The sequence below is a fragment of the Fragaria vesca genome, linkage group LG5 (assembly GCF_000184155.1).
Source record: "Fragaria vesca subsp. vesca linkage group LG5, FraVesHawaii_1.0, whole genome shotgun sequence".
Classification (NCBI taxonomy): Eukaryota; Viridiplantae; Streptophyta; class Magnoliopsida; order Rosales; family Rosaceae; genus Fragaria; species Fragaria vesca.
Genome location: NC_020495.1, coordinates 348,980 through 475,572, shown reverse-complemented (window position 1 = coordinate 475,572; position 126,593 = coordinate 348,980). Strand labels below are relative to the sequence as shown.

Below are 126,593 nucleotides of genomic sequence, written 5' to 3'. Positions count from 1 at the left end.
TTTTGGGTTCCTACCATCATTCTGTGGGTTCAAAATTCTTAGTGCATCATTGAGCTGGGTGGGTTTAGATCAGTAAAGTAAAAATGGTTTTCTGTTAAAAAAACTCAAGCTTTGGGGTTTAAGGTAACTCTATCAATGGAGGGAAGGGAAGCTGTGAATAGTAGTGGGGTTACAGTGGTGGGATCAGATGCTCCATCAGACTACCACGTGGCGCCGAGGCTCGAAAACCCGGCAAATAACGCCGGATCAGCACCTACGCCGCCGGTTGCGCCGCCGCCCACGGCGGCGACCGTGCCGGCGGCGGCCGGGTCGATGCCGGTGAAGAAGAAGAGAGGGAGGCCGAGGAAGTATGGGCCGGATGGGAGTGTTACTATGGCGCTGTCACCGAAGCCGATATCGTCGGCGGCGCCGCCTCCGGTGATTGATTTCTCGGCGGAGAAGCAGCCGCGGGGGAAAGTGAAGCCGGCCAGCTCGGTGAGCAAGACCAAGTATGAGGTGGAGAATTTAGGTAATGAAAGAATGGTTTTTTATTTGTTTGATGCATATACCCTTTTGAGTTTTGAGTCATTTTATAGTTGCTTCTGAGCTCAAGTTGTGATCTTTAGTGTTGTTTCTATGTGGGGATTGGGGGGAAGATCGAGTCTTTCTGTTGGGAGGGATTGAGAATTTAAGAGGGTGTGTTTGATGGAGCTTTGGGGTTTATGGGATTCTTGGTTGGGTAGATGTGGGACCTGTGATTTGATGCTGTTATTGAGAGAGAGAGAGAGAGATCTTGGTGTTTGTGTGGTGGTTCTGAAAAGATGAGTTTTGTGGTTGGTATGGGAATGATGGAATCTTCTTCTTATGGCTGTCCTTTGGCATTTCTCTCACCTTTTTTTAGAGCAAGGAGATTTATGCCAGGTGCCAAGTTGTGTACCTGCTAAAGTCTGCAAGTGATGGTATACAGACTGCTTGGACTTGAAACCTGTCTTAAACTTGCTGACATGAACCTAAAAAAGGATATCCCCCTTCTCCCCACTCTTTGATACAGTTTTGTCCTTCTTGAAGATACCCAGCTCAGCTCTGAGTCTGTGTTGTATTCTTGGTTACTCAGGATGAGACCGCGATGGTCGTTGGCTTTTTGAGTCTTATCGTGTGCTGCTAGTTTTCATTTGCGTCAGCTTGATTTAGTTCTCTGCAAGATGTAGGGTGGAATCTTTAATCTTAGCTATAGATCAGCAGAAATATGCCATGTGGAATTTTGAGTAATTTTTTGGCTGTTAATCATCATTAGTCAAATCAGTTTGTTAAGTTTGTATGCAGTTGCTGGTTTTCTTTTCAGATGGATCATTCATCTTAATGCATCTCTGTACTTTCCATTCACTGGATTTGTTTCACTGACGCATTAAATATAGCTCAGCTTGTTCTCAATTGTCCTTTCTGATAATCCATTAATTGTGTGTTCTTTCATTGTTGCTCGATATCTGCTTATATACAGATACTCGGACTTTCTTTTCTTGTATTATTATTTCTTTGCATGATTAGTTATTCTGAAACAAGATAGATAAGGAATGGTACCAATTTTGATTTTAGCATAAACAATAACTGCCACTTTACTTTTATGAGTGGTTACCTTTGTACTGCATGAATCATTGGGCATATAATCTACTGGGAACAAGGGTTCTGAGTAAACTTTACTATCTCAGACCATATACTGTCCAACAGAAATTATTAGGAATCTTTAAAGACTACCTAATATGTTGATGTATAAGATATATTCGTTAATCTAGTTTCTTGAATTGTCGTAGAGTTACTTCCTAATCTATTGTGTATGGTTGATGCTGAGGGTGTTATTGTTGGTTCTATGGAGTGCGATATGCAATTGGCAGAAGTGTGAGTCAACGGTTGTTTTTGGTAAAACAAAGGATTAAAGCTTTTTTAAGGGAACCTATAAAAGATTGTTAATGATCTTTTGAATTAGTACTCTATCGTCTATATTACTTTTCCTGACTTTGATTTCTGTAACAAACTTGATGAAGTGCAAATCTTACAGAATCTATCGCAAAGTGGAGAGCTCTTTTCCAGGTGTCTCATATTGTGAGAATTTCATTTGTGTAGGTGAATGGGTTGCATGCTCTGTTGGTGCTAATTTTACTCCTCATATCATCAATGTTAATTCTGGCGAGGTAATTAACTTGAAGAATCTAGTTAATGTTGATTGTTGGTCTAAATAAGTACATTACATGGTTTAAATAGCTGGAGACTAGAGTCAGCAGATGTCTTTGATAACTAGTACACGTGTCGGATCTTTAGTAACTTCTTTAGTAGTTTTTTTGTTTCTAACTTCTTGAGTACTTGAAGACCTTAAACTTGACTTTTTCTGTAACAACTCTGGTTGTCTTAGGATGTCATGATGAAGATTATATCATTTTCTCAACAAGGTCCTCGAGCTATTTGTGTGCTCTCCGCAAATGGTGTGATATCAAGTGTTACACTTCGTCAACCTGATTCTTCTGGTGGTACATTGACATATGAGGTGATGCATCTTATCCTTGTTTTGTTGCTAGTTTCCTTCAGTAAGATAGTGGGGTATTTCTACAATGATTTGGGTATATCCCTTCAAAGACATTTAAATATATAGGTGTTTTTCGCCCCTTCAGAATGAGAGCTCTTTTCCCTTAACTCTGTTATTGTTATGATGTCATAATTTGGACTGCGGGGCTTACAGCTAGTGAGTTTGTAGTCAAACCCCCAATCTTTGGCCAGTATTACTATTCTGTTGTTGCGTGTGCATTATAGACTGCTGAATGTCTAGCACTCTTGGTGCTGATACTGCCAATAACTAGGAAAGTTAACAGGTGAGATTAGAATTGTGGTGGACTCTATGGGTAATTGGAATCAATGAAGATGAATAGTTGTTTTAATGCAAACTTCATCGTAGAAAAGCTAAAATTTTGTTTGTCTGCCCAGAATTGACCTTGAAGAGGACAGAAATTGCCCATCATCGGTACATTAACTCTTCCCATTAGGATAACATTGGCCATGCATTGATTATATCTCTTGTCAGCCTGTTGCAATCCCAACCCACAACCTTTTCAACTATCCCCAAATGCAGCTACATATCTTCTTTTTCGGCCACATTATCCACAGATTTAAGGACTTGGTTTTCATCTGATACTTCTAAAAAACTGGACCATATTTCTGTTTTTACAACTTTCAGTTTTTAATATTGGATCTCTTGCAGTTTATTGAACTTTCTCTCTTTGCCTTTTTCTTGCAGGGTCGCTTTGAGATACTGTCTTTATCTGGTTCCTTTATGCCAAATGAAATTGGAGGGACAAGAAGCAGATCAGGTGGGATGAGTGTTTCTTTAGCAAGTCCAGATGGGCGTGTTGTAGGTGGTGGAGTTGCTGGACTATTAGTTGCTGCAAGTCCTGTGCAGGTATGGATCAGTGTCTAGGGTCCAAACTTCATGGACGGAAATAAAAAAGAACAAAAACAGCAGGATGGTTATCAGTTACCTTTTGAAATTTGAAAAACAACATGTACCATGGTTTTAATTTGTCTTTCTTGATTGATATCAGGTTGTAGTTGGCAGTTTTCTGGCGGGAAACCAGCACGAGCAGAAACCCAAGAAACAGAAACATGAATACATTTCTAATGCAACACCAACTATGGCTATTCCTGTTTCAAGTGCTGAGCCAAAACCAAACCTCGCGTCTTCGACTTCCTTCCGAGGTGATAACTGGTCCTCATATCCATCTGATCATAAGAGTAAGACTGACATTAATGTATCAGTGCCTGGAGGTGTAATTTGAAGAGTCCATGCTTATTTGTTGCAACATGAGGTTTCTCACTGACCACAACGGCAATTCATCTCCCAGTCCCCAACTGTTGGATCTCACTCCACCTTGTTTGTTGTCTGTAAACTCGTTGACTACTAGTCGTCTAGCTTCATCAGGGGTTGGTCCCCTTTGATGTATCATTTAATTTAGCCGCTTAGATAGGCTCTTGTTGCACTGCTGCTGTTGTTGTGTCATGTAGAGTAGTGTAATGTAATATTAGCACCCCCACTCGAATCTGACTCTCTTTGGATTGATGCAATGTGATGTAGAAGTTGTTTGTGACAATCTCACTCTTTTGTCTCATTTGTTTGATTCTGTTGCTTCAACTCGAGTGATTCGGATGGCCGAGAACAAAACATTGATTTTGAGGTTTTTGTTTTTAAAAATTTCCCAGTCTCTTTCCAATCCCAGCAAGCATGACAAACCCTAGTCGGCTCTAGTCAGCTACCAATCAACATCATGAGAAGCTACTAATCATCTTGTTAAACAAATCAGAATAGAAGAAACACTCAACGGTCAGCTTTGAGCAATCCCCATTTCTTGGCAACTTAAATCGGGTGCATGAACTTAAACAAAAGAGTTGTGCCACTGGGAATTGCCCACTCAACTGCTCAAGCATATGCGGTTTTGTAACAATGGACATAGCCGCGTCTGAAAATTCTGAGCTAAAGTCCAAGTGAGTTCAACCAAGACCTTTCTTCACATATTTTTATCAGGTTAACCGATGAACTTTTGTTAGCTCAAGTGATCTTATTTCTATTGAAATGTTTTGCTAAAGAGATAAGTCTCATTTTGCCGGGATATGTCGTGAACCTCGGTCTGGATACTAATTGAGTGAGTGTGTTGGTACTCGCTGATGCCGAGGTGGCAAACCACCCACCGATCAAAAAGAATAAAAATTCGTGATCATTTATTTTATTACAGAATTTTGCCGCCCAGATTTCAATATGTCAACTTCAAAACATCCCCAAATCTGCGGCTGTTTTTGTCAACTACCTGAAGTTTCATGGCTCATGCAGAAGTGCAGAACCCAAAAGAAAAAAGCGAAAAACACCTCTCATGTGGAAATTTCACAGAAACTTGTGTTAAACCCAACATCAACATCCCCAAGTCACCCGTCTACTATACGCTGTAAACAAATTGGCTTGTTCAATACCTCACAGGGCTTTAAAAGTTGATTCAGAGATTCACAAATCCTGGCCAATTTCTTGTGAAGATGAACAAAAATCTTTACAATCATTGAGATACTAAATTATATTAAAACTATGATCAGACTGACTTCCCTAATAATCCACATTTCAAGTTTGCATTGGCTATTTGGCTTCATTATTTTTATCTTTGCCCAAATTAACACCCAATTGATACGTGGACTTGCTTGTGTTTTAGACTTTTAGCTCCCTTCTGAGCTTCTAAGCAAGGAACCCATAAACCCAGAAATGTTGTCATATGCTTGGAAGTTTTCTTCACTTTTGACTTGGGTTAACCCCTAAACTAGCTACATTTTAATGTGACATGGAGTATACAAATAATATACTCTTCTCAAACTTTCCCGGAAAATCTCCTCTATCAAATACAATGAAGCAATCAGCTCTATATATTTGTATGTTCGAAGAGGAGACTTCAGAATTAAACAATCAAAACCGCACCTATTCGTTTGTTAACCAGGGCATGAAGCTTGTTTGGGTACCTAGGCCTGTCTTTCTGTTGCTGTTTATAGCTATTGTTCTTGTGCTGAGCTCTTTGTTTCAGTCGATTTCCAACCAAAGAAATCTTAAGTTCTCATCCAATCCTCTGTTTGTGTTCTCGCTCTGTAACATCATAGTCTTAGCTATCATAGTTGGAGATCATAGACCACCTACCGAGGAAGTTGAAAGCATCTTACCATTCCTGTCCAGTTCATCAGAGGATGCAACTGACGATATTGAGGATGATGGTAGCAACAAGCACTGTAATATCGACGATCATGTTAATGGCAATGAGGATGTTGATGATGAAGTTGATGAAAGTGAAGAAGAAGATGCAGATTATGATTCTGACGGTTACAATGAAGATGATGACGACAATGGTAGCAATGATGAAATTGGTTGGGGAGACACGGATGAATCTGATGATAACTTGGAGACAAGAGTAGAAGACTTCATTGGTAGGGTTTACAAGGGATGGCAGGAAGAGAGGTTAAGGGATCTATGCAGTCCCCTGCAGTTTTTTGGTTGCATCAATCCCTTGTAATCTTTACAGTTGTAAATACGTTACCCTCAAATTTTCTCTACAGAGTAGATTAAATATGTAGAGCAGATTAGCTCATACTCTCATAGAAACAAAACCAAACCAAAAAAAAAAAGTTTCCGTCTCTTTTTGTATCCTAAAGTGAAATAGATCATGAACTTTTCTGTATGATGTTGTTGCCTTCTAGATTCTTCCCTTTTTTAGTTGACAACTTTTGTAAAGAAGATTGCTATTGATATTGATATACTGTGATCTTGTTTGCTAATCTCAAATAATATACAGTGACAGGTCCACAGCCCTTCATTAGATAGTCAACTGGAAAAGTAATATGGCACATAACAATAGCCGGAAGCATAACAATAGCCGGAAGACTTAGTTCTGAAAGCTGTGATTAATATCACTATTCAATTTTCTTTCCCTACCACAGAAGATGAAACACTTAGAAAACCACCGGACTGTGTTCCATCACTTCCATGTGGATGAGAATAAAATATCCATTTAGATTATGTTCTCTGGGAGGGTGCATAAATGATACAGCATCTTGTTTTCAGAAAATAGTTCCATCCAAAAGCTTTCTAAAGAGAATGAAAAGTTTCTATGCAGCAATTCTGACTATATAGAAGATACTACAACAGAAAAACGGAACTGCAGAAACATTTTGAATACTATAGCTGCTGTTAGCCAATTCAGCCACTGAGAAGCCAAGATATGTACTAACCAAGACCTGTTCCCGCTTCTCTGCTAGGTGAGTCGGCCTTAATACGAGGCGGCCTTACTACACGATCAATGAGCCCATACTCAAGAGCCTCCTGTGCATTAAACCGCTTCATCCGACTTAGGTCTTTGTTAATCTGCACACACACATTTCAGAATGAGCATTCATCCTATCATGACAAATATTTTAGATAAACAAAATTGCAATCGAGTTATAAAGGACCACAGACATTCAAATAGGCATAAACCATTTTCAACCTAGGAGTCACATAGGCAACTTTGCTTATGTAATGTTTAAAACTTTAAAGTAAGTGAATGATTAATTCCAAAAACAAAAAGTTGGCAACCGAACTCCAAAATAAGAAAATAATATAATGCTTCAATGTTGCAATAGGTGCAGCACTTACTGAAGCAAGCAAGTTACCATGCTTAATGAGGTCATCAAACCACCTAACCAGACGCAATTCTAAGTTTTACTTGTCAAACTAGCTAACCTTTTCAATTGGTTGGCCGGTTTTCTCTGCCAACTCATTAAAAAGGTAGTCTCTGATTCTGAGAAGCTCATTTGCTTCATTGCGTATGTCATCAGCCTGCCACAAATTTTTGAAAAATTTAAGAAAGGACTAAGAATCTGCAAAGAAGAAAGCTAGGAATCACAACTTTCTAAAGTACGAGGTTATACCTGACCACGAGCGGCCCCAGCAGGAGACTGCAGTGCAATTCTTGATAGTGGCATTGCAAATCGATTACCCTAAGCAGAAAATAACAAAAAGGTGGAATTTTAGAGTTCAACCATCTAAGTTCAAAGTAGTGTTTATAATATATTTTTATAAGTTACTGGAAAAATATGATGATATTCCATCAAATCATTAATGCACACAAGGCCATGTGAAGGAAGAGCTCAGATATAATGAAATGGAGTCAATTTCCCATAAAACCTTAATGGTTCAGAATACCATGGTGGATTATCATCACGTTTCCAGCGACTTAGATGGTCAATTTTCATAGAACCCTTAATGGTATTAACTTCCGTACTTCTGAGGCAAAAAAAAAAAAAAAAGAAAAAAGGAAGCAAAGTAGCAAACTAAAAAACTGATATGTCCCACCAGGTTCATGATGCTTTTGTTACCTGGATTTAGAAAGGGAAAGAAACTTACCTTTTCACCAGCTGCAAGAAGAAAGGCTGCCAAATTATAGGCATAGCCCACACAGTGAGTGCCAACAGGACTCTGTATGCTTTGCATAGTATCATAAATAGCCATGCTCGGAGTAAGCTGTAAATGGTGTAGGTTTTAGATATATACCACATGGAACCACAAGATCGAGAAATAAGTAAGGGAAGTTCATCATGAAAAATTGAAAGCTTACATCTCCACCAGGTCCATTGATATACATATACAGCCTTTTGGACGAATCAATAGTGTCGAGGTATAGCATTGTTGCCAGAATTTGATTGCTAAACTCTTCATCTATATTTTGCCCAATGAAGATAACACGTTCCCGGTACTACATTTCCATTACATTAGAGACATCTTAGAGACGCACAATAAAATGAGCTTCCAGTAATAACCGGATAAAGAAGTTGAAATTAACACAGTTGTTGACATAGGACGTCAGTTACTCTCATTGTCATTCCACTACTAAGGGAGCTGAACTATCCCACGGCACTTTATATTTTGTATAGGACGAAATTTAAAAAGAGAAAAAGATTCAACAACGATGCAACACCACTCTTGACATAGGATGTCAGTTAATCTTATTTTACTACCACTAGCAAGACATGTTCAAGGAAAACTCTACCAGACTTTCAAATACTATGGGTTAAGAAAGAGAAAGGATACTACAGCCAGGTTAAAGAACATTTTGGTTCAGGTAAGGTTTAGGGTCAGTTAGCTGCAAGGCCCCGTTTCCCTAGCTCAATAAATGCGTGTTTGTTTGATGTGAAATTTACTGTAATGACTTACCAGAGCATTCCACAGGTCAACCCATTGCCAACCTCCCTCACCAGGAGTTCGATAGGGAACTTTTGGTGTCCCTATTGGCATCATTCGAACTTGTGCACGTGATGATCTGTGGTTTCCTGTCCTGAAAAGTGCATACATGAAAGCTGCATCATCCATGCATTAACAGTCTGATTTAGCAATTCAAACAATGTACAATGCACATATAATTTTCTATATTTTGAGATAACAGAAGCAAATCAAGCAGTTTCACACTCTCAAAATCTGCTAAAAAAAGTGTTAGGGATTTGAATGAATCACTATAAGCTTCTCCATTGACGATGAATCATGAAACTTCTAAAGACATATTTCAACCTAACATATAAAGTGGGCACACTAATCTAGCATTATAAGCATGCTGTGCTCCTAAAAAATGACTTTCAGCTTTATATGAAGTTGTTAAAGAGTAAACAAAAAAGCCCTCAATATGCGTCTACTTATTCAAGAACAGAAACATGCACGAACCTCAGTCAAATAAGTAGTTATCAACGGAAAAAGAAGACAGGTCTTTTTCTTTGACTAAAATGCTGTTAATACAACTCAAGTCTACCTCATGTTAAACACTGGCACAGGATACAAATCTAGTAAAAACCTTCTTGTTTGAGAAGCACGATTCCAATACCTACACTAAAGTACACCATCTAAATCCACCTTAATGCTATTAACAACCAAGTGGAAAGCACCCTAATCTTGTTACTCAACCAAGGATTACACAAATAAATTACACTACCATAAGTCCTTACCTGGGCAGAAGGCTCTTACTAACTTTGCTGTATAACTCAACCGTCAAGTTTGGATTTTTAGCTCCAAAAGTACCTTATCAGATACAAAACAAAATTCAAAAAATCGATTACATCCCACAAAAGAAGGCCAAAATTAGCTAATGGGTTTAACAACAAGGACTCAACATACCTAAAGATTCAGGCTTTAACCCAGAAAAATGCTTTATCGAGCAACTGTGGAACACCAATTACAGATTACAATCAAGAACGTTCTTTTTACTTTTGGATTGAAAAACAGAGGAAACCCAAGTGAGAGAAAGAGAACCTGGGAGAGAGTCTAGCTTGGGGCTGAAGGCTTGGAGTGTACGTCGTCGTGGCAAAAGAGACTGCCATTTTCGCGAGCACAGAGCTGAAGAGAATAAGAGAAACCTTGCAGCTTGTTTTCTGAAACCAATCTAAACTGTTTTAGAAAGAAAAGCCAAGATAGTCGGGTCATGAGTATGCCCGGCCCGACCCGCTAAGGAAGGTCCAAGACTCCAAGTTGGGTCTTTACCGGAGCAAGTTGTTTTCTTGAACACATGGATTACTGTCTTGGATTAATTTAAGGTAAGGCTGTGATTATTTGGATATAAAGAGTACAAAATCAGTTTAATTTTCTTGTAAATCTAGTTGAATATAGGTTTTTATACTCAGTTATGAAGTATGAGCGCAACTTTGATACTTCAGAAGCTGCAAGAAACACCTCCAGCAAAGCACAGGTTGAGGCACTTGCAAATAAGAATGATCAGAAATGTGAACCGAACTATCTTGTACATTGGCATCGATTGCGAGTTATCAAATGTGCTATCTTAAGACCAAAATGAGAGCAATGTTCCCTTCATGAACATTCAATCCAATATAAGTGGATAATGCAAGCAGACCTCACAGTTCTTTAACTTCTTTTGTGTGTTCACACGGAGGTAAATGCTTACTCATGTAGAGCTGAAATTCACTAATTTCAAGATAAAAGGATGATCGAAATCAAGGTACAATGTAAACATCTGGTCCATAGAAGATATTTAAGTAGGCTTCTCGTAAGAATTCTGGTCTCTAAATTCTGAAATGGCACTTTTTATCATCTCAGCTGCATGGGGTTGCACAAAGAGGTGAGTCCCATCCAAGACGTGTATAATGAACTTTTGTGATTGCGGCAGTGAATTGTTGTAGTTGATGATGAACTGTGCCATAGGTATGTCACTGCACAAGAGAAATACAGATGCTTTCAGAGACAGAAAAAAGAGATTGACTAAGCAAACGAGGCAACTCCGAGTCTCAAACTACTCTTTGATGAACTTACAGCTTGATTTGTATGTTAACATAAAAATACGAGGCCAGCTAAAATTCTACTAAATGAACAACCTAATCTCAATTGCTTTTGTAGCATAGAGAGCGATTAAACAGCAACTAAACACTGTCGGAATGTGATTTCCAGAAGTTAAAAACTAAACCATCACTTTCAACTCCTAAACACTAATAGATTAAACGATCAGCCCCAATAGATTTTAGGCAAGAACATCCATACTCTCATTATCACACACATCATATGAAACAGGAGCAACCAGAACCAAGATAAGCCAAATGTTCTCAAAACTTATTTTGGTTCTGTAAACTATTGGGATACAGGTGACACAAAACTGGTACAACTATCTTACCAAGATAAACAGTTTTCTTCTTTGGTGGGCTTATGCACCCGTCTGATGATCTCACCCCAGATAACCAAGAAGGCAAGACTCGAAAGGCTCTTATATAGGCTTCCTGAAACCCTATGTTACATACGGAAAGGTCTCCTAGTCCTAAACATGGATACTTGAAAGATGCCAAATCTGCCTTAGAACCATCATACCGGACAGAAAAGATTCAGCATCCAGACAGTTGCTTGAAGGCCTAATAATAGCTCTATTCTTAATCTTTATCATTTATTTGAGTTCAATCAAACGTTTGGTTGCATTTACCATTATGCATCAAGAGATAAACATCCCAAAATCGGTACAAGCATCTTACCAAGAGATAAACAGTCCTCTAGTGGCATTGACCATTATGGATCAGCAAACCTTAAAAATCTTCAACTGCAAAACAAAAACCAAGGGATGAGGAACAACATACCCTGATTATAATCATCCTAGATCTTGACCATATAAGAAACCACAAGAACAAAGAACTGATCAAAGCAACAAAAAATAGGACCCTAATCTCCGGATACAACAATCATGAGCAATGCACTCACTTCTCCAGACATATTCACATTCGACCAGTGATTGGTATTCATCCTATGAATAACTAAAACCCATCAACAAAACGTTCAACACCACTCTAGAGGACCTGAATTAAACACTAAAGAATCAAACTTTCAAGAGTTCCGAGACAAACTCAATACCAGTCTCTGATCTCTATAGAGCACACGAAACCAATCCCAACCCAGATCAACACATTCATTTGGTACAAGAATCAAAACTTAATTACAAACCCAAACAGCTCTTGAATAAATAGTTACTTAAATTTAAGAAAAAGAGATACGAACAAGATGGGATTTTGAAGATGACCTCTCTCTGATCCGGAGCTTCTAAGAGTTATGAAAGAAAGCTCTTCGGGCATCAACCCATATTTTTATTTTTATTTTATCTTCGAGTAAATTTCAGTTTTTATCTTTAAAAAGAAATTTCACTTTTGTTCATATAGCTTTATTTCATTTTTACTTTGGTCAGAAGTACCACACTATTTTTTGTGGTCATTTAATAGACTCATAGAGGATGAAGCATTGACAACTTGGTCATACTTTTTTTTTTTAACTCGGTCAAGAACTCACAATTTCATAACAATTTATATGTTTAAACTTATAGATCAAAAGAAATCCATCTTTGATTTAAGTCAAATTGTTTTTATGTTCAACTTAAGCGTGTGAAAATGAAAATGCAAGTCTCAACAAATTAAGGCATATCAGCTTCAAATGTGTGATCTCAACAAATTATTATAGAGTTATTCATAACTTCATCAGCCACACATTGAAACTGAACAGAACGATGTCTGAATTAATAGATTTATTCGACTAGTTTAGATTGCTTCAACCTGACAACCTAAGAATACTAAGAATACACGATCATGAGTCCTTACACTACAGCTACGATACAAGGGGTTGAAAAGAATATCGTGGAGCCGTACCAAAGAAAACTGCCATCGAATAATCATACAACATCAATGAAAGTAGCACAAATTACATCAGTCGTGGTGGAGTAAAAGCTGTAAAGAGCAACTTAGGGGCAACGAACTGAAGAGTTCTGCTAAACAGTCAGTTGATGCAGCAATTATCCGTTTTACTCGTGGTCTTCCAATGCAGTTAGAATCATCCTGCAAAGTTGGGCAAAAGAATATGAGTAACCTGTATTTAGCATACCTAAAAAGATTATTTCAAGGAAGATGTGTAACTATATTAGGCACAGTACCAGAATATCGAGAGAAAGAGAAGGAAAACAAGATAGAAGAGTTTGAAGAGCCGTTGCTTCTTCTCTTTGTGAAGCATATTGAATATCTCAGTAACATCTACGAGGTGCCTGTTACTCATATACCTGCTCAGAAAAAGGAGAAAGTTAGCAAGATCATAAACTCAAGATCAAAATCTAAGGTCATGAGACTGAAGGCAGCACCAAGACATGATACACTACTATACCATCATCTAGTCTAAACATCATGGAGATATCAGGTTATCATCCATGCCGATTGGGTTAGATCTTATCAACCAGCTTGCGTGTGACATAAACCATTTTCATTTGCATCAACAAACCAGTGATGGTGTTAGCATACTTGGAGCAGTGTTCTAAACTCAACACATTATTGTACATCATCTGACCTAGGCCCCATCCCCCAGCCCCCAAAAAGAATTCAGATGGTACATGAACTATAAATGTGCAGGTTTAAATTTTGGTCTGTTGTGTGCTAACGGCACCAAAATAAGACAATTCCAACATCAATGTTGTTGCAGCAAGATAAAAATTTAAAGAAATTAAAAAACTTATAGGCCTCTTTATGTGTATCCTGCACTTGCTCCCCACTTCACTGTAGATTCGAAGTATTATTTACTTCTTTTTAACATTTCCTTTCCCGTTTCTACAATTTCAAGTCTACTCTAATTTTTGCATCTTCTTGATGCTGATAAAAAAACTAGCTTGGTTTGGGACTCTTTCTTACTGTATTCCCCATCTTTTCTTCTCTTTTTCTTACAAGTTTACAGTAATGCGAATAGAAAAGCATTAGTTCATGTGTAAGGCAACAGGACTTACAGTGTCACATTATAATAGAGGTAAGGAGCAGTAAAAAGTGCCATGATCCAATGCCCTGTTACAAGATATATGGCTCCTAATACTCCTTCTATGATGTACTCAGGCAAAACCACTCTATTAATCCGTGCTGAAGAGTCATAAGGGTTGATATAATCAAACTCTAGATCTGCTAAGCACATCAGCTGCAACAATTTTAACAGTGGAAGATTCAGTTTTGATAAGGTACTAGACAGATGCTATATAAACAATCAACCATAGCTAGTGCCACTGTCATATATATATGTCCTAACATAATATTCCCAATAGCAATTTCAACATTAAATCAATTTCTCAAGGTATGTCGTCACCAATTAGAATATGAATCATTCCGAACAAGGTCTCATGTTTCACACAAGGATGATATGAAATTAAATAAATTACGTCTTTTTTCTTTTCTTGATGGTTCTTGGTTTCGGCTTCAACCAAATTGTTGTTGGAATACAATCTCAATCTATATTCAAGAATACCAACGCAAAAACACAAACACACATCCAATATACTCAAAACCTAAAGAACAGAATGACATGATTTTGCAGACAAAAGCAAGCTCATTGAGATAAAGCAATAAGCCAATTCTGTAAGAGCTCCAACGAAACCCCAAAAACACAAACTTGAGCACGTACAGAGAACCCTTTAAACTGAAACTAGTTAAAGTGAAGTAATTTAAGGTTTCTGATTTAGTTTCCGGAATAAAACAGAAAACACTGAAATTGACAAAAGGAGCTTATAGGGACAGACCCACCTGGAAGACAACAAGAGCAAGAAGGGTAATAAGGAGGAAGAAGGAGATGAGCCAAACGAAAAGATCCCCCATATATGCTCTTCTGTTTTCTTTAAGCTATCTACTAACTCAATGGCAGCTCCAGCACGGATGTGAGAGGCGCGTGGAGGAAAATTCACGCGCGGCTGCGGAAACAGGAGGAAAAGGATCGGAGAAAAGTGTGTGTTCTTGATTTGGGATGGTCGGAGGAGACTCGAAGACGGCAGAGTCAAGCCCAACGCGGTGCCCCGAGGTTGAGTTTGTTAATTCTCTACCTCCTATTTTTTATTTTCTTTGCTTTTATATTAACAATGACAGAGATCTTTTATCTCTTCCCACTTGTCCCATCAAACTCAAAAGGCCCATCTCAAAGGCATCCAAGCCTTGCCCAATGCTGAAGCAACAACACCCTAATCAAATAGGAAACTTATGTCCCGCAGCACTGTATGCTATGCAACCTGTACGTGTATCCTAATTCCATTGAAGTTCGAACTTGGCAATGTTTCGAATACATGCAAACCAAGCAAGCAAAGCCACTTTCAGATTGTGATCGAGCTTGTTTGAACCTAGTTACCTAGCCGGAGACGTTTGGCTAGTAGTCTAGTACCAAGCAGCATGGTTCGTATAACCTTGTTAGTTCTGTAATAATTAAACTAACTAGGATGGAGTTGAAGAGGCTCCTCAAGCACTCCTTATGATTGAGTTTGTCTTGGGTTAGTCATACTCGATCAGCAATGTTAATTTGCACAAACATATTGATCGACAACATGCATATACATATATATAGAGATCATACAGTTCTTTGTAGAAACAGGCATACTACTCAAGTACTCATGCATGATACATGAAATATATGATCATAACAAAAGAGAAATTACAGCAAGAAATCCATAAATTTTATCAATGGAAATGGGGAATTGATGTCCTTCTCTGCTTCCTTTGAGCAATTGCTGACAGAGCTGGATAAAACGGTAGCTGAATCTGACGACTTTGAGCACAAGAAAAAATTTCTAGATCCCAACTGTATCAACTTCTCATCTGCCTTTATACCTGTATATATAGTAACCCAAATCTTTCATTTAAAATTGTCACTACAAAAGGGCATACATTTAAAGAAAGTTTGAACTGTGAAGCATAATCTTAATTTTTAATGTCATGATCGATTTCTTACTCTCAAGACTGAACTGTGAGTAGTGAAGCTTGAAACGGTGCGGATCAGTCTCCTTCACCAAAGGCCTCCTCTTCTCCTTCACGTAAATATCTACCACGGACTTGATCAAATCACTGACCGTATTCTCCGACGACATCACAACGTGCACAGGCCCGAGGCTTCTCTCTATCGTCACATTCAGAAGCAGCTTCGTCAAACGGTACTGTGAGTTTCCCGGGCGGGTCTCCGGAGCCTTCCATCCCTCAGGGAGGGAGATGAGGCCTCCCGGTCGGCGTACAAGGTTGGTGTGCCTCTCCGGCGGGAAGGTCTGGAGTGTCCTCTCGGGAACGGCCAGAGGACACATGTTTAGCCCGTAAAACTGTGACCGGGGATGGATCATTTAGGTGGCTAGTAAGAATGATGCATGCAATGTATGCCAAGTGGTTGTGGAGATGTTTGTATTAGGTTTGGTACTTTTTTGAGATGAGTTTGTGTGAATCTTCAGGAGTAGTGTGTGGGGGTTTTCAGAGAGTTAGAGACGTTACGTACGTCCAAGGTTCATTTGCGTACTATTGAAGAAGAAGCTTCGTAGAAGCTCAGGGTTGTCTGAAAGCCCCTGAGTCTGAGGATTATTACAGAAGAAAGATACAAGCAAAACAGTCCACCGGTCATTAAAGGAAAGAAGTCCATCAAGGACAACCAAAAGTCCAAAACCCAGCCCAATCAGAAGTACATCCTGGAAGAGTGTGGCCAAAAAATAAATTGTTCAGCAAGAAATTTTATACTCCTTTCCTCTCAGTATTGTTACACTGATCTGATGCTATGAAGCGATCATATCAGATATGAAGGTTGAGCTCTATTCAACATGGCAATTAGCAGGGGATTTGGATAACAGTAGAGCCATATGCTAGGGTAATATTGATGTATAACAGATATAACTCAAAGAGTTTACCACATAAACAAGTTCCCAAACTCCATGACCTTTCTGTATGCCCTTTTATAACGGTTTATAACTGAGCCAGTTCCCTTCTCCTATGTACAGCGATAGCCAAAAAAAGAGTCATCCACAGGTCGGTTACCATACCCTGATCCCCAGCAGCTCTAGTTCCTAGCCTCTGAAGACATAGGATTATTTAGAAGATCACATTATAAGAACCATTCCAATAATAAATATTTGAGTCTTGTAGGCATAATACCCTCTTGGATCAAGCCACACAAATAGCATTTGTTGCTTGTATTTCAGTGGGGAAAAACATGTGAACAATTGTGTTTTTCAGCTATGATATAAATGATCTTCCAATAAGGACATATTTACAGCATTTGCATACAATTCAGAAGGTAGAAGAGAAAGTTGATAATACATGTCACAGACGAGGTCCGACATCCGCATTTAAGAGGCTCATTGAAGAGTAACAGGAATAATATTTTGTGTTACTCTAAAGTCTGTAGCAATGGTCTTTTCTACATAATTTTCCTCATCGCATACAGACTATGACCTTCCAAAGTCTATGAGTTCTTCTAACAAGTTTAGCGAGTTTACGAGCAATAAAATTTGGAAGTAACAATCCTGGACGCGGAGCAGGTGGAGGAGAGTTTGCTCTCACGGGAATGACTTCCAAAGAAGCAGTAGATCCTCCATTCTTGCTGCTGCTCTTTCGAAGATAGAAGCTTCTGCTACCAACATCCCCAATCAAGTCTGATTTATCCAAACCTGTTCAGTAAAAAGAGTTCTCAATAAAGATCTAATCCTAGTTGGAAACCAAGAAAATCAAGTACTGCTCCATGCACGACTTCTAATTCTCCGTCTTTCAGTAGTTACAAAGCTCACAACTTCTTAGAACTGGATAAGCTTGTCAGGACCAACTGGATAAGTTGCCGTTCTTTACAGTAATTCTGATTTGGTTTATCTCATATATCTTGGTGCAACTTAGGAAATATCCCTTCTAACATATCCAATGTTACATTTCCACTTACTTGATCAACAGTGTTTTATCCACACAGTCCCTAATAAATCGTTCACCATTTGAAATTCTCTACAAATGTTATATACTTCTCAAAATATGAAGAGAGCCTACAGTCTACAATCTGGCAGAAGAACTCCTAGAACTGGAAATTAATAGAACTTGAAAAACTATGTAATTTTGACTTACTTTGAAGGCTGAAGTAGGAGTGGTGTAACTCAAAGGACGATGCCTCATCCTTAAGAAGCTTGGGAGTCCTCCCTTCTTTGCTATATTTGTCTACAACAAGCTTGATCGTCTCTTCCACCGTAGATCCCAACTTCACCATGGCCCTCACCGGTCCTGGACTTCCTTCAACGGAAACATTCAATACCACCTTTGCATCTTTCTTGTATGCCTGCATTTCAAACACTTACCAAATTATCTCAGCTCCTTAACCCATATATATCTCTATCAGAATCTAGTCATGCATTGAATAAGCACTGAATTGGTTAAGCATTAATTGAATATCAATCTCACAATACTCCACAGTAAATGAAAATCATCAAAAGAATAAATGCTGCATTGGCTGTGCACTAACTGCAGACAGTGGATTATAAACCTCAAATTCTAAGGATATATTTCTTTGCATTCTTGTCATTGTAAACATTTCACACATTTTGGATAATTCGCTTATCCTAGAACTCAAAACTTTTATTCATAAGTAATCTCTTTGATTCAGAGTTAGATTCTGAATAATACGACTAGAAGAAGCCAAAACAAAAACAGACAAAACAGAATGTTAATAGACAAACACTGCAAATAGATGAAATAAACTACAAAACTAACTTGATCTAAAAAAATACAAAAACACACACTGCAGCTAACTAGTTTGATCCACCAAACAGTCAACCAAAGATCGAAAGATCGAAAATTTACAAACATTGATCGCACCTCATGATTATTGGGAGAGAAAGGTATCATCAACGTCGGAGACGAAGCAAACACGTCAACACAAGTTTGTGGCCGGAAAAGAACTCCATCCGGCTCCGACCTCAACTCCCGGCCAACATGCGGCACCACCTCGTCGCCGAAATCGCTGACGGGACTCCGGAGCAGAGGCTCGGACGAGCATCGCTTAAGAATCTTTACAGGCTTGGAACGTGGCTTGGGCGATCGCTTAGTTTGTGGGGTCTTCCGGTGCGGCGATGGTGAAGGGTTCGAGAGGCGGGTCCTCCGGCTGCCACTACCGCCCGTCGCCTGAGATCGTCGCCGGAGAACCCTCTCTGACATGTAAGGTTACAACTTTTGGAGATGTATATTTGGGTTTTGGAGATTGATTGAGTTTGAGTTATGGGTTATGTGGAAGACAAGGGAAGTTGGGGGAGGTAGTTGGTGTTTGCGTAAGAGGAGAGATATCCGTGCTCCTGTGCAAACAGAAAGAGTCAGTCTTTGCTTTATAACTGCTGCCTTCTTCTCTCTGGTTTGTTTGGTTTTATTTTCTTTCTCTTTGTTTTGGTTTTTCGAAGTTACCGTCACTAATTTATTAGTGGTCGGTTTTGTGATTCGCCGCATGCGGACGGCCGTGTGGGATGTGCCTCTTCTTTTCCTTCTGGTGGTAAGAAAATGAGACTACATCCAAGATTGAAAAACTATGACCAATGGGGGTGATCGTATTTGAAGATCTTCCGAGGATCCAACTTCGTTCCAATACTAAATTCGTATTTGGTGCACGCCGTATATGCTATAATATTATTCATTAAAATTGTAATCGAAATTAACAAAAATCCACCCATTCAGATCAGGAAGAGAAAGTCAATCGTAATTACTAACATGATAAATAACAAGTGACGTAGTAACACAGATACATAATGGCCATAATATATGGATCACTAATTGCCTTGTGTACTTAACACACTCATATAAATACAAGAATTTCTACGTAATAATATTTTGAACTTTATATATTTGAATATACTCAATAAAGGAAGGGTTCTAATGAGGACCATTTGGTTGAGGACTTTCTCATTAATAGTTTATTACACTCACTTTTTAATTATATTTTTTCATCTCAATTGTACAGTTTTTAGGTCTATATAAGAAGATCACTTATACAAATTTTGCAGCCAAATTGGTGATCGTTAATGAATCGAACTAAATCAAATTAATGAATGATCAAAATCTGTCAAACATGAACCGTTCAAATTTATAATCGGTAGATCACATTTATGAATCTTAACGATTTTCAATTTGGATAAAATTTATAGAGACGATCTATTCATATATATCTATAAGTTAAGACGATCGAGATGTGATTACGCGATCGAAAAGAGGGTGAAATGAAAAGATCCTCAACTAATTCTCAACTTAGTGGTACTCATCCGAACGACTCCGTACCCATTAAAGCCAAAGAAGACGTTGACTGCTTCTCTCCAAATATTCAAGGACACGATCCATGTTTACATCTAAACAAAGAAATCCACGCTTTAGAAAACCAAAGCACATTTTCACATTGGGATCAAAGCAGTATAGGGCCTGTAATCGAAAAGACAAAAAAGCACTAAAGGGCTGGACTGAATTTCTAAAGTACGACCTCTGAGTTTGCTAAACCCGGCCCACAATAGGCCCAGCTCACCATTTCATCTGCAACACATCTGGCCGGCAAGCCTTTTTCACCTCTGATAATGCCTGTAGCCATGTAGGCATTCTAATATTAACACTAGCTACCTCTTCTATACTCTGAGACATAATATATGAAAAAGGAACATTATTACATCCCAAATCATTGATGTGTGCCTTTCATTGTCTCTCCGGCCAATTCAGAGCAGCATTCAGTCCGAACTCGACATCGCTGTGCAAGGTGAAGGCAGGAAGCGAAACTCCGTAAACCCCCAACTCGATCGAGCTTGTTCCTCTCCTAATTAGCTCAACTGATATGTCCAACCGTGCCTTCCGGCCTCAAAGCGCAGAGGTTGTGGAATGATCGCGTACTAGTAAATTCAAGAAGCATGCACAAAGGGTTTTCTATATACCTCTTTCAGTTTGGTCAAAAATCATCGCAATGATTCCGGAGTTGATGATGATGATGATGATAACGTACCCTCTGAAGATTAGATGGTTCTATATTTAATTAGTTACTAGATTGTAGACTGATAATGGACTCACTTAATGATCGAGCTAGCTAGCATCTTAGTCTAAAACCCCTCTTGGGAAAAACATGATTCATGAATGGGATCAAGTGTTTGCAAACGCCTCTATTTTCATCTGATGAATATATGCATGCTAGTCAGCTGGACAGAGCATAAGAAAAAGAGGTCGACTTTTGACATCAGAAAAAAGAAAAAGAGGCCGACTGACTACTTTCCTATGCTAAGAGTCCACGCACCGAATCATTTGAACAGATATCACATCTTCATCACCACACCCAAAGGACAGTAGTACTGATCGATATGCCATGCACTGGGGACTGATAATCATCACCAAAATGAGACCCTTTGGCCCAGCAAATGATCATTCAAGTGATACTACTGATCACTTTTTATTCTATCTGTCTTTGGGGATATTTCAAAATTGATTTTACTGGATATGCAGATGGAGACTGCGCGCACTATCGGCTAAGTGACTAGCTATGATCGAGTGTCTATCATATCACCTTATCACCAATATGTACGGGATGCTGCTTGTTGGCAGCAGCTGGCCGGATACTGAAGACCGGAATGAACAAAAGACTAATTGGATGGCATGGGATCCTAAGAAACCATATCTCATATGTAGTTGATTCTTTTTTATCTCAATCACTTTGAGACAGTAACACGAATTAACGAACATATTTACATTTCTTAACTTTTCGCTTCAACACCTTTCATGAATCTTTCCCTCGCTCTGGAAAAAAAATAAAATAAAGAATTTTACGCAAAAACAAACATTGAGGAGGTTGCAACACTGGAATATATGTTCATTTGGCTGTAAACAATTGCTGTGTCGTTCAAAAGTTTTGAGATTGCGCGAGAGTAGTAATTCTTGAATGACAAATTGAATGATGGAAATGTAGTCATGCTCATCAGCTGGCTCATGCTTCATCAATATGAATCACATTTTGTCATTTTCAATTCAGCATCAGGAATTAATGATCGACCCTTTGAACTAAAGAGAATCAAGTTGATGGGTGAAAGTAAGATCACTCATGAATTGATGCTTTTTCATTCAGATTATCATCAGGTTTTCTACCACACTGTTTAACTTTTTCATCATCAGCCGTCTTCCTAATTTTCTTTTCTCTGTTAATCTTTTCTAGTCAAAACAATATCAATAATGATCAGCATTCAGCAAAACTTAAGTTTAGGTTGAATTCAAAACAATCATTCATGAGTAGCTCGAGCGTGGTCAAAATGCCGACGAAAGAAGTTGGATATGGTGTGGAGCTATACCTTTCTTGATCAGCAGAACTCTGTTACCATTACTCTGAGAACAGTAAATTGAAAATAATCTCTACGTAAAGTTGTGTGGTAAAATATATATGACATGCACGCATATATATACTGGCTACTTGTTCCTCTCGGCTATGGAGATATGGGCAGCAGGAAAGAATCATATATATGCAATAATGCACTTTCGACTCTTTCTTGAATCAGATGCACACAGCAGTTGCTACGTACGTACCAATAAAGAAACATGTATATCTATCTGCATTATTGGCTCATATATGGCATGGCAATCTCTCTCGCCCCATTACAATATACAGACTGCAGCAGGGAACGAAGCAACCATGCCTATTACGTTCCAAACTTGATGTCACACGCCAACTCGATCGCTGGCAACGAAGAGCTTACTTGCTTGCTTGGATCCTTTAATAATTTGGTCATCACTGATTCACTGCTACTCCTATAAATATTATCGACCTGAACTCTGAGAAGGTGTTTGAAGTTCAGGCTCGCTCAGTCCTCCTGGTCTACCTTTCCAAAACCATTAATATAATTTTCAGCTACTCTCTGCCTTCTAGTAATGAGAGCCTTTTATGATCATGTCCTGCAGCTCCTGCTACCACTATTTTTTTCTTTTTCTTTGTTGAGGTTTTTCATCTGGCGCCTGACTGCCTAGTTAATTAAGTTGCGTTGGTTAATGATAATATTCACAAACTCAATGATAATCGAATATATATCGTGGAAATATAAGTAACTACGAAGTAAAAAGGCCATTTTCACACTCTCAATTGCTACTTTGCTAGCATAACACTTTTCGTCAAATTTGTGCTTTGTTAATTGGATAAGCATCCCAGCATATAGTTGAGACAGAAATATATGCAAGAACTATAGTGGCGTGGACACATTATTAAGTCATTAACATACCACAATCATTTTTTGTTTTATCAAGATAAGTTCATTCAAACTCGGAATCTAAAGTAATCAGTTTACCTGGATTAGACAATTAGAACAACTCGGTTCATCGCCGTCTCTACACCAAAAACAAAATTGACACGAAAGCAAGTTTATGACTAATTTTCAATATTGGCTACAACATGCATAGGTGGAGCTACAACCAGACTAAAATGTGCCACGACACCCATGGTTTCTTCAATTAGCTTTACCATCTAGTTTATTTATCAACTTTCAATGAAGAAGTTCCATACTGATTCTTTATATGCCCCTCTGAACATACATTCTAACTCCGCCTTTTACGATATGCATACGGACCTGAGTTATGACATGAGTTATGACAGGTCTGGAAAGCCGAACAAGAAATTCTTAGGTAGGATTTTCCTTACCATAAAAGCCTACAATAACGTATCTAATTTGTATTCCTCCTCCACCTGACACGTGTCTTTTTGTATTTTCTCTGACCAAAACCAAATATAAAAGGGGCCGAGACTCTAATATGAAACCAGAGTGAGCCAGAGAGAAGCAGTCGAGGTTAGTTTTTTGGGGAAGTAACAGAGGCAGCTCTGTCTTCATGTGTGCGTGATTCCCCGTCGCAGTTTAAATATTCCCGCATATTTTAACCACCTTAACCCCCCACTAGTCCCCCCCACCCTCCACTCTCTCTCTCTCTCTCTCTCTCCACCGCTCATCAAACATCACTCATCAAATGCTGCCGTACCAGACCATCTCCGAGGCGGCCTCCGCCCTCGGCCGGAACCTCACTTTCGGCGAGACCCTTTGGTTCAACTACTCGGCCTCCAAGTCCGATTACTTCCTCTACTGCCACAACATTCTCTTCCTCTTCCTCATCTTCTCCCTCGTCCCTATCCCCCTCGTCTTCGTCGAGGTCCTCCGATGGGCCGGCTTCGATCGCTACAAGATCCAGCCCAAGGTCCGATTGACCTTCTCCGACATGGTCAAGTGCTACAAGGACGTCATGTGGATGTTCTTCTCCGTCGTCGGCCCCCTCCAGCTCGTCTCCTACCCTTCCATCCAGGTTTGACTAAGATTTAATTGTTGAGTTCTCCTAGTAACATTGCGCCGAAACTTGATAGAGGATTGTTTTACATTGTTTGCTCTGGAGTTTAATTATTTAGTGTAAATTAATTTGATTTCTGGTTGCGAACAGCTTATAGGGATCCGAACAGGATTGCCATTGCCATCAGGGTGGGAGATGGTTTCCCAATTGTTGGTTTACTTCTTGGTGGAGGATTACACCAACTATTGGATCCACAGGTTTCTGCATAACAAATGGGGGTATGACAAGATCCATCGAGTTCATCATGAGTACACTGCTCCCATTGGTTATGCGGCGCCATATGCACACTGGGCGGAGATTTTGATTCTCGGCATCCCATCTTTCCTCGGGCCAGCTATAGCGCCTGGCCACATGATCACATTCTGGTCGTGGATAGCATTGAGGCAGGTTGAGGCCATTGAAACACACAGCGGGTACGCATGCTGCTTTGTGCTTCTTTTTTGTGCTTATGGTGCTTTACTAGTCTAGATTCGACTTAATCATGGCAACTTTGGACGAACTTTGTTCTTTTATCTCTTTTCTAATGAAATTCTAAGCAAGCACTTGAGATTTAAAGGATCTTAAATAGTGCCTTAACTTTTAATGATGGGGCCATGTATCACTACAATGCCTTTCTCTCCTAACTTTACCTCAGGATTTAGTTTCTTAAGTATTACTTTTTTTGTATATGCTGAGAGAAGGCACCTAACTTTCTTCAGAAATGATAATTTTTTATACTTCCCTCTGGATTTTCTGCCAAATATTGGAATCCATAGAGGGAGAGTGGATGAGTTGAACCACATGAACTTCATGATCTTCCAGATCCCATTGTCAATCGTAAATGCTGATCACTGAACTCTTATGAAAGAACATATATTTGGGTTTTGCGTTAGCTGTTTCTGCATTGAGGTTCTTATGATTGATGTGTTTCGAACGTTATTGTCAAATTGTCAACATAAAGATTTAGATATGTAATTAGTCATGCATACCACTGAAGTAGCACTTCAGAGGTGGATCAATACAAACAGAATAAAAAAAAAGGGCCTATATTGAAAAGTGAGCTTATTTGTATCTGATCATCACTGCATGTATTGTTGCCTATAGTGTTTTGTGTAATTTTGGACTGTGGGAGGTCCTTACAGAAGATACAATTTTCTTTGGAAGAAGTAGACGTTTTGGTGAAGGGCCATAAAGTCTACCTGCATACTTCGGTTTTTAGAATAGAAAGCTGCTTGAATGTGCCTTTATATATGGGGTGTTTGTTGACAAACAGTGAGTTTGGTAACATTGAAAAAAGATCAGTTGGCTGCTTGAATGGCATGTCTGTTACACTTGTAGATAAATTTTCCTGCAATGAGTTATTCCATGTCCATTTGTCTGTCTTGCACCAACATAGGAACAATGTGGTTTCTTCTCATTTTCTGCACTGAGGTTTTGACTACTATGTTTCTTGAGTAACAAATTTTCATCTATGTCTAATTGTGCAGGTACGACTTCCCCTGGACTCCCACAAAATATATTCCATTTTATGGTGGTGCTGAGTATCATGATTACCATCACTATGTTGGAGGACTTAGCCAGAGCAATTTTGCTTCAGTTTTTACTTACTGCGATTACATTTATGGGACTGACAAGGTAAAATGCCATCCCTTTGTACCAGTACTCTTATGTAATGATTTCATCTGATGAAATGATTTAGCAAACATGAACTCATTAACTCTTGATCAATTTTGACAGGGATATCGATACCAGAAGAAGATCCTTAAAAAGGTAATGATCCAGTGTCTTTTATTTTTCCCTTGCATTATCAAAAAGTGAAAAAACTATATAATGGCCTCTTAGTTGTTTGACATACCGGGAATCATGTCTCAAAATTGATATAGCTTAACATGTATCTGACCAATTGATCAACTGATTTCTCTTCTGTCTAAATTCTATTAGTGGGTATCTGAGGGGATCTATAGGTAAAATGTTGTAACTGGTTGGTTATAGGATTACTTCTATCTTTCATACTTGCCTTGCTCTTTCTTGGCAACCATGCATGATCTGTCATTTCATATACTCCATTCTCTTTCGTGCATTTTGCATTATATATTCCCTTCATCTAATGATTCTGGGTGATTGTATTTCAGTTGAAAGAGGAGACTAACGGTGTGCAAAATGGAGGGTCGTACAACACCTCAACTGTAGACCTTAAAACTGATTAGCTTTGAGACTGCGTGTAGCTCTGTATTTCAGAAATACCCTCTCAGTATAGCTCTCAGTGGTGACAACTCTCGGAAACCTCTGATTCCAAGTTGAGATCAATGTGCTAGGGTGGTAAATAGAAGCGTTAGTGACTCAGGTGCGGATTAGCTATGGGGTTCTCAGAGTTTGTTTGGATAGCCTGGAGGGGGTTAAGTAAGAAAATCTGTAGATTGTAAGCTTCAGAGTTCCGCTTGTGTTTTTGACGTAATGTTCAAAACTGTAATCGTATGAACTCGTTTGTGGTTTGTGATTTTGGAGTTTAAATGTTAAATGTTGTTTAGCTTGAGTTTGGCATAAAGTTTATGAAATTCTCCACCTGATTGATATAACCTTCTGGATGTAAACTTACATCCAACGAGGATTGTTCCACTTCATTCCTAGTATATGCAGTTGGGACTTGGGCTCAGATGCTTATGTTGAAGACAGTTGAAGGGTGGATCAAATAGTTTATTAAGGTTGGTGAAACATTCTGTAGACAAGTAGATTAGTCATTTGAACTTTGCACGTGATTGGATATGCACTTGATTCTCTAAACTATTCTGGATGAAATCTCAATTCAGATCAGAGGATTCAGAGCCACAGTCAGCCAGATCAAAGTTGGAATCTTAGTTTTATGTATGCTTGGATCCAAACTGGGTTGTATGGTACCATCTGTAATCCAAAACTTCAAATCAGTGGGCATGAAATCATGAACATAACTTCCCAAGTCCAAAATGGAGCTACGAAATTTCTAGAAAGAAGTAATGTTCATGAGAGTCCAAATCACACCGACTCTCATGACTTTTTTCTAGCTTCGAGTTGTTATCTGAAATGATCAATTTAGTCGAAGTTTTCGAAATTTTCAAGTTGAAGAAGACTCTAAAATTGTGTGAACTGCAAGTTCCCAATAGGAAGACATTAATCGATACCAAACTCATGCGAAGAAAATCTCCTTCAATCATGTTTCCTGCACAATTACTAGTTTTGAGAATTATTGTGAACAACAGCCCGTCTAGCTCAGTTGGTAGAGCGCAAGGCTCTTAACCTTGTGGTCGTGGGTTCGAGCCCCACGGTGGGCGATTAATTTTTGTTGTTGTTTTCATTTTGAACATGAAATTGCTTCACGCTAATGAAGTTTTTGTTTGCAGCCCATTGAACATGAAATTTCAACTTTGATAGTAGGCCTTGCCTTGAAGGAATTGAAGTAGGCCTAAGAAGTGAGCCCATTAGTTCTTTGATTCTCTGGTGTTCTCCAAGTGATGATCATCTCAAGGTACTGATGTGCAGCATATTGACTAATTGACAGATCCTTCAACCTCTAGAGATTATTACAACACTATATGGAATGGGTAGGAGGTCCTTTAGCAATGATGTGCTTGACCCAGACAGCTGTGCTCTATTTGCTATGACAAGTTTCAGCTTTCAATGTTCATATATAGACATAGACAGGCCTCCCTTGCTGCAATTGCTTGCTTTTCCCCACCTTTTCTTTCATAAAGGAATGAGGGGAGGTTGCAGATGAGCTTTCTCATCATTTCCTACCCTTTTTATGGTTTTCTTTCATGCAGAATCATTAGGGGGGTGGAATGTCAGCTTCTTCATCCTTGCCATACACATGGCTCTGGATCCCTCAGCCAATCATATGGAATCCCAAGTACATAACATACCCCATTTGAAAACCAATTTAGTACCTTTGCCCTCAGCTCAAAACCCATTTGAAAATTTTATTTCAAACTAGCTCCCAGGTGGTTAATAGCAGTAACTCATGGATCTGGGAAATGTCCAATGACTTCCACCAAAGATATTAAATCCAAATTGAAAAGAGATTATTTACATTTATAGACTTATAGTCTAATAATATAATGATGAAGTAAAACAATATCAAAGTTCTACACAGAACCACAAGTCCAAAAGTTAGGTCAATAGTACATGCCAGTTGGTAGAAACTATGTCTAGAGCTTACCAAAGAAAAATGGAAAAAAGGAAACTATATTTAGAGACAAGCTTCTTGGAGTTGGGAGAGAAGAGGCAAAAGATGTTTATTGAGGAAAACTCTGAATTTGTTATTTGACTTGGTTACATGTGAGATAAGAATGAAAATGGAAAAGAGAAAGAAGGCAAGGAAAAGTGCCAGTCATGAGTAATGAAGCTTTGAAAATGACTAGCTCATGAGTGATTTTGCTAACTTCTATTGCTTAATTAGTATCGTTTGCGATTATGTTATGTGGGAACAAGAAGATAGAGCCAACTAATACTTCCTCGAGTCCAAAATGGGAGGCACTAGATTACTCCAAAATCCAAAACCAAACCCTTCCATTGGGATTGAATCAATGCCTCCCTTGTTAAGCTATTCTTGGAAATTTGACTGTGAACAAAGACGACTACTAATTTGGAGAGGGGCAAATGCATCACACCCTTTTTGTGGGTTCAGTCATTGTGTACATCAGAATGTGGATGACAGATGGTTATGTGGTTATTTGACTCTTTGGAAATGACTCCCAGGTCAATTTTTGTGACAACTTCACTTCTTGATTATTACTTAATCAGCTAACTATACCTACTTTAGTTGCTATGGAATCTCTAAGGACAATGCCTAAAGAGAATTCAAAAACCAGATCATAATGCTGCCCTTACCAAATATCGTAAGGAGTGAAGACACTACTGTTATGAAATCTTACGACTATGGAAGATTTATGATTTAATAATCCTATGTTAAGAGCATCTCCAACAGCTTTCCCATTTTCTTGAACTTCTCAATTTTGAGGAATATATAGCTCTTTTTAGGTCCAACAGCTTCCCCATCCCATTCTCCAAAATGGGGATGAAGAAAAAAAGAAGCCTTCATTCCCCAAATTTGCAGCAAAGCATTTATTCCCTAAAATTAAATTTTTCACGTACTCCAACGAATTTAAAACAACGATAAAATATTTGATTGGGTAGTTTATTGTTACAATGAAATATATAATGTTTTTTTGTTATAATTCATGATGATATATTATATTTTATTGATGTATTAAATGTCAAAATCTCCAAAATGGAGAAGCTGCTGGATTTTGATCATAATTTTTTTGGAGAATTTAGCTTTTGCTTCCCCATTTTAGAGAAATTTTAGGGAAGCTGTTGGAGAAGAGATATTAAGTGTTTCAATTTTAGATAATTCTCGAGTTCATCTCTACGACAAATTTTATAATTCACCACGATAAAATTTTGGTTCCGTCCCTATATATTATCGGGATGCACAATTTGTTTATTTAAGCGACGTGACCGCACAAGACGTACAAACACGTTTTACGGGTGGTACCGCTTATATGAGTAATCTCTAGAGGAGCTAGTTAATCTAAAATTACCTTCATCCCATAACAAATGAGGTGACAAATGGGTAGGAATTGTGTCAAGATGAAGAGTCTCATACCTGGGTCATGAATGACACAGCACCTGCTCAACAAATTAAAACCAGTTCTAAATTTTTCTAGAGAGAAATCTAAAACATTTCTTTTCAATGGAACACAAAATAGAAGTATGACTATATTGCCTATCATCCTATAAAATACAAGCAAATAGAAAAACTCGTTGGATTCATAATTCAGGGTTGGATTGCAGAGAAGAGCAGAGGTGCATTTGGTGGCCAATTCTCCTTCCTTGTCTTGGTCAACACTAGGTCCCCCCCACACCCCCAAAAGAATTCATTCAATTCCTAGGTTGCCCTTTTATGTCCCCAACAAGTCACACTTGCAAGCCCCATCACCAAAAAATCTTACCCCATTTTGAAGAAATTAATTAAATAACTAAATAAAATAACAATAAAAATGTATGAAATCAGTGCAAAAAGGAAAGAAGCAGACAAAGAAGGCCCTTCCCCACAAGAAAAAAAGAAAAAAGCAAAAGAAAGAAAAAATACATAAAAAGCACAAAACCCTTCCATAAAACCCAGTAGGGCACGTGCGCCTCACGCTCCAATGAGGAGCGGGTGATGAGCTGACGTCACGGGGAGAAACTGTTTCCGTCCGTGCGAGACTGTTGAGTGCGGCAATTACAATTATTAATTATTAATACCACCCCTCTCCTCTCCACCACGGTCGTAGTTTCCGATTCCATCAACAAACCCAACCCGTGTCTCCCCACGCGCAGTGCGGTGGCGCGTGGAAGTGCGTGGACACTACTCACTCCCTCCCCCCACCACTGGAAAAGACCTACCTACATAACCCCTAACCCTTTTTTACTCTCTCTCTCTCACTTCTGTCCCTATTTTTCCTCAGAGACTCTCTCACACTCCCAACTCACTCAACCGAGTCCTCAGCCTCAGTCCACCAGAGAGGAAATCGCTAGACTGTTTAGAGATCACCGGGTCGGGTAATGGAGACCCGGCTTTCTAATGCCTTCAATACGCCGTCGTATTGACTGTGCAAGTTTGCAATTGAATCATTGAAAAAAGCTTCATAACAGTGAAACCACTCCACTCCTTTTTTGAATGGCGGCGGCTACTGACACCACCACGCAGACGGTGGCCGCGGGAATGGAACTGGCGGGGGACGCGTCGGCGTCGCCGGACGAGGCGGCGGCGAAGGCGGTGACGAAACGCTACGACGGCCTGGTGATGGTGAGGACCAAGGCCATAAAGGGCAAAGGAGCTTGGTACTGGGCCCACCTAGAGCCCATTCTGGTTAACAACACCGACACCGGGCTACCCAAGGCGGTGAAGCTCCGGTGCAATCTGTGCGACGCCATTTTCTCGGCGTCGAATCCGTCGCGCACGGCGTCGGAGCACCTGAAGCGCGGGACCTGCCCTAATTTCAGCAACTTATCCAAGCCAGTCTCGTCTCCGTCGCCAATATCGACTTCTTTGCCCAACTCGGCTCCGCCGCCGCCGTCTCACCACAACCCGAGGAAGCGGAGCTCGTCCTCAGCGGCGGCCTCCGGTAGCGCCCCGGCGTCGTCGTACAGTGTTCCGCCGCAGGGTGTGCTCGATCCGACACGGTTCTGCGGCGGAGAGCTGACGTACGCCGTGCCGGGGGTGCTGACTCAGCAGCCGCATTTGATGTTGTCCGGCGGGAAAGACGACTTGGGAGCTCTGGCGATGCTGGAGGACAGTGTGAAGAAGCTCAAGAGTCCCAAAACCTCACCGGGGCCGACGCTCGGCAAGACCCAAGTCGACTGTGCTCTTGATTTTCTTGCTGATTGGGTCTATGAGTCTTGTGGTTCGGTCTCGTTTTCGAGCCTTGAGCACCCCAAGTTCCGAGCTTTTCTTAACCAGGTGGGCTTGCCGGCGGTTTCCGGGAGGGAGTTCACCGGGTCTAGGTTGGATGCTAAGTTTGAGGAAGCAAAGGCCGAGTCGGAAGCCAGGATTAGAGACGCTATGTTCTTCCAGATTGCCTCTGATGGCTGGAAGATCAAGAATGCTGGCGGTTTAGGTGAGGATAATCTTGTCAATTTGACTGTGAATCTTCCCAATGGGACTAGTTTGTACCGGAGGGCGGTGTTTGTCGGCGGCGCTGTGCCGTCTAAGTATGCAGAGGAGGTTTTGTGGGAGACGATTACGAGCATTTGTGGGAATGCTGTGCAGCAATGTGTAGGAATAGTAGCAGACAGGTTTAAGGTCAAGGCATTGAGGAATTTAGAGAGTCAGAATCACTGGATGGTTAATCTTTGTTGTCAGTTTCAGGGTTTTACTAGTTTGATTAAGGATTTCAGTAGGGAGCTTCGCTTGTTCAAGGCTGTTACTGAAAACTGTTACAAGCTTGCGAGTTTTGTGAATAACAAGTCTCAGGTTAGGAGTAGCTTTCAGAAGTATCAGTCCCAGAAATATGGTTATACTGGTTTATTACGAGTACCATCGATGCAAGATTATGAAATGCTCAACTTTGGTCCAGTGTATGTAATGGTTGAGGATATTCTTAGCTCAAGGCCAGCACTTGAGTTGGTTGTGCTAGATGAATCTTATACTTTGGTATCAATGGAGGACCCGATGGCAAGAGAAGTTGCTGAGATGATTGGGCACGAGAGGTTTTGGAATGAATTGCGGGCGGTGCATTCTTTGGTTAAGCTTATCAAGGACATGGCTCAAGAGATTGAGAAAGAGAGGCCACTGGTTGGGAAATGCCTCCCACTTTGGGATGGATTAAGAGCAGAAGTGAAGATTTGGTGTTCAAGTAACCACATTGATGAAGGTCCAGTGGAAAAGGTAATCGAAAAGCGGTTCAAGAAGAATTATCATCCAGCTTGGGCTGCTGCATTTATACTCGATCCAGTTTATTTGATTAGGGACAATAGTGGGAAGTATCTTCCACCATTCAATTTGTTGACACCAGAGCAGGAGAAGGATGTGGACAAGCTCATAACCCGGCTTGTATCAAGGGAGGAAGCTCACATTGCACTAATGGAACTCATGAAATGGAGAACAGAAGGGCTTGATCCCGTATATGCGCGCGCTGTACAAATGAAGGAGAGGGATCCCGTTTCAGGCAAGATGAGAATTGCTAACCCTCAAAGCAGTAGACTTGTGTGGGAAACATACCTCACTGAATTTAAGTCACTAGGGAAAGTTGCAGTTAGGCTCATTTTCCTTCATGCAACTTCATGTGGGTTCAAATCCAGTGGGTCATTAATGAGATGGGTGTCTCCAAGGGTGAATATGGACAAGGCACAGAAGTTGATCTTCATTGCAGCTCATTCCAAGCTTGAAAGGCGGGATTTTTCCTGTGATGAAGATAAGGACGCAGAGCTACTTGCCCTAGAAAACGGTGAGGATGATGTGTTAAATGAGATTCTTGTTGAGACATCCTCAGTGTAGGTTAAGGTTTTTTTTTTTTTTTTTTTTTTTTTTTTTTTTTTCTTCAAGTAGAAATTGAAGTATGTAGGATTTATTGAATTCTTTCTTATTTTTTGTTGTTGTATCTGTTTAGTTACTCTAGAAGATTTTAGGGGCAGTAATGTTGGGGGAGTAGGAATTGAATCTATATTTCTAGCACTGCACAGCTTCAATTGATTTTAGTTACTGCCCAACTTCACCCCCAATGATTTTGAAGTGTTTGGGTTTGCAGAAAAGATATTCTTCTTATATGTGAAGATAGAGATACTCTGCAAATTACAAGAAGAATGTTTTGTAATTTTTTTGTACCCAAGTACTTTGACATCAAATAATATTAGTGAAGGGGAAGGTTTTATTATTTCTCCTTTGTATCAGCATTATCAATTGTCTAATTTCACCTTTTCTCTTTTACCTCCTTTTGCTTTATAGTAGACTAGCTAAATAACTAATTAACTATAATTTCGTGAACTTATTGTTAATCATCTGCTCCGCAGTTGGAGTATGTAGCTATCTTGATTTGGCTTGTAAATTGCATAAAGCAATTCTGTGATTCTTTTCCGTTCTTTTCTTTCTGAACAGGGTTTGACTGACTGCAACACTTGCTTTTGAACTGGAGGAGCCATTGTTTGCACCAGGTGCTTTGTTCTGTAATTCTCTTGTCATAATTACATCTCCATGTTGCCATTATTGTTGAAGTAGTAGCTCTACAAAAGGAATTGACTTTCTGTCTGATAAAAGTTGCACAGTTTATCTTCAAAACGATGCCAAGGTCCGGCTGAAATTTTAGATTCAAGTGTACAGTTCGATTCTTTTTCTTTTATCTGTGGATGAATCATGAGAAGGGTTCAACCCAAAAACTTTGAGATGATATATTTCATGTGGTCCTTATTTGCTCATCTACAGGTCTTATTCAATCAAGATCCTCGTACTGAGGCAACAAAATGAGTGAATGACCTTGTTGCTTATCTAATATCTCTGTTTCTCACTCAGAATTCCTTGCACCAGAGTACATAGAATACAGTACTTCCTCTTCTGGTGTTGAATTTTAGTGCATTTTATTAATTTATTTCAAGCTTCCTGAAGGATATATGTTTAATTATTGTTACGGTGTGTCTTAGAATATCAAATATGCCAAAAGAGAAAATGTTGACTACTCTTTATAGATGTGAAACCACTAACTTGGATGTTTCAGCTGCATAATTAATTCCATATAATTATACAAATCTTACGATCTATTTCTCTCTTTTTCAGCAGAAGAGTTCGACAAAGATACGGTTGGACTGGAGAGGCCACCTTAAAATGGTTGGTGGTTAGTGTAACCCGTTGGACCATGACAGAGGAAGAGCTCGCCGAAAGGATCCAAAGACAGATATGACCTGAAATTTATAAGAAACGACCTGTCTTTTGCAAATACAAGGGTTTTTTGGTTCTTCTAACGGCAAGCCAGAGTTTCACAAATGCAAGGCTTTAGAGCTGGAGAAGCACTTTTGTTTCAGCTAAACCCCCACCATGAGAGAAGTGGAAGTCGTTTTCCAAGCTTTGGTTTTTTTGGTCCTGGAGATTGATGGGAATGGGAAAAAATTATCAGGGTTTTTTTTCCCCCATCAAATCAGCAACTGTGGTTCAAGTGGATGACTTGTGTTTTAAACATTCCAAAGGCTTTTGCTGAAAGTTTCATGCTGAGTTATTGGGTTGATGCTTGCTCCCCATGATTGAGGGAAAGAAAGGTTTCAAAAATGAAGAACCCAGTTCCTATGGAAGTCTGTCGGCGTGAAACAGCACACAAGATCCTTGAGAACGATGCCTCTATCAAGTTCAGCCTCATTTTTCTGCTGCTTGTTTAGTCCTTCATTGGAGTCCAAAACTACAATTTTGACATGTAGTGGGATTGGAATTGATGTATTCCTAACATCATGTCTCTTGTATATGTATCTGTAAACCACTTGTTCACAACCACATGGTTACTAATTATTCAAACTCATTGGAACCCTATTTCATAGATTGTCCTTCATTGCTATTGTTTTGTTACAGATATCTGTTTTATTTTTAGTCTGATGTCTTGTGATTCAGTACTTTGTGATCGATATGTGAAATTCGATTAATTGATTTATACCCTAAAGAACCCTAATGAAAAAGGAGAAACCTGTGGATACAAAAGATCTGGTATACCCAATTAACCAATTTCTGGACAAATGACTTGAGCAGTAATGACCAAACCAAACCTATGAACTTTTATGTTTAACTTAAATTATGGTCAGAATGGGGTAATGAACTAATGATCATATGGGACTGGTGAAATGTTCGTTGCGAGTAATTGACAAAGAAGCTAGTCACCAACTCTTATAATTCCAAACTAGCAGTAAAGTAGTTTACCAATTATGGAAAGCCATAAACAGATTGTTCCAGCATATTTAGGGTACATGCAAGGTCACTCATGCTACAGATTATTCAAGCGGCTTAGCTACCCAACTAGCCTCTGTATGATCATTTATTTGCTTTCATTATACAAAACCCTTCATAGCAGCAGATTCAAACTTGAATTCTTCTCCTCTTTCCCAGCAGTCTCTTTCTGTTGGATTAATTTGAAATTTCACCCACTCATTCACTCACACCCACCTCACCCAATCAAGTACTCAACTATTCAAGACCAGTGGGTCTTTGTCTTTCTGCACTTTTTGTTGAGTGAAGTGAAGTGAGTAAGGGAAAAGTAGAAATAATTATCATTAGGGTATTCTATTACCACCATTGGATCTAATTGCTCATTTATTTAGTGGAGTATACAGAAATTGTTGTCTGTATAAAGCTTACCAAGTACACCGACTGCTCACCAACTAATCTCTCTCATTTTTTTTCTTTTCTGGTTCTTATTGGGTTTACCTTTTCTTCAGCAGTGTATGAATTATTATGTTATTTAGGGCTCCTCCTTATTCCACTCATTTTTCTTGAGTAGAGGGAAAGGAAATATCATCATTAGTATAGGAAGCAAGACAGTACTGACTAGTCTCTCTTTAATTATACCAGAATCTTTCCTTCTTCCAATGCTTGCTCATCATCTATCTTTTTCTCCAGTTAGTTTTTGCTTACACTGGTGAAGTGGTGATTTAGTTGGAGCTTTAGAATAATTTATGCTCTGTATAGTTGATAATGAAGATTACAGGAAGTTTATACTAAGGTTGTTGTAATCAGTACTAAGTAAATAACTTAATTATTAACCCAATGAACTTGATGATGGAGTTATATAGTTCTTAGTGACAGAAAATGCAGATACAATTATATATGTAAATTTTCTTTTAGAATGTTTCTCTATGAGACATTTCATTGAAGCATTTGAATGTATACTTCATTGTTCACTCCAAGTATAAACTAGGCTGGTAAATTGCAATAATGTTTCATTGTTCTTCTCAATTTCAACCACCAAACCAAAGCCATGCCAGTCCCAGCTCTGTTGGAGATTTGTAATGCTGTGGTCTTTGGGGACTGTCTAGTCAATTTCTTCTGGTACCAAACACAATTATTCCCTAAATACCTCTGTCTTCGCTAATCACACCATATATATAGATCATAGATGTAGAATTAATGTTTATAATAGCCTGAGAGATCCAGAAATTTATAGTCACCTACTCATCTACAATGTGTTTTCTGGAAATTCAATAGACTCTAAATTGATTTCATTATAAAAAAAATGTTCAAAAATGAGTTTTAAAATATAAAAAAATTGGTCAGCTGCAGCCAAAATAGATTGGAAATCACCAAATTATGCACTATTTGTGTGAAATAAATGAAATCTTCCTTAACTAAAGCATACGTTAATTTAGACTCATGAGCATGTTGAGATTCTTAACTAGAAGTAGAAACAAATGGGGAAGAAAAAACAATCTCAACACCACTAGCTAATGATCACTGTATAGAGATAAAGACACATAATAATTCCCTCTCTAGCTGCGAATATTGAGCAGTCATATATTTGCTATAGCCTTTATGCAAGAATAGTTGGACTTGGACCACCAATTTTTACCACAAGCTAGAGCTCAGCTCCTCGAGATGCTGCTGCATAATTTTAAAGAAATACACTTAATCTTCTTATACTGTTATCTCACATGCATCTCCTATTTGTATATATCAAATCAAGATTATCTTATATACGTACCCTAGCTAGCTCATTGGTTTTCTTTACTTGATTTTTCTTCAGCTGGAGAAAAATATTAAAAGCTTGAAAGAACCCGAGGAGAGATGTACATGGTAATCAGTTATGTAATTCCTCAGTTCTACTGTCAAACACTTGATTGATGCTATAGTTCAGTTTGTGATTCAATAAGAGCCTAAATCAGTAAGAAACAAACTGATCCTTCCTTGCTTTAGAATTACTGGGTTTCTCATACCCATCTACATCTTTCTTCTTCTCTTCTGATTACTACGAAATTCATAAAACGTAGAACAAAAATCAAACACAGAGAGAGGGTCGAACAAACAAGTAGCTTGGTTTCTTCTTTAAAAGCAGGACCCGCCAACCCGTATAGGCCCATATCCCCTTGACCGTCTAGACGTGACACTGTTTCACCAAGCCCGCTTTTTCTTCATGGGCCTATTATTTTTTCTTTTTAAAGGTGGGACACGCTAACCCATATAGCCCCATATCTCCCTGACCGCCTAGACGTGGCACGGTTCGGCCTAGCCCGCTTATTTCTCTTGGGCCTATTTTCATGGGTCCGCCAAATGAAAACCAAACGACCAAGCGCTTCGCTCTCATCACTCCACGTATCTCCATTCAAAGCCACACCTTTAACCGTTTGGGTTTCCCTCCCTTTTTCTCTCTCCTCCTTCCTTCTCCATTTTCACCTCCTCCGATTTCTCTCTCTCTTAACCTAACCCCACATCCTCCGTACGCCACCGGCGCGATTCACCAACCGCATTCCTCTCCCCTTCTACTCCTCCATGGCCGCAAACACCGCCTCCGTTCAACCGGGTCGGTTTCGGGTCCTGAAGCAAGGAACCAAACCCGTTGAACCGAACCTGGGTCCCGTGGTTTATTGGATGTTCAGAGACCAGAGGGTCAAAGACAACTGGGCTTTGATCCACGCCGTCGAAGAGGCCAACAAGGCCCATGTCCCCGTCGCCGTCGCCTTCAATTTGTTCGATCAATTTCTTGGCGCCAAAGCGCGCCATTTAGGGTTTATGCTGAGGGGATTGAAGCAATTGCATTCTGATCTTGAAGACACGTGTCAAGTTCCGTTCTTTCTTGTCCGGGTATGTGGAAAAATTGAATCTTTAAGTACCCAATTGGTTCGATTTTGATTTTGATTTTGTTATTGGAATAATTGGGGATTTTGTTTTTGTGTTTTGGGGTTTATGTATGTGGGTTTTAATTGCAGGGAGAAGCGGAGGAGACGATACCGGATTTTGTGAGGGAATGCGGGGCTTCACTTTTGGTGACAGATTTTTCACCTCTAAGGGAGGTTCGGAAATGTAAGGAGGAGATATGCAAGAGGGTCTGTGATTTTGTGACCGTACATGAAGTTGATGCACATAATGTGGTGCCTATTTGGGCAGCATCGGATAAGCTGGAGTATAGTGCTAGGACTATAAGGAGTAAGATTAATAAAAGGCTGCCTGAGTATCTTATTGAATTTCCTAAGTTGCAGCCAGCGGATGTTAAATGGGTGGGCGCTAGTCCGGGGATTGATTGGGATGGTCTTATTGATGAAGTTTTAAGGTTTGGTGTTGTTTATGTATTGTTGACATGATTTGGGATTGTTGGGGATTCTGTTGTTTGATGTTGCTAATGTGTGTGACTAGGAAAGGAGCAGAAGTTCCTGAAGTTGACTGGTGCGAACCGGGAGAAACAGCAGCAATGGAAGTTTTGATGGGTAGCAAAAATGGTTTCTTGACAAAAAGGTTGAAGGGTTATTCATCAGACCGAAATAACCCCTTGAAACCAAGAGGGGTGTCTGGTCTTTCTCCATATTTGCATTTTGGGCAAATATCTGCACAGAGGTGTGCGTTGGAGGCACGTAGCGTCCGAAATCTCAGTCCTCTGGTTTGTGATTTTAAATTTGTGTTTTGCTTTCACATTTTCCTTACTGGTTCTGACTTTGCTATGTCCAGAATTTTCTGCAGTTTGATGTTGTCTTTCAATAATTCTACTCTTCATATAACATATTACTTATTTTCCTACTTTTACATGCTATTAATAGGCAGTGGATGCATTTTTGGAGGAGTTGATTGTGCGCAGAGAACTTGCTGACAACTACTGCTTCTACCAGCCTCATTATGATTCATTGCAAGGGGCATGGGAATGGGCACGTAAGACTTTAATGGACCATGCTTCGGATAAGCGAGAACATATTTACACGTCAGTATATCAGATGGCCATTGTTGTGATTTTTTATTTTTGTTTGTGAAGTGGTGATAACGGGTAGGAAGTGTAATATACAATTTCAAATTGCAGGAAGGATCAATTGGAGATGGCGCAAACAGCTGATCCTGTAAGTTAACTGTTCTTCTATGTCATAAATCTTATGTATTTGCCTGTCACCTTGGTCCATTGATTGTATATCAGGTCGTCTGCCGTATCATTTTCTTATCACCTTCTGTTTCTTGTTCTCCTGCTTTGCAGCTCTGGAATGCCTCCCAAATTGAGATGGTTCAGTATGGGAAGATGCATGGTTTTATGAGGTCAGGAATTATTCTGTGTCTGGTTAAACAGTTTACTGTTCTGATCAGAGTTTTGTCAATGGTTACTGATACGTAAAATCTTGTAGAATATTCTTGAAGTATTATGGTCTGGTCTGATCTTCATTTTGTCTCCTTAAGCAGCTCTTCTATTTGCTGAGCTTGACATCACATTGTCCTTGCATTGATGACTAGAGTAGCCTAGTTCTAATCAGTTTGTAGGTTGCTTGATTTACATACCAGTGTCATGCTGTTGGTTGTGTTTAGCATATACTGTCATGAGAGTAAACTAATGTTATTGTTATCATAAACATTATCTGCAGGATGTATTGGGCAAAAAAGATTCTTGAATGGACAAGAGGACCTGAAGAAGCCCTCGAAATATCCATATATCTAAATAACAAGGTATGTAAGTACAATTCTTTTATGCCTTATCGAGGTTTTGCCAAATTTTCACCTATACCTCTTTGGCTGACAACACATGCGTGCAGTATGAAATAGATGGAAGGGATCCAAATGGATATGTTGGTTGCATGTGGTCAATATGCGGTGTTCACGACCAGGTCTATGTCCATCATTTTCTATTTTGATCCCTGTATTTTGTCCCAACTTTCCACTCATTATACAGCAGTTATTCTGTGTGATTGGTTCTTAGACCACTGGAAGTGATATAAATGACAATGAAATTGGGATGACTGGATGACATGTTTTTCAGTGAGATTCTCTGATTATATAATTGATATGGAATTTCAGGGTTGGAAGGAACGACCAATTTTTGGGAAAATACGTTACATGAACTATGCAGGCTGCAAAAGGAAATTTGACGTGGATGGATACATTTCCTATGTGAAGAGGCTTGATGCAACAAAGAAGAGAAAATCGGACAGTCTCCTACTCAATGATAAGGCCAAGGAACTCTGCAGTTAGGACTTGGGGCTCCTACGCAATGAAAAGGTCAGAAGACTTTTAGATGTCAAGATCTTTCCCCTAACTTGTAACCTTGTGGCTGCTAGGCTTTTTGTTTCTTAGGATTTAGAATGCTCGAGGTCTGTGGTTACTCCATACTCCATAACAGACATATTATCCCTACTTTGATATATTGTTTGTTCCTGCTTTATATATTGTTTCTGCTTGTACATGATGGGTGTCTTGATTCACAAACTAAGTTCGGAAAACTGTTACAAGATTCCTACCTGTTAATTTTTTCCCATCTAACCATGTTTCTATTAGAACAATTTGTATTGAATAAAAGCACTGAGTCAACTTATACTATCTGGATCCAGTGAAGATGGCCACACCATGTTACTTTGCAAACTTGTTATCCTGAAGAAAATATTTTTCAGATGATGGCCTCAGCTAAGAACCCATCAACTCTTGTTAATTAACATATGAAAGAGTTGGGGTTTTCTTCCAGGTTTTGTTTCTTCTGAGACAAAGTCTTGGCTGATCAGCTGTGCTTTGCTATGAAAGGGAAATTAATTATTCAACTGATGAAGTCTGTGATAATTTAATTAGACGCTATTGTTGACCGATTAGACAAAGAATTGGCTGGTTAGCTTTAAAAATAATTAGACACTAGTTAGTGTTGGCTTTCTCATCCAAAGTTCATTACCAGACGGATTACATTTTCACTATGGTGTTCTAGACGAAGAGGACCAAAAGATTGTGGCATACAGGTACGTTCTTCAATTTCTTTCTTTCTTTTGTGTTCGTTCAATTTCCTTCTTCGTGTATGTTCTTCAATTACTTTCATGTGAAGGAAAAATACTACATATATAACACTTAAGATCTGAGATGTCTATGGATAAAGCCAATATTTGAATAACAATAAATAGATACAATAGATTGATATTGGTACGATCCGACCTATTATCACAGATCAATTCTCAACATAAGACTCATTCCTTTTTCTCGGATCTTTACTAAGTTGATTACGAGGAAATGATGAACACAAACATTTGCCTTTGCTGACAAAGAAACTTGGGCCTAGTCTATAGAAGAATCAGCTATTGTTCTTGATCAAGATTTTACTTAGTAGTTTGCTGGATTAGTATACCTGTACGTATTTAGATTCAGGTAGTAGACTAATGTAAACAATCTGAGATATCTATGAGACTCACCAACTCAGTTAGAGTGCTAGACTTGCTCGTTATTTCTTCCTTCTATGGTCATTTAGTTTCCTTGTTTTAACACCTGTCATGTTATACTTACTCTGCATTATATCAACAGATATGGAGATTGCTACTGGAACTGCTACAGATCTTGTTGGAAAGATTTTGGGGTTTGCGGGTTCAACAGTTGGACGGCAAGTGGGTTATTTGATCCACTACAAACGCAACCTTGAAAATCTTGAGACTGAATTGAGAAAATTAAGTGAGGCAAAGGACACAGTGAGTACGAAGATTACCGTAGCTGAAGCCAAGGGTGAAAAGATTTATTCGGGTGTCCAGGTTTGGCTGGAAAATGTGGCTAGGATCACTAAGGAGGCAGAACAACTGTTGAAAGATAAGCAACAACCTACTGTTGAAAACGCAAATAATTCCTTGAAAGATGATGGCCAACCAAAGACGAAATGTGTCCATGGGTTTTGTCCAAATCCGGTGCTCCGTCGTCGTCGAAGCAAGAACTCGTTGGCATTGGTTGTAGCTGTTACCGAGCTGATCAACGAAGCAAAAGAACTTTCTGACATTGCGTACGTCCCCCCTAAAGGCCCTAAAGATCTAGAGACTGAAGTGGACAAATTAAGAGTTGCTAAAGATACGTTAGCTGAGAAGGTTGCTGCAGCTAAAGTGAAGGGTGAAACGATCCATGCAAATGTCCAAGACTGGCTGAAAAAAGTGGCTGAGATTACTGAAGTGGCAGAAGAATTGTTGAAAGACAAGCACCAATCAGTTGAGGAGGCAACCGAATTCTCAAAAGATGAAATCCAAGCAATTGAAAAGCCAAACGCCTCCTTAAGTCATGGAAGCAAGGAATTATTGGAGTTGCTGCAGGGGGTTACTGAACTATATGAGAAAAGAGATTTTCCTGACATTTCATTCGAACCCCCTAAAGATCTACAGACTGAAGTGGATAAATTAAGTGTTGCTAAAGAGACGTTAGCTGAGGAGGTCGCTGCAGCTGAAGTGAAGGGTGAAAAAATCCATAAGAATGTCCTAGACTGGCTAAAAAGAGTGACTGAGATTGTTAAAAAAGCAGAACAGTATTTGAAAGACAAGCACCGATCAACTGAAGATGCAAGCGAATTTATGAAAGATGGCATCCAAGCAATTGAAAAGCCAAACGCCTCTTTAAGTCATGGAAGCAAGGAATTATTGGAGTTGCTGCAGGGGGTTACTGAATTATATGAGAAAAGAGATTTTCCTGATATTTCATACGTTGTTCCCCCAGAAGATGAATGTATCGCATCTGACGAAGACTATGAGGAATTTGATTCAAGAAGTTCAGTAGTGGAGAAAATCTTGAAGGAATTGAGAAGTACCTCTAGTTCTGATATGATATTGGTGTATGGTGTTGGGGGTGTGGGAAAGACCACGCTCGTTGAAGAAGTTCTAAGGAAAGCTCAAAAAGAGAAGCTCTTTCAGGATGCAGTAATGGTAAGGGATGTGAAAGTTCCAAACTTGGAAGCAATTCAAAAGCAAATTGCTGACAAGTTAGGTCTGAAGAATATTTTGGAAGCGCATACTCTACCTGGAAGGGCCGATAAAATAAATGAAAGAATCAAGAACAACAACACTCTCGTCATTTTTGATGATGTTTGGGAAGAAGTTGATTTGAAGGCTGTGGGACTTCCCCACAAATCCACTTGTAGAATATTGTTGACATCCAGGAGTCAACAAGTATTTTCTCATAAGATTAAGCAAAAGGAGTTTCCGCTTGGGGTATTGGATGACAAAGAAGCATGGGCTTTATTTGAAAAGAAAGCAGGTGATGTTGTTGCGGATCCTACTATTCGACCTGTAGCAGCTCAAGTAGCCGAGAAATGTGGGGGGTTGCCTGTTTTGGTTATCACAGTTGCAAGAGCATTAGAAAACAAGAATCTACCCATCTGGAAAAATGCCTTGAAAAAGCTCGAAAGGTTTGATGAGAAAGGAGACTTGACTCACAAGGCATACTCGGGTATCGAGTGGAGTTACACTCAATTGAGTGACAAGGAGCAACTTCAATCACTGTTCTTGTTGTGTGGTTCTGTCGCTATGGGCAACAATATTTCATTGACAACCTTGTTGAAATATAGCATAGGTTTGGGTTTCTTTCAAGACTGTACCGTGGAAGAAGCACGAAATGCCTTGTATGAACAGGTTGACAAGCTCAAAAGTTGTTGTCTATTGTTAGACGGTGATGATGGTACATGTGTCAGAATGCATGATCTTGTACGTGATGTTGCTAACAGGATTGCACGGAGAGTTCAACATGCCTTGGTTGAAGATGGAGGTCATAATAAGTTGGAAAAATGGCCAGATGAAGAGTTCTTTATTGAGTGCAGTAAGATTTGTTTGCCTTGTTGCAAGATCGCCACTCTTCCGCAAGTACCTTGGAAATGTCCACAACTGGAGCTGTTACATTTAGTCAGAGGAGATGATGATGACAATGAAGATGATGAAATACCAAACAACTTTTTCGAGGAGATGAAAAAACTCAAGGTATTGGGATTAAGATCTGTGCTTCTACCCTCATCTTTTTCATCTTTAAAGAATCTCCAGACATTGTGTTTAGACGGATATTATTTCGAAGACACGAACCTAGCCCTAGTTGGAGAACTAAGAAACTTGGAAATTCTTAGCATGGTACAGTCCAATGTTAGACAGTTACCCCAAGAATTTGGGCAGTTAACCCGTCTACGGTTGGTGGATTTGTCTGATTGCCTTTTTCTTAGTGTGATTCCAGCTGGTGTCATTTCCAATTGGACAAAACTCGAAGACTTGAGATTGAGAAACAGCTTTGACAAATGGGAGGGTACCGCCAAACAATATGAATCCGAAGAATTAGACAGTGAAACAAGTATTGCGAGCCTTTTGGAGCTGATGAACTTGCCCAACGTAACCGCATTAGAAGTACACATTCCAGATATTGACATTCTTCCACCAAAGTTTTTCTCGGACAGGTTGGAAAAATACCAAATATTTCTTGGCGACGGGGACTTCGGTTCTATGGAAGAAACAACTCTCAATACCCTTAAACTACAGCCCCATCCCAGATTTGAATTGAACGAGAATGTAAAAATATTGCTCAAGAAGTGTGATATTTTTACCGTGAATGGAGGTGATTTTTCATTTCTCATGAAGACAAAGGTACGTACGTTGATTTCATTTTCACATTGGTCTCATGAGCTTAATTCTTGTACTCATTTTTTATTGTATCTTTTATTCAACGATCGTAAGACAATTTGTACATAACTAATTAGTAATATGTGCACTACAGATTGTGATGTCCAACTTAACAACATTGGACGTGTCTTCCTGTGATGGCTTCAAATACTTGTTTACATCTTCTATGGTCAGAAGTCTTGTAAAACTCAAATATCTCGAGGTATGTAGCTGCCGAGACATGGAAGAGATAGTTTCTACAATAGAGTCCCATGAAGAAGATGTGGATAACATATTTGCTAAGCTAGAAAGACTCACGTTGAATGAACTTCCAAACTTTGCTAGATTCTGTACAGCTGGAAGTTGTATTGATTTTCCATTATTGGAGGAGCTACATGTAGATGGCTGTAGTAAACTAGGAGAAAGTGCTACATACTGGGGAAACGTTCTCTTTGACGAAAAGGTAATTTTACATCTCTGGTTCTCGATCAATTTTCAATTAATAAGTCCACTTAATTATAAAGGCAATAAGTCTCTAAGTTGAAAGCGAAATAATTGTGCAGGTAAGATTTCCAAGATTGGAGATATTGAAAATCATCAAATACGGAGAAGACACAGCCTTGAAGAAAATATGGCACAACCAACTAGCACCAGGCTCATTTTGCAGACTCAGAGAATTTCACCTGGAGAATTGCAGTGGTGTAAGTAGTATTTTTCCACCAAGTATGACAGGAAGATTGAGTGGTCTGGAAACCTTGGTTATATTTGGTTGCGCGTCAGCGAGAGTAGTATTTGATGAAAGCGGAGAAAGTACTGGCACAACAACCACTCATTTGAAAGACGGTCAAAATCTGAAGTCGGTTACGATATACTTCTGTCACAATTTGAGATATGTTTTCCCCGCATCTATGGTAACCAAAGGACTTCAGCAGTTGCAGGAGCTGGAGTTGCGTTATTGTTTTGAAATGAGGAATGTTGTTGGCAAGGAAGAAGGTGCAGTAGAATCAACAACACATCCTAGGTTTATATTCCCAAAAGTCAAAGCTATGATGTTTGACTCTATGGACACAGTTACGAGCTTCTATCCCGCGATGCATACTTCTGAGTGGCCATCACTCCAATATTTCGTGTTTTCTCGTTGTTCTCTGGAGACTTTTGCTGCAGAAGTATCACACTTTCAGGAAACACAACTGCATGCTCCAACTAAACAACCTTTCTTTCTCATTGATAAGGTGCGTAAGAGTTCTACTTATTCGTATTCTTCTCCCCCTCATATTCTACTAGATTCGAGGCATGGTCAATATTACTCATATTTGATGTCATACTTATTATTTGCAACATTGATCATTGTTGGTCCAGAATTCCAGATGCTGTTTTCTACATACATCTCATGAAATTTTATGTTCAAGGATATATATGTAATGGTCATTTTTTCAATTGAAACCTAAAAGAATTACTACTGTTGAAATAACAAATTAAAATGTATGAAAAATCTCTCTGTACGTATAAGCTATTTTGTTATCCATATCATCTTTACGTTAATTACATGTATTTCACTACTATTTCAGGGTTCATTCCCCGTCCTGCAAGAGTTGGTGTTGCCTGACAGGTCGGAGATTTTGTACGGTCCATCTTCATCCCCAATAGAGTTGATGTTCCCCAAACTGAACTCTACTAGACGGCGTAGACGCTAGTCTTAATTGACTGGGTGCATCTCTGTGGATAAAAGAAATAATAGTGAGACGTGCACTGTCAGTGGCAATGCAAGATATTTGTGAATTATGCTACATGAAATCTCTATTCCGTTGGATTGATCTCATCTGTTTCCTTGATCCTCACGTAGTGTTTCTTTCTATTCTGTTTCTCATCGTTGTACAAAGTTTGGAACCTTTTTTTCTTTTCTGCGAGTAATTTGGTTTTGAGTGATTGAGTCTATAATCAGTCCGATCATTTCGTCCAACTCAAAAAATCACCAAAAATAAGTGGGACTTTTGTGCCTAAACATATGGTTTCTTATTATTAGTATCTTAATGAAAGTATGAGCCTAGCTTTGTAGCTCTTGTTGTCAGTTTGGTGCTCAAACTTAGCTTGTGTAGTTCTACTTGTTGAACCTCCTTGCCCTTCTTAACGTTTGCATAACATGAAGCATATTCCTGAGATTTCCCTTCTCCTTTTTCTCTTTTTACCATGATACAACAAAAACAGAGTAGTGGAGGCCTCATCTATGGATTCGAACACAGTTAATCTAATGATTCAATCGTACAATCAGTAAGAGACTAAATCAGTTCTGATAATTCCTCAGTTCTACTGTCAAACACTTGACTGATGCTATAGTTGATTCAGTAAGTGATTAAATCAGTGGCTTTAGAATCACTGGGTTTCTTCTTCTAATTTTCTTCAACAGCTCCGCTTACCTTCATCAAATTCAGAAAAAAAGACATGTAGAATCAGATAATTCTAAAAACACATACCCATCTACATATTTCTTCTTCTCTTCTGATTACTACGAAATTCATAAAACGTAGAATAAAAATCAACTGCAAACAAAAATCAATTGGTTTTGAACAAGTAGCTTGTCTTCTTTTTTAAAAGCAGGACCCGCCAACCCGTATAGGCCCTGACCGCCTAGATGTGGATCGGCTCTGACAAGCCCACTTGTTCTTCTTGGGCCTATGAGCTTCCAGGTATTTTCATGGGTTATAGCCCAAACCCCTTCGCTCTCATCACGCCACGTATCTCCATTCAAAACCACACCTTTAACCGTTGAGTTTCCCTCCCTTTTTTTTCTATTCTCCTCTTTCCCCATTTTCACCTTCTCCGATTTCTCTCTCTTAACCTAACCCCACCCTGGCCCACATCCTCCATACGCCGCCGGCGCAATTCAGCAACCGCATTCCGCTCCCCTTCTACTCCTCCATGGCCGCAAACACCGCCTCCGTTCAACCGGGTCGGTTTCGGGTACTGAAGCAAGGAACCAAACCCGTCGAACCGAACCCGGGTCCTGTTGTTTATTGGATGTTCAGAGACCAGAGGGTCAAAGACAATTGGGCTTTGATCCACGCCGTCGAAGAGGCCAACAAGGCTCATGTCCCGGTCGCCGTCGCGTTCAATTTGTTCGATCAATTTCTTGGCGCCAAAGCGCGCCATTTAGGGTTTATGCTGAGGGGATTGAAGCAATTGCATTCTGATCTTGAAGACACGTGTCAAGTTCCGTTCTTTCTTGTCCGGGTATGTGGAAAAATTCAATCTTTAAGTACCCAATTGGTTCGATTTTGATTTTGATTTTGATTTTGGTATTGGAAGAATTGGGGATTTTGTTTTTTGTGTTTTGGGGTTTATATAGGTGGGTTTTAATTGCAGGGAGAAGCGGAGGAGACGATACCGGATTTTGTGAGGGAATGCGGGGCTTCACTTTTGGTGACAGATTTTTCACCTTTGAGGGAGGTTCGGAAATGTAAGGAGGAAATGTGTAAGAGGCTTAGTGATTTTGTGACCGTACATGAAGTTGATGCACACAATGTGGTGCCTATTTGGGCGGCATCGGAGAAGCTGGAGTATAGTGCTAGGACTATAAGGAGTAAGATTAATAAAAGGCTGCCTGAGTATCTTATTGAATTTCCTTGGCTGCAGCCACCGGTTGTGAGATGGGTGGGCGCTAGTCCGGCGATTGATTGGGATGGTCTTATTGATGAAGTTTTAAGGTTTGGTGTTGTTTATTTTTTGTTGACATGCTTTGGGATTGTTGGGGATTCTGTTTATTGATGATGTTTTATCGTATGACTAGGAAAGGAGCAGAAGTTCCTGAAGTTGACTGTTGCGAACCGGGAGAAAAGGCAGCCATGGAAGTTTTGATGGGTAGCCAAAGTGGATTCTTGACAAAAAGGTTGAAGGGTTATTCATCAGACCGGAATAACCCCTTGAAACCAAGAGGGGTGTCTGGTCTTTCTCCATATTTGCATTTTGGGCAAATATCTGCGCAGAGGTGTGCCTTGGAGGCACGTAGCGTCCAAAATCTCAGTCCTCTGGTTTGTGATTTTAAATTATAGTTGAATATTTGTGTTTTGCTTTCACATTTTCCTTACTGGTTCTGACTTTGCTATGTCCAGAACTTTCTGCAGTTTGATGTTGTCTTTCAATAATTCAACTCTTCATATAACTTATTACTTATTTTCCTACTTTTACATGCTATTAATAGGCAGTGGATGCATTTTTGGAGGAGTTGATTGTGCGCAGAGAACTTGCTGACAACTACTGCTTCTACCAGCCTCATTATGATTCATTGCAAGGGGCGTGGGAATGGGCACGTAAGACCTTAAGGGACCATGCTTTGGATAAGCGAGAACATATTTACACGTCAGTATATCAGTTGTCCTTTGTTGTCATATGTTGATTTTTGTTTGTGAAGTGATAACGTTTATGAAGTGTAAAAGAAAAATTCAAAATTGCAGGAGGGAGCAATTGGAGAAGGCACAAACAGCTGATCCAGTAAGTTAACTGATCTTCTACATCATAAAGCTTATGTATTTGCATATCACCTTGGTTGTATATCAGGTTGTCTGCTGTATCATTTTCTTATGACCTTCTGTTTCATGTTCTCATGCTTTGCAGCTCTGGAATGCTTCCCAACTTGAGATGGTTCATTATGGGAAGATGCATGGTTTTATGCGGTGGGGAATTGTTCTCTGTATGGTTAATTGGTTTACTATTCTAATCAGAGTTTTGTTAAGATGAAGTTGCTGATACTTGTTAACATAAACATCATCTGCAGGATGTATTGGGCAAAAAAGATCCTTGAGTGGACAAGAGGACCTGAAGAAGCCCTCGAAATATCCATATATTTAAATAACAAGGTATGCAAGTACAACTGTATTATGCTCGTATCGAGGTTGTTGTCAAGTTTTCACCTAGACCTCTTTGGCTGATAACACTTCTTGCAGTATGAAATAGACGGAAGAGATCCAAATGGATATGTTGGTTGCATGTGGTCAATATGTGGTGTTCATGACCAGGTTTATGTCCATAGTTTTCTATTTTAATCTCTGTTTTTCGTCCCAACTTTCCACTCATTATAACCCCAGTGATGTGAGTGATTGGTTCTTTCTTAGACAACTGGAAGTGATACAATAGGGAATGACAAAGATGTCAGTGAAATTCTCTGATTAGGTAATTTGTCTGGAATTTCAGGGTTGGAAGGAACGACCAATTTTTGGGAAAATACGTTACATGAACTATGCAGGCTGCAAAAGGAAATCTGACGTGGATGGATACATTTCCTATGTGAACAGGCTTCGTGCAACCAAGAAGAGAAATGCGGAAAGTCTCCTAATCAGTGAAAAGGCCAAGGAACTCTGCAGTTAGTACTTGGGGGTTTGGGGCACTTCAAGTGAATTTTGGTAATATGCAGAATGGTGGCTTATGGCTTGCTGCCTTATAACCGCAGACACTGATGAAACAATCATTGATTATTGCACATTCCTCTGAAGATAAAGGTTCGGAGGTCTTTCAGACACATGATTTAAAGTGTCGAGTCAGAAGACATAGATGTCACAATCTTTCCCCCTAACTTGCAAACTTGTGGCCGCTAGGCTATTTGTTTCTTAGAATTTTGAAAGCCTGAGGTCTTGATGTTACTTAAGTTGTATGCTGGAATTCTTTCCTTTATTGTATAGTGATTTTGTTGCTTTTTATATAATTGGTTCCAATTCAAAGATTATGGAGTTTCGATCAACATATATATGAAACTGAGATCAATTATTCCATACTGTAAAGTCTATGAACTGGCAGCGTCATGTATCTGTTTGATCACTTGCTTGATTAATTGTGGTCTTGTACATCCTTCCAAATTTCAAGTTTGTGAGACTTTGCTCCTCATCTTTTGTCGGGTATAACTACTTTGCTCATCTGTGGTAAACATATCCTGCAATGTAGAATTGTAGATCATAAAATGACTGTATGTGTTAGAGATCCAAGTTTACTTGCAGATGGTAATTTCATTTTACTTTCATATGGATGATCGGGGATAATTTCTTATGCCACTGGGGTTGTATTAATTCAAACATATATTTAAAACACAAACCGGACATGTTGACCGGTGCCTGCCATTATTGAACGAGACTCGAGCTTTCAAGTCTTGAAGGAAGCTTCTGGCCGGAGAAATCATCCTCTTTTTTCTTTTTATTTCTATTTTTCTGATATAACCTTTTTCTCAAAGGGAACTGGTGTAAAACATTCTTCACACTGGAGATCATATCATATATATGGAAACTCTTCATGCTTGTTACTGAGACTGTGATTCTACTACGTACTTGGAAGTTGGAATCAAATTGAGACGGTGATTCACAGTTCCCCTGTCTGTCCGTACCTCACGATCGACTAAATCTACTTCCAGAACTTCAAACTAGGACGACTTGACTAAAAAAATGATGTATTGAACGCCCTGCCTCCTTTCACATGCATATAATCAACATTCTACAGCTCTTGAAACACTTAAGGCCTTGTCCACACTCCATATACTGTCCTTCCTCCAATGCTATAAATATCACATCAAGAGCTCGTATTCTCCCACATCTGATACCGTTTACCTCATCAAATTATTAACTCGAGTCAATCATCATGGGTGTCTTCACTTATGAATCTGAGTTCACCTCTGTCATCCCACCAGCTAGGTTGTTCAAGGCCTTCGTTCTCGATGCCGACAACCTCATCCCCAAGATTGCTCCCCAAGCAGTTAAGGGCACCGAGATTCTTCAAGGAGATGGTGGTGTTGGAACCATCAAGAAGATCAACCTCGGGGAAGGAAGTGAGTACAGCTACGTGAAGCATCAGATCGACGGAATCGACAAGGACAACTTTGTGTACAAGTACAGCATGATCGAAGGAGATGCTATCTCAGACAAGATTGAGAAGGTCTCGTATGAGACTAAGTTGGTGGCATCTTCCGACGGAGGCTCCGTCATTAAGAGCACCAGCAACTACCACACCAAGGGTGACGTCGAGATCAAGGAAGAGCATGTTAAGGCTGGCAAAGAAAGGGCTGCTGGTTTGTTCAAGATTATTGAGAGCCACCTTCTCGCCAACCCTGAAGCTTACAACTAAGAACTCTATCTATGGTACTAGCTGGATGCTAGATACGACAATCATGCGTCGTCATTTCTATGTTTGTGTGGGGAGTAGCCTTCCATTTTTGTTTTTCTTTTGGTGTGAAGATTTTGAGTGCTGATGAAAGAGAGCAATATACTTGTATTTGATTTGAATCTCAATAAAGAAAGCAATAATCATTTGAAAGTGACAAGAAACTGAGACTTTGAGAAGTCCAGGTATTTAGGCAAAATCTAAAGAAATTTGGAGAGATTTTTGATGTTGATAGTCCAGTACTGGTGAGTACACATGTATATTTCTGGTGCAAAAGTAGCATCAAATGCATGTATTCTTGTATCTTGCTAATCCAATTCAACATGAAATACTCTGTCCAAATCACTTTTTTATAAATATTAATGGCTTCCAATCACCTCGATAAAGATCGTACACTTGAGCAGATGTGATATACAGAGCAAAAGGAAAGCTGAAGCTCCATCTATTAATATCACAGGGCACAATTTTACATCAAACGTCAAAACTCAAAAACGGTTATAAAAGAATAATACATACAATGAGACGATGCATGTTTCTATGAGTACAAATGGAAGAGATAACCCATAAGAATCTCATCCCCAGAATTTGTATGTCCTCAACATTCAGATCTGGAGGTCATCCAATGAAAGCTCATTCTCTGTGAGCATTTTTAGTCTCTGCAAGTTCAAGAAACCGCAAGCATTTTCAAAATGAATACTCGTCTGACAATAATGGAACACTTTCCAAAGAATGAAACCTTAAGCTCATTACCGTAATAAAGGGAGCAGGATCATCAAGACACGAGGAGCCTAAAACAACTTCCCTCTTCAACTTAGCTGTGAGTTTGTGGCAAACCCTAAGCTGAGATTGAAAAACAATTTGTAAGCTCAATAGGCAAGCAAAATACGCTTATTGACTTTATTCCGGGGACAAGTGCAACGGTTCCATACCTCTGATCTAGTAGCTCCACCTACTATTACTACAAATATGCGTTGGCCCATCTTCTTGAAATCACTAGATGCGTGCCTCAATACTGAATCACTGTAGGCAGCAGGAAATGTATAAATTCACAGTTCAGACGAATAGAAAAAGTTTATTCATTCAAAGGAAACTCCAATTATGGTACAGTTTAAAGAGGCATCATGGGGGGAATCACATTTTTTCACAACCACAACATACAAGACAACAGTAGAGTAAATACTACCTAAATCTTAAATACAAAATTATAAAATTTGAGCACATACCTTGAATACCCATCATCGGAATTCCGAGGCCGGGCCCATGTTGGTGTCCTCCTTGATCTCATTGAATGAGCAGCTGGTTGCTGTTGTACTGGTGCACTATGTGATGTCCCATGAAAACTTGGACTTGGGTCATTCAAACAGGGATAGTCTTCCTTTGATAGTTCACCTTTGCTAAGGTTTTCTATAAGTTCCTGAAAGAAGAAAAAAATCTTTGATAAAGTAATTCATGATTTAAGTCGCATAATAGGTTCATTTTATCAGGATAGACCGAGTATATGATGGTATGCCTTCTATTTCTATCATGGTTAGCAAGCTACGCTCAATTACAAGCAAAGAAACTTTACTTATGCATTCTTCATTGGAATAAATAATTATAAATGACAATAGAATGAAGTCTAGAATCCAGACATTACTGCTTTAAAGAAGCAGTTCAAGATTCGAAGCCCTCTTCTCCATTCTAGTAACAACAGCACCTTGAAATTACAGTGCACAATCAACATAAAAGTATATGCAGTAATTGCTCTCCGCTACCGTAGAAAGCCCCAAAGACAGTTAGATGATTAGCTAGGACAATTCATTATATGACTGCTTAAAGTTTTGTAAATTAATCATCCAAAACAGGAACATCAGACTACAGGTGTACATATTATACGGCACCTAAGGATATTCAGCAAAATTTGCATATTTACTTAGATCTGTACAGAGGAAACAAACCTCTATAATGGGATAAAAACGTGAAAGCTGCCATGTTTCTTGTTCATTTGGACGCTCTTTCCTACCTGCACGTTTCTTCTGAAAATGAATAGCTACACTTGTTAGATAATTGTTCAACTAATTGAAATAATTCAAAAGCATCTAATAGGTGTGTTCACCTTATGAAGATCAAACTTCAAGGAAAAAGTTCCCGAGCTTTTTTTGCTATCTAACGAATCACCAAGGAGTCTCATATTACTCACAGCCTTCATATCATCCGGCGGTAACCGGGCCAACTGAAAATAAAGAACATTATCACAACTGAATAGTTGACTAAGAATACATATGATAATTAACCTTAGCTGGTACCAACCTTCATCAAATTGTGACCCTTCTCCCCCTCAAATTTCTCAGGATAAATGGCTGCAAGAATCATCAACAAGCGCAACTTATTTTCACCAGTTGTATCCTGCAGAAAAATGGTACATGTATTTTACAAAATTTGATGAAAAGGAGTATGGTGGTTTCATGTATACTTCTTCAGCTTCTTACCTCTTTCGTTGTCAAATATTTGATTACATCTTTCATCCCGGCATCTCCAAAAACAAGATCCTGCTCCAACTGCCCAAGTTCTCGAAGCCCAAGCTCCCGGATAATTTTGTTAACTTTCCCCGCAATCTGGAGCAATAAAAAAGATTTGGCTCAAGCCATGATATTCATGCTCAAAGTCAACAACTTGAAATTTCATTTAGACATTTGATATTCCATCACTTCCGGTTTGTTGTAAAAAGCATAATTGGTTGCATAAAATGCCGATGCGAGAATGAATGTGACTCATCCCCAGTTCATAACAGCTGAACAACATGATGGGAACTTTATGAGACAAATGTACATCAAGTACTATGCCAGTTATACTATCATATGTAGTCTTCATAAAGACTTCACAGCAACTTAAATCTTTAGCCAAACTCTTGATCTAATTGGTTATTTTACGAATGAATCAGATACTTGAAACACTACTTCAAAGAGCTAACCTCTACATGAAGGGAGAGCTTGTCAATTTGTTCACTGTATTGTGGCAATGCTTGAACCATCTTTTGCAAGTCCCTTGTAGATAGTTCGTGGGTATCTCTATATAAGACCAATAGGCATTTGATTAATTAATATGTATATGTGTGTGTGTGTGAGTGTGTATTGCATACTGAAGGAAAGATATAGAAATTTAGAATTCATCTATAAAGGATGAGAGTCGTAGGCTGATAATTAATTTTTGACAAATGCTCACAAACCTGGAACCGTGCATTTGTGCAGCCTTATTCTTCGATACAAAGTTGGTCATTTTATCATGCAACCGTTCACTAGCCTGTCACGATCAATTAAGATTAAATGAAAACGGGAACTGATTTCATTTATAGGAAAACCAGAAAAGATAAGTACACGTGCAGGGCATACATCTGCTATATGTGCATGGCGAAGCTCAAGCCAGACAGGATCATGATCTTCTAAGAGAACCTCTTTTTTCTCCGGTGGACCACCATTTTTGCCTGGAACCTGTATGTGAAATCACATAATGAATTAACCTAGAGACAACAAAAACAAACTTGGAAAGCATATGTAATTAAATGCCATTTTAACTTACTTCCTGCACGTATTTATTTCCATCCATATTTAGCAGGTCATGACACATGGCATCATATGTCCATTCATGTATGATTGGTGCAATCTGAAATTTCAAGTAAGAATATTCATTATAACAATGACAAGGATGCCCAATATATGATATGTGCTTATAACCAACACATGCACCTAAAAACCTGATCAACAGATCTGTCAAGGATAAGCAACTCGCATGTTTCTGTCTCAGGGAAGTTCGGAATAGTTTTTTTATATTTCATGAGACAATCCCAAATCCCCGCAGCAAGCTTGGTAGGAATTAAATCACGAAAAGTGGTCATCGTGGTGGCATCCAGTGACTTGGCAGCTCGGTATCGCACATGAGGAAATTCCTAAGAAATTAAATACACAATTAGCTGCTTCAGATAATTTTTCACAAAACCTTCAGCCGAAATTAAGCAACAAGACATGTACCCTTAAAGAAGCAAAAACTGTGGCAACTCGAGTTGCCATCACATTCAAACATGTAACACCTTTGCGTGAATTCTCCTCATCCCCATAAAGTTCCTCTAAAGCCTTCTCATTGTTGGTAACAAAAGCCTATACAACGAAAGTCACAAATTAGATAACAATAAACTCTTGTTTTTTTTTTTTCTAGATAAAGTCACTGCAGGAACAGTTTTTAGAGTAATGGAACTGAGGAAGTAATTCATGAAATTAAGTGTCAGTAATGGATTCGTTTTTAGTGGTACCGCATACCTGGCTGTCTATAGCAAAATATTCCAAATTCATCTGCACATTTATCCAAATTAGAACAAATTAAAACTTCTAAACAGCAAGATGGAACATTGCCTGCTACATAAAGTCCTGCAATCTTATCAATCTAAGAACAATAATTCCAATGAAAGAACTGCAACCTCTCTCAAAGCAGATATGCGAGTTAAGACAGTTCCATCCTTCTTGATGTGACTGACCAATTCTTTTGGAATAGGTGAACTGAAGAAAACAAATGCCCTATACAGATGGAAAGAAAATGAAAGATTCAGACTTCCATTAAAAGATAAACACAAATAAAAGCAACAAACCAGAACAAGGTACTTTCCCACATACTTTCTGTATAACGGTGATCTTCCAGACATGTCTGACAAGAACATGATTACACTGCAATTAACAATATAGTGAGAGTCGGAAGGTTTTGATCCATAAGCCTGACTAAAAACCCAACAGGAAACATAAAATGACATTTGTAACTGGGAATTTTTGTTATTTCACATCCAACTTCCGAAATAATCCAAACATGTGCTTTGATATATGATTAGGAACAGAAGACAAACAATGATTTTGGTTGAGCGAAAAGGACATATCAAAGGAAATGTCACCAGATGTAGATGATGTAAGAACAGAGAAAAACTGAAATAGTAGAAAAGTTCAACAAAACAGTTTTTAGTCCCTAATTGTTAATGCGAGAGAAGACATCAGTTCCAATAATTTTAATTTTATTTTTCAGTATCCTCAACTCTGAGATCATATATAACTTACAGCCGAGGGAAATGACAAAAACATAATGACACAGAAAACAGATTGAACTAGCCACACAAAACCCCATCAATTATGGTTGGTCAGTCACAACATTATCTTTGGAAACCAATAAAAGATGTGTCAATCTTCTTAGTTAATAACATCTATAGTGTAAAATAAACCAAAAACATGTATAGAATCTTACTTCTCTTTGGACGGCTGCATAAAGTATATGGCATCCATGGAGGGCAACGGCTGCCTTCGCCTATATATATCTTCAACCACTGCAGGCCAACATAAGGACCAGTCAATTGCATTTTTTAAAGCCATGGGTACAGTTAAAAAATATTACCATTAAGAATACTTGTAATAAGGCAAACAATCAGGACCTAACGTCTTTTTTATGTAGTGTGATATTTATAGTTTCTTTGGTATAGTAGTCTTCTACTAGAATATGCTCGTCACATTCTGGGCTCAAATGATGTAGAGATTAGAGAAACCCCACACGTGAGGGGGTATATTCAGTAAAGCAGTTCTTGGACCACATATTAGCAACTTGATCTCTGGAATAGTGGTAAGCCGACAACTGAACATGTGATGTTCATAACCAAGTACGAGTGTGTGTGATGTGTTGCCTTCTGATGGAAGTAATCAAAGAAATACCATGCGCCACTTTATTTAACGACTAGCCGACTAGGTAAGCAGTGTTAGACGAATAAAGAGGAAGATAATGTTGTCATTGAATAGTTTTCTGTTCACACCACTGACAATAGAATAGATAGTGAAAAAAGCTGCTAGAAAGGTAAAACAATTGAAGAAAAAAATAACAAGAAGGGATAACTTCCAGGGAAACCCTTCTGATTCTTACATGATACTCCTTCATCTGTAATATCAGCCATTTTGCATGCATAAGACATTATCTTGACAGTAAGTTTGTCCATAATCAGCACCTGCAGATATATAGGACGACATGAAAATGCTAAGTAAACAAACAAAGTGTCATGATACGGAACAAACCAAGGGCTTATGAGTGAGAGAGAGAGAGAGATCCTTGCCAGGATAAAAAGTGAATGTACTATAACATATCCTATGAAGAGATAAACTCTATTTCCCAACCAATTTTAAGAAAAAGTACCAAGGTTTGATAGAATCGTTCAATTGCAATTTATTCCAGATTACATAAAACTTGAAAACACACTTGAGTCCATAATTTCAGTTAATCATCAATTATAAACACGAAACCAACAAAAGGTATCCCATTCCTGTAACATATCCGTGAAGCATATAAAATCTATTTTCAATTATGTAAACAAAAATCGATGCATATTTGCATGGTATGCCACAGACACAGACACAGACACACACAGACGTCTGAGTTTGTAGATAATGAAGAGGAGCATGCACCCACCAAAACAACCATAAGAAGTACAGAAACCAAGCAGTATGTACCTTCCAAGTTGATTTTGAGTCCCCCGATTTACAAGACCGAAGCATTTCATGCAATAGCCCTGAACATAAAATCAGGAAAAAGAACATAACAGGGTCAATCAACAGTCCACCAGTCAGCAAAATGGTAATGACACCGCAGCCGCTACTGATTCAAACAAAAATCTTTTACACTAATGAGTTTTCTTAGTCATTAAAAGGGAATAACAAGACGTATTCCGGTCAACCTCCAGCCTACAACCTAAATTTTCCGAGTTAAGCGCTATCTCCCTATTCAAATATTCCCTACAGCGAAAGTCTGGTGCACATTGCACCGTAGCGGAACAAGTTTTCCTGCCACATTCTACACATATTATCTCTCTCTCTCCTAGCTTAACCGTCTCAATTAGCTAACTAGCTGCAGTCAATAAATTACAGTTTCGACGATTACAAATTACAGTTAACATGTTACTAACTCCATTATCAATTCAACTTCCTTCTTCTCAAAATTTACTTCCGGTTTACAAATCACCACAAATTTTTCACTAACAATAACAATCTGAACCTAACAGCACACGAATTGGTTTACTCGCAGCTTCAATCGAATCATCAAATTCAGAACCGAAGAAAATGAAGTGAATCAAAATGAAAGCAAGTAAGATAGAGAGGAAGAGAACTCACGATCGCGGCTGATTTGCTTGAAATTCTTGTAGTCGCCGCCGTAGGACGACGAATCGGAGTCGGAGAACGACATGTCGGATCCACAAGCTCTTTTTGTTTCTTTCGCTCTCTCCGATCGAATCGACGGCAACGGAAACCGGAGAGAAAAAGAGATCGCTTCGGAGAGAAGAGAAGAGAAAAAGAAGAGAGAAGAAATGAGGGAAATACGATTTGTTCTTTTAATTTTATTTTTTTGTTTTTGGTTAAAGTGGGGGAGTTAATTACGAAAAGGGTTGGATTTTATTTCGGGTGCTGACGTGTTGACTTTGAGGGAGGGAGGAAGGTTGAACCGGCTAAAACGAAGCTTCGCGTTTTGGGTTCGAGAGAGTAAAATGACTTGATCTCTTCTTTATTATGGTTTTTGCTTCGAGAGAGAGACAAGTTTATGAAGGAGATTCTGGTTTTTGATTAGGATTATATATAATCTCTGGCCTGCCATAATATAGAATTGGTTTATTAACCATAATATGGAATCATTTTGGATGAGTGGGTGCTTATTTTTTGGAGTTATAATTTTTTGTAAGCCTCCCTTTCTTGAATAGAATCTTGTTCTTCATATGTATTCTTTTAAATGTTAGTTCTTTATGTAACATGAAGAACAACATTATGAAAGACTGCATGCATTGTTCATAATGTGCCCCTTGTGCCCTTGCCAAGATCATAATTCGATCTGCTTAGGACTTTTTTAGCAACAAAGGATTTACAGTGTTTCCGTATACGTGATTTAGTTATTGAATAAACATGATCTTGTTAATTTCCATCTTAAATTAAGACAAATGAAGATAACATTGAGAAGGTAAATGTAAAACACATATGTAACTAACACAATGTGTTTTGCTATACAAAGAATCAAATTTGCGACTCATCTTTAGCTATAAACACGGTAATTATTAGAAATAGTTTTAGTTACCAGTGATAAACTCATAGCACCTACTCTATAAAGTATAAACATCAAAATTTGTTGGTGTAATCGACACAACTAGCCAGTGAACAAATTGTGTCCTTATAATTGAATAGCATTTGATAATAGACAAAACACTGATCACATAGGAGGATCAACACAAGCAGCTAACACTTCACTACCCACACAATCATCGGTTTTCTTTAGAAGTGTAGCAACCCCTAACTGTTCCTACCAATGTATAGTTTGCACATGCCTCGCTGAAATTTAGCTTCATGCCTCCTCCTCCTGGACAAAATAGCAACGGTCCACCCAAACTTCACTACAACAGTGCAGCCATTGCTGCAGATCATTCGTACGCAACAATTTGACAACAGTGCAGCCTCTGTTGCTTGCAGCCTCAACAACCTGGCATTTCTGGCACCAAACCTCTCACCACACAATCCCCATTTTGGCTCCTCCTCACTGGTGGCCCTCCTCAGCACTCTTTCTACCGCCAAACTAATATTGGTTTTAAGTTTTAACAGCTCTCAACTAACACAACAATGGAGCGAGTGGAGAATGTGAAGTCGAGACTTATCTTTCACGTCCTCGACTCTAAAAATCTACCATCCCCGTATCCGCCTCGTCTATATTTCCATTAACGCAACGAAAATGGGCCAATTTGGTTCTAAAACAGACTGCGATTGTCACATTCGAACGAGGAAAAAACATATATAGTTGCAAAACCTCATGTATTACATGTGCTAATGACCTATCTATGCCCAAACATAACGTTAGAGAAAGGGTTACAGGCTTTGATCCGGATTCACGTGTCACTGAACGACTAAAACCAACCCAAACTCAACCTTTCCCACAACGAAAACTCCAAGCCCCGATACAAATTTTCTGTTTTTCCAAATGGGAAAAGAACAAGAACGGAAGCAAACATCTCTCTCAGGACTCAAAAAACAATGACATTGCACACCGTGAATGACTGTGCTATAGGACACTCCATGAAATCCAAATTCACGTTGCGGGGGCATGCTTGAGGTTGATCCCAAAGAGTGAGTTGTATACATTACATGACTCAGATTACATATATCTTTGCTTGGAAGGCATTGGCTACAGTACCACCATTTCACATGACTGGTTACTTTCAACTCAAGAACATAGGGCACTGTGCTTGTGATATTTGAAAAAAGTTTTTGATGCTTGACAACAAAATTGATACACTCTTTATAAATCATTCAAATCCAGAAGCTCCAAAAACTATTCACAAGAGAAGCATCCAGTTCTAGTCCACTTGGGTCTGTTCATCATCTATTGGTTTACCTATTTTGAGCTCATTTGTATAACTCCTACACATGACCAAGACAGTTACGTACGTTTCTGGTTCTTATAAAATTAGCAGCACCCCCATACTCTTCCCCCCAAAGGCCCCAATGTACCAACAAGAAACAGATGATTAACATTAGGGTACACACAACAAAGAATAAAACAAAAAAATCACAAAAAGAAATCATTTGAATCGATCCCAACATCTCCAAAATGATCACAAACTCATCGATCACACAGATTTACACCAACAAATCAACAATGGGGCATTTTAGATATGATAGATGCCAAAGCTATGTTATCATTCATCCGTTATATGAGGCATTTCTCCAATTTGCATAATGCATATACAAAAATCTCAATGTAGAAAACGGAAAATGCCACTTCTTTTGATCTCCGAATTACCGTTACACTAAAATGACACATAATAACATCGATCATATTACCACATAACTAGATCAAAATAGCAACATATTGAGTATGATAAGCTCGTAAAAAAAGGTACCAAATTTTAAGGTGACGATTGGGTCAGACCCTTACTATTGCTATTGTACCTGCATAGCACCTTGCACTTGACCACACTCCCATAAACATAGAACCCCGGCGCCACCATGATCCGAACCACCGAAGGTACCAACTTCCTCGCCTTGTCTCCGCCCATATCCTCCATATAAACCGGGTCAAACCCGACCCCGCTTTCGACCCGGAAAACCGGCAAGCTCGGGTGGACCGACGTGGCCAAAAGATGCACCAGCCACACACTCTTGGAGGCCCCAAAGAAGGCCTGCAAAAGCGGTTCGGGCCAGGCCCGGTTCCAGCCCAACATCGCGACAATCTCGCTCATTTTCCTATCGCAGAACCTGCTGAACTCGTCGCTGAAATGCCTGGTCCCCTTGATCAGCACCTCGTCCCACGTCAGCCCCCGGAGCACGTTAAACGACGTGTAGTTCGCCTCGCATTTCTCCACCGGGTTCAAGATAAGGTCCGCCGAGTTTTTGCAGAACCCGGGCGACTCGAACTCGTCGAAGAACGTCTTGTTCAGCAGAGCTTCCAAGTAGAAAACCAAGCTTCTTGGGTTTTTAGACAACGAAAGCTTGATGTCGTAGGGTTGAAGAAGAGCCGTGATCTTGTCGTATACTTTGGTTCCGGCCATGTGGCGGAGCTGCATAGTAAGGGACCGGCTGAGGAGCCGGACGGAGGTCCGGGCTTCGGAGACGGAGACCAGGAAATGCTCAACGACGGCTTTGTTGTTGTCGTTGAATCCGCTGAAGCCCTGTCGTTTGTTGTGAGCTATCTTTGAATACGGCGAATTTCCCGTGCTGCATTCTTCAAGGCCGGACTTCAGTCCATGGCAGTAGACTTCGAGTTTGTTGAGCTTCTTCTCCAGCTCCGCCATCGAGTATTTCAGCCGAGAAGCTTCTAGAAGCGCCTCGTCTCTTTTCCTCGTCGTATGAATCAGCTTCTGCGAGAGTTCCGCCACCGCGAGTTTCCATTTCTCCTCCCTCGCCGCCGCGTAAGGGTCCATAGGTAATTTCGGGCTCTGCTTGTTCCTGGTAAACGACGAGAGAATCGACCTGAGAATGCCGTTTGGGCTGGCCATGGAGACGGACGACGAGCCGTTGTTGTTCTTGCGGTTGAAGCCGTTGTTGTTGTCCAAGGGCACCACCGAGATCTTCTCCCGGCCGTTTGGACGACACTTGTTGCAGTTCACCGACAAGTCGTTTTCTTCTTCTTCCTCTTCCCGAGTAGCCGAGGAGGAACCGGCGGATATCTCGGAGCGTTTCTTGCCGTGACGCTTGCCGTGCTTGTAGTGGAGAGGTGTAGAGGTGTGCTTTGGAGTCGCTTTGTTAGGGGTGGTGGTGCTAGTACTCTCATTCCCATCTTCTTCTTGAATCTGCAACCAAAATAAAGAACCAAATTATCAATATTTACTAAACAAGCAGTCATGAGATTCAAAATTCTAGACCCAAAAACAAACATGTAGAAACTTACAGGGGTGAAGTGAGTTGTTGCTGTTGGGGGAGGTGGGGATTTGGATGAAGGGGAAGAAGACGAGGGAGCCATTTTTGTTTTGGGTGGTGTTTTTGGTTTCAGTCTTTTCTGTGAGAGTGGTGGCACATAATATCTCTATATACGTGACTGGGTCTGGGGCGTCTCTGTGGGTTTGTTTATCCTGAATTTGAGTTGGGAGAGCTGGGTTTGGATCCATACTCTATTTTTGTTTTCTTTCATTATCTTAGGGTGGACTTTTCGTCGTGTAGTAATCATCTATGGTTATGAGATCACCATTGGAGGCATCTGTGCTACACGCGCGGGCTGTAAGCATGACGAAGGTTAAAGGAGCTAGTTGCATGAATAGCAGGATAAGGTAAATTAGGTGCACTGGTGAGCTACAGCTACTATCAAGTATCGCAGAAAGGGTGACTGTTTTGTGTAATGAAGATTAAGAAATAGATAAAGTACTTAAATAGTCCCAACCAGTTTGGGTTTTGTCTTTTCTGTAGGTAATTTTGTTTCTAGTTCATTTAAACAATGCTAGGTCAATCATGGAAATTTCATTATCACAGTTGAACTTTAAACGGAATTACTCTAATCTTACGCGTAAGCGGTCAATAATACTTACGTGTGTTTTATCACACACGGATCCAATAATGTCGACACTCTCCCCGCTTTAGTCACTCGGTGGAAAAACAAGTATGTGGTTTTACATAAAATGCCTCGACATTAGGGTGTATGGTACCGATAGGGCCCATTGGCCTCTTCCGCATAACAATTAGTATCAAAGCTTAGGTAACGCTTGGGGCTAGATGTCTCGTACGATCGAGTTGCAATTTGGTGGAGCTCCCGTTTGGATTGAGATCACAAAATTCATATGGTTGTGATCGAGGTTGAGCTATTAGAATTTGGATCGTGAGACAGTTGGAGATGACTCAAATTACATTAGGTGGAGATTATTGAACAAGTGTAGCTTAGATAGGAGTCATTTGGAATCTCATATCGGAAACGTGAAAGAGTCATCATTGACTTATAAGGAATGATACCACACACACTAATGCCGAGATCTTTTGTGTAAAATCTCACACCTGTTTTTCCACCGTTTGGCTAATATGGGGGGAGTACCGGCATTATTGAACCCGTGTGTGTGAGACCCGTGGGGCCCGACAAGTTCATAATCTGTAGTTGGAGAATTATTTTTTAACTCGAACTTGATTTTAGAGAGGAACTTGGGGAATCATTTTCTTTTATTTTTAAATTTAGATGAACTGAATTATATGACGATGAAAGTATTAAGAAATTGATGTATCAGTAATTTTATTCAAACTGATGTAAGAGATGATACGGTGATGGCCGTAGATAATCATCGAACGGATCAGAAGTACAGTTCATCCCATAATTTTAACAAATCAATCGTAACAGATTGTATCGAAATTAGGTAAAAATCCCCCTCATTCAAGATTATACATTTATTTCAATGTTAGTTTCACATTGTACAAGTTCTAACCATGCCAGTAATTTGGTTGGTCCACATCATAAATTTTGAAGTGTAAATGGAATAAGTAGATACGTTGAAATCTCTTACCAGTCGTACCCAAAATATGTAGGGCTTGTTAGATTGAATGCTTCGGTCACTTCAGTGCTATTAAGATGGGTATAATTATAATCTGTATCACATTTAGGTACGGTGACTAATATGTTGCTTGCATATGGTATAATCTGCAAAACATTAACTATTTGGACCGAATGAATGCGAGGATGCTATTATGACTGATTCTCATTTTGGTACAAATGAACAACCTGGTTGTCTACTGATCTCTTGTGAAAGTTTCGTCCGTTGTTTCTATTTGAAATAGATGGAGGCAATGAGAGAAAGTACACTTTCTTTTACGTATTGAAGTGTCTTACCAATTCTAGCTCATTAGATGTTTCTTTGTTGGGGAAGGAAGATACGTAACATCAATCGTTGATGAATTACTTCAAAATAAATCAAAACAACAACAACAACAACTAAAATGGTTCACTAAAACAAAAATTTACAATTGAATATAAACGACTATAGATAATGTGTACAACAAAATGCTTTTAAAGAAACTAGTAGAACAACAACAATGAGACGAACATATCATCACGTAAAGGAAAGCGACCAAAACTAGAACTAGATCAATTAATGATTGGGTGAAAATAAGGTGTTCAAACCAATAAGCATCATACAAATTCTGTCATCTTAACTCAATCAGTCAATCAATCGATACGTGGATCAACTAGCAAACGTATAAAAAGGGTAAATATGTACAAAATATTCGACTAATTATTCAAATCAAGAAATGAGCGAGTTATCATCTCACTCAAACAAACTCAAATTCGACGTTTGATCAGTTGTAATTATACGGTAAATTTGTTCACCAAATAAGGCGTAAAAATCTTACTTCATTGAATTACATTCCCGGATTATTATAAGCTCCTCCTGCAGGGTCAAGATCAGATAACAGAGCAGGCATGGAGAAACATATATTACTGAAGCAGACTAGCAGAGAGTGAAGACAAGAGCGGGATAGAGAGGAGAGCAAAGGACGTGATCAGTCAGAGTCACGTAATAAAGAAGGTGCATGATGGAGGTTGGGGACATTAATAGGGATGAGATGGATATTCATCCACCGCCATTTATTGTGGCACAGGAGTTAGAGCTAACTCCGATGGACGCTTCTGTCTAACCACCGGTAACATCTAGTCCGTCCATGTGAACTTAATTAATGACACCCATCGCCACGGTGGTCCACCTCTTTTTCCAATACTTTGCCGCTGACCACTGCCATCTCTTCCGATCACGCGCCAGAATCAAACTCACCTTTCCCCACTGGACTGGACTCATCCTCATATTTGGATTTTGGGCCTGAGCGGGCCAGGCGGAGCTTACTGCGGGCTAGGCGGATTGGGCCTTAGGCAGGCTGATCGGTCCCTTTTAAAATAATAATAATAATAAAAGTGAATATACAGCAACAAATGTCTCTGCGTAGTCTTTGTTTGGAACCAGTCTCCCCCGACCTCTCTGCATTCGTTTTGTTTTTGGTCAAATCGCAATCGCAATTTCGTCAACGCATTCGGACCAATCCGATGCGGGAACGGAATCCCAATTCCTTCAAATTCATGAAATTCTAATTTTCATTTTGATTCCGATGCTTTTAAATTGAGCCCTGAAACTGATTGAACAATAGAAGGAGCAAACTGATTGATCAATAGGAGGAGCTGCAGCAATGTCGTGGAACGCGTTCAAGCTATGTACGGCGCTGCGAGCCCTAGGATACATCATGGTCGTCGTCGTCGTCGGCATAGTCGGCCTCACCTACTACGCCGTCGTTTTGGCCAATTACTTACCCGCGCTTCTCGGAGGTGGCATCGATGCCCTTATTGCTCTCCCGCTCTTGATTCTGTTCCATTTTCTGGTAATTCCCCCACAATCTTTTTTTAATTTTAATTTGTAAAAAGCTTAAATTTTTAGCTGTCAATAGTTACTCAAAGCCATTGCCTTTATTTATGAAAAGTAACATTATAACAATGCTTAAAGCTTAAACCTTTGAAAATGGGTATTTGTGTTTTGAAATTAAGGAAAGCGCAGTAAAGCTGGTGACTTGAGTTTGAAGTCTCTGGAAGCTAGGGAAGTGACATTTTTGCTTGTAGAATATTTGGGGACTTTTTCTTTGCTACTTTTTTTTATTTTTTATTAAGCGAGATCGATAATGGTTGTAATGCAAGAACTTGTACTGTGATTCATGAGAGGATTCTGTCAGTTCTGATAATTTTTGCTTTGATACTTGCGCGTGAGGGTTGTGCATTGGTCTGACTGTTGATGCATGCAAGAGCTATACATTGCGGGGGGACTTATGCAAATCAGTTTTGTTGAAATGTTACTGCCTCATATAGTTGAGAACACGGAACAGGAGTTGAGGGTTAGAATATGATTTCGTGTTAAAGGGTGACGAATTTAACATCTAACTTTTGTTAAATGAAGATTTAGTAATTTTGGAAAAAAATTTATTTGGTCTAGTTGGTGATGCTGCTGTGGAGCTACTTCTATGTTCTTGTAACGGATCCTGGTGGTGTTCCACTGAATTGGAGGCCTGAAATCGATGAGGAGGCAGGCCAAGGAGCCCCGTTGGTGGAATCAGAATACAGTGGTGCAGGTCTAGTATCCAACCAATCTGTCATGGCTTTTGACCCAGCAAATCAAAAAGTTCGTTTCTGTCGAAAGTGCAACCACTTTAAACCGCCTCGTTGTCATCATTGTTCTGTTTGTAAGTATTTTCATATTAGTTTCTCTATTTTGAAAATTTTGATTGTGGTCTGGAAGATTCCTCATTTATCTGTGCATTGGTTTTAGGTGGGAGGTGTATTTTGAAAATGGACCATCATTGTGTGTGGGTGGTCAACTGTGTTGGAGCATTGAATTACAAGTACTTCCTTCTTTTCCTGGTATGTTAGCTGCACATATTTGTTACTGTGTTGCAGTTTTCTTGAGTGCATACTTGTATCGAGTACTTCAGTGGCATGATAATCAGTATCTACCAAACTAAGTGCATGACTTTGTATTTGTTATTGTGTTGCAGTTTTATACCTTTCTCGAGACAACTCTCGTCACATTATCATTGTTGAGATATTTTATGGCATTTTTTACCGATCAAGAGATATCTGGAACACTGGGAACTGTTGCAGCCAGTTTTATCACATTTGGTTAGTATTTACATAGCTCTTCTGATTTCTTGCAAGCTGTCTTTCTCTTATTCATAATTTCTTCCTTTCAATTTTTTTTTTTTTCAGTTTTGAACTTGGCATTTTCCTTGAGCGTTTTAGGCTTTATGATCATGCACATATCATTGGTGGCAGCCAATACCACCACAATTGAGGTAATGGATTTTATTACAATTCTGTATGTTTAAATTGACAAGGGCTTACCATAGTATTTCTTACATAAGCTTCTTGGTTGCCTCAGGCGTATGAGAAGAAAAGTATTCCCAAATGGCATTATGACCTTGGTCGAAAGCAAAACTTTGAACAGGTTTGGTTTTTCCTCTTCTTCTTTTTTTTTGTGCGGTGACTTTTTCAAGTCTATTAGAATATTAGATAACCAATATTATGGCATTCTGCTTTGTTGTTCTTTTGTTAAACTCCTTAATTCACCTTCTCTTTGTGGGTTGTACCCATCCATCAAGACAACTCTAGATGTGTGTTCTGCTGTTAGCTGAAGCACTGACTCCCACTTGCTGTATCAGCACTCTGTGCTAGGTGTTACTCCAATCTCCCAATGAAAAGAAGTTGCTACGTCTTTACAAATTCAACTTCCATAACTGATTTATATACTCATAGAACATAGTTGAAAGTTATACCTTTCTAGTGGTCACAAGATTTTGAGTAATAATACTCAAAACTCAGTTGTGTGATCAAAATGTTTATGCAAGTATCTGATTTATAATCCGTACTAGGTTGGTGTAGTGAATTTACTATTTATTTCTCAGGTGTTTGGGACAAATAAGTGGTATTGGTTCATTCCTGCATATTCAGAGGAGGATTTAAGACGGATGCCAGCTCTTCAGGGGATAGATTATCCAACAAGGCCTGAGTTGCATGCACTCCAGCAATTATAAGTAACAATTGCAGAGGAATGACACAGTTGCAGCCTTTTCCTTTGTACAAGGGCAGCTGGGATGCATTTCTTTCTTGCAATGTTCTGTCCTTACCAGTCCTTCATGAACCTGCAGGCAGAAGTATCAGCTCAGGTTGTGCTTTAGCTTGGGAGATATCATCCTTTGAGTTTTCAAAGGAATGAAATGTCTTTTATAGGTGATGTCTAGCATTCCGAACACCAACAATTAATTTATACTCGTTAGAATGTAGAAGGTGGGATTTGTGAGGATGCATAGATGCGTTAGTCGATACGTTTGTATAGTCATCTTATGTATGCCCTTCATCGTACAGACCTTTTCTGTGTCATAGTATTGATTGCCTGACCTGGATTCCAGTGTGCCTCCGAGGCTTTGTATGATACAAAGCAATTCTCCCGAAGCATTTGATGCATGTTTCAGACTTTGAGATATGGTATATAAAGTGGCCAATGCAAAGTTTAGCATCCCGACCTTTTTGTTTTTTTTGTTTTTCTTAAGAGAAATGCTAATATTTTTATTGGCGGGATTCAATTACAATCAGTGATCAACATATCCACCAAAAAACTTGAGGGCTAAAATAAGAACAAAAACCCAACCGATGTTATACTTCATTATTCTCCCTAAAATTATGTTTAAAATAACCTGGTAAATTTGGTAAAGGAGTAACTAGGTTGAGAGTCCAAAGGTGGAGCTAAGGAAGCCAACCATCAGAACAAAAGCACCATCCAAAATTCCAAATAAGTATTCACCCAACCTGGCAAAGGTTTCACTCACTCGGACCTTGTTTAGTACATAAATAGAACCGCAATGCCGGGTTTAGTATATAGTTAGACTATTAGAGCCACTAAAATTTGATTGTTACCATGACAAATTATGACACTATGACTCTTTTTCTTGTTTTTTCTAAGCCAAGATCAGATAAAAACCTTCGTCAAGAGAATAGAATTTTTTTTTTTTTCTTAAAAGAGAGAGAAGTGAAAGAACATGAACTTGCCTTAATTTTTTACCCAATGTTGATCTAGCTAGCTTGGCTGGGCTTTCTTTTAGGCCCATATGTTTCAGCAGAAGTCCAACATGTATGTACGGACAGCGAGCGTAAACCTCTAAAACCCCTCTCTCCTCATCATTTCCATCAAAGCATACTCAACGTAATACCCAGAATCTGGTCTTTTGATCACAAAAGACTTCAACTTTCTCACTGATCAAGCTAGATTCAGTGTCGCAATGGTAAAGCATAGCTTTTTCTTTGTTAATTTGTTCAAAGACTTTAACTGTCTTCTTCTTCATCTTCTGCAATGGTAAAATCAAAGATTTCTTGTAAATTTCTACAAAAGACTTCAACTTTCTCATTGATCAAAGCTTGGATCAGTGTTGCAATGGTAAAGCAAAGCTTTTTTTTCTTGTAAATGTACAGAGACTTGAACTTTCTTCGTCTTCTTCATCTTCTGTAAAGGTAAATCAAAGCTTTCTTGTTAATTTCTACTAAAGACTTGAACTTTCTCATTGATCAAAGCTTGGATCAGTGTTGCAATTGTAAAGCACAGCTTTTTTTCTTGTTAATAAGACTTGAACTTTCTCACTACTTCTTCTTCTTCTTCTTCATTAAAGACGTGAACTTTCTCACTGATCAAAGCTAGGGTAGTGTCGCAATGGTAAAGCCACAGTTTTTTTTCTTATTCATCTGTACAAAGACTTGAACTTTCTTCTTCTTCTTCTTTGCAGATGGAACCGACCCTTGAGTTGAAGAATTCAAAGGAGGAATTCCTAAACAACTACTTCTGTATTTCCAAGAAAGCGATTCTTGAAGATTCATTATTCCCTCTGAGCCAGTGCTGCTGCTACAGATTTAATAATATCTGAATACACAAAGGAAGAGTTGATGTTACACTGTTCTAGAGGTAACCTTGAGTTTCTTCATTATAGACACAGCATATAAAATGGAAAGGTTGCATCTTTTTCCCTCTTTTTGCAGAGGCAATTGGGTACTGCATCAAACAATTTCAGACTCTGATTCCGGGATGGCTCAAGATCGAGAAGGGGATAGTGAAGTGAGTCGTCATATTTCTAAACCAGTTCATTTGTGTTCTCAAGATGAATTCAGTGATGACATTGACTTGTCTATAGTCAGGGGTAGTATCTTTTTTCTACTATGAACACCTAGTCTAACCCATTTGTAGTACTAAAGTAACCAAAGTAATGCTCTTTATGTGTACAGATACATAGTTATTAGTTTCCTTTATGTGTATAGATACATAGTTATTAGTTTCCATTCCAGTCATCGCCTGATTAGAATACTCTAAAACTTTATGTTCTAATCTAATAATCGATTGCTTGTTTCCTACCGAGGAATAGATTTGAATTGAAAGGATGGCCTGATTTTTTTTCTTCCTTAACTTGATAACTAATCAGTTTCATACACATATGCATTTCTTCAGGATTGACAGAAGCAGGGGAAAGTACCACAGAAACAAGCTATTAGATGAGAGGTATGAAAAAAATACGTACAATGCTTACTCTATAGCTATTGATCCGATTATATACTTACCTTACAGTTCCCTTTCCAGCCATTTTGGTAGAAGAGGGGATCCTAAGATGAAAGACAAGATGCAGAGTCTATATAACTATATCGATTCTTCTAAGGACATGCTTCCATCTATGCTGTTGCACAATATTCTTTTCAAGAGTGGCACATTTGACGATAATATCTGTAAGTGTGTGTATATTTGTGAATAGCTCTTCTAAATATGATCTCCCTATGCAATACCTTTTGATAAGAAAATTTGTCATCACATAATTTTACAGATAATATGGAGGTTGAGTTTGAGTTGCTGCTCTTCCTTGCCCCACATTGGATGTCAAGTATCAGGAGTAATACTGGCACAATTTACAGGTATTATTATAATTTCTAATAGAACTATAGAAACTGAGAACTACATTTTTAATGTAATGAATTATTGATATGTTTACAGGTTTAACAAACTGAAAACACAAGCAGTGAAAGCAGACTTTGAGGATAAGCGAGTGACTTTCATAACTGGTAGCAAGGGAAAAACACAAGACCTGCTTCTAGGAAGCAAAACCATACATCAGTTAGTAAAACTCAGACAATTCTTTGTCAGGAAGGAACAGGTTTGTGATTTTGTACATAACCTTGAACTGCATTGTCATGCTTGCATTTTTCTTTGTTTCTTTGTCCACATATGTATTAACCATTCAATACTAAACTGCTCGGTAGGGAAGTACATAATATCTATTGATAGACTCTCAACAAATTGAATGACTAAGTTTGTATGAAATGCAGGAACATAAGTGTAACTTGTGTGAACACAAGTTGTTCCCGATGATAGCCCCTTACAGTGATGACATTTTGAGCCTGGAGAGATTAACTATGCTGCCATGTTCCCATCAGTTTCATGAAGACTGCATAGTTCATCGTCTAAACATCGACATCAACCTTCAAGCACATCACAATGAACAGCTTGCAAACAATGTACGGGCGCAAATGGGTGAAGCAACACGAAGAGGGTTGGAGATGGAAAGAGCACTCACTGATCTGTCAAAGTTGGACAAGGGGGATAGGTACCAAGTGTTGGCAAAGCTTAGAAGATGTGAAAGAGATAGGGAGAACATCAAGCAAGAAGTGGAGAGGTTTGGCAAGCAACTTCAGGCGTTGGATGAACCAATTATGCCAAAATGTCCTATTTGCTTAATGATTGTATCTTCTTTTCCGTAGTGGTGGTTAGTTTTAGGATCATCAATATACTCTATCTGACTGTAAGTTTTTTTTTTTTTTTTTTTTTTGTAAATCATCGGACTGAGATTTTGAATTGAGAAATTTTATTTACACATTGCTAAATGTGTGAATAAACAGTAAATATGAACTAGGATACCCAATACTAAAACCAAATAAAATGGCATTACAAAAGAAAATTAAAAAATCGAGTCAACAACACAACTTTTATTTGCGTTTAGTTTCTTCCTTCCTCATCTTGATGCTCCTCGTTTGATTCCTTCCTCATCTTGATGCTCCTCGTTTGATCCTCTGTGTCGCCCTCTTCATCTTTACTGTCACCCTCTTCATCTTCATCCTCTGCCCATTCCTTCTTACCGAAGATGTCCCAACCATTCTCTTCCAAATAATTAGTGTACTCGCCTTTGGTCATGTAGGGCTCAAACTCCGGGAAATGGGTGCTTCTAACCTTTGCTCCCGGCGGAAGATATTCTGGATGGTATTCCTCGTCAGCCGGGGCCTGAAACCTTTCCAAGAAGCATCGGGGAAGGAGGACCCGGCCAGACGATTGTGGAGTTTGGAACCAGTATAGGGGTTTGCCCTTATTATCATCTCCTTTCTCCTTCGACTTCTTCGTCTCTGTTCGGCCTCTTTTCTTTCCTATGTCCATTCTTGATCGGCAGATCTTCTATGATTTGCTTTGTCCCTATTTTACGTATATTTATAAGCACCCGCGTTGCGTGACTTCAGTACAATCCGGGTAAGAAAGGGAAAACCTATTAAGACTTTGATTCGTGATCCAACTAGGAAACCTAATAAGACTTTGATTCGTGATCCATCATAACTCAAATAGGAACATGGATATCGGTAGTATTGTAGAAAGATAAAAGAGTGTTGCAAGTTTCAATCCTTTTTCGACTTAAAATTAGAACACAAGCATATGCTTATGAGCAAGTAATTAATTTCAGTATGAAAGGTTGACAATATATAAGGTGTTAAGAAATCTAAGAGAATCAAATCACGGTAACGATAAAGATATGATAAACATGTCTTAATAATAAAGACTGATTACAAATCCATAATGAACATATTTTCAATACCCTACACTTCTGTAACAATTCAAAGCGTCATCTTTTTACAACTGAAAGCGCCATATTTTTACACACTCATCATCAAATTGCTAAATACTCTAGTCACCGTAAACAAGCCACAAGACACTTGCTTCTCCAAGATCAAACTGGAATAGGAGGCACCAAATTAAACTATGCTTAACCAAAACTAGAAAAGCTTAGGCCATTTTATAAGGACACATGACACAAAGGCAGCTTAACAAGTGACCGAGTAGGTAAGAGCCTAGATAAACCTCATATCCAGGTTCGAAACCGACCGTTGGTGACTGAAGTATAAATTTCAATTGTGAATTATTTTGACGGACACGATTTAGTTTATGGATCTTAAGAAGCCTCTGAAAAGACACTGCTACACGTGTCCAAACCCGCTCGGGTAATACCGTAATACTACAACCTTCGATCAAAGAAATGAATCTATTTCTTCTTCTTCTTCTTCTTCTTCTGATCGAGTCGGTTAAGCTAGAGCCAAAAACCCATTAGCGACGTACCCTTTCGTTCTCAGGCGATTAGGGTTTTCTCTGCTTCCGCTTCGATTTCTTCCCAGAGAAACGTACTGAAGGTATGAATGATCCCTGAGTTTCTCAAATTTCCTAAGCTCGTTTTTCAGTACCTTTCATCTGTGTTCGGTAGATTGATTATGTTTCATGATCGACGAAATAATCTGAAATTTTTCTGTAATAATTGTGATCCTTTTGCTTCAAATGTCCTTGATTTCGGTTATAGATTGTTTTTGGTTTGGCTATAAGTATTGATAATAGGTTTGTGAAGTTGCTAATTTGCTTTTTAATTTGTTCTTTAGATCATGTGTTGTACCTGATTCTTAGTTGTGAAACTTGTAGTTGATTTGTTTATGAAGTTCATGAGTGTGGAATTAGTGCTTGAGATTCATGATTAGGGGTTGAGTTTTGGTTCTTTGTATTTTCAGGGTTTTAGTGATTAAAAAAATGCAAGGGGGAAGAGGTGGCGGGCGTGGTGGTGGTGGTGGTAGGGGTCCTTTTGATTTCAATGATCCTTTTGGTGGTTTCGGTGGATTTGGGGGGCAGGGGAGTTTGATGCCTGGCTTCTTTGGAGGGAGGGATCCGTTTGATGATCCTTTCTTTACTCGCCCGTTTGGAGGGATTTTTGACTCAGGATTTCCGGGTATGGGTGGCAGCATGCTTCCTGGTATGGGTGGCGGCATGTTTCCTGGAATGGGTGGCGGAATGTTTCCTGGAATGGGTGGCGGTATGTTTCCTGGAATGGGTCCTGGTATGAATCGAGGTATGTTCTCAGGTATGGGGCCAAGTGGGTTTATTGAGAATCAGGCTCAGGCTGCAGTGCCGCAGACATCTAGGGGTCCAATCATTGAGGAGCTGGACTCTGATCATGAAGAAGAAGAGGCTGGTAATGTGAAAAAGGAAAATCCAAGAAAACGTGGTGGGCCAAGCAACGATCCTTATATTGAGCACCCAGATGATGTAGATGAAGGTATAGTTTTCTAGCTGATTGGTTGCTATACTGTCTTGGTGTCTATTTGTTTTCTTTTGTTCTAGTTTAAAAGTCAAATCAGGAGCACTAATTCTTCTTGGTTTGCGCTTGATTTGTAGAGACGAAGAGCAAGCATGTGGTGTCTAGGGACAACTTTGATCACTTTGGTGTTATGCAAACACGGCCTCAAGCTCATAGCTACACATTTCAGAGCTCCAGTGTCTCTTATGGTGGTACTAATGGTGCATATTATACTTCTTCCAAGGCAAGAAGGATGGGGAGTGATGGGGTAAGTAATTGTGGAAGATTCATAGTGCATGGCCTTTTATCTTGGTAGTTCTATTTGTAATCGACCCTTATTGGATGTACAGGTTACTTTTGAAGAAAGCAAGGAAGCAGATACTTCTTCTGGGAAAGCCACACACAGAATATCTAAGGGGCTCCACAATAAGGTCAATTGATACCATCTATTTGTCATTCTGTCTACTGCTTGAAGTTAAATCTTGGATTATCGAATTGATATTTCCTATATACTTACATTGACAATTCTCTTTTTAGGGCCATTCAATTGCTAGGAAGCTCAAAACAGATGGTAAAGTTGATACAATGCAGACTTTGCATAACCTTAATGAAGGTATGTGATTTATATTTGACTGTGTGCGGCAAGGTTTATGTCAGTTGTCTAGTACGTAGGAAATGGAGACTAACTCGGACTGCTGTATTTTAGATGAGCTTTCTGGTTTTGAACAAGCATGGAAGGGAGCTGCTCAAAAGCATATGCCTGGATTGAATGATCAGTTTGCGAGTTATGAAACTCTTGGTGAGTTTATCATACTTGAATTCCAGTATAACCAAATATATTGATGGCAGTTTAGTGATTGTCTTATACTTCTGTATACATGGTTGTGATGTTGAACTTTTCTATAATGCATGATTTTGGTTAGCTTTGCCATTTTTACCGCAAGTTGATCAGAGTCCACTGGTGTTTGCTCCTTGTGAAGTCATTGTATAGCCTCACAGTATTGTCATTGTCTTTGTGTACATGATTAGCCATGTTCTTAGAAGTTTGCTAGTTGCTTCACAGTTATTGGAGGAATCTGAAATATGTTCTGGGAGGAAGCAGAAGTTTTGTTGTGCGCACGCTATAGGATGTCCCCAACATGGTAGTGCAGGATGTTAAATGCGAGACTGTATTTGAATGCGTGTGACTGTTACTTGTTAGATGTTGTTAATTGTTGTGGGTATGGTACTATTGTTTGCATATATATACTAGGGAAATAGCGAATTTGGTCTAAATATACATCTTACTGTTAAATGAATGCCAAGGAAGCAAGCTTAACCCTCACAATTGTGGATATAGCAATTTCACAAACGCTGTTTTTGCCGATTGTTATTGTTGCACTTCGTGATTATTTTCTCATTCTTTGTTCTAGGAGCTGGTGGCAGCAGACATGGACAGGCCGGTCGGGGAGGTACTCTTCCTAGCAACGAACTTCTACAGAACACTGGAAACATGATAGCAGGTACTCTAGGTGAAGCAGTATCTTCTCGTAATATGAGAGTAGATGGTAGAGACAGGAGTAATTCTTCCCGTGGGAGAGCCAAAGATTAAAGCTAGGACTGTGGAGCTCATTGTGTTGTTCTTTTTGGTCGTCTTAGAAATAGGGTGTCTGGTAGAAGGCTGTCAGTTGTTAGTAAGACGCGTACTGTTTAGTCTCTATCTGTTTCCATCTGAGCTTGACAATGCTGTAGTCATATGTCAATTGGATGCCTGCCTAGTACTCCTATGTCCAATGGGTTCCGAACTGACGGATAATGTTAAATTCTGTGGTTAACCTAAATCATGTTGGCCTTTTAATTGCATATATCTAAGATAAGCTATCATCTTTTGTAATGTAATGACCTCTCATCATAAGAGAAAATAATGTAATCGTTTATCTGTAACTTCTCAAATACAATGCATGATTTTCCGGCCGGATTCAAATGAATGACAGCAAGACTACGAACGCTACCAACAGCTTTCCTAGCCACTTCTACCAGTTGAAGGGGGCATCATCATCCGCACCTCACTAATCCATCATCCCTAGTATGGGACTGCAGACGTTTTCAAGCTTTCTCATCATGTCCTCGTATTCTTCACATTCAGCGAGTCGGTTTTTGTTCTCGTCAAGCCACTCACAGGTCTTTGAAACCTCAGCCTTAAATTTCTTCTTGTCCTTCCGGTCGAGCTTGCTGAGGCTAGGAACTTTCTCCTTCATGTCTTGTGTATAGTCCATCAGTGCGGCCTTAGCCTCCAGTTTCTTCTTATTCTCCTCGTCCTCAAACCTGTTCTTTTCTGCCTCCTTGATCATCCGTGCAATTTCCACCTTAGATAGCGTGCCTTTGTTGTTATTGACGATTGTGATCTTGCTTTTCTTCTTCGTTGCTTTGTCCTCAGCAGTGATCACCATAATTCCGTTGGCATCAATGTTAAAGCAAACATTAAGCTGAGGCACTCCCTTTGGAGCTCTTTGGATGCCGATGAGCTCAAATTTACCCAAGAATCTGTTCTCCTTGGCTATTGTTGACTCCCCCTCATACACAGGAAACTCTACGCCGTTCTGCCCGGTTTCAACTGTTGTAAAGATTCTCTCTTTCTTGGTGGGGATAGTAGTGTTTCTTGGGACTACAACACGCATCTGTCCATTAAAAAGCTCTATACCAAGGGAAAGAGGAGTGACATCCAACAAGAGTACATCATGAATCTTCTCCATACCAACAAGAGTTTGAACCTTCTTCATACCAACACATCTGTCCAGAAGGCCTTCACCACCCATAATTGCAGCTTGTACAGCGGCACCATATGCCACTGCTTCATCGGGATTGATGCTCTTGCAAAGCTTTTTGCCATTGAAAAAGTCTTGTAACAGCTGTTGTACCTTGGGAATTCTAGTAGATCCTCCTATAAGAACAACATCATGGACACTGCTCTTGTCCATTGCAGCATCCTTCAAACACTTGTCCACAGGTGATATACATTTCTTAAAGAGATCCATGTTGAGCTCCTCGAATTTAGCTCTGGTTATTTTCGAGCAAAAATCAATTCCATCGTATAAAGAATCAATCTCAATGGTGGTTTGAGCATTTGAAGAAAGAATTCTCTTTGCTCTCTCGCAAGATGTTCTCAATCTCCTTAGTGCCTTGGGATTTTTACTGATGTCCTTTTCGTGCTTCCTCTTGAACTCTTGTACAAAATGGTCCACCATTGCATTATCAAAATCTTCACCCCCGAGATGGGTATCTCCCGAAGTGGCCTTCACCTCAAAAATCCCCTCTTCGATTTTGAGAAGGGAAACATCAAAAGTACCACCACCAAGATCAAAAATAAGAACGTTCTTTCCACCAACAGTGGTACTCTTTCTGTCAAGGCCATAAGCAATGGCAGCAGCAGTAGGCTCGTTAATAATGCGTATAACATTCAAACGCGCAATTTCACCTGCATCTTTTGTAGCCTGACGTTGATAATCATTGAAGTATGCCGGGACTGTCACAACAACATTCTTTACTGTTGTTCCGAGGTAAGCCTCTGCTATTTCCTTCATCTTAACAAGAATCATGGATGATATCTCCTCAGCAGAAAAACGCTTTTCTTCATTCTTGTATTGGACGACAACCATTGGCTTGTTGTCGACACCACGAACCTTGAAAGGCCAGAACTTCATATCACTCCTTACAGAGGCATCACTGAATCTCCTACCCATCAAGCGCTTTGCATCTAAATTAACATAACCATAAATATCATTAAGTATAAGAATTACAAAGAATTGGACATATATCAGAAGTATGTACAGGCTAATGAACATGCAATCATCAAAGTTGATGCATTCACGCATGGCGATGTTAACATAATGAACCTACGTTGATAAATATACGCATGTCTATCAAATCAATGAACCTACGTACGTTGATCATATTAGTTTACACATAGTTTTGAATATGAAGAAACATACTTACCAAAGACGGTGTTAATGGCGTTCATGGAGGCTTGGTTCTTGGCAGCATCACCAATCAAACTACCTGTGTCCGTAAAAGCAACATAAGACGGCGTTGTTCTGTTGCCCTGGTCATTGGCTATGATCTCAACACGACCGTGTTGCCAGACACCAACGCATGAGTAAGTTGTTCCAAGGTCGATACCAATAGCCGGACCGTCTCCTGTGCCAACCATTGCCATTGAATACTATGACAAAAAAGCTCAACAGAGATAAAACGAGTTAAGTATGTGATGGACATTACAGGCATGAATATATACACACCCATATGTTTGTAGGTATGCTTAGTCCTAAATTCTTTAGGATAGCAATTCTATTCCTCTTTTCAGTACAACAAGGAATCCTAATTGAGGTAGGGAGTTCAGGATTACCATTGCTTGTAAATTAATTTCGAGTTAACCGATTAGTTTCTACCCTTTGCCTTTTTAAATTGTCCCGAATATATTAACTTTTGAAGTGTTGAGAGTTGAGGCTGGTGAGAAGGACATGCTTTCCGTACTCTCTGGTGTCAATTAGGAGAATATATTTACAATCCTGAATGTTTTAGGGTAATTAGCATGTAAAACTCCTATATATGCTGCATCGATTTCTCAAATCTTATACTCTTATATATATCACCATCCATCACACAGATACACAATCGCAGAAGCAGGTTTCTTTGTTGTTTTAGCTTTCACCATATACACGGATGGCTACGGCTTTAAAAGGCGAGGGTCCAGCAATTGGTATCGACCTTGGAACAACTTACTCATGCGTTGGTGTATGGCAACACGGCGGCGTTGAGATCATAGCCAATGAGCAAGGCAACAGAACCATGCCATCTTATGTTGCTTTTACAGACACTCGACGTTTAATTGGTGATGCCGCCAAGAACCAAGCCCCCATGAACCCTATCAACACTGTTTTTGGTAAGTTCTTCATATGCAAATATACTCAACGCAGTTTCATTAATTTGAATGATGTTGTGATTTCAGTATACATATGTACGTCTAACTCTAGCTGACATTAGTTGATCTTCTTTATGTAATATGTAGTTATTAACTTAGGACTTGCATATCAAGGTTTGCACATGGATATCCTACATAGGACCTGCATATCGCAATAACTAATTCATATAACTAACTATCTGATAACCAACTAATAATTTCTTTTGTATTGTTTTAGATGCAAAGCGATTGATTGGTAGGAGATTCAATGATGCCTCTCTTAAGAATGACATGAGATTTTGGCCTTTCAAGGTTTGTGATGTGGAGAACAAGCCAATGTTAGTGGTCAACTACAAGAATGAAGAGAAGCAGTTTACTGCCGAGGAGATATCTTCAATGGTTCTTGTTAAAATGCGACAAATAGCAGAGGCCTACATCGGATTGACTGTTAAGAATGTTGTCATAACTGTCCCTGCATACTTTAATGACCTTCAGCGTAAAGCCACAAAAGATGCAGGTGCAATTGCCGATATGAATGTTATGCGGATTCTGAATGAGCCTACAGCTGCTGCCATTGCTTATGGTCTTGATAGAAAAGGATCCATTGGTGATGGAAAGAATGTTCTTATTTTTGATCTTGGTGGTGGTACTTTTGATGTTTCCCTTCTCAGAATTGAAGAGGGAGTTTTTGAGGTAAGAGCTACAGCAGGAGATACACATCTTGGGGGTGAAGATTTTGATAATAGACTGGTGAACCATTTTGTGCAAGAGTTCCAAAGGAAGCATGAAAAAGACATTAGCAAAAATCCCAAAGCATTGAGGAGACTGAGAACATCTTGTGAGAGAGCAAAGAGAACTCTTTCTTCCACCGTTGAAACCACCATTCAACTAGATTCTTTTTTCGAGGGTATTGACTTCCACACCACAATAACAAGAGCAAAATTTGAGGAGATCAACCTGGATCTATTTAAAAAATGTATGGAACCCGTGAATAAGTGTTTGAAGGATGCTAAAATGGACAAGAGCATTATTGATGATGTTGTTCTTGTTGGCGGATCTACTAGAATTCCCAAAGTCCAAAAGCTACTGCAAGATTTTTTTAATGGCAAGGAACTTTGCAAGAGCATTAATCCAGATGAAGCAGTTGCATATGGCGCCTCAGTACAAGCTGCAATTTTGAGCGGTGAAGGCAATATTGAGAAGGTACAAGACATAGTCTTATTGGATGTCACTCCATTTTCACTTGGTACAGAGCGTTATACCGGAGAGATGAAAGTTGTGATCCCAAGAAATAGTACCATTCCCACCAGTAAAGAAAGAGCTTCTAAAACCGTCCAAGATGGGCAAACATGTATAAACTATAAAGTGTACGAGGGTGAAAGACCAAGAGCCCGAGACAACAGATTGTTGGGTACATTTAAGCTCGAAGGGATCCAACCTGCTGCAAGAGGAGTAGCTCAGATAACTGTTTCCATGGAGATCGATTCTGACGGAATTTTGGCTGTGTCTGCCGAGGAAAAATCGACTGGGAATAAGAGCACGATCACACTTACCAGTAACAGCAAAGGCAACCTATCTAAGGAGGATATCGAGAGGATGATGGGGGAGGAAGAAAAGTACAAGTTAGAGGACGAGGAAAATATGAAGAAAATGGAGGCCAAGTTTGTATTGGTAGACTATATGCAGAGAGTTAAGGACATGCTTTGTTCTGATGAGCTCAACTACCTCAGTCCAGGCCACAAGAAGAAAATTGAAGTTGCGATTAGAAAGGTTCGTCATTGGCTTGAAGAGAATCCGGACGAACTTGCTGAGTGCCAACAATATGAGGATAAGAGAGACATGCTTGAAAACACTTATGATCGAATAACTGCAAAGTATACATAATATTTTGATGTTGTTAGTCTCAGTCTAAGTGAAGCTTTTTTTCTTTTTGATTACTTGCAGCTTGATATTGCTTTAGGGTTGATATATTTATTTGGTTTCAATATTCTCTCAAACTCTGTCAAAAAATTTCCTATAAACATTCTTTCTTTATGAAGTAAAGTTTTGTTTTCGGGAAAAGTCTATTGTACCTAACGGTACGGTATAGCATGTCTGCTGAAATTTCATGACCAAATTTGAAACCAACCACCCTCTGCTCGACCCCTATGCTGAACAAGCCTCATTTAGTGATAGGTATGTTATAGGTATGCTATACCATTCGGTATAGCAGATACACCCTTATTTTCGATGCAACAAAGAAAATTACAACGAAAAACCTCTGCACATCCCAAACTTGTCATAAATTCTAAAAATTGGATTTAATTTTAAATTTTTTTTTTTTTATTATAAATCTTAGTTTGTTATAAGCCACAGTATTCACCAGGAAAATCGAAGCGCACACTCTTCACAGCAACAATGGCGCTAGTTCTGAGAGCAACAACCAACATGATGCTCAGGCATTTCACTCAGCCATCCATGTCCTTTTTACCGTCAAGCCCCACCGCTCTGCTCCGCTCCACCGCCGGAATCAGCATCCGGTGCGCCGCGTCCAGCTCCGGCGTCGGCGGGAACAAGGTCTCCGCTCGGCTCTCTCAGGTCAACCAGCTCTTGCGAGAAGCCGAGGAGCGTGCTTCCTCCAACGATGGCCTCCCCGCACCTAAAATCACGTTAGGTTGGTTCCGTTACTACTTCGCACTCTGTTTCTTTCATAGAAATTGATAAGAATCGAGGTTTTAGCTCATTTTCGCTAAGGAGTTTTGGTTCTTGATATTGTTAATGAACTAGTAGATTGAGTTGGTTACTGAGTAATCGCGTTCTTGATTGGTTTAATTTGGAAGAAAATGGTGCAGATTAGAGTGGAATTGTGTGCTTGACATGAAATTCTGGAAATAATTTTCTTGTTTTATGTGAAGATCATGTAACTGTGAGTTTTGCAAGAAGTGGAGGACCTGGAGGACAGAATGTGAACAAATGTATGTATATACTTCCATCTTGAATTCGGTTTCTGACTTTTCTTCGTGTCCGATTCATTTATGATTGAGGTCATTTTTGCTTTTGATTTCACAGTGAACACCAAAGTGGACATGCGGTTCAATGTTAAAAATGCGTATTGGCTGAGTGACAGGATCAAGGAGAGGATTTTGCAAATGGTTTGTTGCTATATTTTGTTATGATTTGTGTTCTTAAGGAAAACTGAGATCATTATGTTTGCAGGAATGAGGGTGGTAGTAGTAATCATTACTAACTGGTCATCGATATATGATCTAATGGATAAAAGTGGTGGCTGCTGTATGATAGAAAGATAGGAGGGGACCTGGAGGAAATCCCTGCACTAGAATATCACTAATTTGAAAAAAAGAAGAAGTGTTAATTAGTTAGAACTGATGTAATGGTCTTAACTTGATGAATGTGTTCTTATCCAATGCAATGGTGATTGGTGTTCTCTAGCTTTTGTGATGTGGCATGTTTACAACATCTGCAGCCAAAGGTGTTTCATAACTTCAAACACATGCTAACTTTGAGAGAATCCCGGGGAGTGAGGGGTAGATTAGAGGGCATAGAATAGTGTACTCAGGACTGTTATGCAGACTTGAGTCCCATATCTTGACTGTGAATGTCACCTTTCTGTTGTGAATGATTGACCAAACCGTCTTTCCTAACTCAATTTCTTTGGTTTGGTTAACACAGGAGAAGAATCGAATCAACAAGGATGGAGAGCTTGTGATTTCTTCAACCAGGACTCGTACACAGAAGTAAGTTTCTTTGGGTTCCCTTTATGTTATAATTCCTCTCAAGTTTTTTCCATGCATATGTTTTGATACAATCGTTCTTCCTTAGGGGTAACATTGAAGATGCTCTGGAGAAACTTCAGGTACTAAACATCAATGCCTAACTTTGATGTTCATGGGAAATGGTAAATTATGGCTAGTACTTTGATGCTTGCGCTTTATGATAATTGGCTCAATATGAGGGGAAAGAAGTTTCCTAGCTTTCCTCAATCCCCAACTAAGTCTAATAAATTTGTGAAACAGGCAATTATTGATGCTGCTTCATATGTTCCACCTCCTCCCTCAGAAGAGCAAAAGAAGAAGATCGCTAAAATGTGAGAGTTTAACTGTCTTTGCAAATTCTTTACCTCTAGTTTTTCCCATACCTTCCACTGTACATTGTACTGTATATTTTTATTGTGTTCTGGATGTGGGCTCTGATGTTATAGTGAGATTTTGCAGGGCTGCTATTGGAGAACAGAAACGCCTCAAAAGCAAGAAGGTACTTTCAGACAAGAAGGCATTTAGAAGAACTCGTGACAGTTGGGACTGACTGTTCCATGCTGTGTGGTCCTCTTAATAACTGGAGTTTGTATATGTGAGTGCATTCTCCTCTCTCGCACATTAGTATTTCATAATTCATTAAGTTATCTTGCTTTGGTCACTAAATAGTGCTCTGCATGTTTGAAATTTTGATTCATGTAGAGGCTAAACCCATTTTAATTCCAAGATTATACGGAGAAACAATTCAAGTGATGGAGATACAAATCAAGAGTTAGGAATACTTCCATGAGTAATGTTGAAAATACCAGTTGTTCAACGGAAAAGTTTCTTTTGATGTAAGATGACTATTGCTATAAGGTTCTTAAGCAGCGAACAGGATGATAGTTATTGGTTGTACTTGCTCTGATCTACCTCTTTTGTTACATTGATGGAGAATCAATGTTATAGGCTTTGATTTTCTTTCAAGAACTTGTAAGTACTGAATTGTAAAATCCTGGTGTATGTTCTACGGCTAAGAATGGGACGAAATTCTTCTCAATTGTGACCTCGGTTTATTGACAGGGTAATACTTGTTAGCTGGTTTGTTTCTGTATCCGATAATCAATATGATGCCCCTCTATTTTGATTTCTGAATTGATTGTGAAAATAGTCCTGTGGTTAATGGTTTTGGAGAATGATAAGAAATTTCTGATTCATTTCCATTTCACAAAGGGGAATCATATACATTACACAAGTCCTTGGAAAAATCTATTGGTACAAAGACAAGTTATGTACATTGTATCATTGAAAACTAAAGAAATAAAGAATATTCTATTTCCGAAAAAATATTTTACTTTCTGATAACATGTTCCTCCCCAGATTTTTGATCATAGTGTTTGATCCATCTCTTCTCTACTTTGCTCGACCCCGATCCTGAATTCCCTCCACTGCTGGATACATGAGCCATATCTATCCCTTTCCCTACAGGCAAGAACACAGTCCTAACCACCCTTCTTGATCCACAATCAATAACACTCCTCCATCTGAAACCTGAATCGCTTTTCGAATTCGCATTCTTGCAAACCAAAACCGCACCTCTCTGATTCAACCTCGCCTGCCTTAAGACCCTAGCATAGTCTTTGCGCTTGCAATCCACAACCATGAAATCTATTCCTACAAGCTGAGACATGACCTCCTCTGGCTCACCAACAAGCACTTCTGGGTTCATGTCTGCTGCTTCTTTCATGGCCGTGATGAACTCTGACCTTGCATTCTCGTCCGAGACTACACACACGTGCCGTCCGCCCGTGTGCCGGCTGGCGATTTCAAGACCAATGCTGGTTGCAATGGCTCCTCCTTGTGACCATGTCTCGACTATTAACTTGGCGTTCCAGCCTGCTGCCATGGCTGAAACAAGCTCTGCCACCCCGGATTCATTGAAAACTTGGCACTGCAATCAAAACCCAGATCAAATCAGTCCAAAAACCCAAAACCCAGATCGAACTTATCAAAAAGAAAGACCAAAACAGGGGATAGCAATTGCTTACAGATCGAACGGTGTCGATGTAGGCTCTAGTGGCTGTGTCAGGTGACCAAAGTAGCTTCATTTTTCTCAACCTTCTTCTTCTTCTTACGAGCTCTGGATTCTTCTGGCTTTCGCTTATATGAGGGTCTTGGTTGTTTTGGTGAAATGGGTTTTTGCTGAAACAGGGGTTTTATTTGGGGAAGATGTGCTTTTCTTTGTTGGCAAGCTATGGAAATGTGGTTATGGGAATGGAGGAGCAGTTCAAGTTCAAGTTTGCCTTTTTATCCTAGACTGACAACAGGGAGGGACAGCAAAGGTCCTACAAGGATACCCGTTGACCATTGACTTTGTTGGCCACTATGCCGCGCAGACCTACGTGTGGATTTTGGATTACAATGGGATTACTGTGTGTGTGTTCATGTTGGGCACCAACCTGGTTTTTAGTGGCCTTTTCTATTCTAAGCCGGTTTGGATTGAATTCACAGGTATATTGCAACCTTTCTCTTGTCACAATCCTATTTCACATGTTCAGTAACTGAGGGAACGTTTTGGTTCAAACCAAATCCTAAACTATTGAATTAGAGACAAGAGATGTGGAAGTTATTTTGGTAACGCGTTTAACGGATAATCTTAAAACAAACTAAATAACGACCGTTCAATAAATGTACCGAGTTGATACACATCTTTATCATCCTTTGGAAATCTAAACAAATTTGTGGAAACCTCCCACTAATATTAAAAGGACTCCATTTTGCCTTAAGCAAGCTGTATCTCACTAATCCTGATTTTCTCTCTGAAAATGATGGCTAGCTGCCACACTGAACCCTGGTGTTTGCCTGCAGTCTTCTTCTTATCATAAACCTGGTTTACATATTCGAAACCAGAAAAAAGTCCATGCTTGTCAATTATCATATATACATGTTGATAAAACCAAATCACCAGGTGTTGGATATCGAATATATATGATCGCAATTGTTTTTATAATTTTCAACGCTGCTGTTTAGCATCCCAAACTTTCTTTATTCATTTGACTCCCAAAATAAGAGAACGAAAGTTGCATCAGGGATTATGTAATAGTTTTTGTGCTGTGTGAAAATCAGTGGAAATGGTCAGAAATTAGGGAAGAGGAAGAAGAGGAGGAAGAGTTGAGTTTGATCGAGGTCAGTGACTTCATCCTCCACCTTCCATTGACGTCAATCTTTATCACTTAACGCTATTGGATGGTGTGGCCACCACGTCACTACTCGACCAGTTCTCCTGCTAACGTGGTCGCATCTTTGCTTGCTATCCAAATCTGTTTCCATTTTTGGTCCTTGTGTTGGGTTTTTAGGTTTTTCTGCTATCCGAACGGTACAGCGTACTTATCGCTAAAAGAGAAGGGGTTTCAGCAGTGGAGAGTTCAGCAGGGGTGGTTAGTTTCAAATTTGGTCATGAAATTCAGCAGGCATAACATATCCTCAGGTACAGCAGAATTTTCCTAGGTTTTTAGGGTTTTGCAGAGGGGCTAACCACCCCAAAGGGAAGGGAAGAAAGTTGTTACAGGGTTATTAACTCATTAGGCCGAGCGATTTTTAAAATATCTGTAGTTAAGATTTATTCTTTATACGTCTTTTATACGTTATTTGTGATTATAGTCTATACATTATGCATGTATGTGGACGGTGCATAAATGATTAGATTTATTTTCTCACTTGAAACTTCCCTGCGCCGCCCAACTATATTAATTAGCTAAAAACATAGTAAAACGATGACTATGAATTTTGTTTGGTATGTTTATATTCTAAGTATATTTAATCAAATCCTTATACATAACATTGAAAGGCGAATAGAAAACCATATGTCATTAGAGCACCTTAACCTTTTTCTTTTGTGAAGAAAAGTATCAGGAACTGTGATCGTTGGGTCATCATCGAGCTAAAAGGATATGTATGCAAGGATTTCTCAGAAGTTACCTCCGACGAACGAGAAGTCGTAAAGTCATGACACGTTTTGGATGGGGCTGTATAGATTGACGTTGTCTCCATCCAATATTGTATGATTAATTAGGTTTAACTAATTAAAGAATAGGATGCAAATATGGAATGGATTAGTGCTAGCTACTATATATTACTTGCATTGCAATCTAATTAAAAGATTCCTTTAAGCTCAATAGCTAATTATCTATTAAGGATGCTCTTGTGACTTGTGAGTCAACTCTACCTTTTAGGGCTCATGACTATTAGCCCCTTAAACTTCTAATTACAAAGAAAACCTCTAGTTAATGTTTAAATGACCCTCATTTCTTTTCTTTTCCTTTCTCCTTGTTTTTGCAGCCTCACTTCTAAAACGTGATACAAATAATAAATTTTGGTACATGAATGAATGGATGCATGCATGTACAGTCGTATACAACCCATAGGATACGTAATGTCTTCAAATATTGAATACAAGTCATTGCCATTACATTTAAATTCAATATAAGCAAACTATAAGCTAACAATTTAGAGAAATTTCTATCTGGCTCTTCATGTCAGTGAGCTATGACTTGTTGGTTAGCTAGCTTGACTGACATCGTAAAAGTCATGGGTTCAAATCTTATTGATATACTAACTACTAAGAATGAGATGAGTTGAGCGGTTAAGGGGTTTCAATTGAAAAAGATAAAAAAATAAAAAATAAAAATATTTGTGTCCGAACTAGTATGTACAGTGCTAACTTTCACCAGAACTGTCTATTTGTTAAGAGTATGATTTATATTGACAAAAATACATAAATAAGAGAAAGTTCGGACGCACACACGTACGTAATAGTTCGGATGCAAATATTTTCCTTAAAAAAAATCTGTCTGGTTCCTCCCGATTGAAGTTGGAAGTCCACAATGTCTATCTGGGTCTGAAGCAGATGGGTCCAGAACGATTAAATGAAAAAGCCCATTGATATCCAAGGACTTATTTTCCCTCTAGCAAACCATACCTGGTTCCTTCACCCAGAACTCCCATACGACACCCTCCACTCCACCGCCTTGTAACTACACGCGGCAAAGCCATAGCCCACGTGTGATCACCTCGTCTTCTTCGCCATTGAAGCTTCGATCAATCTCATGCCTTGTAAGTTCTTCTTTTTTCTCTTTCATTTGCTGATTGCTTCAAACTGTGGGGTTTAATTTCTGGGTTCATTTTGTTTAGTTCCATGTTTCTGTTCTGGGGTTTTTGTTGGGTTTTAGCTTAGACTACTAGTCTGGTTTCAGCTTAGTAATACAAACATTAGTTTAATTTCAATGGGTATGTTTGCTTCAATGATTTTTCTTTCTTCTTTTTGTTAGCATAGAAGCAAATCCCATCTGATCTTGGTTCTGCCCCTTAAGGATGCAGCGTCTGAAACTTCCGTTATGGTTTCCCAAATCCATTTCGTATAATTATAGAGCCTTACATGATAAGACCCAGCTTGAGAATGCCGGGCCGTTGGCTTCAGTCCTCAAGTCCCGGGCAGTGGTCCGGTTTCGAGGTCCAGACACAGTTAAATTCCTTCAGGGGCTGTTAACAAATGATGTCAGGAGATTTGGTGAACGGTCGAGTGAGAAGAGTTCAACATTGGTTACACCTAATTTATCATCAGAGACCATACCACCCATGTACGCGGCGCTATTGACGCCTCAGGGAAGGTTCTTGTATGATTTCGTCTTGTATGGCATGCCTAGGCCTGATGAGAAGCTTAATAGGGCGGGGTCGGGGCCTGGGGCAGACCCTGATGAGCCGTTGGAGGTCTTTGCTGATGTAGATGCTTCGGCCTTGGATGAACTTGTGAGCACCTTAAAGAAGTGAGTTTGTGTTCTTGTTCAAGTTTCTATTATACATGGGTTTTCATTTAGTTTTGATTAGACTATGGTTGCATATACCTTAATAATGATAAGTGTTTTATGGCTATTGAGAGGTCATTTGTGTATCTGAAATAGCTTGAGTTCTGTATATTAAAGAGGGTATTCATCAGTGTATTTTGTTCATTGTTAAGTATTCTTGAATTTCACCACATCCATTATAACTTAGACTGAATAATAGTTACTGTTTATACCGGAGTGTTGATTATGTCATGCCCCATGCATAGTATTGTAGCTTATTTGTTTCAGAAATATGATCCAAATCACTTCTCATATGTTATCTTTGGACATTAGACAGATTGCTTGTGAAGTAATTATCTGCCTTTCCTTTATTAATACTGTTCTATAAACTTTCTCACATGGTTTTCACTTCTGTTCCTTGTTAATGTATTTATCATGCAGATACCGGTTGAGGGCTAAGGTTGACATTGAAAATGTAGCAGAAGAGTTACATTGCTGGCAACGTTTTGGGGCAAAGCTCTCTGAGAATGCCTCCTCTGTAGAAGAGCCAGAGGCAGCCAGTGTTGGCTGGGGTGCTGGTGTTGATCGTTCAGGCATGTCAGCTTCACGTGGGGAGCCTTTTGGATGGCAGTGGTTTAAGGATCCTAGATTGGATTGCCTAGGTTTCAGGGGGATCTTCCCAGCTAACACAACACGTCAGCTTTCTAAACCTTGATGCTTTGCTTAGTGGATGTTGTTACATATTATAGCATCACAAGTTTGCTTGTTGGTTAACCTACTTTTTTCCTTCATTACAGCACCTTTGGTTGAAGCTGACAAAGAAACAGATGAACAAAATTACCTTCTATGGAGATTAGAAAATGGTGTCGCAGAAGGATCAACCGAGATCCCAAAAGGTAAATTTTCATTTCCTGCTTAAGGATATACTTGGTTTTCAATAACTGCGAGATATCTAGTGTAATGTGCAAATTGAAAATTTATTATTGTTCAAAGTTGAAGTACCAAGATTTTAGCCTGTGTTTTGTGTTCTCATGACATACGATTCTGTTGTGTTTGGAATTGTCAATCTAAGTCATCTTAGCTGGATATCGATTTGATTGACTGTTACCAGTTCTGCTTTGGTATCCGGGTCTGAGAATTGTTATTGTCATGTTTAGGCGAGGCAATTCCTCTTGAATATAACCTGGTGGCTCTAAATGCAATCAGCTTTGATAAAGGGTGCTATGTTGGCCAAGAGCTTGTAGCTCGAACACATCACCGAGGGGTCATTCGCAAACGCCTGCTTCCACTAAAATTTCTTAACGAAAATGGAGAAGGTATTCAAATTTCCTCTAAAAGTTTCAAACTTTTATTGTCAAATTTTATTTGGTCCAAATATCCTAACCGTTACAATTTATGTTCTTCAGATGCAGAGCAGAAGGTTGCTCCTGGCTCCGAAGTGATTGATAGGGATTCTGACAAGAAAGTTGGTACTGTCACAACTCAACTTGGATGTCGTGGACTTGGTGTCTTGCGTTTGGATAAAACTTTTAAAGGATCAAGTACATTGACCATACGAGGCCAGGACGATCTAAAGGTCGAGGCTGTTAGACCCAATTGGTGGCCACCTGAATGGTTGCAAGAACACCAGCATCAAAGTGCAGCCGCTTAAACTTATGTAGGTACTTTGTATGGACTTTCTTCCATCCTGCAAACTGTTGTTGTGGTTATAATACCTTTATTGATTCTGTTTGAAGGAAAAAATAAGGAACATGTTGTCATGTTTCAAGAAAGATGATGATGAAGATGTATATTAAGCTTACTCGTCTTTACAACTTTTTGTTGCAGTTTTGCAGTCTATATGCCACTAATCAGTTGATTTATAATCGTTTGTTAACTACACGAGGTTGTTAATGTGCAATGCTGTATTAGTTTGATATATAATGCTAGTTTTGAATGTCCTGATTCTCTTATTTTGTATATGTGCACTACCATCACACATTTCTTGCATATATTTCTCCCTAGCTAGCAGATACGCGATTCTATTAGCAATTATTTAAGCACAGTTATACATACCAATCAATAGGTAATCAGCACCATCCTAAAATGTTATAGGCGTTCTGCAGAACAATAAATAGCCACCGACTTCTTTTCTATGCTTTGAACATGTTACAGTGATTTCAAGGAAGTTTTGTTTCCCATGACGTGCTTTCCACCACCTCCAGTCTCGATAAGCAGCCTGTATATTGTTAAACCTGCTTACTGAGCTCTATTCTCCACTGAGGGTGACACTATTGAGGCCTTGGTTTCGTGGTCAATATCTGCAGCAGCTTCTTACAGCATTGTGTGGAAAGATACAAGTAGGATATCAGTAACTTGCTGTAAGATTGCTAAGCTCCTGGATCACTGTCTGCATTGTTGGTCTTTGGTCGGGAAGCTCGTGCGTGGATATCAGTCCAAGTTTTCCCAGTGCAGCTGCCTCAGGTTCTGAGAATTGCCCTTTTAGATTGGTGTCGACGAATTCTTCATATCTGCTTGATTCCGCGGCCAGTTTCATTGAAGTGTTGAGTTGTAGGTTTCCTGATATAACTTGGAGGACAATGACTCCAAATGCATATACATCACTTTTCTCGGTGAAACGACCAGTGGTGATATATTCAGGAGCTAGGTATCCCATTGCAGCACTTGTCTTCAGAGTGGAGAAGACAATGTCATCAGCAAGCAGCTTAGGAAGGCCAGAGTCCGAAATCAATGGCCTAAATTGCTGATCGATGAGAACCTTTTCAACAGAGATGTTTTGGTGAATCATGGCAGGTTTGTTTTCTACCCTGCTGTGCAAGTATCCAATACCTGTTTGCAAGAGAACCAGTACCCCAATAAACACACTGAACGATACTGATCATGCAAATACAAATAAAAGCATAATAACTATGCAGATAAGTAATGAACACAAAATTCCAATGATATATACATGACTTACCTTTTGCAATGCCATTCAAGATAGAAACTCTCTTGGACCATTCAAGGACTTGGTTCTTTCCATCTATTACATCAAGATACTGAGAGAGGCGTCCATTAGGAACATAATCATAGATAAGGAAGCATTCACCTCTCCCTCTAGAGCAGCAGAAACCTTTCAGCTTGACAAGGTTTTCATGACTTAGCGAAAATAATAAGTGCAGTCCCTTCACAAATTCAGCTTCCTCAGACTTGCAACTGGTCACATTAATGCTCTTAACAGCTACAAGAGAACCATCTCTCAGAACTCCTTTGTAGACAGAAGAGAATTTGCTCTTCCCTAACAGATTCACCTCGGAGAAGTACTGTGTTGCAGACTCTACATCTTCCATGTTGAACCAATAGCCTTTTAGATACTCCTGGGAGAAAGAGAAGCCAAGACCATTTTGCCCATCGGCCAATGGATCCCATGCATTAGAGTACTCAAGACTCACAAGTGGAGAGGGACTTCTTCTGTAGAACTCCTTGGCCTGATCAGTGCTAAGCTGGCCATCAGAAGGATCAGATGTATTTCCAATCTTTTGTTTCTTGCGTCTGTTCCACACAAGAGCCAGAAATACACCCACAGACAATGTGATGGTGAGTGAAATAACTCCGGCAATAACAGCAGCTTGCGGAAACTTGGTCGACTTTGTGCAGTTTTGCTTGCAATGGGCGTTAATGTCTACTGATTCAGGGTTGGCTTTTGGAGGAGCAGTACTAGCTGTACCATTTAAGTTTGGTCCAAGTGGTAGTCCATCGACATTTACTCTGTCCATATCAAAAGCTGTGCAAGCTCTCAGTGTTGAAAATCCAACTCCACATAGGCCTGGGTTGTTTGCAGACTCGAATCCTTCATTTAATCTCTTGAAAGCTTACATTGGAAACAATCGAATTCAATCAGAAAAGAACAAATTCATGTCAACAAAAAGCAAAACTAAAGTGAGGATGAAATGCAGTCTTACCAGGAGAGACGACTCCAGAAAGAGAATTGTTTCGGACATCCAAGACTTCCAAAGATGGTATACTAGCTAGCTTTGCAGGAATTGTACCAAAGAACTTATTGAAGCCCAGATCAAGCCTTTTGAGCATCCCTAAGTTCCCCAAGCTTGCAGGAATCTGACCAGTTATTCTGTTATACTGCAAAGCAAGAACACTTAACCTCGTCAACGACCCCATCTGTGTTGGTATGCTCCCATTCAGCTGGTTACAACATAGCTGTAAAACTGCAAAGATCAAGAGACAAAGTCATTATATATAAGTTTAAGAACGTAGATCTAAATTAACAATTGAATATTGTAAGTCCAAGAAAATATGTTGAACTTCTAAGAACAGACTCATAACTAGATACAAATCATACAATACACAATGAAAACAGAAAAGAAATCAAATAAGGAAATTGAGCTTAGAGCCTTAGAAATACTTGCAAATTTTCTTCTTTTTAACTTGATGAAAATACATGAAAAACAACCCAACTATTCTAATTCAGAGAACAAAACTCTAATCACTAAAGGAAAGAACAAAGCTATTCACCACTAAAAACAGAAAACAATATGTGCAAACAGAGTATCCACCAACCTTGAAGACTAGTCATGTTCCCAATCTCATGGGGTATACCCCCAGAGAGACTATTCACATTGAGATAGAGATCAGTAAGCTCAGTCAGAGCTCCAATCTCTTTTGGAATCTCCCCTGACAAGTTATTATAGTGCAAGTACAGACCCGACAAGCACCGGAGCTCTGCCACCGCCGGCGAAACCTGACCGGAAAGACCCTTCCCCTGCAAAGAAACATTAGCCACTTTGCTATGCTCATTACACGCCACACCTTCAAACGTTCCACTACATGGATCACCATCTTCAGTCCATGAACTCAAGTACTTGCCTTCCGGGTCAAGCGAGGCCTTCAGCTGCAGCAGTGCTCCGAGCTCGGCATTTCCAAAAACACGTGGAGGGCTGAACACCCCGAGCACAAGAAACAGAGGAATGAGAAAACGAATCGAACCCATTTGCGGTTTCGGCTCAAAGACTCGGACTTTGTGTTGAGATTCTTGCTTAGTAGCGTTCAGAGTGAGAAACCCATAATAAGTCGGTGAAAGATGAAAGCTTCGGGTTTCTCTTTTGTCAGGTAGTATATATATCTCTGTCAGCAACTTATTGTTATGAGAACGATGAGAGATTAAAGTATGAAGGAGACTAATTTTCAAACAGAGAGTGGAATAACTGCAACTTTATGAGTTGCTGACAGGTTCACATTTGGGGATTGGATTTGGGATCACAGTTGTACATGATGGGTGTGACCTTTTGAGGCATTTCTATCGTACATTTTTGGGAGAAAGGTGCATGATTTTGGTCCCGTGAAACCTCCATTAGTGTCTCCTCCTGCTATAAAAAGGAAATGTAGTCATTTCTTCTTTTCCTCGTTTCCCTCTCTTTTCATCTTTGTATAAAGGGATACATGCGTTTTTAGGCAAAGCATCGTAGCTAGCTATCTTTTCCCGATTTCTCTTCTATTCCCTCATTGATCTACAATTATTGTACCTGAAATCGAATTACGACATCTTACTATTAAGGCACATTTTAGACTTCAATCTTGTATATATATCTATTTATATGTGTTCATTCAACCAACCCTCCGTATATACTTTACTATATGGGATTCCTTACTATATAAGCATTTTAAAATCTTCTATGTTAACCAGCAACTTCAAAAGTGGTGATCATGGCTGTAATGAGTAAAATATAAGGAACTTGCTTTGTTCATTGTGTTTGGACTTTAGACTCACTCACTTGTCTCATCATCGTGCTAACTTAATATATTGTCACAGTAATTTAACAACGTATTTATGCTTTCCCGGGTTATATGTGAAGAACAAAGTTTAAGTTAACCCAGAATTCAAACATAGAATAATCATTGTTCCTTCAACATTTAGGACTTTGGGGATTATTTTTCCTTCTTCTTTTGGGCGACTTGGAAATAAACTAAGAGAGTTGCGTATATTCTCTTCCAGTTTGAGTAGTAACTGTGCTAGTTGCCTCATAAGTCAATAGTGCGAGACCTAACTCTATCCTGCAACATGATTCTTCACATGGCCTTATAGCCTTGTTGGAATAGACTAATCTCTATCTCAGTGTCTCCTACACATTTTGAAGGAAGGATTCAAAACCCAGATTGGGGAAAACGAAAGAAGAAGAAATTAAGTTTGGATTGAAATGAAATAATGCTGGCAATATGTAGCCAAAAACTTGTTTCTCATGCAGCATCATACAAGTACAACTAGGTAGGTATTCTAGCTAGGACCCATGAACGAATTCATCTTAGTTGTATATAACTTGTTTTTTGGGTTGGGGACAAATAAAACACTTTCCTAAACCTTGGATTCCTCTATACATCTACTCTGTTTAATCATAGATAGAAATACATGACATCAAAATCTTGATTTAAAAATGACCATCTACCAACAAAAATGATAAACTACAAGAATTATGTTCTTTTTGTTCTTTGTTGGTACAAAGAACCGACAATGATATAATAATCTTCACCCACGTATGGATCAGTAAGTTGTGTTATTACATTCACATTTCACAGTACCTCGTCATTGGAACAATAAACACAGAAGAATGGCATTCAGTAGTTTGGGATGTTTGGTTTTTCAGGGCAGTGAATATGAACAGGAAGAGAAGGCAGCTGAAACTTAATTGCTTAGGTTGGATGTTGAATAGGCAATATGTCTAAGCTTGTGGGTATGCCATGTCCAGCAATGTATGGGGTAGGGAGATATAGCTGTTCAGAATCCCCAGCTAGCTTCTTAGGAAATGGAAGAGATAAGGGCAACGTTGCACGCGGCTGTCCTCGTTGCAAGGGTGGTCCAATATACCATATGATTGAGCATGTGAAAATACCAGAAACCGATCAAATCAAACATTGTTTGGCTATGTTGTCATTAATCGTATTATTTGGTAGATCGAGTTATTTACGTTTGAGCCGAAGGGGATTACTCTTTACTCTTTAATCCAGGTCGCTTTCCTTCTTCATATAGGAGTCTGCTGTAAATTACCTCTGTTGCTTCTGGATCAATCCAGTTGACCCGTCAGAGCTTTGTTCTTGGAAAAAAATAGTGCTGTCCCCGGCCCCTAACATTCAATCAATACCTTCTGAATAATTGAATGACTTCAATGTATAATCTTCTTAAATGCTCATTTATGCAGAATTGAATTGTCATTTTTCCCCAGTCAAAATTGAATCTATCTGGCTCCCCACATATATATGACTCATGACTTCCAGTATCTAGCCAAGAAGTGGAAAAAAAAAATAATAAAAAAAATAATAAAAATAAAAACAGTTGATGATGAAAGAAAAACGAAGAGAGGATGTCATCCCTCAAAGTGGGCTAGACACTACCGTGCACATTGGTGCGCCTCAATGCCTCATTACCACCATCGTTGTCATTCAACACAAGACCTGTCAAAACCTCTGCTGAGTAAGAGAGTTGCTGAAGCCTAACCATCTCGACACTGTTCGATAATGAAAAAAGGGAAAGTATCAAACTTGTACCAGGGTCGATCTTGGTGAAGCATTTGAAATTTCAAGTGGGATCATTATCTTCAGTTCTTCAATGATGAACAGAGAATGAATGAATGAACAAATCATTCATCTCTCGTAAGAAAAGACAATCATGATCCACAGTGACAGTACTCGAGTAGCCAGCAGGTTGCTAAAGTACTTATTAGATCTTTACAGAGAGATCGATATGTGCCAAAGTTTTCATCTTTCTTGTTACCCTCCTTTTCAATGTTGTGCTTTAACCTTTGAACACCCACTTAGTATTGTCTCTTATAATTTATAGGTGGCAGATAGCCAGTGACCGTTGTTAGAAAGAAAATAGTGTCATTTTGAATCTTGATTGAAGTTTATATGATGATGCCTTACACTACAAACTTCTCCGCAATTTGCGATAGGATTCATTGAGATATGGAATACTATAAGGGCAGTGGGCACACATCAGAAAACTAGTTCTATGAGAATGACAGGAATCTAATTCTTAACCAAGTCAAATCTTGCATATTTCATAGTGTTTCAAAGTTTGCAAGTTCATTCCTTTTGGTGCTGAATTGATAGTTGAGCCAAACATTGGAAGTTGGTTTAAAGTTGGGCCAGTTGGACTTAAACCTCAGTATTGGCTAATTGGGGCCGGTTATGAGCATGTTCAGGTAAGGTCCATCATTCTTTAGTGATTTCATATTCAAATCCATGACAAAGGTATGTGCTACACCAGCTCAGAACATAAGACTATATCAAAGGTAACTAGCTAAGTTCCAATATATGATGTTATTGATTCGACACATTGTCTAGTACCATTTTGATGTGAAAGTAGTCATATTTAACCCATATTGCACATGTGACAAAAAAAAGAAAAAAAAGACCGATATTACACATAATGATATTAGTAAACGTTAACACTAGACAGACGGTGAATTAACACTTACGAAAAAGATCTAACGAAAACTTGCAATATGTGATCTCTCAGCTTTATGTGGATAGAGGTCTCGAAGTTATTGATTCCATGTTATGAAGATAGTTCTCTCAATTCCTTAACTGTTTATACTACTAACTATTCAAAGTATCACAAGATATAAACGGGGAAAATATGATTGCGTTACTTATAATGTCTGTGTTAGTCACTACAAAAATAACTCCACAAAGTATATTTCAAACGTGATCGTCTATCCTATTTTATGTGTTAAGCGTTCAATTTTGCTAAGCCGGGATAGAAGAAATCGTGATCGCTAAGAACTAATGGTGGAGACTTTCCTTTGCCACAAAAAACCAACACAACCCGTCGTTGGAAAACGGAAAACGACATATATGTTCGATTGGTAATTGGTCTTCAAAACGACGCCGTCGGAAGCGCTCTCTCCTCACAATAATTTTGTTCAAAATCCCAAAAAAGGCTGCCATTTCTCATTTGTTGATCAGAGAAAGAAAGAGAGAGAAGAAAGAGAAAGGACCCGAATACCCGAGAAGCAACCCGAATCGAAAATGGGCAAGGATCTGAGCGACGATCAGGTCTCGTCGATGAAGGAGGCGTTCACGCTGTTCGACACGGACAACGACGGCAAGATCGCCCCGTCGGAATTGGGGATCCTAATGCGGTCCCTCGGCGGCAACCCGACCCAGGCCCAACTCAAATCCATAGTGGCGGAGGAGAAGCTGACGGCGCCGTTCGACTTCAAGCGGTTCCTGGAGCTGATGAGCAAGCACATGAAGCCGGAGCCCTTCGATCGCCAGCTCCGCGACGCCTTCAAGGTCCTCGACAAGGACGCCACCGGCTTCGTCTCCGTCTCGGAGCTCCGCCACATCCTCACCAGCATCGGCGAGAAATTGGAGCCGTCCGAGTTCGACGAGTGGATCCGCGAGGTCGATGTCGGCAAAGATGGCAAGATCAAATACGACGACTTCATCGCCAGAATGGTCGCCAAGTGAGAATGTTTCTCTGTGTGTGTGTGTGTGTGTTTTGACAAATCTCTAAGTGTTTCTCTGCGTTTTGTTTGTGGAAATTTCTAGGGTTTGTTTTTCTGTTTGTTTGTTTGTGATGAATTGAATTGTGTATTGAATGGTTTTATGGAATCTAATCTGGATTTTCTGGAGTATAATTGTCGATTGCTGTTGTTTTTGGTTACATTGATCATTTGAAGCAGCATCAAGATTATGGATTTAGTGGTAATGCATCTAGTTTGCATTGGTCATTAATGCATGTGGAGTGTTATAGGGTATGGAATGGTGAAAGAAGAAGATAATGTCGTCGTTTTAGGGTGTATTCAGATTTGAGGATTTCGATTTTGGACTAGTGTGATTCATTAGGCATGTTCCTTTGTGGAGATGGAATTGGTTTGGATATTGGATTGGCTGTCTAGTAGTTGATAGACCAATGCATGTGGAAAGGATTCAATTAACCAATGGAAAGCAAACCCGATAGTATCGGGTGTTTCAGTTTCCTTCTTTTTGGGGCATCTGCTATCTGTGGCAGTGGTATGTTTCTTTTTCCTAAGTTTGCACTCACCAAACATGGGAAGAGAATCAGCCTGCAAATTCCGTTATTCAGCCTTCAATTCCTTTCTGATTCCTGCTCCTCTAATTTGTGAACCAATTCAGGCCCTTCAGCCTTAAATCTAGTGCTTGTTGCCAGTTATGGACAGTGGAAATCATTGTGCAGGTGACTGCAGGACCTGGAGAACCAAGTTGGGTAGGTTAGGTGTTAGGCAGAGGCTGTATGATCTTAACATGTGTCAATTTTGTGTTAGGGTGTAAAATGTTGTATGCTGCTAGCATTGAATGTCAATTTAGGTATGGTGTGCTTGAAACTGCAGACGGGGTGTGATAGGAATACCTACTGTTTGAGATTAGAGAAGTGGGGATTCGTTTACATAATTACATACTGAGATAATCAAGCCCCTGTTGCACATTTGAAATTTTAGCATGTAGTTATACCTCAAAGAAATGAAGAATTGCCTCATTTTGGTTGCTGTTGCTAAACATGTTGAATATTTCTGTACATTTCAAAACGCTGCCCTAAGCCTGAACGAACCTACCAGAAATGAAGTATATGGAGCTTACTTGTATGCTCGTGTGCTTCAACTCTATAAATCACTCAGATAACAGGTCTCAACCATATCTTGAAACTCTGCAGTATGTCGAAAACTGTTTGAACATCGATGCACGAATATGAGGAGGCTTTTAGACCATGCCGGCTCAGATGCCAGGAGATGAGCGCTGGCTGAGAATCATCAAAACGCATGGGGCAATGAGTAGCATCGGACCCAGTTTGGAAGTGGAGAAAATAAACATGACACTCTGCTTTTATGAAACAAAGAACGGAAGATTGATCCACGGAAACAACTTTGGCTGCATAGAGTCATTACGTTGGAGTCGTGTCTCAATCATTTGTGCTGCTCACTAGCTTCTAGTTGATAGTTCAATTCACAGCGGGAAAGCAACATCTTTCTTGGCTATGGCTTGAGTGGCTTGACATGTATGAATCTGGTGCCATGATCATTGAATTCCAAGCTATTTTTCTGTAACTTTGCCATCATACGTAAGAGAAAGAGAAAAAAAAAATGAAGAGAAAGCATTCAAAGAAATACTTGTAAAAGAGGAAAATGCGACATCAGTGAGACCAAAATTTAACTTTGAACAAATACACAAACAAGAAACATCAACAATGTTGAGACGTTCCAATTTACAAGACTTGTCTAACCTTTTGATTACAGTTCAAACTAATGTACAACGAACTCACACATAAAGAAAGCAAATGGATAGCAAATGTTTCCCACAATTGCATAGCTAATTCAGGGAGTACAGTTTGTTGTTGCTTAACGAATTCAGACAGCAACGAAACCATCATGTCTTCACTACTCAAGGGGAAAAACTTTGCACTGTTGAGAGGCTGGCCGTCCAAGCTATGAGATTCTGAACTTTCTGGAGGTGGAGGAATCTGACTTTCTTCATTAGAACTTTCTGAATTTTCCTGGTCATCCTTGGATGGATCATCCGGATCTTTTTTGTCCTGATCTTTTTTCTCGTTCTCTTCACTAGAGCTCCCACCACCACTACCTCCCTTTGAGTGGCCTGGAACCAAGTCAGGTCGAGCTTCCACACCAACTCGTCGTAGGTGTAACTGTCCATGTCAAAGGTACTAGTATCAATTAAGGTAATATAGAAATACAAAAAAGAGTTGAAGGTAACTAACAAAAGCAAGCCTAGTATAAGCAATATAGAAATTCTTTACCTGAAGATGTAAGTTGACTTCATCTGGGCGTGAAAGAAATGGAAAATCTCCCCCGCTCTTTAATTGTGCACGCCTAGCGCCGGGGTACCTTTCACTCAGTTGATCTTTGAGTTGTTGAGGAATCGCACTGTAGTCATTTGTCTTCATTTATAGGAAGGAACAAAAGGTTTCAGCTATCAGCCCTTCAACTTAAAAACTTGTCAAGCAAGCTAGCTAAAAGATAGCCTTTTAATAGTTACACCATTAATGCAAGAAAGTCACAGAGGGATTCAGTATATAAACATGCGTGAAAAGCTGAAATTGCAGCCATAAAATTTCAGACTTAACCGCTGGTGGGGTGAAACGCACAGCTGGTTTCTTTATATTCATATAACAAGGATGAAGTCCAATAATTCCAAATCTAACGAGATACACAGACGGTAGCAACATTTTATTCAATGATTTGTTTCCATGCTATCCACTTAACTGAGCAGGTTTAGCTGCATGTTGAGATATGTATTTACCGTGACAAACTTACTAACAACTTGGTATGAAAAAGTTTCTACCACAAGTGAAAAGGAATAGTAGGTTGTCTGGTGAACATGTGAAGCTACACCCAGAATACAAAAGAAATGAAATAAAAGAATTTAAAAGGAGGGGAAAAGGATAGGAATTTATACAAAATGTAGAATCGTAGCAAAGAGAGAATAAAATTCTAAATCACTTAAAATCAAGGGTAAAGTACCTAACTAGAAACAATTCCTTTCAGGAAAAAAATATATATACATCAGTAAATGCATTCATATGTAGCAAAATAGGTCCAGATAACATACATCCATTATAGTGATGAATGAGTCTGTCAGCAAAAGAGGTCCCACTGACGCAGCATCAGCTGTTAAAGTCAACCTGGAGGCCAGGTCTTCCCTTGAGAGTGTTTCAACCTGATTTAGGATTAGTTTAGTCATAAATTGAACATCTTGACAAGACTTCAGCTTCTATAATGTTTTTTGTGCAATTAGACTAACATCCCTGATATTATTTACTTTCAAGTTTCAACCACAACATCACATGAAAAACATCTTTTATGTTTCAAAAATGCACAAATTAGACCTTTCATTAGCACAAAACTAACGAATCATAAAATCAACTGCGGTAATGAGCAAGATGGCAAAGCCTCTCTACCTGAGAAACAACAAAGTCCACTGAATCCGCAATAAATGGCTCATGGGGGCCATCACGAATTCCTGATAAGACGTATCGTTTTAGCAAAAAAGAGGGGGTCCAACTAACGCTGCATAAGACAATACTATAATCAGGCAAATTTATATGCAGCCTTCCAAGTATGATTTATTCAAATATCAGTAAAATTATCCATTAGAGCATGTGTATATTGATAGTTTCACTCAAATCAATCCCATCAATCAATTCACATTTGATAAGAATCTTATATACAGTGCATCTGATTAGTGTAAAAAGTTCAAATAAGAAACACATACATGGGAGCCCATGGCATTGCTGCAGAGAACTCGTGTGTATCCAAAAAAGAATTTGATAGTATCAACGATCGAACCCGTCTTGGACGATGCTGAGCAAAAAGTTGAGCCAAAAATCCCCCAAGGGATGTACCATAGAGATGTATCTGTTCAAAGTTAGAACAGGATTGATCAGTCAACCTAGGCCGAGTTCATAGTAACTAAAGCCACATCAAATTTCACACTTTGTTCAAGTTATATATCAAGAATATATGCACTGTTATAAAGTAGAGTTCTTCAAGCAAACAAATGAGCTTATCGCAAACAGCATCTCTTGTCTTTCCCGACAATCAGCTCTGATCAGATTGCACCCCATCCGATATACAGTGCATCACTTTTTTCAATGGTCAATCTTACAAATTTCCCTACTGATCCAAGTGATCTGCTTAACCAGATCAGATGATTACACAATGGTATTGTCAAACATGTTTCCCATCTGATTTAAATTGTAATAATGCATTAATCTGGATAAATCTTTTGCTTAAGCTTTTAAATGTTCAAGGAAAATATTTACTAAAAAGTGATGTTATTTGGCCTAGAAACCAAGAACACTGTTAATTGACACCCAAAGTTATAATCTACCAATTCCGTAATAATTTATCAGTCTGGAATCCTTCATTCAATTCAATAGTACTTATTGAACAAGATGCGGAAGCTACTTTTCAATCAAGCAAGACAGATATTTTCTTAGTGTAACCAAATAGATGATATCAGTGATATCAAACAAAACTAGACTGACAAGACATGGAAAATTTGGCAGGATTTAAGTGCGCTGAAACACAGTGCTTACATGATGAACATCAATAGCATCCAAGAACTTTTCAAATGCTTGAATCCATTCTTGGTGATTCCATACACGTGGAATATCAACAGAAATTACCCTGTAACCCTGCATAATTGGACCCAGAAAAAGAAAACATTTATACGGAATTTTTAATAGTCTACACATGCATATCTACAAAACGGTGGGGAGCGGGATTATACACAGATGATTTTGTTTGTACACAAAGTATAGATCAATGTTCATATACGGGGAAAGCAGAGCACACATAAAGTATAGATAGACAACATAATCAAAACGAACTAGCTACTCTAGTTGTTCAAGGTGCTCAGCTACACTAAGGAAACAAAAGGAACTAGCTAGATATATATGAGCTTGTCGTTTCTACTTCATATCCTCCTGTGGATGCAACTCCTGGGAAAAAAATGTGTTTCGTGCAATATATGCACAGATTGAACTTCTAACCCAAAGCACAACTAGTACATGAAGTGATGAAAACTTATTGATTACTGGCAAAGTAGCAACTGAACTGCCAAAACTATAGCTCAATGGAGGTCAAACATGCATTCTGGACGATGAGTGCGTGAAAACAAAACAAAAACTAAGTGCCTCTTCACGAAGAAAAGAAGATCAATTTGGCATGCTTTGTGACGACTTATGTGACATTTACAATGAGGACATTATAATAGACGAATACCTTCATGGACAATGCCATGATCTGCTTGTAACAGACATCTGCCGTTCCTGCTGTTCCGGGAAGACAAATAAGTGGAGTTACTGCTTTCGGACCAAAATCATAGTATCGCCACTGCTTGGTGCCAATCTGCAGATACAAAATTTCAATACAAAACATCAAGTCACCACCAAAATTGAACACAACACATCAAGTCACCATTGGTAACACCTAGAATTTAATGAGCAGAAAGCTCTACAGCCAAAAAGCATAAATTTTTCCACTTGAAAACCCCACAATTAGACAGAATTCAAAGCCTTTCACATCAAAAAACACGAACTTGACGCAAACCCAAGTCATATAATTCTGACAATTACACGAAAAACATAAACTTGATTGCAGAAAGTGAGACTAACAAAGTAATTTCCAAAACCCAATATCAAAATGAAGCTAAAAACTCAACCTTCACATGAAAATGTGGAGGAAAAACGAAAAGGGTGATGGAGAAGTAGAACATACTGGGATCTTGTGAAGAGGGACCTGGGACTTGAAGTAGATGTAATCTCCGGGCGCCGAGTAGACGCCTTTCATAGCTAGTATCTATGTGAGCTCAAACCCAGAGCCTCTCCCATATCAAAACCAAAGATCCATTATTCGATTTGATCGATCACAAGAGTTGTCTATAATTTTCTATACAAATTTGGTTGCTCGTCCTCGTTGTTGTTTTGGAATTTCTTTGCATTAAATTTGGGGATTTGACCTGTAGGAGGGTGAAAGTGATAGGACACGTGGCCGGACCCCACTGGTGACAGTCCAATGCTTCGATGATCTTCAGCTGCTCGTCAGAGTTTATGGTAGGCTGAGGCTGGAATCATTTGCTTCATTTTGATTGTTTGGTTTGGTGCCTCCAATAGTGGCACTGTTGTAGATGAATTCCCAATTTCTTTTTTTAGTTTTTAAGGTGCTAGCTTCTCCCTCAATGATTGAATTAAGATGTTGATTTTCCTTAATTTTGATTTGTTTAGATGAATGTTCTGGCCTATGTCATATGATGTTGTATAATGTTTTTCTAATGGGACTATGGGAGCATGACATTTCAATGATTTCATAAGATGCCCCATTGTCTTCAAGCACTAAAATAAGACACATTATTTAATAACTTCGGTTGTTTTCTAATGTAACCAAAACAAAAATCATAAAAATATTTCTTTAATTTTTTGTATCAAGTACAGATAGTTTCGGATAGATAGATTTCATTGATCGAAAAGATCATATACACGAGAATAAAAAAAAATCATATCAAATATGTTGGAAAAGTCTCAACTAACACAAGTACACAACTCGTAAAAAAAACCTGCTCCAACTCGAAAACAGAAGTAGCACAACATGAGTGAGATATGTATGACAACCTATAAAGATATTTCCTAGATGAATCATGATTAACCAAAGACAGACAATAAGACATTTTTAACTAAATCAAAGAAATCCTTAACTAAAGATTATCATTGCTAAAAATTTTAACTAAACACTGTTGAAAATTTTGAGAAATTCTTCTATGCGTCGGTCATGCCACCTGGCACATGCGACCACCCAACCACCTTTTGACATGTGTTTTTTTTTTTTTTACTACCTGCCTTCTTCTTCTTCCTCTTCTTTTCTCCAGCGGATCTTCTTCCTTCCTTCCTCTTCGACGCTGCCGTCGACCACTATGAAAATGCAAACCAGAAACCCTCTCTCTCATATTTCACCTATGGCGATCCGAAGGTCCCGGCCGCTCGCCAAAGCTCAGGGTGATGGTCCGGTCCATGCTCTCCGCCGTGCCGGAGAAGCCGCAGGGGCTATACGACCCTTCGCCAGAGAAGCCGCAAGGACCTTTAGTAGCATCGAAAATGAAGGAAGAAGAAGGCAGGTGTGAAAAAAAAAAAAAACACGTGTCAAAGAGTAGTTGAGTGTGCATGTGCCAGATGGCACGACCGACCCACGGAAGAATTTCTCGAAAATTTTAGCTAAACACTGCTGAAAACACCACTTTATTTGGTTAAAACACCAAACTGGTTCCATTTTTATCGCCAGCAGTCATGTTTAGAGTTACGCCAAAAGCCCAAAACCCCGCTAAAAACCCAGCTCACACTTGACAAAGGCTCCACTCAATTCTTTCTGTTTTGCATAAAAATCTGTTACTGGGTTCTTCATTCTTCCTTCCATTCATCACAAATCAAACAGGGCAACCTCTCTTAATGCCTATGCATCTCAAATTTCGCAAATTTTCCATCCCAATTCAACCCAAATGGTCACAATATCTGTTCATCAGACTTCGCCATTTTCAATCCAACCCACCTCTCAATTCTCCATCCCAACCCAGCGTTGCGATTTTCTGGGACTTAGAAACCAGACCCCCAAAATCAGTCTCGCCGTTCGAGGCCGCCGGCAGGCTCAAGACGGCGGCTTCGTCGTTCGGGCTGGTCAGGCACATGATCGCATACGCTCCCCGCCACGCGTGCAACTCTGTTCCTCAAGTTGTGGGGAAGATAAGGAAAGAGAGGAACAGAGTTGTGATTAGAGACGAAGCCAACATTTGCAGGGTTTGTGGGAGGAGGTTTTATACTAAAGAGAAGCTTGTGAATCACTTTAGGGTTCATGAAAGTGAGCACATGAAAAGGCTGAGTCAAATCGAGTCGGCGAGTGGGAGTAGGAGGGTGAAGCTGGTGGGGAAGTATGCAATGAAGATGGAGAAGTATAGGAATGCAGTTAGGGATGTGATGATTCCGAAGCAAGGGAATGGTTTGGTGAGTGAGTTGAAGCGAGCTGGGTTTTGGGTGAGGAGTTTGCCTGATAAGCCTCGGGCTGGTTTTGTTGTGGTGAGTGATGACATTGTGGAGATGATGGATGAGAGGAGGTTTGAGTGTTTGGTGCTTGTTTCGGATGATTCGGAGTTTGTGGATGTTGTGATGGAGGCGAGGAGGAGGTGTGTGAAGACTGTTGTTGTGGGGGATTTAGGAGATGGGGGTTTGAAGAGGGCTGCTGATTCGGGGTTTTTGTGGAGGGAGATTTTGTTGGGGAAGGCTAAGAAGGAGGCGGTTTCGGTTGTGAGGAAGTGGAAAGACAGTGATATTTTGAAGAGGTTGGAGTGGAGGTACAAGCCAGATGAGGATAGGAGGGTGCATAGATTGGATGATGGAGGTGATGGTGGGAGTGAGGATGAGGAATTTGAGAGTTTTGTTGGTGGGATGAATGAGAGTTGTTTGCGAAATGATGATTCGAGAAAATGGTGGGAGCTTGATTCTGATGCTGATGCGGTTTCATAATGATCATGCCAATGACTGTTCCTGGTGGTTGATGATTATGTTATTGTGGTTGAGGTTGTGCTTTGGTAAGGTTGAAATACCTATTTCTAACTAGTGTACTATGTTTAGACAATAAATTGCTGAACAAATAAATACCTATTTCTAACTAGTGTACTGCCAGAAGGTGTGGACCTGCAGTATTTATATCAGATTGGATACAGAATTCCAGACTTCTAAACTTCCTGTTTATAAGGTACTTGACATTGACATAGTGGAGAACTGGAGATGTAGATGTCTAAGTTGTCTTGTGTTGTTTCTTAGAACTTGGTACTTCATATATCAGATTAGATACATGGAGTGTACGTATGCTGATTCTGTACTTTTTTTTAACAGTACAGCGAAGCAGAAGTTGCAAGCACATTTATTGCTTGACATCCGATGATAAGATAGGCTGTTTATGGTGCATGCAGCAAAACTGCATTCTATAGTTGGAGAACATTAAACTGGAATTCAGAGGCTGTATGGATCTGGTTTTCTTGGTTTTATTGGGAGAAGGTTTTGGCATTCATAATGTTGGTTTGAGTTAGCTTGTAGCAATGATGGAGAAATGAAAGGTTCTGAGTACCAGGCCAGTGTTAAATGAGAAATGATTTGAGTTAGCTTGTTTTCTAACCAATGACATGGTTGTTTTGAACACATCATGTCCTTCTCAGAAACTAGATTAATTTGAATCTACTATCTGTTGTCAATCTACATGAATCTACTTAGCTTTTTCCAGACCATATTTCCCATTCCAATTTTGTCTCAATTGATTAATTTGAATCCACTGTATTTATTGATGTACATTGCACCCCTCTGTATTCAGAGATGAACTATGACTGAGGGATGTGAGTACATTATCCTTAAGCCTCCGTGGGTTTGTCATCCAATTTAAGGGGGATTAACTCTTTTCTTCAAATTTTAGAACGAAATTGTCAACTAGTAACGTATCTACCATAGGATTCTTAACGATAGTGTATTAAAGTTGTGAGGTTTACCTACCAGCGCGTTTGTTAAAGAAACACTATTACAGGTTTTGCTGTGATCATGCAATTAACAGAGACTCGTTGTTAAACAGCTCCAAATCATATCCATATTTATTACACATTACTAATACCGATCTCGGCCAGCAAGCAAGCTGCGCATCTTGATTCTTGGCCTATCCAGGCAACATTTCTGGAGGTGTTGAATATAGAAAGGGAGCGCATCATTTGCATAAAGATCCAGTTTACATATATGGCCGTGAGCATAAGTTTCCATATAATGTTTAGACACTCATGCAGCCTTTCTGAATCTTGCTGTTTTTTTTTTTTTTTTCTGAGGAAACTGAATCTTGCTGTCTAAGACCATTATAAAACTATAGTATCTCAGAGAAGTCAATATGTACATTCTCTTTCATCAAGTGCCAGGTGATGTGATGTGCAAGGTAGACACACAACACTTGGACCCGGTGATAAACAATTTCTAAGATAGGAAAAATAAAATTTAGGAAATACAACCTCTAAAGCTAATTACATCTTCTGCAACTTCAAACGACAGCTATATACAGTTCAACCTTCATTCCTGGGAAAGTATCAGAGATTTGAAAGAAACCTAGTCATTCTGGAATTACAGTCCCCCAATTAAACGTTTCAGAAGCCACGAACAAAGATTAACAGATTCTGGTGTACTATGCAGGCATAAGAAAAGAACAAAATGGTTGAGCTCCAAATGTGCAAAAGTAGTGCGCTACTGACCAAGCATGAGTAGCATTGATGCAACACACATAAACAATGTGCTGATCAATCTATGGGAATGATAGGGGCGTGCAATACATGCTTACCAAGAACATACGACAATCTGTCTTTAATCTTCTAAGATCCTACTACAAGTATGCCACTTTAATTAAAGAAAGATGGCAGAAGCATGTTTTAGTTGGCAGTCATGCCTCTCCTCTACATAAGAGGTTCCCAAATACCCTCCTTCCCAAAATTATAATACATGACAGATCACTTGCAAATGATTTCATGGGAAAAGAAGAAATCAATTGAGAGATCAGCTAAAATAACTGCACCAAAGACTGCCTATACTTCTCATCAGTATTTATAAACTATGATCAATATTTAGGAGTTTCATTTAATCAAGTGGCAGGACCAGAATACAGATAACTAACAAGAGAAAAGAAAATCCTAATGCCTAATGAAATGCATTCTACAAGAGGGAAGAACCATAAAACAGCAGCCAACTGCTAAAACACAGAAAGCAAATACCAGAATGAATTAGCAAAACAAGCCGTGCCAAAGAGAAACTCATGACCATTTTCCTATAGATCAACAACAATATGATATGAATGCACCAAAGGGACCAGAACACAGTACCATATTTGCATGAGCTCCAGCATAGCCAAAGAATCAAAACTAGATCCATGCCAATGAGAGGGTAAATATAATATCACTATAAACTACAAAACATTTTCAATAGTATGTTGATATAAGGTGGAATTATGCATCAAGAACACAACAGTATCACATGAAAAAACCATCATCTCCATAGCAGAACCACAACACGATGCAATAACCAATTCTCTGCAGACAACTACTGAATGCCAAGAACTAATTTAACATTTCAAATTCCCAAATGCATAAATGTCAATTTATTTGAATTATTTAAAAATAAAAATTAAGTCCACCAAAATCAGCAAATTCCTTTGTTCTATGAGTCAAGGGCTGTACAGCAAACACTAAAAATGGACATCCTAAAGGAAAAAGGAAGCAGCGTGTGGAAAAACATTATGGTTTGCCTCCAGTGTTTGTTCTTGGTACAACTCAAGTATGCGCAGCAACAGAAAGTCTTCAACCAACAAACACAGAACAATATCCATCTTCTGGTGACTATTGTGATAACTCGATTGTGCCAAGAGTGCAAAATGGTTGGAGACAAATATAAATGAATGATAACAACAATTACAGTGACTCAAAAGCACGACATGAGACAGAAGATTCACCAGGCACTAATCTTCTTCTTAGACCCCGAGTAATGAGTGAGGTACCACTTGACAAACTTCTTCAGCCCTGTCTCCAAATCAGTGGTAGGCTTGTACCTGAGCTCCTTGTGTGCTAAGCTTATATTGGCATGTGTGAATCTCACATCCCCATTCCTCGGCATTGGCAACACCTTCCTTTTCGCCTTAACCTTCAAATGCTTCTCCAAAATGCTCACAAGATTACTCACCGGCACAGGCGATGTGTTTCCCAAATTGATCACCCTCAACTGCGCAGGACCCTTCTTCTTCCCACCGCTCCCTGTACTCTTCTTGGCTGTATCCAACGACGCCACACAACCCTTCACAATGTCATCAATGTAGGTAAAATCTCTGGCCACAGAGCCATGTCCAGGGGCTTCAAAGATCGTAATCGGCTTCCCTTTCAGAATATCCTTAGTGAAGAAAAAGTAAGCCATGTCAGGCCTCCCCCACGGCCCGTAAACAGTGAAGAACCTCAAGCCAGTAATCGAAAGGCCGTAAATGTGATTGTAAGTATGAGCAATCTCCTCTCCAGCCTTCTTTGTAGCGGCATAAAGACTGGCCGGCTGGTCAGTCCTGTCCTTCTCCGAAAAGGGCACCTTGGAATTGAGCCCATAAACCGAACTCGACGAGGCCCAGACAATCGCCGGCTGCGGATTCACCGATTTGCAAACTTCAAGAAGACTCACAAACCCGGCAATGTTGCTGTGGACATAACTCCCCGGGTTCTGCATTGCGTAACGAACCCCGGCCTGAGCCGCCAGGTGCATCACGTGAGTAAACGGCACGACGTCGAAGAGCTTCCTGAGCAACGGCGCGTCGTTTATGTCCCCTTCCACGACGAACACGCCGTTGCGTTCGAGAAGCTTCTGGCGATCGCGCTTCAGGCGGGGGTCGTAGTAGTGGTTGAAATTGTCGATTCCGAGGACGCCGTCGCCGCGGCGCTTGAGGGCCATGGAGACGTGGGTGCCGACGAAGCCGGCGGCGCCGGTGACGAGGACGGTGAGGCCATGAGGGGAGGTTCTGGCGGAGCGGGTGACGCGCTTCTCCCAATCGGGGCCGCCCCAGGAGGAGTCGTTGAGGGCGCGGCGGGAAGGGAGCGACGGCGACGGAGGGGAGAGGACGTAGTAGAAGAGAATGAAGACGAGGAAGAAGGAGGACCAGAGGGTGAGCTTGGAGAGCGACGCGTGGAACCGGAGGCGGTGAATGTAGGGTTGGGATTTCTCCAGCTTGAACTTTCCGGGGGTGGAGGGTATGTTGTCAAGGTGCGAAATTGGCTTCAGCTGTGACATTTGGTCCTGTAAAAACCCTAACTTTAGTTTTGGGGAAATTAGAGTTTGGGGAATTGGAATTGGGCGTGATTGAATTGAAATTGGAATTGAAATAAGGGGTTTTGGGAAGTGGGTTTGGAGAGAGAGAGGGGAGGAGGGTTTATATAAAGGGGTGGGTTGGTTAGAGGGAAATTCTGGAAATCTGGGTACAGGAAATTTGCCAAATTAAGGGAGGAGGGTGGAGGATATGCCGGGTATTATGTTAATTGGTTTGGTGCGTTTGGACTTTCTGACCTGCATTTGACCTTCTTCTTCTCTATTATCCACCCCTCTTTAATGTTAAATCATATTATTAATTGTGGAATGATTTTCTTTCAGAGGTAAAATCTCGCAGAACATGGGCAAAACAAAAACGACGAAGGCAGATTTGGTGAGGTACGTTGTTACTATACCTAGATTCATTCAAATTTTGTTCAAGTTCAATAGTTTTGTTATTTTCCAAAACTAAAATGATTAAAACAGGCATATCCCAGCTCGATCATATCTTTTCTTTATAATTTCACCATAAGATCTAAACCATATATACTTGCCATGTTTGGAAACCTAGTCATAGTTCAGTGCATGAAATTTTCAGCCGCTTCAAGACATAAGTTGGAACAACTTCTCCGATCCAACTCATGTGAAAACTACCAGAATGCGGTCACATTTTTGTGTTGAGTTCTAAACAAAGCGCTTGTTTTAAAAACGTAATATGTTGACGTATTTGTTCAAAATTTACTAGATTGGTTATTACAGTTTACACAACAGTTTTTTTCTCGATACTATGCAAGTACATAGATGGTTTACTTGTGCACAAAGTTTCTTTTAGGCTGCGTTTGGTTTGCGGCAAGTGAGAATTAGGAAATGAAACTTATTTCGTTCGATTGTAGGGGGGAAGTTAATTGTTCCCTTTAAACTTCAAAAAGAATCACCTCCTCATTTATTTTCTTACATTTATTTTTCACAGCATATCATTTTATTGCATTATCATAAACTTTTTAATAGCTATATAGATAACTTTCTTTTTGTTACCAACTATCGGAACTAAAAGTTTTTCTAAATATTCATTTACTTTATTTCTTTTCTCATGAGATAGACAAATAAACCATTCTTCTTTACGGTTAAACCAAACGAGTGTTTAAATTATTCTCACACTATGTAGTTGAACGAACTAGGACTGTCTTCCTTCATTTTAAAATGATTGATTGGAATAAACCATTCCAATAATTCGGTAGAAATATTTATGACAATTGCTCATACCCGTAATTAATTCTTCATTAGCTAGTAGCTGTATGAAAATTACATATTGTGAATCATGGTTGTAGTTCTTAATTAGCAATGATTCAATGAATGATATATTGTTTTGAATTTTGATTAGACCTGACTTTTTACTTATTTAGTTTACCTAATCAATTTAAATTCTAGTGATAAGTACGAATGAAAGTTGTCACCTAGATTAAGCTCTAAATTAATTTTTGTCATTTAATCTAGTTTCAAAAACGTATGCACCATTAACAGTAGTACGTACTCTCTTGAACATGAACATGAATGGGATCGATGAGGCTTGGGAAGAAGGCAAGATATAGTTCTTATAAACATGTGCATGCAATTGAGATGTCTTGTTTTGTAATCTAAGTTAGGTTGTCATGTTTCGTAATTTAATTGATCAACCACACAAAAGAAGAACAGGAGCTCACCTAATTCACTTTTATGAAAACAATCATCATGAAGATTCTAGTCGAAGACATGAGTAATCACTCGAGCAGTTAGTGTTGTATACAATTAGTATACATGATCGATCTCCACACACATCTCAAACACTCTTTTAGTTTCATGATTTCATCTTAATATATAAAATCTCAAAACCTAGCTCAAATAGATCGATATCGATTCAAGTGATCACTGTCGAAATGAATTCTTGCTTACTAGCTTTGACAATAATTTTCATAGTTTGATCTAATGAAACTATAGATCTAGGCTGCTAGATAGCTCGCTAACATGTCTAAGTGTTGTTTTATATTACATGTTTGACTTGTTAGATGGTTTAGATCATATGTAATTTCATAGATAATTTATTAGCGAATCAAAACAGAGTATGAAAATTTAGCATACGATCGATCAAATATGTAAGTTTATAAATCTGCTTTGTTATTATAAAAATAATTGATAAGACGCAAAACCACAAATTTAAATTTCTGAAATTTTAATTTGTGGATGATCATGAAGACAAAACGAGACCATAATTTAATATGGAATCAAACACAACTTGATTTGTCTGCATAAATTACCTATTGGGTGAAGATCGGATTCTCAAATAGTTAGCTCTGCCAATATCTGGCTGTAATATATACAAGTGATGCATGAACCAAGAATGGCATGTAGCTTTGTCTTTTGTTTTTGTAAAGTCACATTCACGTCTTGTAGGAGAAAATAATCAATACTATGATTACTCACATGTTCATATTCACCGCCCAATCTTGTGAACTTTTGTTTCTTGTTTGTTACTTTTCACTTCCGTGAAGTTTCATCTTTAATTCACCTAACTCGGATCCCTTTCATCACCAGTTCTGATCTGATCGGTGTTTCACAGCATGAATTCGATCTGTATATTAATAATCTCTTGCGGCCTAATTAAAGGGTGAGAGTGCCCTAGTGGACCGGAGAGTGGAGACGATCACTTCCCCTGCTAGCTACTTTATTAAACTTTTGCATGTCCAATACTCGTTCAAGTTAAGAAGTCTTTTGCAACAAAGCAAAGAAAGATATTGATCGACCACTTCCACTCCTAGGATCCTTTAATATATTGAAAAGATGGGCTATAGAGTATCTTGGTTACACTCTTTGATTACTTTGCTGGGTGCGTCTGTGATTGCTCAACCTCTCTCGTCTTTTCCCACGACTTCGAATTGATACGATCGATTTTGATAACGACTTGTTTCTTAGTATCAAATAATTCAGGTTCTATAGGTTGGGATTGATCGAATTTGAAAGAGTGCCGAATATCCGAATCTCATTGCTTTAATTTTATGATCGGATCGATGATGTATATATACTTGATATAGTATGTAAGACATTTCAGATATATATATAATTGATTGTCTTGATATTTACTTAATATCCGGCTACTGGTACGTAGTTTGGAGTTTGGACATAGTTTCCTGTTAAAACATTTCTTAATTTGTTATCATAAGCAAGTCGACTTTCTGTTTCCCCTAATTTAATTAATAACCAAGTAAATTACAACGTAAGAGTATCTCTAACAGCTTTCCTATTTTATTGAATTTCTTAATTTTAGAGAATATAATTATATAAAGCTATTTTTAGGTCCATCAACTTCCTCATATTTCCTTAAAATAGGGATAGAGAAGAAAGAAAAACACTCATTCCCTAAATTTGCAACAAGACCTTCCTTCCCCAAATTATCGAAATCAACTTTGTCATAAATCCTTCACACGCTCCAATGAGAAGAAAACAATATAAAATATATTATTGAGTGTTTTATTGTTATAATAAGATATAAAATATTTATTTTTTGTTATAATTAAAAATGATGTAGAATATTTAATTGTAGTAATAAATGTTAAATTCTTTAAAATATGAAAAGCTGTTGGAGTTAGAGAAATTTTTTTTTTAGAGATTTTGATTTTTGGTTCCCGGATAAATATTGGGAAAAGATGCTCTAATTAATTAAACAAGATACTCTTGCCATTTGATTCTCCCTATAGTCGTGCACGTCCTTTATGAAATAAAAGACAACAATAGTGAATACTAAATATCGTCGTGAATCTCAATAGAGTCCCCACTCCCCAGAGCCGGGCAGCCATGAAAAAGAAAGGTTTAGGTTTACTGGTTTAGGTCATCATGCACATGTGTCGCTCTCTATCATTGTTCAGTCTCACCAACAGTGTCCTGCACTCTCCTTCTACTTGGAATCTTTCTCTCCTCACCCTTATCTCTCCCTATGTGATACCCACCAGCCCTTAACCTTCTGTCATCTACGATCACCACTCAAAAACACACTCGAAGCTCTGAAACAGTGACTCCACCATATGGAAACCCCAAACTTCTTCCGCCTCATCTTTCTCTCCCTCTTTTTCGCCCTCGGCCTCCTCTTCACTTGGTCTCACCTCCCTTCCGGGCCGGACCTCCTCGACTGCGCCACCAACTCTGCATGGTGCACCTCCAAGAACCGCTTCCAATCCAAGCAACCAACTCACCTCAAGAACCGCCGCAACAGTCCCACGCGCCTCCGCGACCACGCCTCCGACACGCCCCACCACCCTCTCGACCCTCTCACAGTCCAAGAACTCAACAAAATCAGAACCATCCTCTCCTCTCACCCAATCTTCTCAACATCCGCTGGCTACGCTCTTCACTCCATCGAGCTCGAGGAGCCGGAGAAGCCTCTCGTCCTGACATGGAACAAGGGCGACCCGCTGCTCCCGCGGAAGGCCTCCGTCGTTGCACGTGTGAAAGGTGAGTCGCACGTGCTTACCGTCGACTTGGCCACCAGCGTGGTGATCGTGCACCAGACAGGTTCCCACTCCGGTTATCCCATGATGACGATGGAGGACATGACCACGGCCACTTGGGCGCCTCTGGCGGACGCGACTTTTAACCGGACGATTATCGAGCGAGGGGTTGATCTGACCGACCTGGCTTGCCTGCCGATTTCAACGGGGTGGTACGGTAAGACGGAGGAGAACAGGAGGCTGATTAAGGTGCAGTGCTACTCCATGAAAGATACGGTGAACTTCTACATGAGGCCTATCGAAGGCTTGACCGTGCTGCTTGACTTGGACACCAAACAAGTCGTGGAGATTTCAGATAAAGGCGCGAACATTCCGATACCAAACGCTGCCAACACGGACTATAGGTTCTCGGCTCAGAAGCACAACCAAGTAATCAAGCTACTAAAGCCAATATCAATAGAGCAGCCCAAGGGTCCGAGTTTTACGGTGGAGGATGATCACTTAGTCAAGTGGGCAAATTGGGAATTTCATGTGAAGCCTGACGCGAGGGCGGGCGTGATCGTGTCTCGGGCTAAGGTCCGAGACCCCGATACCGGAGTGTTGAGGGACGTCATGTACAAAGGGTTCACCTCGGAGTTGTTTGTGCCTTACATGGACCCTACTGATGCTTGGTACTTCAAGACTTATATGGACGCGGGCGAATACGGGTTCGGGTTGCAATCTATGCCTCTCGAACCCCTTAATGATTGCCCGCGTAACGCCCATTATATGGACGGGGTATTTGTGGCGGCCGACGGAACACCTTATGTCCGATCAAATATGATATGCATTTTCGAGAGCTATGCAGGTGATATCGGGTGGCGCCACACAGAGAGTCCCATAACAGGAATGGAGGTAAGTAACTTAATTGGATCGAATAATGTGACATAAATCTAATCATGTTCATGTAATAGTAGAAATGTTTCTGTTCACATCGATCTCTAATAGATTGCGGAGCATCCTAGATATGAAAATCATCCATTGTGGAGTACATGCCCCATAACCAAATGTGTGTGGAATTATTGATCTATGAATTATATGACCCAAATGTCTGGTTTTTTACAGGTTAGAGAAGTGAGGCCGAAGGTAACATTAGTGGTCAGAATGGCAGCATCAGTTGCTAACTATGACTATATTGTGGACTGGGAGTTCCAAACAGATGGACTAATAAGAATTAAGGTCAGTGATCATCTTAGTTTTTTTTTTTTTTTTTTTTTTTTTTTTGTTGGAAAAGGGTTTGATTTACTTCATTAAAAATTGATAATAAAGGCTTTTAGCATAAAGGTCTAAATTCCAAATCTGCAATAGGTGCTTATGTTATAGCATTTCCAACAGTTTTCCTATTTTCTCGATTTTCTCGATTTTAGAAAAAATTTTAAGTGTTTTGCTCTAACAGATTCCCTAAAATTTTCTCTAAAATTGGAAATGTGAGGAGAGAGAAACCCAAATTCCTCATATCTGTAGCAAACTCTATAATTTGATAGAATGATTTAGGGAATGATCATGAAATCTCCAAAATGAAGAATCTGTTGGAGTTAGGGAAGAAAAATTGCTTGAAACATTGACTTTTGCTTTCCCATTAAAATCGGTGTCAAATTGAAGCATTGACTTTTTCTTCCCCATTAATATCGGTGTCAAATTAGTATTTGATAATATCTCTGAAATTTACACAGGTTGGACTAAGTGGGATTTTGATGGTGAAAGGCACACCTTATCAGAACGTGAACCAAGTCTCTGGCCAAGAAAGTCTCTATGGCACACTTCTATCCGAAAACGTAATAGGAGTTATTCATGATCACTACATCACATTTCATCTTGATATGGACGTCGACGGCTCTGATAATTCATTTGTGAAAGTGAATCTCCAAAGGGAACAAAACTCTCCTAGTGAGTCGCCAAGAAAAAGCTTCTTGAAAGCTACTAGAAATGTGGCTAAAACGGAGAAGGATGCACAAGTTAAGCTAAAACTCTATGACCCGTCCGAGTTCCATGTGATCAACCCTTCAAAAAAGACCCGAGTTGGAAACCCGGTCGGGTATAAGGTAGTTCCCGGTGGCACTGCTGCTAGCTTGCTTGATCTTGATGATCCTCCCCAAAAGAGGGGTGCTTTCACGAACAATCAGATATGGGTTACACAGTACAACCGGAGCGAGCAGTGGGCCGGTGGATTGTTCGTCTACCAGAGCCAAGGTGAAGATACCCTAGCCGTCTGGTCCAACAGGTACATCATACAACTTTACGTGCATCATATTTACTGATTACTCTGTAAATTATTATTAACCAACTTGAAACTAAAACAAATCTACTAATTGGCTTCATTGAATGAATATGTAGGGATCGAGAAATTGAGAATAAGGACATTGTGGTTTGGTACACATTAGGGTTTCATCACATACCATGTCAAGAAGATTTCCCCATAATGCCTACAGTGTCGGCTAGTTTTGATCTGAAGCCTGTAAATTTCTTTGAGAGCAATCCCATACTTCGGACTCCGCCTAATGTTGAGACGGATCTGCCTGTCTGCGTGGTTGCTGCTGCAGCTTAATTAGCGGAGGAATGGATGTTTCCCGGTGGAATTTGATTTCAATGACGTTGGCTTTGCATAAGCTATATCTGGGATATTCTGGTTGAAGCTTTCTATGCTTGGTTGATATGGAATCACAACTTGTAGGAAAGCTAGGTGTTCCAAAAATAAAAGAATCACTAGGTGTCAGCAAGTAATATATTAGCTTAACTAGTTGAAATTGTATTGATGATCGAAGTCATCGAACTAATGCGATCTGTATTTTGCAAGAGGTAGCTAGCTAGCTAGCTGGTGAAAATTGACTCAAAGGTTCCAATGATCTGTGCCCTTTTCTGTAAATTAAAAATCAAAATAAAATATCAAACATGCATCTTTGTTTTATACGGTGTTTGATTTGCTTCATGAGATATCATCCAGAAAATATAATTCAAATATGTAGTCAATGTAATTTAGTTCTATTTTTTTTTATTTGTTCTAAGCTCTAACGCATAAATTTGCACTACTCAGTCTACTCTGTCTGGTCATGGAATCCCGTAACTTTTTCAGCTTCTTCTTTCTATCCCTCTGCGTCGGGCTTCTCCTCCTCTTCACTTTCGGTCACCTCCCTTATGCGCCACCATACGTGACTGACCTTCTCGACTGCACCACCAACTCAGCATGGTGCGCCTCCAAATACCACTTTCAGTCCAAACCGCCAAACAACCACGTCGTAGACAAAAACCACCGCAACCGCAACCACGCCTCCGACACTCCCCACCACCCTCTCGACCCCCTCACAGTCCAAGAACTCAACAAAATCCGAACCATCCTCTCCTCCCACGCTCTCTTCAACTCCTCAGCCTACGCGCTCCACTCCATCGAGCTCAAAGAACCCGACAAGCCTCTCGTCCTCCGATGGAAAAAGGGCGACCCCTTGTTTCCCAGAAAGGCCTCCGTCATCTCACGTGCCGCCGGGAAGACGCACGTGATGACCATTGACCTTGCCACGGGCGAGGTTTCCGAACACCAGACCGGAAACCACTCCGGCTATCCCATGCTGACCATCGAGGAAATCACCGCGGCGAGCTTGGTCCCACTTGCGAGCGCCAAGTTCAACCGCACGATCATCCAGCGCGGCGTTGATCTGGCGGACCTTGCGTGTTTGCCGATTTCGTCGGGGTGGTTCGATGAGTACGAGAAGAACAGGAGGAGGTTGATTAAGGTACAGTGCTTCTCCATGAAGGACACTGTGAACTTCTACATGAGGCCAATCGAAGGGTTGACCGTGCTTGTTGACTTGGACGCCAAACAAGTGGTGGAGATTTCCGACAAGGGCGGGAACATTCCGATTCCGAAGGCCACCAACACGGACTACAGATACTCCACCAGCCAAGAGCTCAGGCGAGTGATCCGGCTAGTGAATCCCATTTCCATTGAGCAACCAAAAGGTCCAAGTTTCACCGTGGAGGATGGTCACTTGGTAAAATGGGCAAACTGGGAATTTCATGTGAAACCCGATGCTAGGGCGGGCGTGATCATATCCCAAGCTAGGGTCCGAGACCCGGATACCGGTGACTTGAGGGATGTGATGTACAAAGGGTTTCCCTCGGAGCTCTTTGTGCCTTATATGGATCCTAGTGATGGATGGTACTTCAAGACTTATATGGATGCGGGTGAATACGGGTTTGGGTTGCAAGCCATGCCTCTTGACCCGCTTAATGATTGCCCGCGTAACGCTTATTTTATCGATGGTGTGTTTGCCACATCCGATGGAACGCCTTATGTCCGATCGGACATGATTTGCGTGTTTGAGAGCTACGGCGGGGATATCGGGTGGCGCCATACAGAGAGTCTGATAACGGGGATGGAGGTAATAATGTACTTGAGTCCCAAGTAATTTTTCGACTAACGAAGTAGTTAACTATGATAGATTTCAGATCCCACTGCGGCACTCCCTCCATACTCCCTCTATATCTTGTGCTTTTAGATTTTGGACTTAGACATTGGTCCCATATAATGTGCTTGAGTGATTTGAGTGCGTGAAGGCAATATTGTTTCATCATTTGTCTCAATTCGTTGGTTGGATATGAAACCCTGGTTTAACAATTAAATGATTGTGACAGGTGAGGGAAGTGAGGCCAAAGGTGACACTAGTGGTTAGAATGGCAGCATCAGTTGGTAACTATGACTATATCGTCGACTGGGAGTTCCAAACGGACGGACTAATCAGAGTGAAGGTTAGTGCTTATGATGCACCTACAAAAGGAATAATATTGGTATAGAACCATATATGCTATCTGCATTACAAGCCAAATTGATAGGAATTATGATACTATAGGTTGGACTTAGTGGCATTTTGATGGTTAAAGGCACACCCTATGAGAACATGAACCAAGTCTTTGATGGAGAAGATCTCTACGGCACACTGTTATCGGAAAACGTTGTTGGTGTTATTCACGACCATTACATAACATTTTATCTGGATATGGACGTAGACGGTTCTGATAATTCCTTTGTTAAAGTGAATCTCCAGAGGCAGCAAACTTCTCCTCATGAGTCTCCAAGGAAGAGCTTCTTGATAGCTACTAGAACTGTGGCGAAAACAGAGAAGGATGCACAAGTGAAGCTAAAACTCTATGACCCGTCGGAGTTCCATGTGATCAATCCGTCGAAGAAGACCCGGGTTGGAAACCCTGTCGGGTATAAGGTGGTTCCTGGTGCCACTGCTGCTAGTTTGCTTGATCCTGAAGACCCTCCACAAAAGAGGGCTGCTTTTACCAATAACCAAATCTGGGTCACCCAATACAATCGGAGTGAGAAGTGGGCAGGTGGGTTGTTTGCTTACCAAAGCCATGGAGATGATACTTTAGCCGTGTGGTCTAACAGGTAAGACCACTTCTCTATATGCATAAATATTGATGGATATATAACGTCTTTAACGACAATAATCTTGACACATTAGATTTACTAGCTCTAGCTGGATGTCTTTGTTGATTTTGTAGGGATCGAGAAATTGAGAATAAAGACATTGTGATTTGGTACACTTTAGGGTTTCATCACATACCATGTCAAGAGGACTTTCCTATAATGCCGACGGTGTCATCTAGCTTTGATTTGAAGCCTGTAAATTTCTTTGAGAGAAACCCCATACTTCGGACTCCGCCTAATGTCGAGAGTGATTTGCCTGTTTGCTCACTTGTTGTTTCAACCTAAGAGTAACCATTCAACATTGATTATACATATGCATGTAGAATTTTATTTCGCTATTCCTGCACACGTAACCATACCTAGCTTTTCCATTTTATTTGTCAATCTATATATTTTCGTATATTAGAAGCAACTTCTCTATATAAATTAAGTTTCTAAATCGAGAACACAGTTAATAACTGGATATTGGATAGCTATATATATGGTAATCATAGTCTGATAGTCTCTCCTCATGGTTGATTATTTTGTCAATTTGTTCCTAGTTTTAACGGTTCTGGTGATTATCTGTTTAGAGAAAGCTATACTTGTCTACATTTCTGGTTAATATAGTTTTAGATTTACCAAAATAAGGAACTCACTCTCAACCAGATAGATGCCTACCCAATTGTTGAAGAATCAATGAATCATATGTAACTACAAACTAACAAACTTAGTATTTCTTAATATATGAGGATCATTTCTTTTACAAAGCCAAGATCTCAAGTTTTCTTGTTAAAAAAAAGAAAAAGAAAAAGGAAGAAGAAGAAGATCGAAGAAGAGAAATGGAAGGCTATCGCATGCATATATTGGTTCTATCGTTGGCAATGTTGCAATTATCTAACCACATAGTACCATGCACAGCGGTTGATTCAAACACCGATTACATAAGAACATCATGCAAAGCTACAAGGTATCCCGACTTGTGCCACGACTCTCTGCAAATGTATGCACCCGAAATCAAGAACTCCCCCAGAACACTGGCTCTTACCGCCCTCACTGTGACCCTTGGACTCATCAAACAATCTCAAATTACTGTGATACGTCTTACAGAAACTAAAGGTTTGACCTCTGTGGAGAATCAAGCAATGGGTGATTGTGTGAAGCAGCTCAAGTCCACCGAGAATCAGCTCCAAAGGTCCAAAACCGAATTTGAGAGCATAGCCGACCCTGCTAATTCTAGGCTGAAAGTTAGCAACGTTCAAACATGGGTTAGTGCTGCCTTAACTGATCAGAACACTTGCACGGATGGCTTTGCTGATCATAACTTGAATGGCCAAGTGGAGACTGATACCGCCAATAACATAAGAAAACTGGAAAGTATGACAAGTATCGGTTTAACACTCATCAACAACTATGCCACAGCAACTAAACCTGCCATGACATAGATTTGATTTGCCTGGCTAGCTAATAGCTATGACATCCATCTAATGCGCTGCATTGTATATATTTGAGGTCTTCATTATCTATTTTTCATTGTATATATATATGAATAACGACAATTTCTAAAGAAAGTGATCAGACACACCCGGACTGTCACTTCATACATTCCCAATATTTTTTATTATAATGTTTATTCAAGTGTAATATTCTATAATTGAACAGTCAATTCATGCTGCAAGTTTACAGTGAAGTGAAGAAAGTTTAACTAAGCATAGAGCTTCAATTCAGATAACCTGGGTGTTGGTATGGCAATCAATGGAGTCACCTTCTTAGTCACAAACCCGAATCTGTCCGAAAAGTCAACCTTTGTATCCTCAGGCAACCTCCACTCGAATGAATGCAACAATGAAGCCAAAACATAGATTAACATCCTCTCTGCCAAGGGAATTCCAGCACATATTCTTCTGCCAGAACCAAATGGAAGATACTGAAATTTATTGCCCAAGTAATCAAAGCTGTTGTTAGGGTCGGTGTTTAGGAACCTCCCTGGTCTAAATTCCAAGGGATTGTCCCAAACGCTAGGGTCTCTATGAATGGACCAAACATTCAGAAAAACCCTGGAACCTTTGGGAATGTGATAGCCACCAACAGTGGTGGATTGGCTTGGACAGCGCGGTGGTAGAAGTGTCCCGGCTGGGTGCAATCGGGAGGTTTCCTTAATGACAGCATCCAAATATCGCAATTTCGGTAAATGGAAGTCTTCAACCAAGTTGTTCATCCCCACAATTTCGGTTAGTTCTTCTTGGACTTTTCTCATTTCATCTGGATTCTGCAAAAGCTCAGACATTGTCCATTCTACAGTTATTGCTGTGGTGTCGGTTCCTCCCACCACAATGTCCTGCAAGATTTTGTAAATACGAGTGCAAATGAATTGGTGAACTAAACAAAAACAGCATGGCCATTTTGAGACTGTATTGAAGAAAATATATCATATACGTGCATTAGAGAACAATTAGATCGAACTATTAGAAGAGTTTGAGAATAGTTTGATTTAAATTTTAGTGCCTTTTGAAGTAGCATGCATAATGAACTTCTAGCTGTTTTTCTACGTGGAATTTTTATAAACTCCTAACATACTTTCACGAAAAAGTGTTCCTAGCGTCAAAACATACCAAGCTGTTCCTCAAGTTATATAGAACTAGAAGCAAACGAAATATGGAACTGAAAAGAAATTTGTAGATATCATACCATGAGTAAGGCCTTCATTTGTTGCAGTGTAAGCGATGTTGCACTATCTTGATCATTATTGTTCTCCAAGAGGAACTGCAGAAAGCCCTTCTTATCATTTTCTAGCACTCGCTCATTTGGAGCCTTATTCATCAGCGCTTTGATGGCCGAATCAAAAATGTTTTCCGTAACTGACAGAAGCTTCTTTGCTCGACTCCCAATTCCCTGTAGATCAAACCTAGAAAGCGCAGGGAAAAAGTCCGAGATGTTTGGTTTCTCAAGTAACTCGATCATTTCTTCCACCACCTTTCTAAACTCGGATCCAACATCATCAGATCTCTCCTCTCCTTGTAGAGTCCCACCCCATAACATGAGCATGGTTATGTTGATTGTTGTCGAAAATGCTAACTGCCCCAAATCGATTGGGGTCCCAATTTTGTCACTAAAAATATGACTAATTGACTTGACAACCTCTTCTTTTCTCAGAGCATAGCAACCGTCAAGGTTGGTTTTGCTTAGCATTTGGCTCACGAGCACCTTGCGCAACCTCCTCCAATCTGGACCGTAGGTTCCAAAGACTATATCGGATCCTCCATGTGAGAGAATTCGTGCTGCGACAGTAAGGTCTCGGTAGGCAAATATTGTGTCTTGGTCACGAACCACTTCTTTCACAAGCGATGGTGAGCTAACCACAATGCCTAGTTTGGTACCGAGTTGGAGCTTGTAAATGGGGCCATAAACCGTTGACAAGTCTGTGAACTGGTGGTGAAGATTGGTACCTAAAAACGGAAGGTAACCAAGTAGTGGAACACCATGAGGGCCTGGTGGCAATGGAGCTTGTTTCGGGTTCCTCGAGTGCTTATTCCAAGTCCGGAGGAACCAGAAACTTACAGGTGCCATGATAATGAGGAAGATCGTGAGAGCTTCATGTTTCAGCTCACTGCCAGCATCCCACATTGATGACCACATATGGCACGTACAACTGTAGCTACTAAGCAAGTTAGAGAATGAACTAAGTTGGAGATTTTCGTTTGGTTTCTTCGGTCATTATATACCCGAAAGGGTTGATATTACAAATAGACAATAAAGTGGGTTACTTGGGGTGAAGGCAACCTTTTTCTGTCTTCAACTCTCTGAATTCAAGGGTCAACGCTCAAGTGGCCGGAATCTATATCTTCACCTAATCTCATTATGAGAAAGCAAAGAACAACAAGAAGAAAAAAATATGAAGAAGTCGACGACGGTCACTTTCTCCTTCAATATTGCGGTATTGCCGGAAAGTTTGATCCATGTTACATGACTGCCAATTGGTTCCTGAATTATTTGACTCTAATGATCGATGAGGCTAGGGACATTCATATTAATTAGGGCTTTTGTAAGGCGCCGTGCTGAGGCTTAAGACTACAATTATATACGTACGGCGTTGGATTTCCTTAGTATTATTCTATAGTGCCGATAATTTTGAAAATGTAA

The 126,593-nt window shown here is 39.6% G+C and overlaps 26 protein-coding genes and 1 non-coding gene across 28 annotated transcripts; 14 read left to right on the top strand and 13 right to left on the bottom strand.

Annotated features, from left to right (window-relative positions):
* LOC101304185 lies at nucleotides 1-4,190 on the top strand. Its single transcript, XM_004298659.1, has 5 exons — nucleotides 1-508; nucleotides 2,098-2,165; nucleotides 2,384-2,515; nucleotides 3,260-3,421; nucleotides 3,564-4,190. The coding sequence occupies exons 1-5, from the start codon at nucleotides 136-138 to the stop codon at nucleotides 3,795-3,797; spliced, it is 969 nt and encodes a 322-aa protein (XP_004298707.1). The 5' UTR covers nucleotides 1-135; the 3' UTR covers nucleotides 3,798-4,190.
* Nucleotides 4,191-6,530: 2,340 nt separating this feature from the next.
* On the bottom strand, nucleotides 6,531-9,926 carry LOC101303902 (ATP-dependent Clp protease proteolytic subunit-related protein 2, chloroplastic-like). Its single transcript, XM_004298658.1, has 9 exons — nucleotides 9,812-9,926; nucleotides 9,677-9,720; nucleotides 9,508-9,580; nucleotides 8,729-8,849; nucleotides 8,133-8,270; nucleotides 7,922-8,038; nucleotides 7,447-7,515; nucleotides 7,259-7,354; nucleotides 6,531-6,901 (listed from the first exon to the last, which is right to left on the bottom strand). The coding sequence occupies exons 1-9, from the start codon at nucleotides 9,877-9,879 to the stop codon at nucleotides 6,764-6,766; spliced, it is 864 nt and encodes a 287-aa protein (XP_004298706.1). The 5' UTR covers nucleotides 9,880-9,926; the 3' UTR covers nucleotides 6,531-6,763.
* Nucleotides 9,927-10,312: 386 nt separating this feature from the next.
* LOC101303419 (general transcription factor IIH subunit 5-like) lies at nucleotides 10,313-12,115 on the bottom strand. Of its 2 annotated transcripts, none has more exons than XM_004298656.1 (3): nucleotides 12,066-12,115; nucleotides 11,527-11,591; nucleotides 10,313-10,722 (listed from the first exon to the last, which is right to left on the bottom strand). In XM_004298656.1, the coding sequence occupies exons 2-3, from the start codon at nucleotides 11,559-11,561 to the stop codon at nucleotides 10,545-10,547; spliced, it is 213 nt and encodes a 70-aa protein (XP_004298704.1). In that variant the 5' UTR covers nucleotides 11,562-11,591; nucleotides 12,066-12,115; the 3' UTR covers nucleotides 10,313-10,544. The 2 variants fall into 2 exon arrangements, with proteins under 2 accessions (XP_004298704.1, XP_004298705.1); XM_004298657.1 differs by having other exon boundaries at nucleotides 12,044-12,111.
* A 411-nt stretch (nucleotides 12,116-12,526) lies between these two features.
* Nucleotides 12,527-14,870, bottom strand: LOC101303122 (protein cornichon homolog 4-like). Its single transcript, XM_004298655.1, has 4 exons — nucleotides 14,578-14,870; nucleotides 13,797-13,978; nucleotides 12,963-13,085; nucleotides 12,527-12,867 (listed from the first exon to the last, which is right to left on the bottom strand). The coding sequence occupies exons 1-4, from the start codon at nucleotides 14,647-14,649 to the stop codon at nucleotides 12,834-12,836; spliced, it is 411 nt and encodes a 136-aa protein (XP_004298703.1). The 5' UTR covers nucleotides 14,650-14,870; the 3' UTR covers nucleotides 12,527-12,833.
* A 477-nt stretch (nucleotides 14,871-15,347) lies between these two features.
* On the bottom strand, nucleotides 15,348-16,240 carry LOC101302834 (uncharacterized protein At4g22758-like). The gene is made up of 2 exons (XM_004298654.1): nucleotides 15,767-16,240; nucleotides 15,348-15,645 (listed from the first exon to the last, which is right to left on the bottom strand). Exons 1-2 carry the CDS (start codon nucleotides 16,143-16,145, stop codon nucleotides 15,470-15,472), a joined length of 555 nt encoding a protein of 184 aa, XP_004298702.1. The 5' UTR covers nucleotides 16,146-16,240; the 3' UTR covers nucleotides 15,348-15,469.
* A 716-nt stretch (nucleotides 16,241-16,956) lies between these two features.
* On the bottom strand, nucleotides 16,957-19,342 carry LOC101302554 (uncharacterized protein At4g22758-like). The gene is made up of 3 exons (XM_004298653.1): nucleotides 18,640-19,342; nucleotides 17,896-18,103; nucleotides 16,957-17,456 (listed from the first exon to the last, which is right to left on the bottom strand). Exons 1-3 carry the CDS (start codon nucleotides 18,976-18,978, stop codon nucleotides 17,221-17,223), a joined length of 783 nt encoding a protein of 260 aa, XP_004298701.1. The 5' UTR covers nucleotides 18,979-19,342; the 3' UTR covers nucleotides 16,957-17,220.
* Nucleotides 19,343-23,608: 4,266 nt separating this feature from the next.
* LOC101301004 lies at nucleotides 23,609-69,785 on the top strand. Its single transcript, XM_004298649.1, has 13 exons — nucleotides 23,609-24,096; nucleotides 24,229-24,551; nucleotides 25,605-25,752; nucleotides 25,855-25,887; nucleotides 43,781-43,788; nucleotides 59,596-59,620; nucleotides 66,936-67,103; nucleotides 67,706-67,952; nucleotides 68,039-68,130; nucleotides 68,265-68,388; nucleotides 68,476-68,561; nucleotides 68,648-68,713; nucleotides 69,171-69,785. Exons 1-13 carry the CDS (start codon nucleotides 23,767-23,769, stop codon nucleotides 69,297-69,299), a joined length of 1,779 nt encoding a protein of 592 aa, XP_004298697.1. The 5' UTR covers nucleotides 23,609-23,766; the 3' UTR covers nucleotides 69,300-69,785.
* TRNAK-CUU lies at nucleotides 27,350-27,422 on the top strand. Its single transcript has one exon. It is a non-coding gene; the product is annotated as a tRNA-Lys (tRNA).
* LOC101301584 lies at nucleotides 44,508-46,982 on the top strand. Its single transcript, XM_004298651.1, has 4 exons — nucleotides 44,508-45,108; nucleotides 45,239-45,586; nucleotides 45,687-46,355; nucleotides 46,692-46,982. The coding sequence occupies exons 1-4, from the start codon at nucleotides 44,602-44,604 to the stop codon at nucleotides 46,815-46,817; spliced, it is 1,650 nt and encodes a 549-aa protein (XP_004298699.1). The 5' UTR covers nucleotides 44,508-44,601; the 3' UTR covers nucleotides 46,818-46,982.
* Nucleotides 51,687-52,404, top strand: LOC101301870 (major allergen Pru ar 1-like). Its single transcript, XM_004298652.1, has one exon. The coding sequence runs from the start codon at nucleotides 51,736-51,738 to the stop codon at nucleotides 52,216-52,218; it is 483 nt and encodes a 160-aa protein (XP_004298700.1). The 5' UTR covers nucleotides 51,687-51,735; the 3' UTR covers nucleotides 52,219-52,404.
* LOC101300721 (SNARE-interacting protein KEULE-like) lies at nucleotides 52,584-59,576 on the bottom strand. The gene is made up of 21 exons (XM_004298648.1): nucleotides 59,409-59,576; nucleotides 58,752-58,810; nucleotides 58,171-58,252; nucleotides 57,508-57,586; nucleotides 56,895-56,945; nucleotides 56,702-56,798; nucleotides 56,544-56,576; nucleotides 56,259-56,384; nucleotides 55,985-56,176; nucleotides 55,810-55,893; nucleotides 55,623-55,721; nucleotides 55,460-55,533; nucleotides 55,205-55,301; nucleotides 54,723-54,848; nucleotides 54,544-54,639; nucleotides 54,350-54,466; nucleotides 54,192-54,269; nucleotides 53,478-53,668; nucleotides 53,184-53,274; nucleotides 53,005-53,094; nucleotides 52,584-52,910 (listed from the first exon to the last, which is right to left on the bottom strand). Exons 1-21 carry the CDS (start codon nucleotides 59,479-59,481, stop codon nucleotides 52,857-52,859), a joined length of 1,989 nt encoding a protein of 662 aa, XP_004298696.1. The 5' UTR covers nucleotides 59,482-59,576; the 3' UTR covers nucleotides 52,584-52,856.
* LOC101301293 lies at nucleotides 61,832-63,831 on the bottom strand. Its single transcript, XM_004298650.1, has 2 exons — nucleotides 63,658-63,831; nucleotides 61,832-63,559 (listed from the first exon to the last, which is right to left on the bottom strand). Exons 1-2 carry the CDS (start codon nucleotides 63,727-63,729, stop codon nucleotides 62,177-62,179), a joined length of 1,455 nt encoding a protein of 484 aa, XP_004298698.1. The 5' UTR covers nucleotides 63,730-63,831; the 3' UTR covers nucleotides 61,832-62,176.
* Nucleotides 69,786-74,624: 4,839 nt separating the features above from the next.
* Nucleotides 74,625-77,598, top strand: LOC101300440. Its single transcript, XM_004298647.1, has 7 exons — nucleotides 74,625-74,736; nucleotides 75,103-75,644; nucleotides 75,764-75,933; nucleotides 76,016-76,096; nucleotides 76,203-76,278; nucleotides 76,372-76,464; nucleotides 77,078-77,598. The coding sequence occupies exons 2-7, from the start codon at nucleotides 75,122-75,124 to the stop codon at nucleotides 77,254-77,256; spliced, it is 1,122 nt and encodes a 373-aa protein (XP_004298695.1). The 5' UTR covers nucleotides 74,625-74,736; nucleotides 75,103-75,121; the 3' UTR covers nucleotides 77,257-77,598.
* Nucleotides 77,599-77,713: 115 nt separating this feature from the next.
* LOC101312933 (heat shock cognate 70 kDa protein 2-like) lies at nucleotides 77,714-79,857 on the bottom strand. Its single transcript, XM_004300677.1, has 2 exons — nucleotides 79,638-79,857; nucleotides 77,714-79,398 (listed from the first exon to the last, which is right to left on the bottom strand). Exons 1-2 carry the CDS (start codon nucleotides 79,855-79,857, stop codon nucleotides 77,714-77,716), a joined length of 1,905 nt encoding a protein of 634 aa, XP_004300725.1.
* A 506-nt stretch (nucleotides 79,858-80,363) lies between these two features.
* LOC101312639 (heat shock cognate 70 kDa protein-like) lies at nucleotides 80,364-82,485 on the top strand. Its single transcript, XM_004300676.1, has 2 exons — nucleotides 80,364-80,583; nucleotides 80,840-82,485. Exons 1-2 carry the CDS (start codon nucleotides 80,364-80,366, stop codon nucleotides 82,483-82,485), a joined length of 1,866 nt encoding a protein of 621 aa, XP_004300724.1.
* A 450-nt stretch (nucleotides 82,486-82,935) lies between these two features.
* LOC101300144 (peptidyl-tRNA hydrolase ICT1, mitochondrial-like) lies at nucleotides 82,936-85,306 on the top strand. Its single transcript, XM_004298646.1, has 8 exons — nucleotides 82,936-83,254; nucleotides 83,496-83,555; nucleotides 83,650-83,732; nucleotides 84,271-84,335; nucleotides 84,421-84,454; nucleotides 84,615-84,685; nucleotides 84,813-84,948; nucleotides 85,056-85,306. Exons 1-7 carry the CDS (start codon nucleotides 82,999-83,001, stop codon nucleotides 84,901-84,903), a joined length of 660 nt encoding a protein of 219 aa, XP_004298694.1. The 5' UTR covers nucleotides 82,936-82,998; the 3' UTR covers nucleotides 84,904-84,948; nucleotides 85,056-85,306.
* Nucleotides 85,307-85,528: 222 nt separating this feature from the next.
* LOC101299862 lies at nucleotides 85,529-86,754 on the bottom strand. Its single transcript, XM_004298645.1, has 2 exons — nucleotides 86,381-86,754; nucleotides 85,529-86,283 (listed from the first exon to the last, which is right to left on the bottom strand). Exons 1-2 carry the CDS (start codon nucleotides 86,438-86,440, stop codon nucleotides 85,684-85,686), a joined length of 660 nt encoding a protein of 219 aa, XP_004298693.1. The 5' UTR covers nucleotides 86,441-86,754; the 3' UTR covers nucleotides 85,529-85,683.
* Nucleotides 86,755-89,321: 2,567 nt separating this feature from the next.
* LOC101299581 (putative transferase CAF17 homolog, mitochondrial-like) lies at nucleotides 89,322-92,123 on the top strand. The gene is made up of 6 exons (XM_004298644.1): nucleotides 89,322-89,444; nucleotides 89,660-90,154; nucleotides 90,614-90,867; nucleotides 90,970-91,068; nucleotides 91,330-91,488; nucleotides 91,579-92,123. Exons 2-6 carry the CDS (start codon nucleotides 89,703-89,705, stop codon nucleotides 91,821-91,823), a joined length of 1,209 nt encoding a protein of 402 aa, XP_004298692.1. The 5' UTR covers nucleotides 89,322-89,444; nucleotides 89,660-89,702; the 3' UTR covers nucleotides 91,824-92,123.
* A 72-nt stretch (nucleotides 92,124-92,195) lies between these two features.
* LOC101312353 (probable leucine-rich repeat receptor-like protein kinase At5g63930-like) lies at nucleotides 92,196-95,156 on the bottom strand. Its single transcript, XM_004300675.1, has 4 exons — nucleotides 94,727-95,156; nucleotides 94,114-94,374; nucleotides 93,132-94,022; nucleotides 92,196-93,001 (listed from the first exon to the last, which is right to left on the bottom strand). Exons 1-4 carry the CDS (start codon nucleotides 95,154-95,156, stop codon nucleotides 92,520-92,522), a joined length of 2,064 nt encoding a protein of 687 aa, XP_004300723.1. The 3' UTR covers nucleotides 92,196-92,519.
* Nucleotides 95,157-98,988: 3,832 nt separating this feature from the next.
* Nucleotides 98,989-99,801, top strand: LOC101299295 (probable calcium-binding protein CML13-like). The gene has a single exon (XM_004298643.1). The coding sequence runs from the start codon at nucleotides 99,188-99,190 to the stop codon at nucleotides 99,629-99,631; it is 444 nt and encodes a 147-aa protein (XP_004298691.1). The 5' UTR covers nucleotides 98,989-99,187; the 3' UTR covers nucleotides 99,632-99,801.
* Nucleotides 99,802-101,280: 1,479 nt separating this feature from the next.
* LOC101298997 (maspardin-like) lies at nucleotides 101,281-105,684 on the bottom strand. Its single transcript, XM_004298642.1, has 8 exons — nucleotides 105,418-105,684; nucleotides 104,923-105,048; nucleotides 104,235-104,333; nucleotides 103,409-103,551; nucleotides 103,095-103,203; nucleotides 102,746-102,853; nucleotides 101,934-102,074; nucleotides 101,281-101,822 (listed from the first exon to the last, which is right to left on the bottom strand). Exons 1-8 carry the CDS (start codon nucleotides 105,487-105,489, stop codon nucleotides 101,385-101,387), a joined length of 1,236 nt encoding a protein of 411 aa, XP_004298690.1. The 5' UTR covers nucleotides 105,490-105,684; the 3' UTR covers nucleotides 101,281-101,384.
* Nucleotides 105,685-106,691: 1,007 nt separating this feature from the next.
* Nucleotides 106,692-108,203, top strand: LOC101312061. Its single transcript, XM_004300674.1, has 2 exons — nucleotides 106,692-106,807; nucleotides 107,210-108,203. Exons 1-2 carry the CDS (start codon nucleotides 106,692-106,694, stop codon nucleotides 108,201-108,203), a joined length of 1,110 nt encoding a protein of 369 aa, XP_004300722.1.
* A 2,725-nt stretch (nucleotides 108,204-110,928) lies between these two features.
* On the bottom strand, nucleotides 110,929-112,514 carry LOC101298705 (UDP-glucuronate 4-epimerase 3-like). Its single transcript, XM_004298641.1, has one exon. The coding sequence runs from the start codon at nucleotides 112,512-112,514 to the stop codon at nucleotides 111,201-111,203; it is 1,314 nt and encodes a 437-aa protein (XP_004298689.1). The 3' UTR covers nucleotides 110,929-111,200.
* Nucleotides 112,515-116,525: 4,011 nt separating this feature from the next.
* Nucleotides 116,526-120,007, top strand: LOC101298418 (primary amine oxidase-like). Its single transcript, XM_004298640.1, has 4 exons — nucleotides 116,526-117,898; nucleotides 118,109-118,222; nucleotides 118,717-119,264; nucleotides 119,378-120,007. The coding sequence occupies exons 1-4, from the start codon at nucleotides 116,582-116,584 to the stop codon at nucleotides 119,586-119,588; spliced, it is 2,190 nt and encodes a 729-aa protein (XP_004298688.1). The 5' UTR covers nucleotides 116,526-116,581; the 3' UTR covers nucleotides 119,589-120,007.
* Nucleotides 120,008-120,090: 83 nt separating this feature from the next.
* On the top strand, nucleotides 120,091-122,856 carry LOC101298123 (primary amine oxidase-like). The gene is made up of 4 exons (XM_004298639.1): nucleotides 120,091-121,416; nucleotides 121,670-121,783; nucleotides 121,885-122,432; nucleotides 122,549-122,856. The coding sequence occupies exons 1-4, from the start codon at nucleotides 120,091-120,093 to the stop codon at nucleotides 122,757-122,759; spliced, it is 2,199 nt and encodes a 732-aa protein (XP_004298687.1). The 3' UTR covers nucleotides 122,760-122,856.
* A 439-nt stretch (nucleotides 122,857-123,295) lies between these two features.
* LOC101311766 (21 kDa protein-like) lies at nucleotides 123,296-123,898 on the top strand. The gene has a single exon (XM_004300673.1). It carries the CDS (start codon nucleotides 123,296-123,298, stop codon nucleotides 123,896-123,898), a length of 603 nt encoding a protein of 200 aa, XP_004300721.1.
* A 173-nt stretch (nucleotides 123,899-124,071) lies between these two features.
* LOC101311482 (flavonoid 3'-monooxygenase-like) lies at nucleotides 124,072-126,077 on the bottom strand. Its single transcript, XM_004300672.1, has 2 exons — nucleotides 125,142-126,077; nucleotides 124,072-124,791 (listed from the first exon to the last, which is right to left on the bottom strand). Exons 1-2 carry the CDS (start codon nucleotides 126,075-126,077, stop codon nucleotides 124,159-124,161), a joined length of 1,569 nt encoding a protein of 522 aa, XP_004300720.1. The 3' UTR covers nucleotides 124,072-124,158.
* Nucleotides 126,078-126,593: the final 516 nt, after the last annotated feature.

What these genes read in the sequence shown, in the direction of transcription:
- LOC101304185 (XM_004298659.1), top strand. Translation starts at nt 136, where the DNA reads ATGGAGGGAAGGGAAGCTGTGAATAGTAGTGGGGTTACAGTGGTGGGA. An exon ending in TCAATGTTAATTCTGGCGAG is followed by an intron (nt 2,166 to 2,383) that starts GTAATTAACTTG and finishes TGGTTGTCTTAG; the next exon opens with GATGTCATGATGAAGATTAT. An exon ending in GTGGTACATTGACATATGAG is followed by an intron (nt 2,516 to 3,259) that starts GTGATGCATCTT and finishes TTTTTCTTGCAG; the next exon opens with GGTCGCTTTGAGATACTGTC.
- LOC101303902 (XM_004298658.1), bottom strand. Translation starts at nt 9,879, where the DNA reads ATGGCAGTCTCTTTTGCCACGACGACGTACACTCCAAGCCTTCAGCCC. An exon ending in GTTAAAGCCTGAATCTTTAG is followed by an intron (nt 9,581 to 9,676) that starts GTATGTTGAGTC and finishes GTATCTGATAAG; the next exon opens with GTACTTTTGGAGCTAAAAAT. An exon ending in TTGACCTGTGGAATGCTCTG is followed by an intron (nt 8,271 to 8,728) that starts GTAAGTCATTAC and finishes ATGGAAATGTAG; the next exon opens with TACCGGGAACGTGTTATCTT.
- LOC101303419 (XM_004298656.1), bottom strand. Translation starts at nt 11,561, where the DNA reads ATGGTCAATGCCACTAGAGGACTGTTTATCTCTTG. An exon ending in AGAGGACTGTTTATCTCTTG is followed by an intron (nt 10,723 to 11,526) that starts GTAAGATGCTTG and finishes TCTCTTGTGCAG; the next exon opens with TGACATACCTATGGCACAGT.
- LOC101303122 (XM_004298655.1), bottom strand. Translation starts at nt 14,649, where the DNA reads ATGGGGGATCTTTTCGTTTGGCTCATCTCCTTCTTCCTCCTTATTACC. An exon ending in TTGCTCTTGTTGTCTTCCAG is followed by an intron (nt 13,979 to 14,577) that starts GTGGGTCTGTCC and finishes AAATTGTTGCAG; the next exon opens with CTGATGTGCTTAGCAGATCT. An exon ending in CTCTATTATAATGTGACACT is followed by an intron (nt 13,086 to 13,796) that starts GTAAGTCCTGTT and finishes TTTTCTGAGCAG; the next exon opens with GTATATGAGTAACAGGCACC.
- LOC101302834 (XM_004298654.1), bottom strand. Translation starts at nt 16,145, where the DNA reads ATGATCCATCCCCGGTCACAGTTTTACGGGCTAAACATGTGTCCTCTG. An exon ending in CTCACAGTTCAGTCTTGAGA is followed by an intron (nt 15,646 to 15,766) that starts GTAAGAAATCGA and finishes CTATATATACAG; the next exon opens with GTATAAAGGCAGATGAGAAG.
- LOC101302554 (XM_004298653.1), bottom strand. Translation starts at nt 18,978, where the DNA reads ATGTCAGAGAGGGTTCTCCGGCGACGATCTCAGGCGACGGGCGGTAGT. An exon ending in TCTCTCCCAATAATCATGAG is followed by an intron (nt 18,104 to 18,639) that starts GTGCGATCAATG and finishes TTTGAAATGCAG; the next exon opens with GCATACAAGAAAGATGCAAA. An exon ending in CTCCTACTTCAGCCTTCAAA is followed by an intron (nt 17,457 to 17,895) that starts GTAAGTCAAAAT and finishes TTTACTGAACAG; the next exon opens with GTTTGGATAAATCAGACTTG.
- LOC101301004 (XM_004298649.1), top strand. Translation starts at nt 23,767, where the DNA reads ATGCTGCCGTACCAGACCATCTCCGAGGCGGCCTCCGCCCTCGGCCGG. An exon ending in TCTCCTACCCTTCCATCCAG is followed by an intron (nt 24,097 to 24,228) that starts GTTTGACTAAGA and finishes GGTTGCGAACAG; the next exon opens with CTTATAGGGATCCGAACAGG. An exon ending in AGCCAGTTTTATCACATTTG is followed by an intron (nt 68,389 to 68,475) that starts GTTAGTATTTAC and finishes TTTTTTTTTCAG; the next exon opens with TTTTGAACTTGGCATTTTCC.
- LOC101301584 (XM_004298651.1), top strand. Translation starts at nt 44,602, where the DNA reads ATGGTACAGTCCAATGTTAGACAGTTACCCCAAGAATTTGGGCAGTTA. An exon ending in CATTTCTCATGAAGACAAAG is followed by an intron (nt 45,109 to 45,238) that starts GTACGTACGTTG and finishes TGTGCACTACAG; the next exon opens with ATTGTGATGTCCAACTTAAC. An exon ending in ACGTTCTCTTTGACGAAAAG is followed by an intron (nt 45,587 to 45,686) that starts GTAATTTTACAT and finishes ATAATTGTGCAG; the next exon opens with GTAAGATTTCCAAGATTGGA.
- LOC101301870 (XM_004298652.1), top strand. Translation starts at nt 51,736, where the DNA reads ATGGGTGTCTTCACTTATGAATCTGAGTTCACCTCTGTCATCCCACCA.
- LOC101300721 (XM_004298648.1), bottom strand. Translation starts at nt 59,481, where the DNA reads ATGTCGTTCTCCGACTCCGATTCGTCGTCCTACGGCGGCGACTACAAG. An exon ending in AGATCACCGTTATACAGAAA is followed by an intron (nt 56,799 to 56,894) that starts GTATGTGGGAAA and finishes CCATCTGTATAG; the next exon opens with GGCATTTGTTTTCTTCAGTT. An exon ending in TTGACAGATCTGTTGATCAG is followed by an intron (nt 55,894 to 55,984) that starts GTTTTTAGGTGC and finishes TTGAAATTTCAG; the next exon opens with ATTGCACCAATCATACATGA.
- LOC101301293 (XM_004298650.1), bottom strand. Translation starts at nt 63,729, where the DNA reads ATGGCTCCCTCGTCTTCTTCCCCTTCATCCAAATCCCCACCTCCCCCA. An exon ending in CAACAACTCACTTCACCCCT is followed by an intron (nt 63,560 to 63,657) that starts GTAAGTTTCTAC and finishes TTTTGGTTGCAG; the next exon opens with ATTCAAGAAGAAGATGGGAA.
- LOC101300440 (XM_004298647.1), top strand. Translation starts at nt 75,122, where the DNA reads ATGCAAGGGGGAAGAGGTGGCGGGCGTGGTGGTGGTGGTGGTAGGGGT. An exon ending in CCCAGATGATGTAGATGAAG is followed by an intron (nt 75,645 to 75,763) that starts GTATAGTTTTCT and finishes CTTGATTTGTAG; the next exon opens with AGACGAAGAGCAAGCATGTG. An exon ending in TGCGAGTTATGAAACTCTTG is followed by an intron (nt 76,465 to 77,077) that starts GTGAGTTTATCA and finishes TCTTTGTTCTAG; the next exon opens with GAGCTGGTGGCAGCAGACAT.
- LOC101312933 (XM_004300677.1), bottom strand. Translation starts at nt 79,857, where the DNA reads ATGGCAATGGTTGGCACAGGAGACGGTCCGGCTATTGGTATCGACCTT. An exon ending in CGCCATTAACACCGTCTTTG is followed by an intron (nt 79,399 to 79,637) that starts GTAAGTATGTTT and finishes ATGTTAATTTAG; the next exon opens with ATGCAAAGCGCTTGATGGGT.
- LOC101312639 (XM_004300676.1), top strand. Translation starts at nt 80,364, where the DNA reads ATGGCTACGGCTTTAAAAGGCGAGGGTCCAGCAATTGGTATCGACCTT. An exon ending in CCCTATCAACACTGTTTTTG is followed by an intron (nt 80,584 to 80,839) that starts GTAAGTTCTTCA and finishes GTATTGTTTTAG; the next exon opens with ATGCAAAGCGATTGATTGGT.
- LOC101300144 (XM_004298646.1), top strand. Translation starts at nt 82,999, where the DNA reads ATGGCGCTAGTTCTGAGAGCAACAACCAACATGATGCTCAGGCATTTC. An exon ending in CGCACCTAAAATCACGTTAG is followed by an intron (nt 83,255 to 83,495) that starts GTTGGTTCCGTT and finishes TTTTATGTGAAG; the next exon opens with ATCATGTAACTGTGAGTTTT. An exon ending in AGGACAGAATGTGAACAAAT is followed by an intron (nt 83,556 to 83,649) that starts GTATGTATATAC and finishes TTGATTTCACAG; the next exon opens with TGAACACCAAAGTGGACATG.
- LOC101299862 (XM_004298645.1), bottom strand. Translation starts at nt 86,440, where the DNA reads ATGAAGCTACTTTGGTCACCTGACACAGCCACTAGAGCCTACATCGAC. An exon ending in ACATCGACACCGTTCGATCT is followed by an intron (nt 86,284 to 86,380) that starts GTAAGCAATTGC and finishes TTTTGATTGCAG; the next exon opens with TGCCAAGTTTTCAATGAATC.
- LOC101299581 (XM_004298644.1), top strand. Translation starts at nt 89,703, where the DNA reads ATGCAGCGTCTGAAACTTCCGTTATGGTTTCCCAAATCCATTTCGTAT. An exon ending in CTTGTGAGCACCTTAAAGAA is followed by an intron (nt 90,155 to 90,613) that starts GTGAGTTTGTGT and finishes TTTATCATGCAG; the next exon opens with ATACCGGTTGAGGGCTAAGG. An exon ending in TCTTAACGAAAATGGAGAAG is followed by an intron (nt 91,489 to 91,578) that starts GTATTCAAATTT and finishes TATGTTCTTCAG; the next exon opens with ATGCAGAGCAGAAGGTTGCT.
- LOC101312353 (XM_004300675.1), bottom strand. Translation starts at nt 95,156, where the DNA reads ATGGGTTCGATTCGTTTTCTCATTCCTCTGTTTCTTGTGCTCGGGGTG. An exon ending in TTCTGGAGTCGTCTCTCCTG is followed by an intron (nt 94,023 to 94,113) that starts GTAAGACTGCAT and finishes TTCCAATGTAAG; the next exon opens with CTTTCAAGAGATTAAATGAA. An exon ending in CTTGAATGGCATTGCAAAAG is followed by an intron (nt 93,002 to 93,131) that starts GTAAGTCATGTA and finishes TCTTGCAAACAG; the next exon opens with GTATTGGATACTTGCACAGC.
- LOC101299295 (XM_004298643.1), top strand. Translation starts at nt 99,188, where the DNA reads ATGGGCAAGGATCTGAGCGACGATCAGGTCTCGTCGATGAAGGAGGCG.
- LOC101298997 (XM_004298642.1), bottom strand. Translation starts at nt 105,489, where the DNA reads ATGAAAGGCGTCTACTCGGCGCCCGGAGATTACATCTACTTCAAGTCC. An exon ending in TCCCTCTTCACAAGATCCCA is followed by an intron (nt 105,049 to 105,417) that starts GTATGTTCTACT and finishes TTGTATCTGCAG; the next exon opens with ATTGGCACCAAGCAGTGGCG. An exon ending in GCAATGCCATGGGCTCCCAT is followed by an intron (nt 103,204 to 103,408) that starts GTATGTGTTTCT and finishes TGTCTTATGCAG; the next exon opens with CGTTAGTTGGACCCCCTCTT.
- LOC101312061 (XM_004300674.1), top strand. Translation starts at nt 106,692, where the DNA reads ATGGTCCGGTCCATGCTCTCCGCCGTGCCGGAGAAGCCGCAGGGGCTA. An exon ending in ATGAAGGAAGAAGAAGGCAG is followed by an intron (nt 106,808 to 107,209) that starts GTGTGAAAAAAA and finishes TCTGTTCATCAG; the next exon opens with ACTTCGCCATTTTCAATCCA.
- LOC101298705 (XM_004298641.1), bottom strand. Translation starts at nt 112,514, where the DNA reads ATGTCACAGCTGAAGCCAATTTCGCACCTTGACAACATACCCTCCACC.
- LOC101298418 (XM_004298640.1), top strand. Translation starts at nt 116,582, where the DNA reads ATGGAAACCCCAAACTTCTTCCGCCTCATCTTTCTCTCCCTCTTTTTC. An exon ending in ATGGACTAATAAGAATTAAG is followed by an intron (nt 118,223 to 118,716) that starts GTCAGTGATCAT and finishes AAATTTACACAG; the next exon opens with GTTGGACTAAGTGGGATTTT. An exon ending in CTAGCCGTCTGGTCCAACAG is followed by an intron (nt 119,265 to 119,377) that starts GTACATCATACA and finishes ATGAATATGTAG; the next exon opens with GGATCGAGAAATTGAGAATA.
- LOC101298123 (XM_004298639.1), top strand. Translation starts at nt 120,091, where the DNA reads ATGGAATCCCGTAACTTTTTCAGCTTCTTCTTTCTATCCCTCTGCGTC. An exon ending in ACGGACTAATCAGAGTGAAG is followed by an intron (nt 121,784 to 121,884) that starts GTTAGTGCTTAT and finishes ATGATACTATAG; the next exon opens with GTTGGACTTAGTGGCATTTT. An exon ending in TTAGCCGTGTGGTCTAACAG is followed by an intron (nt 122,433 to 122,548) that starts GTAAGACCACTT and finishes TTGATTTTGTAG; the next exon opens with GGATCGAGAAATTGAGAATA.
- LOC101311766 (XM_004300673.1), top strand. Translation starts at nt 123,296, where the DNA reads ATGGAAGGCTATCGCATGCATATATTGGTTCTATCGTTGGCAATGTTG.
- LOC101311482 (XM_004300672.1), bottom strand. Translation starts at nt 126,077, where the DNA reads ATGTGGGATGCTGGCAGTGAGCTGAAACATGAAGCTCTCACGATCTTC. An exon ending in AAATGAAGGCCTTACTCATG is followed by an intron (nt 124,792 to 125,141) that starts GTATGATATCTA and finishes AAAATCTTGCAG; the next exon opens with GACATTGTGGTGGGAGGAAC.